A 121,896-nucleotide genomic window follows, 5' to 3' on the forward strand; every position below is an offset into this window, starting at 1 on the left:
TCTGTGAGTCTTCCAACTTTTTCTGTTTTTCAAGATTGTTTTTGCTATTAGTAGCCACTTGCATTTCCATGTGGATTTGAGGATCAGAGTTTCCATTTCTGTGAAAAAGCCTGCTGGAATTTTGATAGGAATTGTCTTGAATCTGTAGATCATTTTTGGGTAGTATTGACGTCTTGATGATGTTAACTCTTCCTATCCACTAACAACTGATGTCTTTCCATTTATTTAGGTCATCGTTAATTTCTTTCAGCAATGTTTTGTAGTTTTCAGCATACAAGTCTTTCATCTCCTTGATTAGATATATTCCTAAGTATTTAATTCTTTTAGATGCTATATTAGTGGAATTAGTTTTTAAATTTCTCTTTTGGATTTTTCATTGATGGTGTACAGAAACACAACTGATTCGTGTGTGTTGATTTTGTACCCTGCAACTTCGCTGAATTGTCTATTAGTTGTGGATTCTTTAGCCTTTTCTATATATATAGGATCATGTCACTGTGAATACAGACAATTTGCCTCTTCCTTTCCAGTCTGAATGCCTTTTATTTCTTTTTGCCATCTGTAACAGCTCTTTCTGTTCTCTGTACTGGCTGGAAGTTCCAGTACAATGTTGAATAGAAGTACCAAAAGCATGCATCCTTGTCCGAGTCCTGATCTTATTAAGGAGAGACTTTTCAGCCTTTCACCATTGTGTGTGATGTTAACTGTGGGTTTTCCGTAAATACTGCTTAATCTGTTGAAGAATTTTCTCTCTAATCCTAGTTTTCTGAGAGCTTTTATCGTGAAAAGATGTTGGAATTTTTAAAATGCCTTTTCTGCATCAATCGAAATGATCATTTTTTTCCCTTTGTTCTGTGAATGTGATGTGTTTCATTGATTGATTTTCTTATGTTGAGCCACCCTTGTATTCCTGGGATAAATTTCATTTGTTCATGGTGAATAATCTTTCTAATATACTATTGGATTCTATTTGCTACAATTTTATTGATCTTTTTGCATTTTTATTCATCAGAGATATTGGCCTGCAGGTTTCTTTTCTTGTTATGCTTTGGCTGCAGAGAATGAGCTGGGAAATATCCCCTCCTCTTCGGTTTTTTGGAAGAGTTTCAGAAGGAGGACCATCTGCTCTTGTGGCGTCATGTTGCTCAGCTCAGCCCTGGTCCCTCTGCCCTTCTGTCTGCACATTTAGTTCCCTGATCTCTAAACATGCCTATGTGTGGATACTTCCAGATCTGATTTCCAACCTGACCTCCCCTCTCGGTGCCAAACTCACACAGCAAACCGTCCACTCAACACGTCTAACAGCATCTCAGTGTTAATGTGTCTTCTCCTCCCAAATCTGCTTCTCCCCCAGTCTCTCCCATCTCAGGAAATGGTTTCACCTTCCACCTGCTGATCAGGCCCCAAATCCCTGAGTTGCTGTCTTGGTGCTGATTCTTAACTGCAGACAGCAGAATCCACTGTAGCTAATTTAAGCAGTACGGAAGATATCAGGTGGGATAAACAAGGTCCTACTGTACAGCACAGGGAACGTTCAATATCCTCAGATAGACCATCATGGAAAAGCATATGAAAAAGAATCACTTTGCTGTACAGCAGAAATTAACACAACATTGTAAATTAACGATACTTCCATTAAAAAAAAGAACATATCAGGTGGACTATACCATCTCTGAGAGGGTCAGGGAACCAGGAATAGCCAGAAACGTCAGCAACCTGGAGGAACTACGGATAATGCTATAGGATTGTGTTAGGAAAATCCCCACTGCCCTGTTCCCTTCTGCTCGACAACAGTGCTGCCAGGGACAAGACGTGAACTGCCCCAGAGGAACCAATCACCTCCACTGCCAATCTGCTGAGACAGCCACTACTCCCGTGGCTCCTCTCACGTCTTATGTGGTGCACGGAAAAGCAAGAACAGGCACATCTGTAATGTCTGGGGCATGTAGTTTGGCGGTCTCCAGGGGAGCATGTGAAGCGTTTCGCAGAGGCCACGATCAGCTAATTCTCTGCCTGCCACCTTCCTCCTCAGCTTCTTTCTCCCTCACTCCCCAGAGCCAGAGATGGGTCACTCCTCTCAGCTCTCTCTGCCTTTACATAGATCCTGCTTTGACCATTTTTCACAACCTCTGGCATTCCTACCTTAAGCCAGCTCCCATCGCGCTCACCAGGATCCTGGCAGTGGCTTCCTGACCGTTCTTCCTGCCTCAGGCAGCTGTGGTGTCCACACTGCAGCCAGGTGAGATGTTTGGAATGTATCCGATAATGTTGCTTCCTCTCCAAACTCTCTCCACGGTGGCTTCCCACAACACTCAGAATAAAACAAAACTCATCACTAGGACTTACTTATCCCTTCAGCCTTTCCAGCCTTGTCTCCTCCGCATATGCGTGCCCTCATTCACCATGCTCCTGGGTACACCAGCTTTCCTGCTGTCCCTCAAGCACACCAGATCTATTCCGGCCTCAGGGCCTTTACACAGGTGGCTCCTTCTGCCTGGAAATCACAAGCAGCTCCCTCCCTCCCTTTCTTCGGGTCCCTGAACAGTCTTCTCTGGCTTGACCATCTGCCTTATTCAGAGGTATTTCTCTGTTCATTGGTTTATTGTCTCTCTCCATTGGAATGTCAGATCCCCAAGGGGCCTGACAGGTGCCATGCAGTGACTGGCCAGAAGTAGGTGACCAATAAATACCTTCTGAATAAACTGAGCCATTTCAATAGTCCACGTTTTGGGGAAAACTTCTTAGAAGACATCCCTGATTCTATGGATACACAGCAAAGAATCAGATCCTTAGAAATTGCGGCTGGAGACGGCGCATGAGGACTCCTGGGCTTTCCCAGTGCAGGCCCAGCTTTGCCTAGATGCAACAGAGGCACAACCCCTATGGGCCCCAAAATCTCTGGTAAGAGTGAGATTCCAGAGCTGCACCCTAACCAGGCATCCAGGCCACTGCTGTCCTCCCCTGACGTCAGCTCCCGGATCCTGGAGGCGCTGAACAGGGACAATGTCCCCTGTTCTGGAAGCATGCCAACATAGCCCAGGTCTGGCCTGGCAGGTGCTTTGGGACCACAGAGATTTATGCAGCGCCTGTTTATGTCGAGGTGTATGTGGCTCCTGTTTCTGGAGTGTCATGGGCAGGTAAGTGGTGAGAAGAGGATGGGGCAGGGGGCCTCAGGGAGGTGCAGACAATGAGTAACACCCCAGCACTGAGACGGGGCTGAGTCTGCTTGGGCCCAGTGGGAAGGGCTGGAGGTTCCAGGAAGCAGAACAGAGGAGCCACAGAGGAATTCAAAGAACCGGTACTGGGTGAGGGGGCAGAACTCATCCCGCCGCCCTCAGCTTCTTTCACTCTGTACCTGAAGCCATGCAGCTCCAGCACAACTGAACTTTATCTCTAAATGAGGGCGTTTGTCCGCAGTGGGGGGACTGAGTCAGTGTCCCTGTTTCTAGTTGGGACACAGTACAGGACAAGGGTGGGGAGACACGCCCCCCCCGCCGAGGGGACGGGTTCCTCTGAGAACCCGGCTGCATCCCCAGCACACAGCAAGTGCTCCTCAAGCCAGAGCCCTACAGTCGCCTAGCTACAGGGAAGGCGTCTGTCTCCCGGGGCTGGGGCTGGAGGTGGGGGTACTTTGTTTCTGTAGGTTCTCCAGAAACCCAGGCATTCCAGTTGCAAAGCCAGTGAGAGCCTGTTCAACTGTCCGCGCGCCCGACTCCCCAAGGAGGGGGACGTGGCCTCTCGCTGAGGCCCAGAGGCTCACGAGTTCTGTTTACCCGGCAGAGAGCGTCCCATAAGCCAGGGAGCTCGCTTGGCGGGAAGAGAAGGCCGGTCCTTCCACACCGGCGGAAATCGGTCCGCTCCACCTACACCAGTGGAAATCAGGGTCCAGTTATCTTCACTAGTCTGTCTACACCGTTGCATGTCAGGTGTGAATCTATCTACACTGGGGGAAATCAAAATCCGATAGCGTTCACCAGCAGAAATCAGAGTCCAGTCTGTCTACACCCACGGAAACCGGGTGCAGCGCCACTGCCACTGGTCTGCGAACAAAATGGTAGGTCCCCAGGCTCTGCGAGAATAAAAGTCACAAAGAATTCCGCCCCCGCCCCTGCTCGGGGAGGGAGGAGCTCGCCCCCAGCCTTCTGCCCCTGCGGGGTCTTCTCCCAGGTGAGGGTGCGGCCCGAGGCACCTACAAGGCCGCCCACACCCCCGGGCTGAGACGCCCCCAACCTGCCTCGCCCAGCAGCCTCCGGGGATGAGACCCCCTCCAACACCCAGTCCCGGAGCCCCCGGGAGTGAGACCCCCCTCCAACCTTCTCCCCGGAGCCCCCAGGGGAGAGACGACCCCTCCTACCTCGGAGTCCCCGGGGATGAAACCCGCCCCAGCCTTCGCCCCGGAGCCCCTGGGGGTGAAAGGCCCCTTCCCCCCGCCCCTGCCGCGGTCCCTGGCCCCGCCCCTCCGCCCCACCTGTGGGGCGGGCTGGGGGCGCGACCCGGGAGGGTCCGCCTGTTCCCGCCCCGGAGCCCCCGGCGTGAGACCCCCTCCAACCTTTGCCCCGGAAGTCCCAGTGGTGGGACCCCCTCCCACTTTCGCCCCGGAGCCCCCGGGGGAGAGGCGGCCCTCCCCGTCCCCACGCGGTCCCGGGCCCCGCCCCTCCGCCCCACGGGTGAGGCGGGCAGGGGGCGCGGCCGGGAGGGTCCGCCTCTTCCCGCCCCGTAGCCCCCGGGGTGGGACCCCCTCCCACTCTCGCGCCGGAGCCCCTAGGGGAGAGGCGCCCCTCCCCGTCCCCCGAGGCCCTAGGCCCCGCCCCCGCCCCACCTGTGAGGCGGGCAGGGGGCGCGGCCGGGAGGGTCCGCCCCTAGCCCGCCGCCCTTCCCACGCCCCGCGGGCGGGCCTTCCGAGCGCTGTCCTCCCCGCGGACTGGACAAAGGCGGCGCCACCATGGCCCTCAGCGCGGCGCTCGGCCGGGGCGACCGGGGCTCGGGCAACAAGGTAGGGGACGGCCGGCGGCTGTGGGGAGGGTCCTGAGGCCGCGGCTGCGGCGGCGGGAGGGAGCTTTCACTTCTTCCGGTCACTTAAACGAAGGGTTAGCAAACTTTTCCCTTAACCTCATGAATATTTATGAGAGAAGTATGCTTTTCAAGACAGATTTGCATTCCTGGGGTGTGAAGGAAGTGCAGGGGAGGGGGCTAGGACAAAAAGACGCTTGTGAAGTTGTCGCCAACAATGAGAATGTTCCTGAGTTAGTCATTACCTCAAAACTGGTGGGACAAACCAATGAACTTTGTGCACGAAGACAAAGAACTTTTACTTAAAAAATCCAGGATAGACTTATATTGGAAAGGCAGTCGATTTAAATAATGAACATTGCCTAGTAAAGAAGACAGTGATTTCAGGTCTAGAATAGTGTGGTGGAAGCTGTCTTGTATTTCTTCCTGTGAACTGCGAAAAGTGCGTCGGGTCTGTCTTTCCCTTTTTCCTGTGAACTAGATTACAGAGTGTTTTGGTACAGTAATTACACTCTACTCCTGTTACCCAACAGCATTTTCACTTTAAAAGTTTAGCTGGTACTTTCAGGTGTCTAATTAAGACTTAAAACACATAATTTAAAAAATAAGTTGAAGGTAGCTGAAACTGCATAATTAACAACTGAGCATCAAGTCGGCTTCAGCGTCCTGAAAAGAGATTTCAAAGTGGACAGAAGTGAGGTTTGGCTTCCTGACCCTAACCCTCCAGCTCCCCGGCTCTCTGCATCAGGAGGAACTTCGGAGGCCACCGTTTGCTCTCAGTGGACACCTTCAAACTCGAAGATGTTTGCATTCCTCGTGGGGCCACATCCCTGCACTGGAGGGCTGGGCATCCCCGCGGAGATAATGCACCCACTTCTGCTTCTGAGGAGATGCCCCGTTTTGATCTCATAGTGTGGCATCCAGTCTGCAAACAGGAGCAGTGGTCTGGGTTGGGATCACAAGTGGACTTGCCCAGGTGGGCCACAGAGAACAGAGCCCTGACCTTTCCAGGGGACTGGGGGCTTGGGTGCAGGTGACCTGTGGTTTTATCCCGTTAGAGGGGCCCCGTGTAGGTCTAGTCTGAAATCGCCTTTGTGAAATGTGGACCTTTGTGTCTGTAGTTCATGAGCTTGGTGGTGGTCTCACCTGAATACTTTATTACTTGTAAAGCATCCCAAAAATGCTGGTCTAAGGAAAGAAAGTCGGCCTGAATTTGCCCCGAGACTCTGAGATGTGTGTTCACAGGTTGTATCATCCAGGCAAACACAGGAGACCCCAGACTCCCAGATCAAGGCATTCTTTTAATGAGAATCATTCAAGCCCAGTTCCCATGCCTCCCTCCTTCCAAACAGAACTAATGTGTCCTCTCTTTGTGCTTGAACAAAAATCAAGTCACTTAGAGCCATCCAGCCCTAACAGCCATCCTCCAGGACAGGGTACCCATTCTACAAATGGTGGAAAGCCAGGCTTCCGCACTTGACCTGTGGCTCCCAGCCAGGAAGCAGCCTGGAAGCGGTGGCTTTCCTCTCCACACGGCTGTGCCAGGGGCAGTGGTGCCTCTGCTCTGTATTGATCCTCCTGCCCTGTCAGAACAGGGCTTCTGTGCCCTGCTCGCCATGGGAGGTTCCCTCGGGATTGCAGCTTCTTTACCTGCATCCCTCTGCCCCTCACAGGGCCTGGCACTCAGCAGGTGTGCAGCGGCCAGTGCTCACTGGTCCAGCCAAGAAAAATGATCCCAGAGAGACAGTTGGTCTGACCTAAGAGCCCAGCACACTTCCGAAGGGGTCAGGAGGGTGGTGGGACAGAGGGGTGGGCTGCAAGGTGGCAAGTCCTGCCCTGAACCTGTTGGTCCTGAGAAGCCTTGGGAATCTGGGATCCTGTGAGCAGAAGGCATCCCACAATTGCCATTTACCCTACAAGGGGGTCAAGGAGGGCAGGTGCCTTGGGAGTGGAGAAGAGGCTCTGGACCTCCACCTGGTGCCCAGAGAACAGGCCTGGGGTGTTGGATTGAATGTGCACCCACATCCACCCGCTGTTATCTGTCAGCCTTTGGGCCGGTGGTTCAGCCTCTTGGAGTTTCAGTCTGTTCACTTACAGGATAACCTGTGGCCACCCACCTCTTGGAGCACCATAGCGTCTAATTTTACAGTGGATGAGTTGATGCTTCTTGAAAGGAAACCCAGGTCATCACCGAGCTGAATGTTCCTGAGTTGAAGGCTGTCTCTGTCCTGATATCTGGGACAACTTTCCAGGTGCCTCAGTTCACACCTGGGCCCAAATTCTCAAAGACAGAGCTTTCAGATACTTTTAGACAAGTGTCCAACCTTACAGAACTTTCCCCAAAAGTGAGAAAATCAGGTTGTGGAAAACTTACTTTGTGGTGAGTTTATTTTATATGACTTTAAAACTACTTATGTTTCTGAGACCTAGGATAGGGATTAAATCTAATGCCAACAACAGTTTGGGACAGGAATTAATTTGAAGTTCTGCACTAAAACTGTGCAAGTCTGCCAGGTGATGAGTATGTGCACCTCCCCTGGCGAAGTCTCACCTGCCTGCAGCCCCCCAACGTGGGACCCCCAACCCTGGTACGCGTTAGCCTCAGAAAGCTCCCCTGGGTCATGCTGCCGCAGCCCCCGGCCCCACAGTGATTTGAACTGACGTCACTCTATCCTGACTACCCTCAGTAGCCTGCTTCCCCAGGCAGCACCGGCTTTATTTCATTCCCCGTATTTCCCTGGTGCCTGGGGTAGTGCATGGCACACAGTAGGTGCTCAACAAGTATTTGTCACAAGGTGGCAACTGTATCCCCTCCTCTGAAGCTCTCTGTCACTCCCCCGCCCAGTCGCAACCTCACGGGGCTACACAGATGCAGGGCTTGCCCGGTGACCTGAGCTAACGCGATTCCTGAGATTTTTAAGAATAAAGTAGCGGCCTCAGAGGGAGCAGCCAGGTTACAGCTGATTCTGGGAAGCTTTACTTGCCTGACTGCAATCCAGTAAAGCAGGTTCGAGGCAAGTACAGAGAACAGCTTGGCAATACCTGCTGTGACATAGTGAATGAACTTTGCCTGTAGTTTTTGAGGTGGAGATGATAGTGCACGGTGCAGAAGAGAAGAAATGCCTGAATGAATTTTCAGTGAATGGAAAAGGCTGACCCTTCCCTTCACTGTCAAGTGGTTTGGAATTAGCTGCGGGCCATCAGGTGGCCTTGCCCGGAGCGTGAAGAGGTTGGAAAGAGTTTCTGAGAGCTCTTGGGCTCTGTCTCTGGCTAGAATGAGACACAGGGCAGTGTGGATGGAAGCAGTGGGCTTGGTGGTTAGGGATGCAGGCTATGTGGCCATAGTGGCTTGGGTTCAGTTCTGGTTCCCCCACTGAGTGGGTGGGCAGGTAAGCCCCTCAACCTCACCATCTTTAGAATGGGGAAGATAATAGTATTACGATGTTTTTAGAATACTGTCTAGCATACAGTAAGTGCTCAGTAAATGTTGACTATTCTGTGACTGTGGTAGAGAGGAAGAGAGATTTTCATACAAATAAGAGAGAAAAACGATGGAGTTATAATGTTTCCTTGAATCACTTAAGGCCAAATATTCATTGAAGTTATCTTCAAGGTATGTTGATGCTCAAAGATATCACCAGGGAAGAGGAGTTACAACTACAATTATGTGCTATTTTAACAATGTATTTGTGAATTTTTTAAAGAAATGCTTTGTGAAAGTGCCCAGATCGATAGGTCATGAGCTCCACTTGAGTTCAAGGGTCCCAGAGCTTTCCCTATGGATTATTCAAAGAGACTAAAGAAAAGGTAACTGGAAGAAGCATTTAGTCAGCCCAGAGTACTACGCTGGGTAAGGAATGAGCGTTTGGTTCTCAAACTGATTCTCGCCCGTCCAGAGACGGCAACCCAGAGGATCACGGCGATGTGAACCGAGCAGATGAGCCTCAAAGCCCAGTATAAGCTCCCCCGAAAGCACATGTTTAAATAGGAGGAGCATGTGGAAGGGTTGTTGGGGGCACAGAGCAACAAAAGCCACATATGAGAAGGAAACTACCATCACAATTACTGGAAGGTACCGGAACTAATTCTTTAAAAAACAGCTGAGGTGAAATTCACATGACACAAATGTAGCCATTTTAAATCAAACAATCTGGCGGCATTTAGTACATTCACAATGCTGTGCAACCACCACCTCTGTCTAGTTCCAGAACATTCCTGCAGCCCAAAGCAAAACCCCACACCCCTTAGGCAGCTTCTCCCATTCCACCCTCTGCTCAGCCCCTGGAACCACTAATGTGCTCTCTGTCTCTATGGATTTGTCTACTCTGAATATTCCATATAAGTGGAATCATAAAATATGTGACTTTTTTGTGTGTTAAAATACATATAGCATGAAATTTACCATTTTAACCATTTTTTAGTTCAGTGGTATTACGTACATTCACATTGTAGTGCACCATCACCGCCGTCCATTCCCATGACTCCCTGGTCTCGTAACTCTGAAACTCTACACCTATTGGACAGTAACTCCTGACTCCGCCCTGCCCCAGAGCCTGGCAAGCACCGTTCTACTTTCTGTCCTTACGATTGTGACTACACTAAGTACCACTGAGTGTAAGTGGAATCATACGGCATCTGTCTTTTTATGGTTGGTTTACTGCACTGAACATAATGTCCTCAAGTTTCACCCATGTTGTATCATTATCAGAACTTCACTCCTTTTATGGCTGAATAATATTCCATTGTAGGGGACTTCCCTGGTGGCACAGTGGGTAAGACTCCACACTCCCAATGCAGGGGGCCCGGATTTGATCCCTGGTCGGGGAACTAGATCCCACATGGACGCGGCGACTAAGAGTTCACACGCCACAATTAAGACCTGGCGCGGCCAAAATAAATATTTTTTTAAAAGTTAAAAAAATTCATATTCCATTGTATGGATGGCCCATAAATTTGGTTTATCCATTTATCTGTTGATGGACATTGGACTGTTTCCATCTTTTAGGTTTTATGAATAATGCTGCTATGATTATGTCTTTACAAGTTTTTGTGTGTACATATATTTTCATTTATTTCATTTATTGGGTATATACCTTCAGGGTCATATGGTAATTCTGTGTTTAACTTTTTTTTTTGGCCTTGCCGCGTGGCATGTGGGACCTTAGTTCCCCGACCAGGATCAAACCCATGCCCCCTGCAGTGGAAGCTCAGAGTCCTAACCACTGGACCACCAGGGAAGTCCCCAACTATGTTTAACTTTTTGATGAACCACCAGATTTTTTTTTCACAGCAGCCTAATCATTTTACATTTTCCCAGCAATGTATGAGGGTTCCAGTTTCTCCACCGCTTCACCAAGACTTTTTATTTTCCAGTTTTATAGTCACCCTCGTGGGTATGAAGTGATATTGTAGTTCTGGTTTGCATTTCCCTAATGACTACTGATGTTAAACTTATTTCCATGTGCTTGTTGACCATCTGCATATCTTCTTTGGAGAAATGTCTATTCAAGTTCTTTGCCCATTTTAAATTGAGTTGTTTGTCTTTTTATTGTTGAGTTCTAAGAGTTCTTTACTCTGGACACTAGGCTCTTAACAGATATATGATTTGCAAATATTTTCTCCCATCTGTTGGCTATCCTTTTACTTTCTTGATAGTATCTTTTGATGCACAAAAGTTTTAAATTTGGATAAAATTTAATTTATATATTTTTTCTTTCGTTGTTCATGCTTGTGGTGTCGTATCTAAGAAAACATGCAAGGTCATGAAGATTTATCCCTATGTTTTCTTCTAAGAATTTTGTGTCTTCAGTGCTTGCGTTTAGGTCGTTGACTCATTTCTAGTTGATTTTCGTGTGTGGTGTGAGATAGGGTCCAACTTAATTATTTTGTATATGGATATCCACTTTTCCCATCACCATTTTTTTTTTTCTGGTACGCGGGCCTCTCAGTGTTGTGGCCTCTCCCGTTGCGGAGCACAGGCTCCGGACGCGCAGGCTCGGCGGCCATGGCTCACGGGCCCAGCCGCTCCGCGGCACGTGGAATCTTCCCGGACCGGGGCACGAACCCGTGTCCCCTGCATCGGCAGGCGGACTCTCAACCATCTGCGCCACCACGGAAGCCCCATCACCATTTTTTGAAGAACTTATTTTTTCCCAATTGAATAGTCTTGGAACCCTGGTTGAAAGTCAGTTGGCTGTAGTTTGGGGGGTTTATTTCTGAATCCTCAGTTCTATTCCATTGGTCTGTGTGTCTGTCTTTATGCCAAAACCACACTATTTTGATTACTGTAGCTTCGTAGCAGGTTTTGAAAGCAGGAAGTGTGAGTCCTCCCAATTTGTCCTTCTTTTTCAAGATTCCTTTAGCTACTCAGGACCCCTTGAAATTCAATATTAATTTGCAGATTTTTTTTCCCATTTCTAGAAAAAAAGCAATTGAAAGTTTGATAGAAATGGCATTGAATTTGTAGATCACTTTGAATGGTATTGACATCTTAACAGTGTTAAGCCTTCCAATCCATGAACCAGGAATGTTTTTCCATTTAATTAGGTTTCTTTAATTTCTCCCAGTAATGTTTTGGAGTTTTCAGTGTACAAGTCTTTCATCTCTTGGGTTAAATGTATTCTTCAGTATTTTATTCTTTTTAGATGCTATTATAGAATGGAGTTGTTTTCTTCATTTCCTTTTTGGATTCCTCATTGCTGGTGTAGAGAAGCGCAACTGATTTTTGCATGTTGATTTTGTATCTCATATCCTGCAACTTTGCTGAATCTACTTATTAGCTCTAGTAGCTTTATCTGTAGATTCTTTGTGATTTTCTGTATATAAGATCGTGTCATCTGCAAATAGAGATAGTTTTACTTCTTCATTTCTAAATTAATTTGCCATTAATTTTTTTCTTGCCTAATTGCTCTGGCTGGAACTTCCAGGGCAGTGTTGCATAGCAGTGGAGAAAGTGGGCATCCTTGCCTTGTTCCTGTTGTTAGAGGAAAGCCTTTTGGTCTTTCACTGTTGAGTATGAAATTAGCTGTGGGCACTGATAAGTGCCTTTTTATCATGTTGAGGAAGAGCCTTTCTATTCCTAGTTTTCTGGGTGTTTTTATCAGGAAAGTGTTAGAGTTTGTCAAATGCTTTTTCAGCATCATTAGAGATGATCGTAGGGGCTTTTTCTTCATTCTGTTCATGTGGAGTATTATAGTGACTGATTGTTGAACCACCCTTGCATTCCTGGACTAAATCCCACTTGGTCATGGTCAATAACCCTTGTAATATGCTGTTAGATATGGTTTCCTAGTATTTTGTTGAGAATTTGGAACAAATTTTATAACTCTGCTTTAAAATTTCATTATATTGTAGAAGATTAATTCTTTAAGAATGTATGTTTTGAAATAAGAAGTAACCTCTTTAAGAAACAAGTTTGTGTCAAAGGCCAAAATATAAAATTACTAGGAAATCTGCAGAAGTTTAAGACTTCAAAATGTAGCTACCGGGTAAAAAGCCATTTGGGGAAGGAGTGTGATGAGGTTAATCCGTATAAAATGCTTAAGCCGTGTCTGACATACCAGAGTTCACACGTTCCCATGTGTTGTCTTTGGGGTACAATCAAGCATCCAGGAGGTGCTTGCGTCCTCTCCTGTGGCAATACCCGCCTCAGTACTATAGTTTTCACCTTCTTGTGATACACCCGCTACTAGGCTGTCAGCTCAGGACATTGATCTTTGTATCCTTCAGGGTGCTTAGCACACAGTAGGTACTCCGTAAATGCACTTTGGTGTTGAGAGTGGAAAATATTTAGTGATCCAGGAGAGTGGTGCCTCTGTGACCAGTGTATCATGAGAAAGACCACAGGTAAGGAGTGAGGAAAGAGCAGAAACACAGGGTTAGCACATCGGGACCGGGCCTGGGAGGAAGTGTCCCCTGACGCTGTGCTTCCTGTGGGATTTCTGCTCAAACCACAAGGGGAGAGGAAGCAGAGCACCTGGTCCAGGCTGGAGCGACAGTTGGAGAGAGGCACCTGGACCCTGCAGTGGGTTTCGGCAGCCCCTTCAATGGTGTTTAGGCAAACGAGGGCCCACCTCTCAAATCCTGAAATGCCAACACTCATAGATGCTTTCATTAGCCAATTTCACGCTGCCAAAAAGTACAGATGTTATTTCAATATTCCCGTAAGCTTTGTCTTCCGTGTTTTCACATCAGTTAATATTTTGTCCCTCCTGTCACCCCATCTAGATCCATCACACTCTTCCCAGCTAGAGGAAACAGATGCCTTCCAACCACACTCCAAATGGTTCACAACCACCATGAGTTTGGGGGTCTCGGGCAGGCTGCATGGGGTGCTGGCAGTGGCCAACCCCTCCCCTGGTCTCCTGCCCCTCGCCTTAGAGGGGTGGCGCTCTTAGTTCTTCCCTGGGCCCTAGATCCTCAGGACGCCTGAGCTCTGTGCAGCCTGTGCACCCACCGTCCTCTGGCCCACTTACCTCTGTGCGCGGGAATTATACTAGGACAGCAGCCTCTTCACTGCTGGCTTAGATCTCCTAGGTGTTCACAGCCTTCGAGCGCTGCCCAGGTGGTGGTGTTGCACGTGGCTTTTCCCTTTTCAGTCCTGGCGGGGTGGTTGTTAGGAACAAATCTGGTAAAGGCCTCCTGAGTCTTGCACCTCCCATTCCGAGTGGCGGCACAACTTCCTCTCTGGACCCTGCTCCGGCTGGTCTAGGACAGACCTGGGTGTCACCGCTCTGTGACGGCATCAGGGGTCTTCTGTTAACCCCCAACCTCATACACTTACAGCAAACTGCTGGGTGGAGACTGACACCTCTCGCTCTTCCTGCCGAACTGCATCATCCCTGCCAGGCCCAGCCCTGTGTGAGTAGGGTTCCACTGATCTCCATTCTGCCTTTTCCTTCCCCCTTAGTTCACAGAGTGACATATTTCAGGGCCCATGTGTTTTGCCTCTTGAATTCAAACACGGTCAGTAAAATGTAGCAAGTGAGGGGGGAGAGCAGCGGTCCCGCTCTGGGAGGAGAGGGGCTTCTGCACAGCACTGATCAGAGACCCGGGTGCGGGTCCCAACCTCACACACTGTTTCTCCGGTTTCCTTGCACGCAGGGGTGTTATTTTCACACCCCTGCGACTTGCTCGAGTACACACACCCCTGCGCTACATTCCCACCTCACTCTGGATTTACTGCCATTATTTGCAGAATTGCTGCCAGTCCTTGTGAGGATTCAGTAACCCGGGTCAGGCCTTCTGCTATTGAAACACTGTCCTCTGAGGGCACAGATGTCAAATATTTACTAGTGTCTCATCAAATTCCTGAGCCATTGAATACATGGGCGGACCCAACACAGAGTCTTCATAAAGTGAGGTTCAACATATCCTGAATTGGCTTAAAACAGAATTATAAATGGAAACTAAAACAGAAAAAACCACTCCTCACTCATCTCCACACTCACTCACCTCCACCCTCACCTCCACACTCACCTCCACCCTCACCTCCACACTAACCTCCACATTCACCTCCACACTCATCTCCACCCTCCCTCACCTCCACCCTCACCTCCACACTAACCTCCACATTCACCTCCACCCTCACCTCCAAACTAACCTCCAAACTAACCTCCACACTCATCTCCACCCTCCCTCACCTCCACCCTCACCTCCACACTCACCTCCACCCTCACCTCCACCCTCACCTCCAAACTAACCTCCAAACTAACCTCCACGCTCACCTCCACCCTCGCTCACCTCCACCCTCCCTCACCTCCACCCTCACCTCCACCCGCCCTCACCTCCACACTCACCTCCACACTCACCTCCACCCTCCCTCACCTCCACCCTCACCTCTATGCTCACCTCCACTCACCTCCACCCTCACCTCCCCCTCCCTCACCTCCACCTTCACCTCCACCCTCACCTCCACCCTCCCTCACCTCCACCCTCACCTCCACCCTCCCTCACCTCCACCCTCCCTCACCTCCACCCTCACCTCCATCCGCCCTCACCTCCACACTCACCTCCACCCTCACCTCCAGCCTCCCTCACCTCCACACTCACCTCCCCCTCCCTCACCTCCACCTTCACCTCCACCCTCACCTCCACCCTCACCTCCACCCTCCCTCACCTCCACACTCACCTCCACCCTCACCTCCACCCTCCCTCACCTCCACACTCACCTCCACCCTCCCTCACCTCCACACTCACCTCCCCCTCCCTCACCTCCACCTTCACCTCCACCCTCACCTCCACCCTCCCTCACCTCCACACTCACCTCCACCCTCACCTCCACCCTCCCTCACCTCCACGCTCACCTCCACACTCACCTCCACCCTCCCTCACCTCCACGCTCACCCCCACCCTCCCTCACCTCCACACTCACCTCCACCCTCACCTCCACGCTCCCTCACCTCCACACTCACCTCCACCCTCCCCTCCACACTCACCTACACCCTCACCTCCACCCTCCCTCACCTCCACCCTCCCTTACCTCCACTCTCACCTCCACACTCACCTCCACACTCACCTCCACCCTCACCTCCACACTCACCTACACCCTCACCTCCATGCTCCCTCACCTCCACACTCATCTCCACCCTCACCTCCACACTCACCTCCACACTCACCCCCACCCTCCCTCACCTCCACACTCACCTCCACCCTCACCTCCACCCTCACCTACACCCTCACCTACACCCTCACCTACACCCTTCCTCACCTCCACCCTCCCTTACCTCCACTCTCACCTCCACACTCACCTCCACACTCACCTCCACCCTCACCTCCACGCTCACCTCCACCCTCACCTACACCCTCCCTCACCTCCACCCTCCCTTACCTCCACTCTCACCTCCACCCTCACCTCCACGCTCACCTCCACCCTCACCTACACCCTCCCTCACCTCCACCCTCCCTTACCTCCACTCTCACCTCCACACTCACCTCCACACTCACTCACTCCCTCCTTTTGTTCAGTGTGGTATACCCATTTATAGTAGCAATCAAACTGAAAATTCAGGGTTAAACTTTGGGACTTGAGCTGAGAGCTATCCCCTTATGGGCTCAAGGAAACCCACATGTTATAAGCAGACTAGCCATATCATTTATTGTCCAAATTCGAACACTTTGAGGAGAAAGAGAGAGCTGTTGCCTTGACCACAGGTGAAAACCCAAACTGTGTGGGAAACCCTGCCCTGGTTGCCGGTCTGTGGCTTGGGGTATCTCCACCTCCTGGGGTCGTTCTTCTCCGTGGGTGAGGAGTGCTCATGCACAGGTGTTTGCCCACCTCCCTTGTGGACCAGGCGTGTGACTCCCAGTGAGCGCCCGAGAGCCAGGCTGTGCAGACATGCTGCCTACGCGGCCCCCAGCAGAGCCACCAGCCGGCACTTGTCCGGCTCTGCCCGTCAGACTCCTCGCAGTCTGAGCCTGGCCGCCACTGGGAGCTTCTAGTTTGCACCACCAGCACCACCCCCTCTCTACTGTGTTTGCCCCCAGGGCTCCCGCTGTTGTGTAGGGCCTGCCAGGCCCTTTCAGAGTGTGCTTTGGGGCTCCAGGGTTAGCTTCATCTTCAGAGTCGACATCCCTCCCAGTTTTGTGACAAGTCCTTCTCTGTCCCTCTCAGGTCCCTTTCTCAGGAAACCCAGGGCCCATTCACATGGCAGGAGCCACACATGCCCTGCCTGTCTGTGCCTGGGACCATTATGCTTTGTGGTCACTTTCTTGGGGCAGTTCGGTGGCAGGGAGGGTGCATGAAAAGCAGCGTTTAGCATTGCAAGTACACACAGTACGGGTTTCTTATTAGAATATCTGTTTTGTTCTTCTAATCATGCATATAGAGTTTGCATTTCCCTTAAAATACCTTAAATTTTGCTTAAACGTGCTGTCACTTACCTCTGCATTCCTGCACTCCAATATGGCCTCGTGAGGTGTCCCTGTAGCGCTTTCCCTGCTAGAATGTCTGCAGACTTGAAGCTTTCACCCCACCTTCCTTCTGGAAAAAACAAAGGTGCTCCAGCGCAGGCCCAGGCCCAGCCCCAATTCCCAAACAACCTCAGCCCAGTGTCAGCAGTCTTCACCTGTCCCACCAAAACTAAAGATTAAGGCTAAATCATGAGGTCCTTTAAGAAAGCACAGGAGCCACGTGGAAAAGCCCAGACGTTGTGGGCGTCCTGCCTCAGTGGTTAGTATCAAGTTAGGATCCGGTAGCAGCTACCTTAGGGCTCCATCAGGCGAGGAGCAGGGCCAGCCTGAGGGGCACTCTTCCAGGTTCCTGCACCCTTGTTTGAAGAACCCCAGTCAGACTAGTTCCCAACTTTCCTCGCAGCTGCTGTGTCACAGCTGTGGTCGGGGGTCCCCACTCAGAGGATGCTTTGGAAAGATGTTAGGTAACACTTTCAACCTAGTAGTGCAAACATACAATATCACACTCCCACTTCCCGTCTCTGTACCTGCTGCTTCTTTATTTATGTAGGAATGTAATCCAAAAGTGTAAAAAGAAAAGCAAGCAAAGAAAAAAGAAACCATGTAATTGGTGATTTAGGTGAAATCGGCTGTCAGATCTACAATTTAGAAAAATTAATTTCAGTCATCCATTGAGTGTCGTCTAGAATTAGTTTTTTCTCTGTTGGAAACATGCGAAAGGCGTAGGGAGGCCAGGTGTGCTGGCTGAAGACAGGATGCCAGGCAGGCAGACGCCCGCAAAGCAGCTGGACTCAGGCAAAAGGGAACCTGCTTTTGAAGGTGTTTTGTTTTGGCTCAGTTTAACAGTGATGTGAACAAAAAAGGACAACAAAACCTTGGAGGGATGAAAATGAGTTTTTATCTTTGTACGAGAGAAGCCACACGTCTGATTGAGCTGACAAATTTCAAGAGCACTTTTCTTTCCTGCCAAAGGGTTTTCCAGATAAATTAAGCAGGAAAGAATGGCTCCTATCAATTTTTCTCCGAAAGAACTGTAAATATGGCTGCAGAGGCAAACGGTGTCCATTGGCCGAGCAGCCCAAACTCGTCTGCAGGCCCCGAAGCTCGCGCACACTCTGCTGGGACTGGGTCTCCGCGGAGGACCCGGGGTAGAAAAGTTTGGTTTGCTGTAATGAAGACTACGGGAGATTTTTCTAAGTTGACGTGACCTTTTCTGGTTTAGAATGAACAAAACTCTTACTTCCAGCGGAAGTCATATTTCATCACGAGGACACCAATCTGGACTGATGGTGGTTAATGGCAGCTCTGCACACTTTTTATCGAACACCTTCAAAGAACTAAATGAACTAAGAGCTAAATTCAGCCAAAATGCCTTAAAAGCCAACATTTCATTGTCAGTTTGCATTTTGTACTAAAAAATGAAAAGCTCTGAAGTCCTTTCGAGATGAAATACGTTGTTACCTTGTGGAATAATTGGTGGAGTAGATTCATCGTAACCTTTCCATTTTACAAATGGAGAAACCAGAAGTGCAGAAATCTCGGGGACTCTGCGCTGTGCCACAGCTGCTATAGACCAGGGCTGACATTTACACGCCCTCGCCTCAGCCAGGGGATGCCCTCCACCACCTGGCCAGACTCCTCTTCCTTGGCCCCTCCACACCAGCCCCCTCTGGCCCTTCCTTCCTTTGCTTCCCCGGGAGGTCCGTTTCCCCTCTGTGCTGAGGGCAGGACCATGTCTGTCGGACTGACCACCGTGGGATCAGCAGGTGAACAGTAAGCAGGGGGTCGCTTCCTGGTCACTGCTGGTGCAATGGGTTCCTGAGCCCAGGGCAGGCTTTGGTCTGGGACTTTGTGTTCACAGCTGCTTCTGTCCTGGGTAAAGACCAAGTGAACATGTGATCGGGCTTCCCATGTGCGTCCATCATTGTCTGACGGATGCTGTGTGAAAGACCCTCCCAAGATTTTCACAGCCCCCGACTTTGGGAGCTTCTCGATGCCTCATGAGGCTCTGCTCCCGGCCCCGCCTCTCGGGGCTCGGTCACCCAGGAAGCTCCAGCTCAGGACTGTGGAGACAGCTCTGTCCCTGCAGGTGCACTGCAGAACACCTGTCCAGGGGGCCCCTCGGTGGAGATGTGTGCCCTGCCCGCCCTCGTGGGAGGTGTCCCCCGGACGCTGTGGTCACCAGTGACCCTGAGTCCCAGGAATCATCACATCGACTCTATCTGTGATCAGGTAAATCATGGAATGGCCCCCCTCTGGTGCTGCGCGGCTCGTGGAAGGTTCAAGGTGGAGCACGAGCCTGCTTGCAGAGCTTCTGCCAGAACTGGCATCCACGCGGCCACGCCTGATGCGGGCGGGCAGGGCGCACCGTCCTCCCTGGGGAAGCAGGGGTCCCTGAACAACAGCCCCACAGAGGGTTTGCCCTGTTTTCTGCCAGCTCGGCACCTTAGTGGAACACATTTGCTCTGTCCAGCATCCTGGAGACTGACTGCCCCCCAGAGGGATCTTTCCATGTAAGTTAAGCTCTCTTAGAGTCCGAGCTTCTTTGTCATAAACGTTTGGTCCAACATTCCTCTGCCTTTCTCTTCTGAAGATGCTGTGGCTGTACCTCCGCTCCATCAACAGGCAGGGTGGGCCACACGGTGCACTGGCTGAAAGCAGACCCTGGTTTTGGAGACACGGGACGAGAAGACAGTTAAGTGCTAAGTGAGCGATCTGAGCTCGCCTGCATTAGGGAGGCCGAGACGCATTTGTGGAGGGTGTGAGGTGAGCTACAATGGCCCAAGGGTCAGGGCCCAAGAAGCACTGGCCGGGACACTGGCCGGGAGAGGAGCTTCACCCCACAGGTGGCAGGTGCTGCCGCCGCAGCCCAGGAAAGGCCCAAAGGTGGTGGCTGGATGGAGCGGTCCAGCTCCTGCTTCCCCAGCCAAGGACAGGCAGGTCACACCAATGTTGATCTTGTAAACCTCCCTTCCCCCAGGCCCTCCGCTTAGAGGCAGCTGCAGCAAGGCCGTCCTAAACCTCCAGTCCCCCGTGGATGGACGCCTCGCCCCCCCACCTCGGGATCGTCACATGAAGGGCCTCACTAGAGCTGGTTCCCATGTGCATCTCTGACTGTGGGACCCATCGGCACCTGAGAGTCGACCAGGTGGCAGGAGCTGCCGAGGCTGCTTCCCGCGGGCCTAGCGGTATTCCTGCCCCTTGTTATGAAACCCTGCTCTGGCTTCATAGTTCATTGAACCCTTAGAACCCAACTCCTGGACATCTGCTCAGAGGAGCCAGAATTTCACTGGAAACAACCGCCTTTTGCATCTGTCTTGACACCTGCAAGGGGTTTAACTAGAGACCCCCATCTCTGTTAGGCCCGCTGCTTCCTCTGCAGCTGGTAACCTTAGCAACGTTGGGGCGCTCTAACAGATAGCTGTGGAAGGTCCAGTTCAGGAAGGAAATCGCAGGTGTAGGAACCCTGGTTTACGCTCACTCAAGACCCTAAACCGGCAAGTCATTAATATCAGAAAAGACAGGGAGGGCTGGAGAGCCAACCGCAGCTCAGAGAACAGGCTCTCTTAGAGGCTCTGCTGACTGCCATGAAATTTAAGGACCCTTGTTTGAATATGAAAGAGCTAGGAATAGCATAAGGTGGTTCCTTCCTTAATTATTTTCAGTGACCTGAGGAAACACAGGCTGCTCTGTGGAGACACTGGGGCAGGTCCACGTCCAGCCCCCTCATTTCTTCAGATGAAGGTCCTGGTCCTTAGACTGAAATTTTCCTTTTGGGATTTTAAAAACACTTTAGGCCTAAATACAAAGAGTTGTTGTTTTTAATACTAGCATGTTTATTTATTTTAATACCTTTGTTGTTAGTCTGATAGAAAAATCTGTGAGCAGCGTTTAATGTTTAATGTAATGAATATTTAGCAGTGCATTTTTAAAAGTTTCAAATTAGAGAGTGTTTTCTCATGCCTCTCCTCTGCCAGCTACACGCGCTGCTGGATCCAGAGCAGATCTTGATGGAAAACAAGGCTGCAGAAGTGAGACACAGAGTCCAGGGAGGTGCATGGCAGGAGTGGGGCGAGGGTGTGTGTGCACGTGTGTGCATTGTGCGTGAGAAGGAGATGAAGGTGCAGGGCACAGTTCTCATGGGTGCATGCGTGTGTGCACGTGGGCGTGTATGCATGTGTGCGTGTGTGCGTGCATGTGGGAAGGCCGAGGTACGGGGCGCAGTCCTGTCCGCTTGGCGTGCTCTGAGATTTGCTCAGTGCGGATTGTAGGCAGCAGGCTGGAATATGCGGCTTTCTGGGGCCTGCCCACTGGGACGTGCTGACGCAGACCTGCCTCTCTCAGGCTGTAGGAATTAAACACAACGGGCTCATCATCAATCTCGGCAGCTGTAAAGTTAGCTCCAGCCTCAGCCTCTCTCACTGCTGGAGGAGGGCGTGTGCCCACGAGGACAGGCCCTGGCGTCCACGGGACACTTCCTCCTGGGAACCTAGCCCACGCAGACACCCTCCTTGGCCCACTGGACGCTGCTGAACCCCCCCTCTCAGCTGCCCATCTCCCGTCCCAGGCACTCGGGCCCTGGCCCCTCTCAGCTGCCCATCTCCCGTCCCAGGCACTTGGGCCCTGGCCCCTCTCAGCTGCCCATCTCCCGTCCCAGGCCCTCGGGCCCTCGCCGCATCCTGTCCTCCTGCTGTGGGTTCCTGGATAGCACCTGGCTATCGCAGGAAGAGAGAAGGGATCCCTGGAATACTTCTCGCCCACAGCTGCCCCCTGCTTCCGTGGCAAGGCCAGCCTGGACCCCGGGCTTGCCTGTCTGCTTGCCCTGTGCCCCCGCCTGCATGTCCTGCCCCTGGATCTGGCCTCGTTCCCTGGGGTCAGGTTTTGGGGATCCCCTCCCCTGCAGACTGTGAGTTAGTGAAGGGCAGAGTTTCCCTGGGCAGGGGCTTGCTGGCTGTGTTGGTGTGGACAGAGGGAAGGAGCTGGGCCAGCCGTGGGCATCCTGAGGACATAGCCTGGTATGGGAAGGGGGCCTCTGGCCAGATCACAGTGGTGTCCGTCACCAGCATGAGACGTCACCACGAGGCCCAGTGCTCAGCCAGGCCACCCCCAGGTCCTGAGAATTCTGGGTGGGACTGTAGCATCAGACCTGGGTCCCAGGTGGGCCAGTGTCCCTGGGCTTCAGGGAGGACAGGCACTGCAGTGAGAGCAGTGAAGCCATGCCCCTCCTGCACAGTCACCACCCTGGGCTCAGTTATAACTGAGGTTTAAGAGGTGGCTGTTGGATGGGCTGTGGAATTCAGAGAGAAAGGGTCTCAGCAGTCGAGGGCTCCCTGGAGCCCCCTCCCCAGCTGCTGGCATCCACAGTCTCCCGGAGGCTTCCTGTGCCAATTTCGTTAGAACGCGGGTCAGGAGAGCTAGACGTGTGCCGGAGGCGGCTGCTCACCAAGGCCCGGGGCCTCTAAAGCTAGGCCAGCGGGATTTGGGGCGCACGATGCTTTCGGTGACCTCCGAACTCTTCCGGGAGCCTAGAGCACGGACCTCAAGAGGCCAGGCGCTTTCCCTTCCCCACGCTTCCCTCCCTGTACAGGTTTGGGCTTAGAAGCATCTTCAGCCTCCACAGCCGGGAGGGCCACGAAGCCCTAACACACAGCCGCTGGCCAGTGGAGAGCAGGGCCGGGTGTGGGCAGGCTGGATGCAGCCAGATCTGGTATAGACAGGCTAGCACACCAGCCCAGCCAAGGGGACCAGGCTTCCTAGACAGGTTTCCTTTGACTCAAAGGTGGTTTCTGGGTCTCTGCACACAGGAAATCAGAGATGGCCATCGGGGCCCTGGACAGGACACCGGGGGCCGTCACTGGGCCCTTGCAGGAAGGAGGCCTCTGTTAAGAGTAGCTGAGTGGCTGTAACCAGGTCGGCTGCCCAGAGCAGCCCTCCGGGGGAGTGTGGGTTGCATGCCAGCCTCCTCATTCATGCCGATGGGGCTGAGAAAGTGGCCATTGATGGAAAGTGGGCCACAGGGAGGCCCACTGTGGGCACCCCTCCCACCCCCGGGGCCCATGCTCGGACGGACTGCCGGAAGGGTTCCGGTGTCCCATGATGGGTACCTGCTGCCGCCCTTACAGCCTGAGTTTTCTTTATAAAATCTGGCCAAGGCAAAGGCCACAGTGGTGAATTTCTGGGGTGGAAGTGCCTGGCTGACAGGCACCCCAGCTCCGATGGTCTCATCCTAGGCTGTGCGCCATCTGGGGTGTGGCTGGGGGCTGGTCATGGGGATGCAGGAGGGGCCGACTCCCAGACGAGAAGGGGGCCCTTTGTGACCACTGCCCTCCCCCCCACCCAGCCACCCAGGGATGGTGCCTCTGGGACGGTGCCCCAGCCCACTTTCTGTTTGCTCTCTGCACCCTGACATCAGCACACTGTGGATTTTCAGAGCGAGGTGACATGACTGTGTCCTGGAGAAGCCCCCCAGCCTGGCTGAGGGGTGTGGACAGGACTGGCTGCCCGGTCTTCCCCTTACCCCATCTAAGACCGCGTCCTGTGTCCTAGACGCGCCCTACTGTCCCTGGGCGTGATGACCCAGACGTCAAGGGGTCACCCACAAGATTGGGCATCTGGGCTCCTTGGTCGTCAGGGTGGCCGCAGGGCAGGCGTCCCCAAGGTGGCTGTGCCGATGCCTCTGACTTCCTTGCACTCTCTGTCCCCATCGCGATGTGAGGGGCTGCACTGGGTCAGAGGCCAGCGCATGTCTGTTCAGGATAGTGGGCGAGGGTCTCGGAACTTGGTCTGTGCGCCACCTGCTGGGGACCCTCTCTATCCAGCACTCTGTCGTCTTGGGTGCCTTCCCTGGGGTGGCCCCCGCAGACCCTCTCCTGACGTGTGCGCTGCCTTGCCACGGCTGCAGACGGCCTGCGGCTCCATCCTGGGTTCACACCCTCACTCATCCTCAGGGACGCTGCACTTGAATTGAAACGTGAGCACCGCACAGCGGACCAGCCTCAGCTGCATCTCTGCAGCCAGCCGGCCCCTGGACGGGCACCCTGCTGGTCCCTCGCCCGTGCAGCTGGCATCCTTCAGTCAGCACAAGCCTCCAAGTGAGAAGAAACTCCGTTTGCTGTGACATTTGCCTGTTGCTTGCCCCCGGGAGGGAGAAGCAGGTTGTTTCCAGCGGGCATCTTTCCCGAGTCCCTGCGACCGGCCGCCACTAGGCCCCAGCCTCTGTCTCCTCTCCTGCAGCACACGCGAGCTTAGAGGGTCACGGGGCGGGCCTGTGCACCGAGACTGCGTCCTCTCCTGCAGGCGCAGGGCAGGAGGAGCTTACTGCCACGAAGTCACTCTCATGTCACCCCAATTTTACTAAACTTAGCGGGGGGGAAAAAATCCTTCGTCAAGAGTGAAGCTTTACAATGTTTCTCCAGATGTAAATTTTCTGTTGTTAAAAGGAAAAAGCAGTTCTGCTGTCGGCCAGATAACGCAGGATTCGCAGTGCAGCGGAATGGTAATCAAATGTCTTCACACCAGTGCTGTCCCAGCCATCCCGCTACTGTGTGTTCACACTTGTCACAGTCTAAGGCGCGGTTAGACTTACGATCAAGTAAACAGGCACAGTCCTACGCTCTGAAGCCAGCCATGTCCGTATGTGCATTTGCTTCAGACGGGAATCCTGAGTCGTTTCAGAAGTCAGCCCTTTCCTGTCTACTTGGGATGATTTGCTGGTTTGCCAGGTTTTGGTGAATGGGTGAGTTGTACCGTATGGAGAGCGGGGCCAGGTGGAAACAGAAATGCTCAACGGACATCCTCCCTCCCTGTGTCCACTCTCCCTCCTCTGCCTCTGCACCCAGAGGCCTGGGGACTATTTTAAGGATTTGCCCACTTGGCTCCCTACTTACCTAGGTGTACACACACACAGAGACACCCCACAAAGGCACACACATAGACGCCCGCATGCACAGACACACACACAGACACCCCACACGCTCACACACAGACACACACACACGCACAGCCCAGCGAACATCACGGAAGACGTTGCTAAACAGACAAATGTACCAGATGATGGAACTTCACCCTTTACGATACTAAAACAATGTTCTCTTTTTAAGAATTATGGAAATCTTTCTGAAACATACTGTATACTTTGCCGTTTTCTTAAGCAGAATTGAATGTATTCAAGGTAATGTGGTTTTGCTATAATGTAATAGTTCCTGCCTCTCTGCTCTCAGGCTCCTGTATGTCTGCTGCCGCCTGCTATAATTTGTGAGCAAGTAGGAACATTTGCCTATACCGAGCACGCCAGCCTGGGGCACCCTTCAGGCTGCAGGGTGGTTCGTGTCTGTTCTGGGCTGCAGGCCCTGGATGTCCACCTCCGGTCAGGTAACCTGGCTGGTGCATCAGAACTCTCTTCCCAAGGACAGGAGTGAGCCCCGTCACCAGGGTGGCGGGGGCTCCCACGGCAGTTCCCAGAGAGCGGCGACAGTCGGACAGGGCTGCGCAGGCAGCGCCCTCGGGCACGCGAGCGCGGGAGAGTCTGGAGGAGCCGCTCCCTTGGCTTTCCCGAGGCTTCCTCGACTGACCTAACCTGGGAAGTGGCCTCTCGGACGGCAGGCAGCTCCCCTTGGGCAGCTCTTGCCAGGACCAGGCTCCGAGTGGGGGGACCGCACAGGGCATGGGGGCTGGTGGAGGGGTGTCCCCCAGGCTGAGTGCGGGCCCAGACCCCGTCACCACGGGAACCGAAGGGCAGAGAAGCAGCCGGGGAGGCCGTTGCTGCCCCGTGGGTGACCAAGGCTGTGGGATCTCAAGGAGCGTTCCCTTCCCCCCGACACTCCAGACCAGCTCCGTTCAGTCCCTGGACTGACGTTTGTCTGTGGCGCAGGTGTGATTTGAGTTCTTGGAAGCCAGAGCATGTGGCACTTTGGGGAAGAATCAGTATTTAGAGAATTCCTACTGACAAGGGAGTGGCCCTGTCTGGCGGGGGACAGGACGTGGCAGGAAGGCCTGTGCGGGCCTGGGGGCCTCACCAGGCTGACGGGGAGGTGGAGGGCTTCCAGCCTCAGAACCGACCCTGCAGCACACGGCTCCCACCTCCCGCCTCCCGCCTCCCGCTTCCCGCCTCCCGCTTCCCGGCTGCCGGCTCTGGCTCCGGCTGCAGCCTCCCGCCTCCCACCTCCCGCCTCCCGGCCCTCGGTTCCCGGCTCCCGGCTGCCGGCTCCGGCTCCGGCTCCGGCTTCGGCTTCCGCCTCCCGCCTCCCGCCTCCCGCCTCCCGCCTCTCGGCCCTCGGCTCCCGGCTGCCGGCTCCGGGTCCCGGCTCCCGGCTGCTGGCTCCCGGCTCCCGGCGCTCGGCTCTCGGGCAGCACAGATGGCTTCTCTTCGAGTCCTCATTTACTGCAGACTTAGAGGATGCACTGCTTTATTTTCAGTTTCCTTGGGAAAGTATGATTAGCCATTCAGAGGAGTCTCAGACAGTAATCATTGTTCCTTTAAAAATCAATTATGCAATTTTAACCTCTTTGGCTTTTAACTGTTATTTATGGCCTTGCATTTCCTCTCCAAACAAATAAACCTTATGGCATTCCTCAGGAAATGTTACATCTAAAAATAGAATTAAGTATTTTTTAAACTCAAAGCTCTCTGTCTTTATATAAAAGCATGTTGCACCAAAATTTAAAGGGAAATCAGATACCAATGATAGCTGTTTTTGGAATGACTGAATGAGCACAATTCTGGGATTATGATGCAGGATGCCCTAATGGTTTCTATTTAAATTTAAAAAAATCATCAGTACAAGTAAAATGTATTTCCTAGGATGAACTTCTTTTCTGAGTATAAAATGGCATATGGACCAGCTCTGTCCTCCCCACAAGGGCCCCCCATTCCCTATGCAGAGCCAGGAGTGCTGGGGAAGGGGAAAGCCCCTGAGAAATTCCCCACGCTCCACGGAAGATCCTAAAAAGCATCATTTAAGGTGCATGTTTCAGAATTTGATGGGATGGAACTTATGTCAGACCAAACTTGGTGGTGCCTCCCGTGATAACAATGACAGCCGTCACTCACAGGCATTAGATAGGGTTCCCCTCGTGGGCACAGGTGTCAGGTGTACCCGTTACAGACATGAGCACTTCCTCAGATGCTTCTGCTCTGTGACAACGTGAGGACCAACCGATCCTCCCCGACAGGAACTCTTCTCTGTGCTGGGGATTCGCCCATACCTCCTGTGTTTCACAAAGATAACTCACGTCCCCGGACATACAACAGGTGCCTTCACAGTGGACACCTCAGTGCTAGCCTGTGAAGGTGTCCAGTCCAGTGCACCTGTCTCATTAGATGTATTAAATTTCGCAAACCTCTCTTCCACCTCAGGACCTGAAATCCCTCGACACCTACATACAGAACACGCTCTCTGCCCTCTACCCACCTTCTGAGGCCACGGCAGCCACAGTGCTCTGGCAGCTGCTCAGCGTGGCCGAGAAGCTCTACAGTGGGGACGGGCTGCGCTGCCTCCTGGACTTCCTCATCCCAGCCAAGAGGGCCCTGCAGCACCTGCAGCGGGAGGCCCGTGTGAGTACCTCCTCGGGGATGGAGCCCGTGTGAGTACCTCCTCGGGGATGGAGCCCGTGTGAGTACCTCCTCGGGGATGGGGCCCGTGTGAGGCCCGCCCGCTCACTTTTGACTAGGGAGAAGAGACAGGCAGGGTCTTAATCTGGTAGCTGGAAAATACCTCATCTGAGCCGTAGGGATTTTAGATCCAGGGGAATACACTGGTGAAGGAAGCAAAGGAGGAGGATGTGCTTCTGTGCGTTTCAGACTAATCCAGGGGCTAAGCGGACATCCTTCAAGTGAGCATTTGTTGATTTCTTTCTGAAAGAAAGCAGGGTATTATTAAAAAATAAAAATAAATTGTAGTCTCAGCCATTGTTTTGGTAGCATTTAAACACATGACTGGGGAAACCGTCCCATTTTCCTCTGTTCCCTTGGTCCTTTGGGCACTGGCTCCGCTTACTCCCTTTGGCTTCTGGCTCCACCTTTCCCTGGTTCCAAATAATTGGTGAAATAAGGCCTATGTCCCAGAAACAGGGCTTCTCAACCTGCCAGTGAGCATGGAGCCCACCGTCCGCAGGCTTCTCTCTGGTGCCCCAGGGGACTCTCGCTGCAGTCTATGTACGAAGGGACTGAGTCCCCCTCCTGAGTGGTCATCTCAGGACGTACAGGAGCAGTTCCAGTAACACAGACAGACCTTGCTGAGTGAATCTCTTATGTGTTTAGTTATTTGGAGGATATTTTTATTGTAGGTTGTTTCTGAGGCCGTGTTAAAACTAATGACAGCCACGTTGCAGGTGTGTTGCAGTGAACTGCTGCAGAGATTCGTGGCGAGATCTTAAAAAGTAAGACCTTTATTAATCAGCACCTTCTCCTGCTCCATTCATATTGAATTAGGGCTTTTGGAAAAACTACCACTGGGCTACTTTGATTTCTTAAACTCTTTGAATGTCTTTTAACTGAGTGTGGTAGAGAAATGACCATGGATATCCTCGATTTAATTCTTGGTTTGCAGTAGTCTGCCTAGAGGGTATTTCCTTCATGATTGTGTACCTTTTGCACATGTAAAGGGTGTTTATTGATAGGGACGAAGCAGAGAAATTTGCCTGTCAGGAGATAAAAGCAGCACACACAGCCAAGCTGCGTTAAGTTGGATCTGAAAACACCTGCTCCCTTTCAAAGGCGTGTCTTGAAGAGCTTTTCTGAGCTAATGTTTTGTCTTCTTTCTTCTAATATTCTTTTTCCTTCCATTTTAACAAGTCATCACCCTTTCCACTTCCAAACTGCTTATCTTCTGAAAAAGCCATATGAATAATGTTACTCTTTAATATGATGCATATTTATAAGTATTTAAAAAGCATAAAATGAAATTTAGGGACAGCCTTACTATTTTCATATTTATATTGCTTTTTACTTTTTAATTAAGAAATTAAAATTTGATCATCTGTATGACATCGGAGAAAATGAACTTATCTTGACAACTGTGAATATAAAAATACTTTAGTTAATGTAAATTCAATGCACTTTTTATTCATTTACCAAGTGTCATCGAAGCATGTGGCTTGGAGATCATTATTAATCATATTAATTTTAAGATAAGTTTCTATGTTAACCTGAGAGTTCGATGACCACTATTTTCCCATCCCTCTGTAGAAACCAGACAGGCTTAAAATCACTGGCTGACTTATTTGTAACTTTGTTTCATCACGGTTTGTGTCAAAAAAATGCTTGGAGAAGTTTAAAGAAAAGTAATCAGAGGGCTTCCCTGGTGGCGCAGTGGTTGAGAGTCCGCCTGCCGATGCAGGGGACGCAGGTTCGTGCCCTGGTCCGGGAGGATCCCACATGCCGCGGAGCGGCTGGGCCCGTGAGCCATGGCCGCTGGGCCTGCGCATCCGGAGCCTGTGCTCCGCAACGGGAGAGGCCACAGCAGTGAGAGGCCCGCGTACTGCAAAAAAAAAAAGAAAAGAAAAGTAATCAGAAAGATATAAAACAGAATGTTTCTACAAGGGGCAAGCAGGGGCAAGGGATTAAAAAATGAAATCAAACGGAAATCAGAAAAGGAGAAGGGAATAAACAAGATAAAAACATGGAAATAAAAGTACAACATATATAATAACAGGTTGAAAATGGTAGGCCAGCAGAATTCTAACCAAGGATCATGGATGTAGCGATGTTCATAACAAACTAAATACAGTAAAAGGCAGATGCATTGATAGGGCTGAAGAGGACCATTCGATAATAATGCTGCTAACAACCAGGAAGGTGTAAACTAACAGCACAGCCTGAAATGCTTGAAGCATAAACTGAGGGAATTACAAGTGGGAGGTTTCGCCTCCCTCCAAAGCAAAGAGGAAAAGCAGCCACATAGTACTTAAGATAAACATCTGAACACGGTATCTCTCTCTGCTAACGGGCATGCGCAGAGCGCTGAGCCCAGCAATTTTAGAATACATATAGTTCCTAAGCACAGATGGAACCTTCTCCAAACTTAACCAAGTTTGATAAAATTCTAGCCAAGTTTTACCATTAGAAGATATACATTTATCTCAAGAATGTATACAATTAGAGAATATTAAAGAACATACATTCTTAAGCATTCATATACATTTACCAAATTTGACCAGAATTGACCATTAGCAATAACATGGTAACAAATACCAAAGAATTGATTTCTTAAGACCACAAAGCAATAAAGCTAGAAATCAAGTTTTTAAAAGACACCCTTCTATTTGGAAATTTGTAAAGGTACTCCTAACAGAGAACCACAAAGGAAACTGGCAAAACAGAGCTGATGAACAGGTGAGTCGTATTTCCATCTAGGATGTAGAAGTGTATGAAAGACCTTTACTCTTGCCAAAACAACAAGAAATTCTGATATGAACCAAACAATTACACCTTCCTTTAAAGCCATCCAAGACCTGTGGATACACAAAGAGCTAAAAGAACTTAACCGTGGAGTGGCAGTGCCTTCCTAAGTGAGCAAAGAGCAGAAGACACGTTCATCCCTGGGGCGAGTCACTGAGGCTTCAGGGAGGACGGGCGACGAGCTGCCAGAGAAGGACCGTCTCTGCTCAGACCAGGAGGAACCGGGCTTCGGAGACCTCAGGGCTGGAGCACCAGGTTGGAGTCTGGAGGAGCCTCGAATGTAACGATGATCCTCTCCACTAACCCTAGAAATTCTCTGACAGAATAAGTGGAGACCGAGGGGTGGGACCAGAAAGCAAAATATATCAAAATCTTTAAAATCACACAGTTTCAAAGTGTGATTTCCAACTCTCATGGTCTCGTGGTCTCATGGTCTCACGGTCTTAAAATTTTCGTCTCATAGTTTTAACATGTCCCAGTTCAGAAGTCCAGCAGCAGTTGGTACCAGGCCTCCCTGGATGGAGAGTTGTGAACCCAACCACTGGAGCACTTGAAACAGTTGGTAAACCGAAATTTCTGAAAGTTGAACCAAGCCTCAAGCAATGTAAATTTTATAAGCTATTCTTGGTGGCCAAGAGAGTCGGGGCTGAGCTGAAAAGTGAAGAGATACCTCACTGGACTCCTGGAGAGTTTAAAGCCACAACCCACCCGCAACTTGCTCTGTTTCTAAGTGCTTTAAACTGATAAACCCTTCATCCTAGCTGTCTAACAGAGTAAAGCTTTCCTCTTTCTAAAAACTATCAGCTTTAGGCAAAAGTTCAGGCATAAAATTTAAAAATTACAAAATGTGCAAAGGCACCAGATTATCACCCCATAAAAAGGAGAAAAAATTGTCAATAGAAAGAGACTCACAGACTACCCAGGTTTGGAATTAGAAGGCCGACTTTTTAAAAACTATGATAAACATATTAAATAATCTACAAGTAAATATGGATGAAGTGGATGAAGAATTTCAGGAACGATTTGGAAACTGTAAAATGAGGACAAAATGGAAATCTTAGAACTAAAAATACTGTATCTGCAATAAAAAAAAAAAAAACTGACTGGATGGGACTAATGCAGACTGGATGCAGCAAAAGATAGGATACATGATTTGAAGACATGCCTGAAGAAACGAAGCAGATGGAAGCACAGAGAGGAGAGAGAGGAGGGGAAAAGGTGAGCAAGCGTTAGTAACTTACGGGAGTATCAGGTCAGACACATGTGCAAGAGGATTCCCAGAAGGGGAGGAGTGAGAAAATAGGGCCGAAAAAATATTTAAAGAAATATTGTTGGATAATTTAACAATTTGTTAAAAAACACAGATCTAACACATAGATCCAGGAAGCTCATCAGACCCGGAGCAGGATAAATACCAACAGAACAACACTTAGACACATTGTAATTAAATGCTGAAAACCCATCATCAAGGGGAAATCTTAACATACAGGGGCAGCGATAAGAATGATGGTGGCTTTTTATCAGAAGCATTGGACTTCAGAAGACAATGGAAAAATATCTTTAAAAAGTTAAAGGAAGAAAAGTCAACTTAAAATTCTATATACAGCAAAAAATATCTTTCAACAGGAAGATAAAGTAATGACATTTCCAGATAAATAAAAGAGTAGACTCGCACAGATGCTATGCAAGAAATGCTAAAGGGAGGTCTAGAGTCTGAAGGGATATGGTATCAGGCAGAAGCTCAGATCTACAGAAAAATGAGCACAAAGAAAGGTTAAATTTGTAAGTGTGAATTTCTTCTAAAAATTAGCGACCACACACACACACAAGAAATTACTGACCACCTAAAGCAATATATTGTGGGATTTATAACAAATGTAGCAATAAGACATATGACAGCAAAAGCACAGACTGCGGAAGGGAGTAAATCGAATTATAGCATTTAGCATCATAGCTTTATAATGCTAAAGTTATAAATTTGAAATTATAGCTTTAGCATTTCTTGCATAGCATCTGTGCTAGTCTACTCTTTTATTTATCTGGAAACGTCATTATTTTACCTTACTGCTGTAAGGTTCTTACATTGTTTTAAAATAATAAACTATTGCTTTAAGATAGACTGTGATAAGTTAAAGATGCATATCGTAATATTGAGAACAACCACTAAAAATAACACAGATAGGTATAACTAAAAGTTCAATAGAGGAAATAAATGGAATCTAAAAAACAGAAGAGGAGATAAAAGGAAGAACAAAGGTACAAAGGTGGGGCAAATAGAAATTTTATGCCAAGATGATAGATTTAATCCAGCCATGTCAATAATTATATTAAATGTCATTAAGTGAATTTAACATTCCAACTAAAATACAGAGATTGTCAGACTGGAAAAAAGGCAAGACCAACTAAATGCTAGTTATAAGAATTGCCCTTTAAATGCAAAGACAATCCAAAGACTGGAAGTAAAAGAATCAAAACAGACATACCATGTGGTCTGAGAAATGCAAAGCAAGTGACAAGACACAAATTTTTGCTTACTAATGAGCAGAAAAATAGACAGGTTAGTATTCAGAGCAGAGAGAGTTCAGTACGATAGACAAGGTGACGCTCTTCTCATCGTGGTGAAAATTGAGATGACCTCTCTGGAAAGCAGTTGTTTTAATGAATGCAGAATCTTTACATTGTCACGCACAATTTGACTCAGAAAGTTTAGCCACAGCAAGTGATCTAAAATGCAGGTCCAGGGCTTCCCTGGTGGCGCAGTGGTTGAGAGTCCGCCTGCCACGCAGGGGACACGGGTTCGTGCCCCGGTCCGGGAGGATCCCACATGCCGCGGAGCGGCTGGGCCCGTGAGCCATGGCCGCTGGGCCTGCGCGTCCGGAGCCTGTGCTCCGCAATGGGAGAGGCCACAGCAGTGAGAGGCCCGTGTACTGCAGAAACAAACAAACAAACAAACAAACAAAAATAAAATGCAGGTCCAGATTCATTCCCAATAATATGTGTTGCAGTGTTACTTATAATAGTAAAAAACAGGTATATATTTTAGGAGAAAGGTTAAATCAATAATGTATAAATATGATGGATTAGTATACACAGATTGTGATATAATATTAAGCCAAAAAAAGGTTGTAAGTTTCTTTTATACCTGTGTTTTTTAACATACATTTTAAAAACAAGCACAAGGGACTTCCCTGGTGGCGCAGTGGTTAAGAATCCAACTGCCAATGCAGGGGACACGGGTTCAAGCCCTGGTCTGGGAATATCCCACATGCCGCGGAGTGGCTAAGCCTGTGCGCCGCAACTTCTGAGCCTGCGCTCTAGAGCCTGCGAGCCACAACTACTGAGCCCACGTGCCACAACTACTGAAGCCCATGTGCCTAGAGCCCGTGCTCCGCAACAAGAGAAGCCACCGCAACGAGGAGTCTGCTCGCCGCAACTAGAGAAAGCCCACACGCAGCAAGGAAGACCCAACGCAGCCACAAATAAATAAATAAATAAAACAAGCACAAGAGGACATGCAGTGACCTCAGCGTGTTGTGCTGTTGAAGGCCCGTGAGTGTGGATCCAGGGCAGTTCTGCTTGTTCTACTTTCTTCACTTTGGAAACACCCCCAATTAGCAAGATAGAAAGGAAAGCTTAAAAAGTTGGAGATAAAAGGTGATGTTGTAGCCTATGGCAGCCCTAACTGACTGCTCCGGACCTGGGTGTGTAATTCTCAGCCCTGGCTGAAACATACAGACACTGAGGAGGCAGCAAGCTGCGTGTGGCAGCCAGACCCCATGCACGGAGCTCAGGCCAAGGGCACGTTGAAGAACACCTAGTCACCATCTGGGAGGCTGGTCAGTCTTCCTGCAATTTGAACAAATATGTTCAGGTGCTTCTGGAGCCTGGTAATACGTTGTTGAGCGGACCACCTGGGCACCATCCTCTGCCACAGGGTCAGGGAGACAGGACCCCAACAGGCAGATAGTTGGGACGGTGTTCCATGGACACACGCAGAGGGAAGCTCGTCCCGCTGTGCCCAGTCAGGCCCAGGAAGGTCGCCTGCCCCCTTGCCCAGGACAGCCCGGACAGTGGATGGTCTGCACAGAGCAGCAGTGTGTGAAGCTGTCAAGGGCCCAGGGAAGCTCAGCAGTAGTTTTCACATTTAATCCACAGCCAAGCCCCTGTTCTGGCTTTTCCAAGGGACCAGAAAAGTTCTGTTTTGTTTTGTTCTTAGTCACCCAAGCGGGAAAGGAATGCTGAGATTTTTGGAATATTGTAATAACTGATGTGATGCGTCTATGATGATTGAAAACCTGCTGTGATCTTGTGACATGCAGGTTCCTGAACCGCTTTGTGAAAGCTCCTTATAAAGAAAGACTCTGCACTTGTTTTTAGCAGCTGAACTGTAGCTCTTAAACAGTGAAGCCCACCCACCTCCTTTTGAATAAAAAAGCTTTGGTTCTAACACCTCTTCCTTGAAACACCTCAAACAACCTTTTTCTGATTTGTTTTGGGTTCTTTTTGGGTTTTTTTTTTTTTGGCTGCACCGCCCGGCTTGTAGGATCTTAGTTCCCTGATCAGGGACTGAACCCGGGCCCTCAGCAGTGAGAGCATGGAGCCCTAACCACTGGACCACCAGGGAAGTCTCAAACAACCATTTAGAGAAGGCGTTGAAATGGGAGAAAGAAAGCTCCTTTTCAACCTGGAGTTTTCTCAGAACTGGAACTATTCAGAACATGACTATATTTATAGCATCTGTTGAATTTGGATTCCAGAGGAGTAGAAAGATTTACAATCAAAACTGTAGAGAGTTTGCCTTTCAGAACTGTGGTGGATACGTGTCCGCTAACGATGAGGGCAAAAAAATTACTGTCTGTTAAATGTTTTTTTAAAATCTCGCAGTAACTAAGGCAAAAATAGGACCACAATTCATAGAAAGAGCAAAAGTACATGAGAATTCACAGAAAACAAGCATCAGGAAACCGTTGGCTTCACAGTCACGTGATGTGAATTAAAACAACAATATTCCACAGCATACGTGTTAATTCAGGAAACAGTTTCTTGATGTAAAGCCTTACGCTGCTAATCAGTGGGCACGGTGATACCTTACTGTGATACCCCACTGCTGACAGTATGTCTCTTGAGGACAAATTGGTCATACTGTCAAGAATCATAAAAGACATTCATAGCCTTTGATCCTGTAATCCTAATCCCAGAAAATGATAATTTAAAAGAATATCATGAAAATGATATCATGAACATGTTCCTTGCATTTTTAATTTACAATAGAAATCCACAGAAGCACTGTTGGTTCTGACAATAGAGGATCGTTAAGTGGCCATGAGGATGGTAACTGAGTAACAGAAGTGCTCGCTTAGGGTGACTGCTGACAAGAATACCAAATTCTGTCTACATTACTATTGCAGTTTAAATAACTAATAATAATAAACAGTGGATAAGGGCACAGAAAAGTTAAAAGTCTCTAGAGGTATATTAGGATGAGTTTTTTTTTTTTTTTTTTTGCGGTACACGGGCCTCTCACTGTCTGTTGTGGCCTCTCCCGTTGCGGAGCACAGGCTCCGGACATGCAGGCTCAGCGGACATGGCTCACGGGCCCAGCCGCTCCGCGGCATGTGGGGTCTTCCCGGACCGGGGCACGAACCCGCGTCCCCTGCATCGGCAGGCGGACTCTCAACCACTGTGCCACCAGGGAAGCCCTCTCTTCTTTTTCATTTTCTGTATTATTTAATTAGGGTTTGTGCAGTAAGTCAGCGCTGGAGTAGGGAAAGCTGCAAAAAAAAAAATGCTGGAACTAAACCCAAACAGGAGAATGTGATCCCGTTTCAGAACCTGTGTCTGCAGCTCTGGCAGGTGGGCCTCCCACCGCTGTTCCCTAACAGCCTGACACCCTCCTGCCCCACGGAGACACTGGCTCATCCATCCTGAAGTCGAAACCTTTTTTCTAGAGCAAGTTCTTCTCAAAGAAGTGGTTAAGGACTCACCCCATCATCGACAGCTTGGTTGCAAACTCCAGTGACCCCTTCAAATAAGCAGAAAGGACGGCTGCTGTGGGTGGGAGCTGGCGTGATGTGGGGGCCCTAGATCGGGGCCCTAGACCCGTGCCCTCTCACCATGGTCCCCACCCTGCAGTTCCAGAGGCTGGGGGCTGCCCGTGGGTGCCGCGAGCTTAGACCAAGGGCTGCAGGGGCGAGAGGGTGAAAGCCCAGCCCTGCCCAGGTGGGGCCGGCCCTGGGAGCGGCTCGCCCCACAGCCCCTGGGGTTGGGACTGTGCCTGCGGTGTCTCCCCATCCCCAGCTGCCCGCCTCCCCCAGCCACCCAGGAAGAGCGGTAGAAATGCGTTTCTAACGCCCTTTCTTCAGTCCTGATGCCCTTGTTGTTCTGGGGCGCTGGGGGCCCAGTCGCCCACCCTCCTGCTGGACAGAGGCCAGGGGCTCTGACAGGTTCCGCGTCAGCCGCTAATCTCCCTGCATCCCTCTCTTGCCCCAGGCCAGGTACGCAGGCCTCCTCTTCCTGCACGAAGGGTGGCCACTGTGCATCCACGAGAAGGTGGTGGTGCAGCTGGCGCCCCTGCGCGGAGTCAGGCTCAGGCCTGGGGACTTCTACCTGCAGATCACTGTGGCGGCGGGGAGGCAGCGCGCCAGACTGGTCTTGAAACGCCTTTCCCGGCTTGGACAAGGCTCGGAGGAAGTCATTGTCCCTGAGACCATGTACGGCTGTGTCTTCACGGGAGAGTTCCTGGAACTGGTGAACGGGGAGCAGAACGGTGTCCCCTTGCAAAACTGCTTGCTGACCTCGGGCTCGGTGGTCTACCGCACCCCCTGGAACAACGTCACAGACCCTGTCTTTGTCCCCACCACCGGAACCAACCTGCCCAGCTGCCCCAGCGGTCCTGGGCCTCAGCAGCCGCCACCCGACAGCGCCTCGGAGGCTCCAGCCCCGGCACCAACCGTGGCCAGCCCCGCTCCCCAGGGCGGCACACCTTCCAAGCACACCCCAACCCTGCCCCACTGCGGTGGGCATCCCAGCAGTAACCAGCCCCGCCGTCTTCCTTCCCCAAGAAGGGCTGAGTGCGAAAGCCCCGGGACCCTGTCCGGGAGTCCCAGTGGAGGCCTCAGGGGGGTTGGCCCCTCAGAGCAGGACCCCTGGGAGTGTCCTGAGAGCCCTGAAGGACCAGGAGGGAGGCTGGACCCCATGGACAAGAAGGACGGCTCCAAGGCCCTCGCCTTCCACGCAGAGGGGGGCAGCCCGAGCTCTAGGAGGCGGCCACCCAGAACCCCAGCCAGTGTGGAGGCCAGACGCTGGTTCAGGAAGTCCTACATGGAGGCCCTGCAGAACCCTATGCCCCTGGGCTCCAGCTCTGAGGAATCCATCGGGGATGAGGCCTGTGGCTCCCAGACCCACGGCCGCAGGGCCAGGGGGGCCGGGGCAGCGGCCAGTCTTACCCAGAAAGAGATCCCTGGCCCTGCGGGAGACCCCCAGGAGATCCCGAGACAAGAGAATGGTCCAGGAGCTGCAGGGAGGACCCTTCCCAGGAGGTCTCGATCCTGGGATAGGTCCCTCAGAAGCTCCCGAGGTGACACCTGGCGGGCCTCCCAGCACTTAGCCAGCACCAGGCCTGGGGGTCTCCTGGGAGGACAAGCTGTGGGGACCAGAACCACAGGCTCCAGCTGTCCAGGCACAGTGGAGAGTCCCAGCTGCACAGGAAAGGAAGGTAAATGTCCACCCCCGCTCCCCTCACCCTCCCCTCCCCCACACACTCCCCTCCCCCCACACTCCCCTCCCCCACTCTCCTCCCCCCCACTCTCCTCCCACCCCCACTCCTCCCCCCCACACTCCCCTCCTCCTCCTCCCCTCTCCCACCTGTGACAATTGGTCTGGTCACTTGATTCAGTAGAAGCCTGTCTCCATGTCCGTATCAACTGTTGAAAATGTTTACATGTATTCATTTCCGGGGCTGCCACAGCAAGGTACCACAGACTTCGTGGCTCTGAACAACAGAAAATTATCCTCACGGTTCTGGTCCCAAAGTCCAAGATCAAGGTGTCCCAGGGTCCCACTCCCTCCAGAGGCTCCAGGGGAGGGTCCTTCCTGCCTCTTCTGGCTACTGGAGCCCCAGGCATCCCTTGGCCAAATTCATTGCCCTTCACCCTGTGTCTCACTGTGCCTCCAAGCTCCCTCTCCTTTCTCTTGTAAAGACACCTATCATTCAATTTAGGGCCCACCCTAAACTTCACTAGTTCACTTCTGCAAAGAGCCTTTTCCAAATAAGGTCGCATTTGTGTGAGAGTGAAGCCCCCCTCTCTGAGGAGATGCACGAGAGCGAGGACCCATCTCTGAGGAGATGTGTGAGGCTGAGGCCCCACTTTCTCTGAGGTGGTGCTCAAAAAGGAGGCCCCCCTCTCTGAGGTGATGTGTGAGGGTGAAGCCCCCCTCTCCGAGGTGACGTGTGAGGGTGAAGCCCCCCTCTCTGAGGTGATTCTCAAGGAGGGGGCCCCCCTCTCTGAGGTGACGTGTGAGGGTGAGGCCCCCCTCTCTGAGGTGATGTGTGAGGGTGAAGCCCCCCTCTCTGAGGTGACGTGTGAGGATGAAGCCCCCCTCTCCGAGGTGACGTGTGAGGGTGAAGCCCCCCTCTCTGAGGTGATTCTCAAGGAGGGGACCCCCCTCTCTGAGGTGACGTGTGAGGGTGAAGCCCCCCTCTCTGAGGTGATTCTCAAGGAGGGGGCCCCCCTCTCTGAGGTGACGTGTGAGGGTGAGGCCCCCCTCTCTGAGGTGATGTGTGAGGGCCAGGAACCCACTCTCTGAGTGATGCTGGTGGACGTGGCCCCTTCTCCCTGAGGTGATGCTCAAAAAGGAGTCGCGATGATGCATGAGGACAAGGCCCCCCTCTCTGAGGTGACGTGTGACAGCGAGGACCCTGTGTCTTAGCAGATGTGTGAGGTGAGAACTTGTCTGAGGAGATTTGTGAGGGTGAAACACCCTCTCTGAGATCATTCTTAAGGATGAGGAACCCCTCTCTGACGTGTTGTGTGAGGGTGCAACCCCCCCCCCCCTCTGAGGTGATTCTTGAGGTCCAGGCACCCCTCTATGAGGTGACACTGGAGGGCAAGGCCCCATTCCCTTTTGTGACAAGTGACTCGAGGACCCACTCTCTGAGGAGATGTGTGAGGGCGAAAAGAAACCTTTCTCATTGAAGTGGTGTGTTTGGAGGATGAGGCCCCCGTCTCAGAGGTGATACGTGCGTGAAGATCCCGTTTCCCAAGAGGTGTGTGAGGCGAGGAAGCTCTCTCTGAGGCACGTATATGGCCAGACCCCCACACTGAGGAGATGCATGAGGGTGGTGCCTCCCTCTGTGGAGGCAGCGACCACAGAGGGTGGTGCCTCCCTCTGTGAGGCAGCGACCACCTGTCTGAGGTGATTCCTGAGGTCGAGGCTCCTCTCACTGAGCGGCTGTGTGAGGGTGAAGCCTCCTCTCTGAGTTGACGTATGAAGCGAGGACCCTTTCTCTGAGGGGACGAGTGAAAGCGAGGCCCCCTTCTGACATGATGGCCGAGGGAGAATCCCTTCTTTTACGCAGCGTGGAGGGTGAGGACGCCCCCTCTGAGGTTATGTGTGAGCTCGAGGCCTCAATCTCTGGGGTGATGCAGGAGGTTGCGGTCACGATCCGTGACATCATTCGGTATAAAATGTTTCTCCCTTGGGTGTTTTCTGGTTGTCAGGATCTGAGAACCCGTTTAGTTATGTGATTTATTCATTACTCCTCAGGAAAAGCCTGACCTGCAGATGTGCTCACTGACCTTTCCCACCAGAAATGGGACAAGTTCACAGGTCTCCTGTTTTCTCCTTGCATTTGTAGCTGCCTTCAGGCCAGAGAAGCACGTTATCGTTGACCAGGTCTCTTTGCTTTGTGCAGCTGATGTCTCTGCAGAGGGCAGCAGCGTCCGAGGAAGCAGCCCCAGCCGGTGTTCGGACCTGCTTGCTGAGCCGCTGTGCCCCGAGGGTGAAGCGTGGGCACCTGGCGCAGGAGACCTGCCCAGCCGGGCGCCCAGGCAGGAGCTGGAACTCAACCAGGAGCTACTGCAGTCCGGGGCGGTCACCCTCCCAGGTGAGCGTGGCTGTCTTGCTAACAACACACCACAGGCCAGCGGCTTCTCAACAACACAACTTCACTTACCACGGCCCTAGAGGCTGGATGTCCACGGTCAAGGCGCAGCGTGGTGGGTGCCGGTGAGGGCCCCTTCCTGGTTCACAGTCAGCACCTTTTCACCGTGTCCTCACATGGCAGGTGGGCAAGGGGTCTCTTTTATAAGGGCATTAATCCCATTCATGTGGGCTCCACCCTCAGGACCAAAGCCCCTCCCACAGGCCTCACTTCCAAATTCCATCAAATCAGGTATTAAGATTTCAGCATATGAATTTGGGGGGTTACAAACAGTCAGAGCATGGCAGTGGGCCTCACCCTCCCAGGTGAGCTTGGCTGTCATCTGCCCAGGTGAATGCCGGGCTCTACCCTCCCAGCAGATCTCACATCTAAGCCGGTAACTCAGATAGTGTTTGCAGATCCTGGCTCCATCTCCTCGAGCTTGAAGCCGCGGGTGTCCCTGTGGGGGCTGCCCCCTTTCACGATGGCCCCTTGTTAGTTCACAGCCTCTGGGACCTTCCCGGGTGGAATCTGGAATTGCCCACAGAGGGCAGAGAGAGACCGAAGAAAGAGGCCACGCTCCACATTGGCAGGTGGCAGGTAACTTGTACACTAGGCTTGTATGGGCGGCCTCAAGATCTCCGCCCCGCCCGCCAGAGTCTTAAAGTTCACCTGGAGGGAGGCCTTAACTGGGCTCAGTCATGTTACTCTCCAGTCGGTCTCGATGCCACACCGTTATCTCCAAGGTGCGTCTTGAGGCAGGTTCCGGGAACGAGGAGGGCGGAGGAGCACAGGGGCCTGGGTCCAGCTCGGGGGTCGGCTAGCGGTCGCATCCTCTCAGTGACCTCCTCCAGCACCTCTGTTTCTGCAGGAACCCGAGACCGTCAGGGAAGAGCGGTGGTGCAGGTCTGTACAAGGGGCCCACTCTGGTCCAGCGAACACATGTCCAGTGCCGAGCTAACCCGTCTGCTGAAGTACCTCCACACCATCCCCAGGTGGGACTGAGCCAGCCTCCAGTTTTCAGACCCTTTGAGGATAAACCCAGCTGAGGTGTAATCTCGGGTGGCTCCCGGGCTCTGCCGTCTGGCGCGTCACTGCGGCAGGTCCCGTCTCCCACCTCCCCCTCCTTCCGGGCCCTCGTGCCGGGCTCTCACGTGCCGCCCCCCACGCACCCCGTCCCTCCCGTGCACCTGGACCCCTGTCCTCCGAATGCAGGCCTGAGTTCTGCGTTGCTCTTCCTTGCGCAGTACTGGCTTTAGGCATTATTTGTCTACATGTTTTATGCTCCACGTCTTTCTAAAAAAGATTTGAAGTGACCTTGATTAAAGACACGAGCTGATAGAAACAGAATATTTAGTATAACCGGGTGAAGAAATTGTACAAATAGGAGGTACCTGGTGCCAGAAAGCAGGAAAGACTGACCACGAACTAGGCCTTGTGGCATCGCTGGGCCTCCGGGCAGCCAGCAGCACACGCGCCAGGAAGAAAGTGCACCAGCCCCTCCAGAGCCGCACCTTCCTGGTGTGGAATTCCAGGGGACCTTGCCTCCTGCGCCCTACACAAGGAAGCAGACACGCTTGGGTGACCCTCCCCAGGGCTCTCCACGGACCAAGGACAGAGATGGGGGCGGATGGAGAACCGGAGTCACGCGCATTGTTTGGGGCCCCTAACCCCCAACAGGTGCAGACGGGCTTCGGGCTGCCTCACGGCCATCAGACCAAGAGCCTCCACGGTGCCGGGTGGACGTAGCCCCAGGGCTCAGTCCTAAGGTCAACGGCCCAGGTTTGAATCCCGGCCCCGAGTCCCAGCCCTGCCCTTGGCTGGAGTCGGTAGTGTGCCGTGATGCAGGGATGTCTCATGGGTGTGCTAGAGGGGCTAGAAATAATCTCTCTGCAGTCCCTAGAGTGAAGTCACATGACCTCACGTGAGAGCGTGCTGGGTGACTCATGGCCACGTGTGCGCACGTGTGGGAACATGCTACCTGGTGTGCCCTCGCGTGACGTGGGAGCGTTCCTGGTACGTGGGAGCGTTCCCACCCGTGACCTCATGCTTGTTTGTGGGGTATTGACTTTCTGTTGAAATTTTTTCTGAAGTAGCACGGGTACAGTCAGTGTGGGGACACACAGGCAGGAAAGGACTTAAAATGCTGCATCCCCCCAGGCTCCTTCGCAGAGCGAGGCTCGCAGTTACCTGCAGGGCCTACTTTCACTGCGCTGAGCCTAGGATTTCAAACTTATCTTTCAGCAGAGATTTCAAAACATAAGGAAACGACTCTGAAAAAAATTACTTTCATCCTTGCACTAGTTCATACTCTGTAAGCCTCAGGTAAACACCTTCAAAGCCCTAGAATAATGACATTTTCTATTTACCAGAAGCTTTCCTTTGACCACTGCAGGGAGGTCCTGGTTGACCAGGGCCCCCCGAGAGAAAGGAGTGAGACTGCTGTGGAGCCTGTGGGACCGGGGCTGAGCTGGACGTCCAGACCCCTGCTTTTTCCACTTTGCCACAGACGGTGCAGACAGTGCGCCGCTGCTCACCTGCACATGAAGACCTGGGAGAAGAATGTTTCTGAAGACTTAGGGGAGCTTGTTCTGGAGCCCGAAGGTTTGTCTGGTTATTCCCCAACAAGGGCTGTAACCGTGAACGTCCTGATAGAGAGCGGCACCGGGAGAAGCCACTGCCCTCAGCTCTTGGGAAGAGGCACCTGAGATGCCGCACCTTTGGGGGGAGCGCCCGGGAGAGTCTCATCGTCGGTTCCTGCAGGTGCGTTACAAGGAGCCCCGCATTCCTATGAGTTGGCGTCGTGAAAGGACTACCATCAAACTCTTAGATACACAGAACCTTAAACTCGGAAAGGATCTTGGCTGTTATCCATGCACCCTCCTGCGCCATGCAGGAATCCACCCATCCATCCTGCCATCCACACTTACCTGGGAATACAAAAGGGAACAGCAGAAGTTCCTGCCCTGATGGAGACACACAGGTGAACCCGAATTGTCGCAGCTCCCATGGTGAGACAAGCCCACAGTGCCGAGAGGGACTTCCCAGACATACTGTGTCCTGGAGGAGGGAGAGGGTTTGCAGACAAGAGGGGAAGCAAGAGCACACACAAGGCCTGGAGCCGTCGGGCACTTTGTGAGGACGGAAGACGCTGTGAAGACAGCAGGCCCCCCTGGGCCGAAGACCATGGCGTGTGGCAGGCCGAGCGGCCTGCAGCTTCAGGAAGACAGTTCGGAGGCTTCCGCAGAAATGCAGACCGAGACATCCAGGCAGGTCTGCACAGCGGCCTGGGGTGGATCAGGGACCCCAAGGGGCCAGACTGGGGGGCCTGGAGGCTGCCTGCCGCTGGGAGTGAGGGCGAAGCAGAGGCGTCAGGGGATCCAGAGCAGGGGCAGGCAGAAGGGGAGGGGATCTGCTCTGGGGTTCCAGTTGGTACCAATGTGGATGCAGGAATGAGCAAAGGGGTCCGTCTCAGCCACTCAGGACCAGGGTCCAGCGGCCGTCTGACCCCGGGAACAGCCCCCAGGAAGGGCGGGGCTGTCCTGCCAGCCGCCAAGTGGGTGACGTCGTAGAGGAGAGCCTGTGAGTCACTGAGCACGACTGCCCCTGTGGTCCTGGTGAGGCCACTTGCCGGGCTCTGGGGCCACGACTGACTTGGCAGATGAAGGGAAACCCCAGGGCCGGGGGCGCCAGAGAAGGGAGGCCCACGACGACAGAGCGAGATCCAGCCGTCCCTGCTGGAGGCCTCCGGTCTGACCGGCAGGGTGGACACGAGACCCTCCGGCGAAAGGCAGCATCTCGCCCAGCTCCTGACAGCACTGACCAGGACCCGTGTGGCCAAGCAGGTGGGCACCGAGAAGTCCCTGGGCAGAGACATAGCGTCCACCTGCCTGCTCCCACCTGGGCCTTGAGGAGCCGCCAGCACCAGACGCGTCAGCTTGGCCTCCGCAGCCCCACTTCTGTCCTCGTACCTGGCCTCCCCAAGAAACACCCTTCAAATGCTCTTTAGCAGTTTTACCCCAAATGGAACACACCTGACCGGGGGGCGAACAGGAACATGGCACTAAAGCTGTGCAGCTCTGCAGCGTTGTGTAAGCAGGCATCAGGGCCCGGGCTCAGCGCTGCTGCGTGTGCATCTAGAGATCAGCGTCCAGACAGGCAGCTGAGTTAGAACACCCGCTGACACCGGAAGCTACAGTGGAAGGCGGTTCCCGGGGACACTGAAAGTTCTGAAGAATGAATATACCAACTTGTCCCGGCCTATTATTCTTTCCTATTGAATCTGGAACTGAAGCTTCTGATCACACAATGCAGACAACGGGGTTTTCAAAAGCACGTGGCGAGATTTTTAGTTTCAGGGGATGCTCTGCAGCCCTGCATCAACCCAAACACACAAACGAGTACAAAGACTCCCAGGAACCTCTGGCTCCTGGATGAAGGCCCTGCTTCACTCACCCAGAGCTGCACCTGCGTGGATGTCGGTGGGCAGGAGAGAGAAAGCAGACCTCCCCACCGCTGGTCCACCACAGTGAGTCCCGCTTGCCCTACCTCCAACTGAGAAGCAGCTGATTCCTCAGGAAGCGGAAGGCGGATGTGTATCAAGCCAAGAGTCCCGAACTCGCAGAGCCAAGAGCATCTCGGTGGGGACGCGTCTCGTGGAGAGACAGGGAAGCTCGCTCTGGACAAGATTTAACACGTCCTGTCTTTCTTTCTCCAGGAAGGAGGTGCGGGAGCTGGGGCTGGTCATCCTGGTGGACGCACGCAAGAGCCTGGCCGCCCCCGCCCTCTCCCAGGCCCTGGCAGCCCTGCAGGTGAGCAGGTGGGTCCCGTCCTGGGGCGCTGAGCTTCTCCAGGCACAGGGGGTCGGCGGCCGCCACCTCCCTCGTGTGAATCTGGAGACGTGGGGAGGGGCCTGTGCTTAGAGGTGGAAGGAGCAAAGCAGGTTCCTGCTTCTGCCCCCTCCCGGCCTCGCTGCAGACCTTCAAGTCCAGCTGGCCAGGGTCAGCCGTGCAGACGTTCTGCTTTGTGCTCTGACTCAGCAGGAACGGTGATGACGTCCCTTCACACCGTCTCCGTGTCTCCTGTCCGACTAAATCCGGGTGCAGGGTAGTTAGTCACCCTCCCAGACAGGAATGGAGGCCTGCAGGGGCGGCCGCCACTCACTGTGGGGTGCGGGCCCTGGTCATTGGGCGGCCAGGAGTCCCGGAGCCCTCTGGGACGGGGTCAAGGCCGGTGGTCTAGCGGTGGCCTCAGGAAGCCCCAAGCCTGGATTCCAGGTCATGAGTAGAATCCAGGGAGTCCCTGGAACAGGGAGAGAGGCACCACTGCATGTTTCAGGGACCCAGGGCCAGATGGGAGCCTGAGAACATTCAGTCTCCCTCAGATGTGTGCACACAGGGCTCCTGTGTGCCAAGCGCTGTGCTGGGGTCCGGGCTCTCAGAGGCACCTGGAGCTGCAGCTGCTCCGGCGGCTCCTGAGCACCGTTTCCTCTGTTCCATCTCTAATGGTACAGCACTGGTCACTGTTCTCACCCAGGCGCCTGCATTTTAGGGACGCCGAACAGAAGTTCTTTCAAGGAAAGATTTAGTGAGTGAGGTTGGAGCAAGTCTGACCAGCTGGAGAGCAGAGTCTGGGGAACGCAAAGAGGGGCCCAGCAGACAGGCTCTGCACGGGGCGGGGCTCGGGGGAGGCCAGGCCGGAGCGGCCTGGGGAGAGGCTCCGAACTTCCAGGCGAGGGGAGAGGTGGGCACAGCGTGCTGTATGCCGTGCCGCGTGCTGTACCGCGTGTGTGTTGTGTGCGGGACGGAGCAGAGCAGGGCCAGACAGCCAGGAAGACGCAGATGCACGTCTGCACACTCTGCGGGCGTTTCCTAAAGCGGGAGGACTGGCAGCTCTGCTCCTTTGGCATCCGATGGGAACGTGAATATCATCAACCATGAAGAGCCCGTGGAAATCAGGGCTCCAGCCTCAGGCGGAGACGAGCGAGCCCTTCGCAGAAAGTCTGCCGCGCTTCCCCACCCTAGCTGTTGACCTGAGATCTAGGCAGATCGGACCTGGCCACTTACCGGTTTCCCCAGCATTTCTTTTTGTTCAGACTTCCCTTAAATCCTGGGCCACTCGGGTCCCATGCGGGAGTCAGGCCTGAGAGAGGTGGTCCCTGACCACCCACGCAACTCCCAGAGCAGAAGCTAGGACCTGGGGAAACGTCAGCTACGTCTGGGACCTTTTATGACACGCTAATAGTCTAAGGAGCTTCATGATGGGGTTACGAGAGGAGATCCGATTCTTTTCCATGTCTGGACATAACTGTTCCACAAAGCTGGCTTTCAGACAGCCCTGAGGGCCTTGCAGAGAAAGCTGGCCTGCAGACCTCTGCCCTGTTTTTGGCTCAGCTGACAGCAAGATTTCCGATGCAAATGAGAGGAATGGAAATGAGCTGGAATTTAAGGATCATGTGTCCATTTTCAATTTAAATTTTGAGGGATGTATAAAAGTACTTAAATATTTTTACAAAGGGCAAAAAATCTCAGCTGTTCTTCATATCTACCTCAAGTAAGTATACTTCAAATTTGTTAAATTATTAAAGTTCAGATACCATAAAAAGCTTTCCATTTTGAAAAGGGAATAGTGACTTTTTTCCCTTGGTGGAAGAAACTCCTGAGACTTTGCGCATCCCTTACCCCACTCACAGCAGGTAACTATTACCTTATTAACATGGTAATTGTCATAAATCATTAACTGTTCTCTCTTATCTGAGAATTAACATTAATTCTCTTTGGAATAGTAACAAATCCTAATAGTAAAAATTCACTCAAATAGGAATATATAAGAAATATAAAACACTTTTCCAAACTGTTTGTAGTTTTAATGCAGGATAACTCAAAATTTTAGCTAAACTGAGTAAGAGAAATAGAATATGGCTCTAAAATAGGAAAACAAGATTGTTCTTTTCTGTGGCTTTTCTATGGCTTATTCATTCAACAAATATTTACAAAGTGTCATCCACAAGAAGCCACTTAACAAAAATATAAGTACATAGGATGAACTTAAAATAGATAAGATATCAGTTAGTCCTGAGGCTCATCCAGTAAATTCATTTCAAACTAGGGGATTACAAAAAAGCCTAAAATTTGTTTATAAGAAAGTATTAAAAAGTAAAGCCTTAGGGAATATGAATGAAGAAACACTGGGTAAATAAAAGCATCTTATTGCGGAATGATCTGGCCTCAGTATAATCTAGCAGACAGAAACAGGAGTTTGATTAAAGTCATAAACACTCTCTAAAAATAAGATTTTTTTCAACCAATAGAGTTGGAACAATTGGACATCTGTATGCAAAAGAAAAGAGAAAAAAGAAATCTTCAACACATACTTCATATGATATATAAAAATTAACTGAAAATGGATCTTAGACCTACATGTAAAATCTAAAACTGCAAAACCACCAGAAGAAAACAGAAAATCTTCATGACCTTGGTTTAGTCAACTATTTCTTAGCTCTGACCCCAACAGCATAATCCGTAAAAGAAGAAAATGATAAATTGAACTTCATCCAAATTTAAAACTTCTCCTCAGAAGACATTGTTACTAAAATGAAAATACAAAGCCAAGACTGTGATAAAATGTTTGCAAAACACATATCTGAAAAAGACTTGTATCTAGAATATATAAAGTCTCAGAACTCAATAGAAAGAGAAAAAAAGTCCAGTAAAATATGGGCAAAATATTTGAACAGACTTTACCAAAAACAATTGATGAACGGGAAATAGGCACATGAAAATATGGTCAGGGCTTCCCTGGTGGCGCAGTGGTTGGGAGTCCGCCTGCCGATGCAGTGGACGCGAGTTCGTGCCTGGATCCGGGAAGATCCCACATGCCGCGGAGCGGCTGGGCCCGTGAGCCATGGCTGCTGAGCCTGCGCGTCCGGAGCCTGTGCTCCGCAACGGGAGAGGCCACAGCAGTGAGAGGCCCACGTACCGCTAAAGAAAAAAATATATATATGTTCAACGTCTTTAGTCACTGGAGAAATGCAAATTAAAACCAAAATGAGATCACACATACAACTACAACCACAAACTTGACAAGAACAAGACCGGGGTGTTGCTGGTGGGATGCAGGACAGTGTAGCCACTCGGGAAGACTATTTGGCTGTTAGTCACAAGCTAAACATACACTTAACCATAGCACCTGGCAAACCAATGGCTGGCTAGTTACACAAAAGAAATGAAAACACAGTGTCTACAGGCTTTGTTTATGATGGCCAGAAACTGGAAACAACACACATGTCCTTCATCTGCTGAGTGAACGACAAGACTGTGGTGCCTGCAGTCGAGGTAACATGATGAGCAGTGAGAGGCGTGAGCTACTGACCTCCCAGCAATGGGGATGCGTCTCAGGGCAGTGTGCTAAGTGAGAGAAGCCGATACTGCACTGCATGAGTCCGCTCATATGATATATGGAAAGGCAGTTTACGGAGACAGAAAACAGATGGGGGATTGCCAGGGACTGCGGAGCTGGACTACGAGGCACATGAAGAAATGTGCGGGATGCTCAACCGTCTTATTTCTTCATTGAGGTGGTGGTTACACGACCATAAGGCATGTCACAGCTTAGAGAACTGTACACAAAAAAGGGTGAATTTATCCTATGTTAATTATAATCAATAAACCTGACTACCTTAAAATTCATAAGGGCAAATAATTTATATTCACAGCAAAGGCAACTACATTTTATGCATTTTAGGAACTTTTGGAACATATCAAAGTAGAACCAATAAAAATTGGACAATTTTATTAACTCAATGAAGTGAAAAATTAGAAAGCTAATCAGTATTTCTTATTTCAGAACACATCTCCTCCCTTAATTCATAGTATTTTGCTGCTGGTGGATAAAGAATCAGCATTTAGGCCTGACAAGGATGCAACAATTCAGGTAATGGTTTTAGACTGACTGATGACTCTGACAGATAGACCCTGAGTGATGCATAAAATTAAATATTAGGGCACCTAGATGAGATAACGCACGAAAGAATTTCTGTAAGATGTAGTTGCTTCCGTACAGGAGCCTGGAAACCTGTCTCCAATGCCTTGAATTCTTGCAGGACCCCTGCAGAGCATAACATTAGAAAACTTTTAAAAATCTGGTTTTTCTTCTCCACCTCATTTGTTTTCTTTCCTTCTCTTCTTGCTTCTTTCTCTTTTATCTGAAAATGTCTTTACCTTGCCTTCATTCATTTTTTTAAAATGTTCTCTCTTCCCCTCAGATTTCTTTTCTGTTTTTCTTTATTTTTCTTTACTTATTTTTGGCCATGCCACGTGGCTTGCGGGATCTTAGTTCCTGACCAGGAATCGAACCTGTGCCCCCTGCAGTGGAAGCACAGAGTCCTAACCACTGGACCGCCAGGGAGTTCCCAGCCTTCATTCTTGAAGGATATTTTCGCCAGATATAGAACTCTGGCTTGACAGTAGTTTGTTTGTTTTTTCCGCACTTTAAAGATGTTGTTCTGGTGTCTTCTGGCCTTCCTAGTTTCTGATGAAAAGTTCATGGTAAAAAAGTTCATCTATAGGAAATGTGTCATTTTTCTCTGGCCACGTCTAAGATTTTCTCCTTCTTTTTTAGCAAATTGACTATAACGTGACTCGGCATGGTTTTCTCCTTATTTATCCTGTTAAGTTTGGCTGAACTTCTTGAACATTTACGTTTATGTTTATCACCAAATTTAGGAAGTTTTCAATCATTATTTCTTAAGAGTCTTTTCTGCTCATTCTCTCCTCTCTTTCTTGATTTCAGTTACACATACAGTAGTGATATTGTCCCATAAGTCTTTGAGAATCTGGGAGGTTTTTTCACTTTTTTTCTTCTCTTTTCTTCAGATCAGATTGTTTCTCTTGACCTATCTTCAAGGTCACTGACTCCATTCAGCTATTAAGCCCATCCAGTGAGTTTTTTAGTTCAGATATTGTGTTTTTCAGCTATAAAATTTTCAGTGGGTTTTAAAATAGATTTTCTATGTTTCTGCTGAGATTTCCTATTGTCTCATTAATTGCAAGCATCTTTTCCTTTACATCATTGACATAGTTATAATAGCTGTTTTAAAGTCCTGTCGTAATTAATTACAACATCTGTGGTCTTTCCTGGGTTGATCTCTGTTGATTGTCTTTTCCTGAAGCTTCAGAATAGTCACATTTTCCTGATTCTTTGTGTGTCAAGTAATTTTGGATTATCTTTTGAACATTGTGAATATTCTGTTGTAGAGACTCTGGACTCTATTATAAACCTTCACAGAATGCTGTTTTAGCATGCATTTAACTTGATTAGACTGAGCAGGTCCAATTGCACACAACTGGAGCTCCCTTTCCCCAGCTTTCTCCGTGGGGTGGATATTGACCTTCACGTTCTGCCCCAGCTCTATCCTCTGGCTGTTTAGGCCAGAAAGATGCCCATTTTCTATCAGAGCTTCAGCCACTCCAGCCTCACCATATTGGCAGCCTGCCTTCAGGCCAAAGCCACAGAAACAGGGAGCCACCCCATGCCAGTCCCTTTACCCAGTTTCAGTTGCCTCCATGGTGGCTTTGTTCACCCTCCAGAGCTTTCGGATGGCTGTCACTATACTTTATCCAGAGTCTGGTTTTGTCTGGGGAGGTTCAACTCTGCCAAACCAGAAGTAGCTCATCCTTGATTCATCCTCTCACTTTTCCCTTCCTCGTCCTGCCCTTTCCCTTTTCCTGTTAACATCTTGCCGTCTGTTCTTCCCCAACTTTTCCATTCTTTTGGTCTTTCCTCTATTTCTCTTTGCTGTCTCTCCTTTCACGTCTCAGTTAGATTCCTGTGTCCACCCACATATACTCCAGTAATGCCACCAGCAGGCAGGATAGCTGAACCCTAAAGTTGCTTCTCAATCCTCTCAACCGAGTAACCCAGCAGTTTTCCCAGGAGTGAGCCATTCTAGTGGTTTTTCCCGAGAGCTGCGTCCATGGCCATGACCAGTGAATGCCTTCCTTGGCAGTGTGAGCTGGTGGGTTCCCTGAAGGCCCTGCACAAATTTGTCGACAGCTCCCAGCTGACTGCAGACCTCGAGGGCTCCTTTCCCTACAGCCACAGTGCCTGGATCTGCTTCCGTCGGGTAAGGTGCAACTCACAGCTGCTGCACATGCCAGTCTCCTGGGCTTCTCCTTAGATGGATTTTTTACTTAAATCAGAAAAGGGCATCCCCCCACCAAGTGTCACACCTGTCATAGTCGCCATCAACAGTCTGTTTCTGGACAGCCACACCATGGCACCCTTGAGAATGCCACTGAAACCCCTCCCTGGGCAGGGGAGGAACTTCTATTGATGTGCAGAGGACACCGGGCGGCCGCACGGCAGGCTTTGCAACCTGAGATGGGCTTAAATGTGGGAACTCACAGCTGCTTGTTTCAACATCTAACAGAACCTGTCTTTATGTCTCCTGGCTCTCAAACCTCAATAGAAGCTGGAGCCCTTCACCTCAAACTGCGAGGAAGCCATTGTTTTCCTACAAAATTCAGTCCACTCCCTGAACACCCACAGGACCCCAAGCACAGCACAGGTAGGTTCTCGTGTATTTTATTTTATTTGACAGATAGGTGGGAACACAACAGTTGGGTCAAAACCATCATCCTCAGCAAAAATTTTCAAGCCCTTTTTCATTCATAGATCCCTTTCAATTAGCAAAAAACTTCCCTTGTGACCAAAAAAATCCCACTCTGCCCAGAAAAGAAACATCACCACTACATTTGCTGACATGCCACCGAGGCACAAGTGATTTGCTGTCAGGAGACACAGAGGTGGACTGGCTGGAGGGACCTCGACAGCCTAGGAACCAGGGCCCTGGAGATGCCTCCCGGTCCCAGGGTGCGCGGTGAAATCCACGGCCTCGTCTAAATGCCAGCATCTCCTCCTGCTGCCGCCTTTAAGCTTCCCTCTTGCTTTCTGCCCTCAGATCTCCCTTCCCTTGGGCAAGGGCATCTGGAGCTGTGCTACGTTCCTACGGGGACTGGGCGGCGTGTGGGGTGTGCCAAGCCCACCCACTTGTAGCTCGGTTGACAGCAAGGGCGTGGGTCACACTGACGCGTCCATTGGCGCTAGGCTGGGAGGACTGGAGGAGGGCTTCCAAGCACGTTTCTCCTACCCCGGGCAGGAGGTCGCAGAGTCGATCGGCAAGCACAGGGCGATGATGAAGCATGTCCTGGAAGACGCGCGGCTGGTGGCCCTCCGGCTGGAAGGCGGCACCGTGCTGGCACGGCTGAGGAGGGAGGAGCACGGCGCCGGCCAAGACTACCAGTGAGTGTCCCGCTGGGGCAGCGCTGGACCGCAGCCCAGCCGGGGCGATTCCCAGTGCTCTGCCCAGTCACGGGAAGCCCGTCTTCATCACCTGCAGTGTCTCCAAGGAGTTCAAACCTCCATTCCTCTGACGGACACACTGTGACTGACCAGAGATTAATTCCCTTTGTAACTGAAGGAAGCCTAGCAGATTCCTTGGAAGGCTCAAGTGGAGAAGGGTCACTTCCTGGGATTCAGCATCCGTCCTAACCAAATGCTTCCTTGCCTGTTGCCTCCCGGGCACCGGGTCCACCCACCCACATTTCCCTGCCACCTCCGGGGTGCCCGCACCTGTGGCTGGCAGGGTGTTGCAGCTCACAGGCGTGTTTATGCTCTGCTCAGGCTGTGGGCCTCCTCGGGGGCTTCCGTTTTTGTCAGGTGTACAGAGTGCAGCTGGTGTTTGTAACCAGGTGTCACCGACTCGGGGCTTGCTGTGAACAGACACTCCGACAGCTGCCTTCTCTTTCCAGGGACACCATCGAGGCTGCCTGCAGGCTGTACGACCAAGTAGACGAAGAGGTCCACAGGCTGGTCCTCGCCTCCAACAGGTGTCTGCAGGCACTGGAGGAGCTCCAGGAGCGAGGACACCAGTCAGGGCTCCAGGGGGGAGGTGACCAGGTCAGTGTCCGGGAGAGGTGACCAGTCAGGGCTCCAGGGGGAGGTGACCATTCAGGGCTCCAGGGGGAGGTGACCAGTCAGGGAGCCAGGGGGAGGTGACCAGTCAGGGCTCCAGGGGGAGGTGAACATTCAGGGCTCCAGGGGGAGGTGACCAGTCAGGGAGCCAGGGGCAGGTGACAGTCAGGGCTCCAGGGGGAGGTGACCAGTCAGAGCTCCAGGGGGGAGGCGACCAGGTCAGTGTCCAGGAGAGGTGACCAGTCAGGGAGCCAGGGGGAGGTGACAGGGCTCCAGGGGGAGGTGACCAGTCAGGGCTCCAGGGGGAGGTGACCAGTCAGGGAGCCAGGGGGAAGTGACAGTCAGGGCTCCAGGGGGAGGTGACCAGTCAGGGAGCCAGGGGGAAGTGACAGTCAGGGCTCCAGGGGGAGGTGACCAGCCAGGGCTCCATGGGGAGGTGACAGGGCTCCAGGAGGAGGAGACCAGTCAAGGCACTAGGGGGAGGTGACAGTCAGTGCTCCAGTGGGGAGGCTACCAGGTCAGTGTCCTGGGAGAGGTGACCAGTCAGGGCTCCAGGGGGAGGTGACAGTCAGGGCTCCAGGAGGTATGGCACTGGGCTACCTGACATAACCAGTGTAACACTCACTATTTGAATCCAGATCTTCTTTATATTCATATGCATATAACGATTTCCAAAAGCTTATGTTTTTCAAGTAAAATCCTTATTATTTTATCAGCCATTGTTTCCTGGTTAGTGAATGTGAAGCCAGGGCCCCCCGCCCAGCCAGCAGCATAGGGGCAGTGAAGAGTGGCTGGAGACTCTCTGGACCCTCAGCTGGCCCTGCGTCCTCCAATGTCTGGTCACCGTGGGGCAGTCAGGGTGGGAGGGGCGCCACCCCCAGGGCACCCCAGGCTGGTCCCCAGGACAGCCAGCAGTCACAGTGGGGTTGCACACTGTGTATTTTCCCTCCCTGGTCTCCCCACAAACAGCCCTAGCGCCCAGCCACGGGCCAGTGGGGGGCCTGGGTGGTGGGAGATGGTGACCCAGCTGATCCAGGCTGCAGGGAAGCACAGACAAGGGGCTGACCAGCTCACCTGGGCCCGGTGGTGGCAGCCTGGAGCATGGCTGACTCGAGACACCCCAGCCTGGGGGTGGGCCCTGCCTGGGGCTCCTCCATCCTGTGGGGTCCCCCGTCTACCCGTAGGGTCGATTCCCTGGCCTCTGGGGCCTCCTCCATCCTATGGGGTCTACTGTTTCTTATATATTATGTATTTTATTATAAAATGCCCTCCAGGACTTCCCAGAGGAAGGAGGGAAACTCTAAGACCTGCGCATCCGATGCTGTCTCTTCTCCTTCACAGTTCTCAGTAGTTTATTTTCCCGCCGGAACAGAGGCACCGTACTGGTCATTTAGCCTCACGGGTTGCGGTGGAGAGTCTGTTCTGCTGCACTGTCGGCCTCGGGCTGGGCCCTGCTTTCTCCCGGGAACCTCGTCCACCTCTGGTCCTCAGGCCGCCTCCGCCTGGTGAGCAGAGGCTCCTCCTTTGCCTCCCTAGGCTCTGGGGATTCTGGGGTTTCTTGATGAGCACCCCCGTTTCCCAAATTCCACGCTTCCTGCTGGTCCGCTCGTTTTCTTCCTTTTCCATTTTCCATGTCGCTGGCCTTTTCCTCTACTTTCAGAGTAGATTTTATCGACTTTATCTTCTAACCCCACTTGTGTGTTTCTGCCTCTGCTCTAACGTTGTTAACTTCCATGGGGGTTTTGTTTGTTTATTCCTCTCAATGGACCTTCTTCACAGCACCTGACTTACTCTTGGCTGAAATACTGGTCGTGGTGTCTGCCCAGCCTCTCTCCCCTCCGAGGGGGCTTCTGCAGGCCTGTCCTGGCTTCTCTTTTTCATGCTGGAGGCTCTCCTGGTGATCCTAGGTTGCCTGCCCAGCTGCCGAGTGGGGCGGGGCCGCTGGAGGCCCCTGCTGGGCCCACCTCCTGGGCTCGTGGGCTCCTCCAGAGATGCGGCCTCCGACCCCCGAGGGGAGGGCCTGGCTGCACGTCAGGGAGGAGGTGAGACTCCGTGTTCCCGTGGCCTCTGCCTGCCTCCCCCTGTGCAGAGAGCACCCGGGCGCTGCGGGGTGGACGGCGCGTGCACTGGGGCCCCCACTCTCGCAGCTCCAGGTCTCCCTCACCTCCTCGTCAGCTGCGCCACCTGCGCAGGATGCCCAGGGCCCCCACAGTGTCGCTCCTTCCCAGCCTGTCTGTTGTCCCCATCCTTTATGCCTTGAAAGAGGTTACTGAAGCTTTAGCAGTGTTCCAGGAGGGATCAAAGTTAGATAAGTTTTAGCCTGCCGTCTTCACCCAAAACTAAATGCACTTTAACCTAAAAATGGGATCATCCTATATAGTGTGTTAAGTTGCTTTTTTTTCCTAAGCAATTGCACGCACACTGTGGAAGAACTAGAGAGGACCTAGGTTTTAACCACAGTGAGATCCTGCCTCATGCGCTCCTCTGGCGGGCCCTGAGGTGGGGCTGCGTGGGCACGCACGCCGGTGGGAGTCCCCGGGGCTCTGCCCTGCTGTTCGCTATTACAGACATCGCCACCTGCACATCCTTCACATCGCCACCTGCACATCCTTCACACTTGGTGATTGTTTGCAAATTCCTAGGCTGGATTGGAGGGTCAGGGCGCACCTCCTGAGGTTTTCAGAATCTTCCAGCAGCCTTCCAGACAGCTGGCCCAGCCTGGGCTCTCGGCAGCCTTCGAGGCCGGCTTTCTCGTTTGCCATCTGACAGGTGACGATAAAGTGTCTCATCATTGTCTGCATTCGGATCTTTTATGCTGCAGTTGAACCTTTTCTTCCTACATTTATTGGTTATTTTTACTTCCCTAATAAATTGCTTTTTCGTGTACTTGGCCAATTTCCCTACAGTTTGTAATAGTTTCATTATGTCACTTCTAATCCTTTGATTGTGTTGCAGATACTTGTAATTTGTCCTTTAACTTTGCTTATGATTTATGTGGCTTTTCCTGTCTTTCGGTTACAGAATGACTAATGTATTCCATTATAAGACTTTCATGGTTTGAATTTCTCCATTTAATTTTCAAACCGACTGGAATTTATTTTTTCTCGAGGTCGGAAGTGGGACTCCACCTCTGAGGCGCCTCTGCCCTGCTGACCGTTTCCTCTTCTCTACCTGGCAGTTCTAGGACTGCAGGTGCTTCCTTGCAAAAATCTAGGTTTGATGGTTTTTTTCCATGACTCTGTCCACAAAGAGCATGTACTCTGGTCTCTCTCCTCTGCTCATACATCTGAGTTCATTAAATACAATTATTGTCCTGATAGATCCAGCCCAATCGCTCCATTTTTTAATAGCAAACCTCTTCCTGGGTGTCTAACGACCGGATGCCCCTGCATTGCCCTGTGAGGGTTTGCCTCTGACGTGCCCGCAGTGAGCGTAGTGCTGTTGCCATGGGAACTGCGTCTCTAAAGTGATGACCGTGACCACATCGGACTGTGTAGGTGCAGGCAGGCCTGCCATCGCCCCTCCATCCCTCCCAGGTGCCACCAGCCTGAGGAATGTTTCTGGAGTTTGTGTAGCATAGTAACAAGTTTTGAAACTGAAACTTCTGGATCCATTTTTCAATGATCTTAATTTCCACCTCCAAACAATTAAAAGTTATAAACGTGAGCCGTGGAGGTCTGTGGTCATCCCAGTCCCTCTCCAACCCAAGCGTCACTCCCACTCACAGATTGAAAAGTCACAAGTGAGAACCGTGGTTCAGACTGAGGCCGAGTAGCCTTCGGATGCGCTCAGGAGACGCCGTTCAGACGAGGCGTGTGGCTGTAGGAATCAGATGCACCGGCCCCGAGGCGGCATCTGACACCTCCTTTGTCCTCCGAAGTCTTAGGGCCGGACTCCTTAGCACATTTAAAAGTAAAACCTTCTTTTCCTACGTAGATCACATCATGGTTTGAAAAAGAAAGAGAGAAATTCCTCGGGCCTTTGGAGCTGCTGTCTCTGGGGAATGCAAAGCAGTGGCAGGCGTCCCAGGCTCTCCCGGACAGGCTGACGGTGGGTGCCCACCAGGACACATGCAGGGACACCCAGGGCACTGCTGGGGCTTGTTCTGATTCTTTGCTCCTTGGGCCGCAGCAATATCGTCCGAAAGGGCTACGGCTGATGGAAGAGGACTTGCAAGGTGCGGAGGAAGGGACCCAGGACTTCAGAAGGAGTCTGAGCGCCAAGGCCGGCCTGGCTGAGCGGAGGGAGGGCGAGCTGGCCAGGCAGGCCCTCGGGTCCAAGTTCTGCGAGACGGTAAGAGCCCCGGCCCAGTCCCTCCCAGGGTGTGCACACGTTGCCCAGTCCTTGCTGCGGACATTCGCTGCGAGGTGGGCGCCCCCCCGCCAGGCTCTCCGTAGACCTGTGAGGGGTTTATTTATTGTACCGGACAGACAGGCCACGAGGACTCGTGAACTGTTCTTTCTGTTTACCGGCTCAGTTATAAAAGTCCACTTACTGTCAAAGATCCCAGAACGATTGCAGCACAGCCGCACCCGCACTCTCGCTAGCGCCCTAGAATGCCTGCCGTTAGGGCGCCAGGGCCAGACTCCTCAGGAGCACAGAACCCAAGAGGCCAGGGCAGGCCTGGAACTCTCGGCCCGAGGTCCCTGGCCCATGGGTCGCACACCAGGCGGACCGTCTCACGGCCTCTCCAGCCCTGATGCCCACGGTCGAGTCCGGCCGGCAGTTGCCACCGCGAGCACAGGGCCTTCCTCTCACTCTGGCCTCTGGCTCACCCTGGTCCTCACTTTGGGCGACCTGGTCAGCAGGCAGAGCGTGACCTGAGTTTACCAGGCCGCCTTGGCCGTGACCGTCCTTCACTGCACTGACCGGTGCCCTCCTGTGCCGGGCAGGTGAGCGGGCGGACGCTGCGGTGCAGTCAGTGCCTAGAGCGCCCGGACCCAGAGCTGGTCACCGAGGATCTGAAGCGGTGTCGCCGGCAGGCCGTGCAGAGCTTCCCCAGGGCGAGCGTGGTGGTGGTGGGCCCCGGCGGCCAGTGGGCGCTGCCACGGGGCCAAACCTTGTGGCTGCAGAGCCGGCAGACCCGACGCCACTGGCAAGAGGCCCTTGGAGAAGAGGCCCCGGGCCCCGGCACCCTGCCTCTGGGCTGGAGCCCCCTGAAGCACGAGCTTGCCCAGGGACCCGAGGGGCAGCCCCTTGAGCCTTCCTGGACCCCTCCTGCTGACCCCGAGGGCCGAGCTGGGGAGTGGGCCTGACTGCTGCCCGGCCTCGCCGGACAAGCTGCTGCGTGTGGGCAGGGCGAGCACCTGCGCCCAGGTGTGCACACACAGGACAGCAGCGGCACCTGCTCCCCGCCCACCCCAGGAAGCACCCCCCGCAGAAGATTAGGAAGAAAGCACAAAGCTTCGCGACTCCTCAGCTTGACAGTGGCCCCAGCGACTCCCTCCGGCTGGGCCACACTGGGGTCTTCATCAGAGGCCTGGAGGTGATCGGCACTGCTGTGGCCTCAGAGAAGCGGCCCCCGCTGAGGCCACGTGCCGAGAGCCCTCGGCTCCCTCGGAACCGGAGTCTGTCCTCTCCCTCCAGGACCCACCCCTCCGAGGAGGATGGGAAGGGCAAGCTGGAAGGTGAGGCAGATGCCCTCAACCTGTGGGCCTAGTGGTCAGTGGGGTCTAGAGACCCAGAGCCGTGAAATGCCCTTCCCCAGCGTGGGAAACCCACGGACGCCCCCCGGGCCTTCCGCGTCAGGTCCAGGCTGAAGCACTCACGTCTGATTTTAAACAAGACGTTAGTGATCTCCCTGTGCTCAGAACAGAATCTCTGACAGCCGCCTCCTTTTTCGGGGCGTGTAGTGACCTAGCACCCCCGCTCTGATGGTTAAACAACCAACTCTAGTTGTTTAGAACCCATTTCTAGAAAATTACAATAAGCAAACCAAGCCCACAACGTGAAGAAATTACTTTAAAAATTGCTTTTAAAAAAAGTCTCTAAGTATTGAGGTGAGAGGTGTGTGCCCGTTTATCTGTTGCCCAAATGAAGATGTCCGTTTATTTTGTTAAATGTTTAGGAAGATGTTTGCAAAAAGATACTTCTTGTTAACTGTCTGGATAAAAAGTGGTCAAGGACCCCGCCCACGCCAGTGACAGTCCGTGACGCCAGCCTGGCCTCCCAGCCTCTGGGTTGTTTGTCCCTGTTTGCAGTGAGCCCTGGCTGGAGGGGCATCCCCTGGTGTCCTTTGCTCATCGGATGGGTCCACGTGTGTTTCCTCCAGAGAGCAGCTCGAATCTGAACTGAGACGGTTACAAAATGCTCTTCTGAAACAACCTTCAACGACCTTGTTAAAGGTGGACCTTGTGGGGTGTGGGCAGGCGCAGGGAGAGCTGCGTGTCTGTGGATGGCCTTCCAGCTCATTTTGAAGGTGTCTGGGCAGCAGAAGGCAGGGGTAGGCGTGGTCCACTCACCGGGAGCCGCCTGGCCACCCAGAGTGCACGTCCTGGGTCTGGGAGGGAGCAGGTTGGCGAAGCTGTCCTGCCTTTGCCGCTGGGGATGGGTCCCCCTCCCGCCATTCACGGGCCTCAGACCCACCAAGCCCAGGCCTGGCGGTGGGGACCTCGCACACAACCTTCAAGGGAGCGAGTCCTCCCACATGCCGGGGCCAGGGCGGGAGCTTTGCGCGGACCGCCCCGTCTTCCCGGAAACCCAGCTGTCTGGAGGGAGCTCCTGCCGCTTGGCCAGCAGTCATTTCCCCAGAACTTTCCATCCTTTATGAGTCAATTTCCATTTTTACTTGGTCCAGATGCCCAGACCATGCTAGTGTGTATTTTTTTTCTGGATATTAAAGAAGAACACTTGTTTTCGGCGAGTGTCTACAGGAGGTGACTCAGCGGCCGTGCGTGGGTGTGACAAGGGCACCTCGCGTGGCAGCAGCTGTGTTTGTCGGCACTGCCACCGCCAAGGGCTCCAGGGCCCCCACCAGCAGAAGGCGCCGTCTTCCCAGAAACAAGAAGCACCTGTAAAATCCGTGCTGCAGGCGTGAGAGGGGCCGTCCAGGGTCTGCTGCAAACAGGATGAACTCACAGCATTCTGACCACGGTGCATTTCCTATGGTTAGCTGCTTTTCTTCCAATTAAAAACAAAAAGTAAAGACAGATAATGGCAGGAAAAACTCTACCAACCCCCACTGGTGTCATTAGGATGGAGTAGTTTCAGAAGGCGGCTGGTGGGATGCTCTCAAATAGGGAAGAAAGGCGTAGTGTGCGTGGGGACCTCCAGCCCAGACAGGCCCCTCCGCCTACTGTCCAGCTCCGCAGCACACTGGCCCCCAGGCCTACTCTCCGTCCTCTGCTGCAGCGGCTTCTGTGCATCTGGGTCAGAGGTCCCTGAGTAAAGCTGGCTTTTCAGGGACGCCTTGTGGTAGGTTAGCCGCCGGTGTGCGCCAGAAACCGGTTTTCCCGCAAATCCCCAGCACAGCCTTCCTGGCAGAGGGCTCCCTGCTGCGGGCGTGCGAATCTTCTTCCTGCCAGAGCTGCCCGCTAAGACGGTGCTGGAATCAAGCCGTCTGGATTCAGGGTTGGAGTTAGGGAGCCTGCGAATCTCTCCTTTCCAGTTCCCGAAGGGATCTCTCTTCTGAAAAGGCCGTGGTCGGCAGCGTGGAAACGTCGCCACAGCTTTCCTTCTGCTGTGACCTCCCTGCGCCCCGCTACGCCAGAGGAGCGCCTCCAGTACCGGTGAGAGGACAGCTCAGGTGCGAAGCGCCTGCAAATTACTCGTCCCCAAAGACGGGAAACCACGGGAGACAGTGCTTTTGTGCGCCTCCCGTCTGTGCATACCGCGTTCATCACTCTGGAGTTTCAGTCTCTGGTTTCCTCCGAGGCAGGAATAACGCTGATGACGCGAGGCCTGAGCGTCCCCTCGGCTCTCTGTCTTTCAGCAGCCGACGCAGCACGTGATGGCCGAGATGATCTCCACGGAGAGGCAGTATGTTAGGTCCTCAGGATATGTCATCGACAACTATTTTCCAGAAATGGAAAGGACGGACCTGCCCCAGGACCTCCGAGGGAAGCGCAGCGTCATTTTCGGGAACTGGGAGACTCTCTACGCCTTCCACCACGGGCGCTTCCTCCCGGGGCTGGAGCACTGCCGGCACCGCCCCTGGGCCGTGGGCCACGCGTTCCTGAGATATGTGAGTCCCCAGCCCACTGTGTGAACAGGGTGAGGCCAGCCCCACTCGTGCTGGGAGCGGCCCACGTTTCAGGCGAGTGGATCCCTTGTGTCCGGGTCAGGAGATACGTCCCTGCCAGTTATGACCTGGCTCTGGACACTTGGGCCTCAGGGTCAGCAGACGGCACCCTGGTCGAGAGCCCCTCAGCACTGGGGCTGCACCTGTGTCATCACACCTAATCTGTCCACAACCCACCCCTCACAGCTAGCTGGCGCAAAGCAGCGTCCAAAATCGGTTTGCTCCCTGCACGTAGGAAGCCCACCTGGTCCCCGTCACGGTCTTCCTGCGAGCCTGCCCAGCTCCCCTTCCAGAGGAGCGCCAGACCCTCCTGACCAGCTCTGAGAGCCGCATGGATGTATAGATCATTCCGAGGAGACCTGAGGTTTTGATAAGTCTCTTCTCAACCATGAATATTGAGTCTTTATAAAATTCTTAATTTACTCTGAAAAGAAGGTTCTTTCAACAAGTAGTTAGTTACGAAACACAGTTTGGGGCACCGGGGCAGCGTCTGTGCTGGGGGCAGGTGACAGTCCTGGTTCAGCATTGTTAACTATGAATATGACAAAAGCACCGGTGCTGGAGCACGTCCCACATGTTGTGTCTTTTCAGCTATTTCTTAAAAAATGCTTTTAGCCATTGTGTGCAGCTTCCGTGTTGTTTCATGTTGACAGTGATCTTGAGAATTTTAAATGTTTAGCCAAAGTTGGTTCTTGACTGTTAATGAATATTTCAAACCCTCCCTCGCGCCCACCCCCTGAGCACCCCTCTTGCCTCTTCCCTGAAAACTGGTATTTTGAGACTGAGTCTAGGGCTCCCACCACGTCCGGGGAGCCGAGTGCCCGCTCCCGACTGCGGCGAGACCCTGCGGAGCTGGGCGGCCTCTGACCCCAGCCCTCCCTTCGCAGGAGGAGCAGCTTGGCAGGAACGCGCTGTACAGCAAGAACAAGCCCGGGCGGACGCCCTGCTCTGCAGCCACGGCAACGCCTTCTTCAAGGTCGTCGTCCCGCCCGTGAGCCTTGCTGCCTGGCCTGGCCCGGGCTGACCCTATCGCCCGGCCTTGCAGAACAAGCAGCAGGAGCTGGGTGACAAGATGGACCTGGCCTCCTACTTGCTGAAGCCCGTGCAGCGCGTGGGCAAGTACGCACTGCTGCTCCGGGCCCTGGTCCAGGAGGCTGGCGGCTGCCCCGCCCGTGAGCAGGCGCTGGGCAGGCGCTGGGCGAGCTGAGGGCCATAGGACAGGCCTGCGGGGAGGCGCCCACACTTGAGACCCCCCAGACCCCCGCCCAGAGGGAAGGGAACGCCCGGGAGAGGCTGCTGGGGCGGGAGCCACGGGAGGAGAGGCAGGCGGGCTCTCAATGTTAAACGTCGGTGTTTGGGGCTACTCTGAAATAACTGGATATGGGAAAAACTGAGCTTGGCCTTAGGCTGTGGGCCTGAGCCTACCGATTCGCCCCCTGTGGGGGCCATGGTGGGGCCAGCGCCCAGGGCCAGGAGGAAGAGCGGACCTCCCGGTCAGGCAGGACCGCCCCGAATTCCCCGTCCCAAGTGAAGACGCGGTCGCCTTGTTAGAGCAGCGTTAGTAAGAGTTCCAAGACGACAGATCGGCCCCAGGCGGCCACCGCAGACCCGAAGGCCCCCGAGCCCTCTGTCCAGTGAGCTCAGCCCAGCGATTTGGGACAGCCCAGGCGTCACCCAGGACAGGGCCGTCCACGGGAGGCAGGGGGGCACCTCCCATGAAGGGGCGGCCTGGCTGGGCGCAGTTGACCCTCACGCAGCCGTCGCCTTGTGGAAGCTTCGTTACAGGGGCGCGAGGGCAGGGCTGGGATCAGGTCATGCCCCGTCCCCCTGAGAGAGGCCAGCCTGCCTGCAGGTGGATCTGAAGGAACAGGGGCGGCTGATATGCCAGGACGAGTTCCTCGTTTGCTGCCGAGGGAAGAAGCACCTGAGGCGTGTGTTCCTGTTTGAAGACCTCATCCTGTTCAGCAAGACCCAGAAGGTGGACGGAGGCCACGACGTGTACGCGTACGAGCAGTCCTTCAAGGTACCGCGTCAGGGAGGGCGCTGGGGGCCGGAGGGAACGCCAGGTTATTTGCTATTGCGGCTCTTAGGCTGAATTTTGGAGCCTGGGGCCTCTAGAAGCCGCAAGGAGCCATTTGTCCTTCGTGTTCCACGTGCCAGTCCAGGGGCTAGAAAACAAATGTCTCCTCGTCGGTGACTCCATTTCAGGTTTGGGTGAAGGTGGGCAGAGCACAGAGGCAGCCTTCCCCTGGGCGGTCTCAGGGCCTCACCCCTCCCCCCAGACAGGCCCTGGGGGCGAAGTCTCCCGGGAGAGGCCCCACCACAACCCCTTCCCTGCCAGCGAGCTCATCGGAGGGGTCCTGTGATGACGCGCCAGGGAGCCCTTCTGGGGGGGGGCACTGAGCCCTCACAAGGGAGCCAGTGTGGATGGCGGGGGTGGGGGCGAGGGGGAACGGGGGGGCAGGGGCGACGGGCTCCCGGCCCAGCCTCGTCCACACCACTCGGTGTCTGGGTGAGGGGACCTCCGGCACGGAGGCGCTGGGGTCAAGCGTCAGCCAGAGAGCGGTCAGTTGTCCAAAGGGCAGGATCTGAGGTCCCTCGCGGTGCTCGTGGCTGCAGATGGCACAGATCAGGATGACGGAGAACGTCGGGGACAGTGGCTTGAGGTTTGAGATCTGGTTCCGCAGGCGGCGGAAATCCCAGGACACCTACATTCGCCAGGCGAGCTCCGCGGAGGTCAAGACCTCCTGGACGGACGTGATAGGGAAGGTCCTGTGGTGGCAGGCTCTGCGGAGCCGAGGTGGGCAGAGCGGCTGGAGGGCGCTCGGCGTGCAGGGCCAGCTCGGGCTGGGCTCGGGCTGGGCGCAGGGCTCGTGGTCGGTCCGAGGGGCTCCTTAGCACCGCCCATCAGCACCGAACACTTACTTCTCCTTAAAACAACAAGCAAGACCCCGGCCCCCACGCTCCGAGAGAGGTCTCAGCCCCAGCTCCCAGACGCCCTCAGACCCGTGGCGTCAGCCTCCTGCTCTCCCTGTGGTCAAGGCCCCGGCCTCCTGGACGCTGCGCCGATGGCCAGCCTGTGGTCTCCCCACAGGTAAGACCCCCCACCTCGTTCCCTCCTCCTTCATGTCTGCCCCCAGTCCCTCCTCTCCCCTGAGTTCATCACTGGGACACCTCTGTCTACTTCAGAGTGGCAGTTCATCCAGGCTGGCTGCCACACATGCCATCTTCATCGCAACCCCTCCAGGCTGGCCCTCCTCTGGCGGCTCTGACCACCCCGCTGGGCCTGAGAAACCCTAATATGCTAACACCCTGACATCCAAACACGACCACTTGGCACTCGGAGGCTACCACCCTGGCCAGGGCCCTGACCTGTCACCAGCGATGCCCCACGGCCTCCTCATTGCCACGTCCTTCTAAGTATGGACGCCCCCATGCACACAGACACAGGCACACAGACATGCACAGACATGCACAGACACACATGTTCCCAGAGACACATGCACCCACGTGTGCACACGCATGCAGCAGCCTTGCTCGGGGCGCCCGGTAGGGGCAGCACGAACCCGAGGCCTGGTGTCCCCTCCCTCTGGGCGCCCCCGCTGGAATCGCCACCCTCTCTCTTTGCGTGGTTTCCCGAGCATGCATTCGTGCTCAGGCCCTCACCCTGTGCTTGGATCCCCTCTCAGTTTCAAGCGTGGCGGATACCTGTCAGTTTGTCTTTCCCGGAGCCATGCCCTGCCTGGAGGCCTCTGTCCCACTTCAAGTGGATGTCCCTTCATCCGCAGACGGAGACCTGCCCCTCCCGGTTGGACACCCAGTTTCTATGGTCCCACGTCTTCCTTTTTCCTGCTTCACCCCCTTGGGCTCCCTGAGAGAGGCCGGAACGGGCACCTCAGCCTGTCCAGTCCCCCAGAGACACTCAGGGTGGAATTAAACCCAGGGAGCTGCTTAGAAAACTCCCCCACACGCTCCTGTCTTAGAACTCAGGACACAGGAGATGGTGTCCACTGGGATAGGCAGCAAGCCATCCATGGACGTCAAGCCCAGCAACGCGGCCATAAGCGACCGGGCCATCAGTTACACCGGGAAGGGAACAGGTTAGCGGCCACAGCCCCAGCTCCCGCTCGGCCCCGCCAGCTCAGACGCAGGCGCCGCAGTGCGCCGGGCCCCACGGACCAACACGTCGGGCTGGACGGGTGGCGGCCCCGTGAGGCCCGATGTGACCGCGGGGGAAGGAACCTAGTAGTTTTCTGGCTGGCCATCTTGTTCTTGAATCTAGGCTGCACCTCTACAGCAGAGGCCAAAAGCCTCGTTTTCTGTCCCCGTCCAGAGGCACGGACCCGAGCGTCCACAGCTGTGCCCTCCTGTGACCACACCGCCCCCCTCAAGAGACTGCACTCCACCCTCTCAGACAGCAGCACGTCCTCCTCCAGCAGCCGGTCCTCCTCTGCCCGGGGGCCGCTGCCCCCCGCCCGCGCCCACAAGTCCCGCCCGCTACCCCTGTCCGTGCGGCGTGCGCACCTGCACGGAGCAGGGTGAGCTGAAGCAGGAGGCGGGGCCGACCTTCCCTGCGTGAGTGAGTGCATGAGTGCGAGAGTGCGTGAGTGCGTGTGTGCGTGAGAGTGCATGAGTGCCTGGGGCCGGCGTACGTGCTCATCGTTTCCCCGATTTCGTACGCTGCCAAAGGTTTCCAGATTAGAAATTTTCATTTACTTAAGAAAAAAAATTCCATTTCCACTCAAGACAAGGGAACAGGGAACAAGTTTAAAACAAGCAAAAAGAGAAACCAGACAAAGCAAACCAAGTGCCCTCCAAAGCCCAAAATGCACCACTGCCACCGTGAAGTCACCCCTGAGGGCGTCCCGACCACCGCAGAGGTGCCTCTGCGCGAAGCGCTGGGCGGGAGCTGCTCAGAACAGGCAGCGGCCACGGGGAGCACGCACCATCGCCCGCCCAGAGCGGCCGCGCTCTCCTGGACACGTCCCTCAGGCTCCGGGACCGCGGGTGGCCCCCATCTGGGCTGTGGCAGCCTCAGTCAGACCAGGATCTGGAGGCGGGACTTCTCCCGGCAGGAAGACCAGGCGGAAGGGTGTCGGAGGGCTCAGGTCTGCCATCCCCAGCACGGCCCGCAGAAGCCACCCGCCAGCCACACTCGAGGTTGTGGCTGCACCCTGGCAGGGGCCCCACCCTGGGGAGTGACCCCACGGGCCTGGGCTCTGCGGCCGCGACTCTGTCTGGGGTGGCACAGGACACGCCCCTGGGAGCGCGCCTCCCGTCCCGTCCTGTCCCGCTTTCTGTCAAAGCCGCGTGGCCCTTCTTGCCGCGTTTTGTGTTGTCCCCTGCTTGGGCTCACTCTTACCGCCCAGGGTGAGGCTTCCTGCTGGGGGAGGGGTCGACCTCCCTCCCAGTCTTCCCCTTCCGGCTGCACTGGGCCTCCTGATTTCAGAAAAGCGAAGTCACAGACCTCTTGTTCATGAGCATAAGTGGTGTCTGACCTCCGGCAGTGCCGTCCTCCTGCTTTAGCCCGGCATCACGGGTCATCTGGTTATAAATCTGTGCCTTGTAAGTCATTCTCGTTGTGCAAAAGCCTCAGGGCCAGAGTGCCGGGCACAGTAGGCCTGAGGGGCAGCCGGCCAGGCCGGAGGACGGTCCTCACTGGGCTTCTCTCTGCAGAGACCGGGAATTCCGAGTCTTCCCACCGCCCGTCAGGGGACAGCGGCCCCAGCCTCGCAGGCCGTCCCTGCCGCTTGCGGAGCTGTCGTCTGACGAGGACTGTCAGGGTGTCTCGGGAGGGCTCACGGCAGCAGCCTGATGGGGACCAGTTCATCACGGCCGTGAGTACCCCTCCTCTAGGCCCCCACGAGTGAGGCCCAGGTGCTGGGTGGGGGGGTCAGTAGCCGCCCAAGAGATGCTGGGCCGCCGGTGACCACACAGAGCCCCCCTCGTGGGCCATCCTGTGTGTGAATCAACCCCACACGCACACTCCGGCACCCAGCGGGCTGCCTGTGATCCAGAGGCCTGGCTCCGTCTCCAGCGACTCTGAGTCACTTAGAGAGGTTTGCAGGCCTCCTGAAGCATCAGCCGCACTCTGCCTGCCATGCGGAGGCTGCACCTGTGCCGTCTGGCATGTGCTGGTTCCAGGCTCGTCCGAGCCCCGACTCCAGGCGGGCCTTGTTAGAGCCCCTGCAGTCCTGGGTGAAGGAGGGCTACTGGTTGGCCAAGGAGGTTTCTGAACCCAGCCCCAGATGGACCAGGCTCAGGGGCTCTGCCCTCCCTGGGACGCTTGCTCGGCCCCCAGTCCCGCATTCTGACGGGATCGCGTCCTGGGCAAGACGCAGTATTTCCCTGCATTGATGCAGACGTGTGTTTCTACCTTCAGGGGTGTCAGGAGAGCCATGACACCTAGCCCCGCAAGTAGGGAGCACAGGAGACCCCAGAAACCCTGGACGCACACACAGAGACATCATCCCCTGAAAAGGAGAGACTGAGGGGACCAATCCCACAGGAAGCCACTCGTCACCAGCCGGGCCTGCCGGTTCAGTGCCTTCACCCACACGGGGTCGTAAAGCTCTCCTCTCTGCAGGCACGTCCCAGGTTCTGGGGCGATGCCTCCGGCCCCCTCCTGAGCAGCACCAGAAGGGGAGGTCCGATTTTAAGTGTGTGCTGAGCCAGAGTCCAGGGACCAGTCCTTGGTGCTCACACCCTGGGTCACTCACAGTGACCTGATCCCTTTGCCAGGACAAAACCCCTCACGTCTCGGGCGTCTGGACGGTGGTTTGACTGGAAGGCCACAAGCTCCACCGTGATCCCTGAGGCGCTGGGCACACTGCCACCACCCAGGCTGCCCGACCGTGTCTCCACCTTGTCCCGATGCTTCCAGAGCGCGGATGCACCACGGATGTTAACGGCACGCCGGGAGGGGGCGGCGGGCCAGGCCTGGCTGCTCCCCCATCCCCCCGACTCCCCCCCGAGAGGAGGCTCCCGCCCTGCTCGCCAGACGGCGCAGCTGGCCCTGTCACCCCTCCCCACGCCCGACTCAGCGGGGGAGTCCCCTGCGTGCGCCACAGCCCGCACGCGCCCCACACACCCCGCGCGCCGTGCGCGGCACCGCCCTGGGTGGGAGCCGCGGGACACACGCCGTCTCTAGGAAGAGGCCCTGCAGGGTCCTCATCTGTGAGGCCACTTCCTCCGCGGAGGTCTCAGAGCCTGGGCGTCTTGGGGGGCTGTGAAGGGCGCCAGGAGACCGTCCCAGGCAGGGGCCCGCCTGTCCCACAGCCCCTCTCTCCGCTCCTGCGCTGGGCTGCACTGAGGGCCTGCAGCTGCGAACGTGCGCCCAGATCTGATTGAAGGTCTGCCGGTAAAGGTGGATTCCTTGTGCCTGTCAAGTAGACCGTTTCCTACAAACCACATGCGAAGTTGTCCAAGTGCTCCCGTTCACACCGTCGCTGCTTGCGGGACACGTGGGGAGACACGCACACTCACACTCACGTGCTGGGTCAGAACGGCGAACACTGAACTGGCACATTGCAGGGCCCGAACCTCTTTCCCCTGGGACTCGGACGCCCAGGGCTGCCGGCTGAGGCTGCAGCCGGCACACTGCTCACTCACTCGCCCAGACCTGTGGGTGTCAGCCTTAGAGGACGCACTCGTTTCTGGGGCCCTATCCCTGGCCTTGCTGGGCCCCAACTGCTTCTTCAGAAGATGCACGTCCCGAGCCCGAGAGCACCTTGGGGGAGGAGGGGACCCGAGTAAGAGAGGTCCTTCTTTGGGCAGCTGTGACGCATCTGGGTGAGATGTGGCCCCTCAGGGAGAACCCCCCTCAGAGCAGAGGAACCTCGACCCTGACGTGTGCACAGCAGGTCACGAGGTCTGGGAAGGAGACACTCAAGCCAAGGCTCCTGACCACGTCCTCTGCCAGGCACGGGGCCACCAGTCAGCACACCCCTCGGGGCCTGGGCATCACGTCATGGGCCCCCCGCTGTCCTGCCTACAAAGACGCCCTGTGATGCCCTGGATGCTCCCACACTCCTAGGCTGCAAGAGGCCCGGGTAGGATCACGTGGACCCCCGAGCAGAGTCCCACGATGGACGTGGGGTGTCTCAGAGCAGGGGGCCCTCTGGGAGCGTGTTCCCCCGCCTTCCAGGCAATGCAGGCCATGGACGGCAGTCCCCAGGTGCAGCCCCCACGGGGTGCGTCCCGGACACAGGGGGAGCTTTCCTGAGTTTAGCTGGAATCTCGGTTTCGTTTTCTTTTCAACAAGCTGTGTGTGGCCAGCGGCACTCGAGTTGGGCTCCACCTGGGACAAGGGTCCCTGCGTCCCAGGTGGACCCCAGGTGGAGTTGGGGGCACAGCAGCTGGGCCGGAAGCTCTGATCCAGCCTGTGCTGGGAGGTCCTGTCGTGTGGATGGGGCCCTGAGGGGGCCCCCCCCTCACCCAAGGGTGGAGAGCCTGGGTAGATGCAGGACTCAGCGCACTTCCTGCCACAGGTGCTCCCCCCAGACCCCATCCTGGGGCAGCGGCGACATCAGCTACCATCCACCCAGAACAGGAGCAGGTGGCTGGGGCACGGCCCTCGCCTTTGTGATCTGCCGGCTGCTGTAAACTCTCTTCCTTGTTACCCTGTTTCAGGGCTGACTGTTCCGAACTTTAGGAACATAAATAAATGGGACATTTTTTTCTACCACATGGTCGTGCTTCTTCTACGGGGTTCTGTTGTGTCAGGGACGTCACCAACAAGCCTCCCCTAGGGAGCGCAGCCCCTGCGACTTTGAGGGGGGCAGGGCGTGGGCAGCAGAGCGCCCTCTGGGGTCTGCCTGGTGCACGTCCTTGCCTCCCATCGGGGGTGAGGGCAGGGGGGGTTCCCGCCGTCTCCGCTCACACCTGGCCTGCCTGGCAACGCTGGGGCCCCTGGAGCACGATGCCGCCCCCTCCCTAGGGGAGGCACTGCTGAGGCTCTGAGGGAACGGCAAGCCGGACTGTGTCTGACGGAGGGTCCCACCTGAGTGTAGGGTTGGGGGGTCTGGGGGGTCCGGCCCGTGTGGGTCCCCATGAGCGGCACCTGCACCCCCTGCACCCACGTCCATATCCACAGCCCTACACACAGCCCAGCGTGTCCCCTGGCCCCTGACTCTTTCTCCCTCCTAGTGCCTCTGTCTGCCTCTCCCCTCCTCCCTCTCTTGATCTCTGTCTTTGTGGGTCTCTGTCTCTCTGTCTTTCCCTATCTTACTGTCTCGGTCTCTCTCTCTGTCCCACTGAGGTCCCTCCCAGAGCAGCGCTTGTCCGGGTAGCCTGTCAGGCTAAGTGCTCCAGCCCTGCCTCCAATGATGGTGATATGGGGGTGGGGCGGAGGTCAAGTCATTCAGAGATGATCGAATACCCGTCAGAGCTGGAGCTGGAGGGAGGAAGAATTTTTCTCTGTCCATCTTGGGTTCTCTTCTGGGGCTCTGTAACAAAGAACAGACTCATGAGAAAAAAGCACGCAGATTTACTGAATATAAGTTTTTGATGACATGGGAGCCGTCATAAGGAAACGAAGACCCCAGTGGCCTAAGTGTTTCTGGACTAAGTTGAGCGAGGAGGTGATTGATTGATTGTGGAAAAGTAACTACAACACACAGGACAGTAACTTTGACAGTGAACTATCCTGACGCCCTATCCGGTGATGAGAATGTCTCCCCTCCCGGTTCAGGGAGGGTGGCTTGCCCGGAATTCCATCTCCGTTCAGGAAGAAACGGGGTGCGGGGGTGCCAAGCGCCCTTAGCTCAAAATACTCCTTCAGCCAAAGCGGCGTGGTCTGGGGCACATGCTCTGCCACCCTCCAGAGCGAGGAACCAGACACCAGGCCGTGCGAGCGAGCTTCCGGCTCCTGGGCCCCCCCCCCACTCCCCGCACGTCATCTGCAGCCCCGCCCACTGCGTGGGTCCTGGGGCTCAGCCCAGGGAGGCCTGCAGCTGGAGGGCGCCAAGCTCCCTCCCATGGACGGTGGGGAAGCCTCGGCCGCGGTCCTCAGTGACGATAAAGGAAGGGGGGTGCCAAGCAGTGTGCGGGCGCCTCATGGGGCCTTTATTTAGCTTCTCTTGAAGTCAGGAAACAGTTATCAGAGGTGCCACCCCATGCCCACTGCCGCGTCCCTAACTCTGGACGTGGGGCAAAGGGAGTCCAAGAAAAGGTTTGTTAGTTCCCGGCCTGTGGGATGGCCCAGGGTCGGGGCAGACCCACGCCATGGAGGGGTGAGGTACCCCCCGGACAGGCCACCCCTGCAGTGGACACGGCGGTAATTCCAGGGGCCCAGCCCCCTCCCCCTAGCCAAGCACTCAGGCACCTCTGCTTTCCTCAGCTGAGCGCCAGCAGGACAAGCCGGCCACCACCAGACGCCTCCACAGCCAAAGCCATACAGGCACCCAGGACGAAAATAGCCGTCAGATGACCAGAGGGCTGGCTCACCGCAGTCCAAGGCAAGCTGCTCACAGCAGCTGCAACTAAAAATAGGTGAGAAGGGGACGCGTCTTCGGGAGAAGCACAGGGGAGAGCGCTGTCCTGGCTCCAGCCGCTGCAGGTGGGCATGATGCAGTCACTACGCTTCATTTCTGCTGAGGCCTTGGCGTCCCACCCCCAGGCGGCCCGGCAGAGCCTGGACGGGGTGGCCCACAACCTCTACCCGCTACTCTTCAAAGCCAGCTACTTGCTGGAGCAGGCGGAGGTGATCCGCGTTCTGCTGGAGCGCTGGCCGCTAGAGGAGTTCCGGCTGGGTGCTCTGCTGGGCCCCAGCGCAGACCACCCCGGGGACCTGCGGGACCGGGCCTGCAGGGCCTGCCTGGAGGCCTGCGTGCGCGGCCTCGCGGACCACACGCTCTGGGGCGGGGGCCGGCGGCGTCTGCGGGTGGCCGACCTCACGGGCATCCGAGACGTGCAGGTGCAGGGCTGTCCCTGTGGGAGGGCGCTGGGCAGGTGGGGCCGCACCAAGCTGCTGGCCAGGACCTGCTGTGAGCTGCAGGCGGAGCCCCGTGCGGCCCGGCGCCCCGTAGAGGTCCTCGCCGATATCTTCGTCACCGGGGGTAACTTCGACTTGGTGGTGCGGGCCCTGGGGCCAGATGGTCCTGCCCCACTGCGCGTGCGCTGCCTCTCCTTCCGGGCCGACAGCCTGGGCCCCGGGCAGCTGCTGCACGTGCTGCGTCTGGCGGGGCCGGGCGAGCTGCGCCGGCTGGAGGTGGTGCACAACGTGCGTCTGCACGCCGGCCACGTGCAGCAGCTGCTGGCCCAGCTGGGCTTCCCCCGGCTGGTGTCGCTCACCCTGCCCGCCAAGGCCTTCGACGCGCCGCCTACCAGCACCCCCGCCCCTGACGGCGAGGACGCCCTGCTCACCTCCATCGCCCGGGAGCTCAGCCGGATGACGCAGCTCACCGAGTTGAGCGTGGCCTTCTCCACGCTGACCGGGAAGCTCCAGAAACTGCTCGGGTGAGTCTAGGGTGAGCAGAAGGAGGGCGGCGGGGGGAGGGCATCTGCTCACAGCCCCTCAGCCCAGGTCAGGGCGACTCGGGGCCTGGGCTGAGGACGCACTAGGGGACCGTAAAACAGACCTGGTTACTCACAAGGCCACGAGCCCCCGTCCCCTCGGTTTTTGCCCAGCCCAGAGCAGCCGGAGGGGACAGACGGAGGGGGAGGTGGCCCAGCTGGGGCTGGTGTCGGGTGCAACCCGGGAGCACCAGAACCCAAAGGAGACCGCCTCCAGTTCGTAAGAAAAAGAGAAGAGTCCTCATTAGCAAGCAAACAACATAGAAGTAACTCCATTACCTTGTATTAATTACCTGTCATTGTAACAAATGACCCCAGTGCTGGGGCTTACGAGGGCAAGACAGGAGCCGGGTGGGGGCAGCTGTGGTCTCCCCTGAAGGCTTGTCGGGGCGGGAAAGCGGAGCCACCCACTTGCACGCTCATTCTCATGGCTGTCGGCAGGCGGCCTCGGCTGCCCGGCCCGTGGACCCCCCAACAGGCTGCGGATCAGAGGGCCAGAGGCCCTCCGGAGGGAGGCCCGCCTCCCGTGACCTTCCCTGGAGAGCACTGTGCTGATGCTTCGGCACACTGCGTGGTGAGGGCCCGTCACTGGGCCACGGGAGGCACCACCGAGGGTCCCAATACCCAAGGGCCGTTGGGCCACCTTGGCGGCCACCAGCTGTGAATATACTCATGAAAATTTATGGAAAATCAAACTTCTCATTTCTTGAGAAATTTGATGAGAATCAAATTTCTCATTTCTTCTCATTTCTCATTGAGTGGGTGTAAGGATGTCTTTTCTGGCTTAGGGAGTCCGTGGCTTACAGGAATTTCTCTTCTATACAAAGGAAACCCAGAAGTAGCTGGCCGCAGCTGGCCAGGGCCCACACTGCCTCTCCTCCCCTGGGGGGCACCTGGGATCCCGTCGCCATCCCCCATCCCTGCTCCTCCCCGCCTGGAACCCAGTCGCCCAATTGGGGAAGGGGTGGTCCTCGAGCCCACACACAAATACGACTCTGCCATGTGGCGGCTCCCTGGGACCCTCAGGACAGTACTGCGTTTGGCTGGCCTGGGCCCTCAGCCAGAGGTGCCTGTGCTCTGGGGAAACGTGTTCCACAAGCCAGACGACACGTCACAAGCCTGCAGGGCTATCTTGTTAGCTCGGCCCTGACATCGCCTGTCACACTCTGACCTGTTCTACACGCTCGGTCTTCAGTCAGCTGGCTGCTGAGAGCCTGTCCAAGGCCCCAGAAGGTCCAGGCGTGGAGTGTGTCATGCCTAAGTGGGAGGGAGATGGGTGAGTGGTCAGGGAAGGCTAGGTCCCAAGGTGACCTTTGAGCGGAGACCAGGCACAGTGAGCCAGCGGAGGGCCCAGAGAGCATGTGCTAGGCAGGAACCCCGCAGGTGAAGGGCAGGAGCTGGGGGTGTGGCAGGGCCGTAGGCAGGGGTGGGGCGGGGCGGGGCTGCCCGGAGCTGGGGGTGGCAGGGCTGTAGGCAGGGGTGGGGCGGGGCGGGGCTGCCCAGAGCTGGGGGTGCGGCAGGGCCGTAGGCAGGGATGGGGCGGGGCTGGGGCAGCGGGGACGGGGGCTGTGGTCCTGGGCAGGTGAAGAAGGGAGCAGGGAGCGGAGGAGAAGGACGGAAGAGCCAGGCCTCTGAGCAGGGCAGTGGGTGATCAGCTTCATATTACAGAGCTCACTCTGGCTTCCCTGGCCCACACAGCAGACCCAGCTGGAGGGGCAGGGAGAGTGGCAGACAGAGCAGACACGTTTGCTGACTCCCTGGGAGGACTCACTGCTAAGATTTATTACAGCAGACGGACGGGGCAGAATCTGCCAAGGGAAAGGGCTTGTGGGGAGGGGTTCGGGGAGACGGCGCACGAGTCCAGGGTCCTGTCGCAGTGGAGCCAGCACGGACTGTAATGGCACGTGGGAGGTGCCGTCCACGGGGGAGTCATGAGAGACCCAGGCCAGGGGTTTTCCTGGGGGCTGGTTGGGTGGGCGCCTCAGCCTGGCATGTGCCGAGATTCCAGACCCCAGAGGAGGCAGGTGTCAGCAGGGACCACGTTGCTTGTGCAGACAGCTCAGGCCAGGGACCCCTTATCAGCTGAGTGAGGGACCCTCCCCAAATCCAAGCTCCCAGACGCGGTTCGCAGTCAGGCCTGTCCTCTGACCCTTGTCCACACAGGAAGCCCCCCAAGGGGTTGCGAGCAGTGCAGGTGGGGAGAGGGTCCCTCATGGATGGATGTGGGCGTGAGAGATGGAGGTGGAAACACGCCCCACAGCTCAGGACCTGAGCCACAGCCTCCTCAGAGCCGGGCAAGGAGACACAGAGCCCGCTGCGGCGTGGACTGTGGAGGCGGCGGGTGGGCCCGCGACCCTCAGCGCCCAGAGTACAGGTGCAGGAGGTGGTGGGAGCGGCAGCCTCAGCAGGCGAATAGAGAGCGGACCCCCCCGGCCCCGGCACTCAGTGCCCAGCCAGGTGACCCCAGACCCAGGCCCAGGATCCCGGAGGGCCACTATGGGTCTGTTCCCGACTCTGAGAACTTCTGGGCAGGGAGCCACCGACTGTGCGTTTCCGCGTGGCCGCCCCCTACACACCTACAGGAGAGCACGGAGGGTCTCTGAGGTCCCAGGCAGTGCTGAGGGTGGACTGGACGCTCCAAGGGCCCTCCCGGCCCTGATCCTGTGGGCTCAGGCTCTTCTTGCAGAGCCAAGCCAGTGTTTCATTTCCTGCCAATCCACAGGCAACTCACTGCCCCCTTAGCAAGCTTGGGAACACACAACACAAAACAAAACAGATCGATCACTTTAATTGCTGAGGACAAAGGCCAGGCCTGTCTTTGGGTGAAGTTAAGTCTTTACAGCGGCCAGTGGCTACGCATGGTCTCACACTGACCCAGCTCTGCCGTTGCCCCAGGGCAGCCACAAACGGGAAGTAAATGAAGGTCGTGGCTGTTCTGATTACGCGTTACTTACCCGCACTGAAACCTGAATTTCATATAATTCTCACGTATCACAAAATATTCTTCTTCTTTTGACTTGTTCGACTACTTAAAAAGGTAAAACCCATTTCAGCTCTCGGGCTGAATGCAATCAAGGGAGGGTGTGTTTGGCCCCCAGAGCGCCTGCCGGGCCTGCTCTCACCGCGCTGTTTCCTGCCCTGCCCGCAGCCCCCTCCGGACTCCGCTGAGAGTGCTGGACCTGGGCAACTGCGCCCTGAACCACGCGGACATGGCCTTCTTGGCGAACTGCACCCACGCCGCCCACCTGGAGGTGCTGGACCTCAGCGGGCACTGCCTGGTGGACCTGTTCCCCTCGACCTTCTTCCGGCTGCTGGGCCAGGCCGCCCCGACGCTGAGGGCCCTGACCCTGGAGGAGTGCGGCCTCGCGGACCGGCACGTGGGCGCGCTGAGCCTGGCCCTGGGCCCCTGCCGCCGGCTGCAGGAGCTCCGCTTCCTGGGGAACCCAATGTCGGCCCGCGCGCTCCGGCGCCTTTTCGTGGCGCTCTGTGGGCTCCCCCGGCTGCAGAGCGTGGAGTTCCCGGTGCCCAGGGACTGCTACCCCGAGGGCAGCGCCTACCCACAGGACGAGCTGGCCATGTCCAAATTCGACCAGCAGAAATACAGCGCGATCGCAGATGACCTGCGCGCGCTGCTGCTGCGGGCCGGCCGCGACGACATCCGGGTCTCCACGCCCCTCTTCGGAAGCTTCGACCCGGACATTCAAGAAACGAGCAATGAACTCGGAACGCTCTTGCTGCAAGCCTTCAAAACTGCTCTGGAAAACTTCTCCAGAGCGCTGAAGCAAATGGAGTAGGCCCTGGACTGTACGAGGCGGGTCCCGGCGGCGGCGCTGGGACGGAGCCTCCGCCCCCGCCACCACCGACGCATCTCCTAGTGGCAGCTGCACGCGCATCCCTCAGGCGCTCCGGGAGCGACGGCCCTGCCTCCCAGGAGCCGTGACGGAGCACAGCGCCCAGCACGGCGGTGGCGCCAGAGAAGCAGCCCGCGGCGAGCGGCCGTCCTGGTCACGGCGCCTCGGCAGCCGCGTGAAGTGCGGGCCGCAGGGGGCGGGGCGGGGGGCGGGGCGGCTGGACGACCGGCCGGCGTGAGCGGGGGAGGAAGTGAGAGGACACCTCCCGGGGCACAGCGATGAAAGCGAGCAGCTGAGGAGAGAGTAAAACCGAGGGCAAGCCGCATCCCTTTGCCGCAGCGGCTGGGTCCGGGGGGGCAGGGAGCCGGCCCGGCGCCCTCCCGTCGCGGGTGTGCGGCGCTGCCCTGTCTGGATGTTTACAAACTCCCGTCCAGCGAGGACATGGGCTTTGGTAGTTGACGGCTCTGCCCCTGCCCTCGGGCCACTGGGCGGCAGGCGTGCGCTCTGCTGGTGCCAGGCTGAGCCCCGGGCTCCGGCGGCTTCTGGCTCTGAGGGCACGACCGCGGTGCCCCGCCCGCCGCCGCCCCCACTCCCACCTCCACCGACTCTAGGCCCGGCGGGCGGGGGCTGCTGCTGCGGGGAGGGCGGGAAGGCTCCTCCGGGAAGCTGTCTGAGTCCTGGTGCTTGAGGAGTGGTTAATGCCAACGTCTGGACTTGGTTTCTGCTGAGATCTGATTTGTGCAGTGCTGAGTATTAGGGTAATTAAATACGAATAAAGTGTGGCTTATTCAGATGTGGTTTTCTTTCTTTTTCAATCTAATGGACGAAAAAAATATCTTGCATTAATTTGTGTTTCCCAGATGTTCATGAAACTGGGCATGTCTTTTTCTTTTTTATAGATTTATTTATTTATGTCTGCGTTGGGTCTTCGTCGCTGCGCACGGGCTTTCACTAGTTGCGGCGAGTGGGGGCTACTGTTCATTGCGGTGCGCGGGCTTCTCATCGCGGTGGCTTCTTGCGGAGCACAGGCTCTAGGCGCGCGGGCTTCAGTAGTTGCAGGACGTGGGCTCAGTAGTTGTGGCGCACAGGCTATAGAGCACAGGCTCAGTAGTTGCGGTGCACGGGCTTAGTGGCTCCGTGGCATGTGGGATCTTCCAGGACCAGGGCTCGAACCTGTGTCCCCTGCATTGGCAGGCGGATTCTTAACCACTGCACCACCAGGGAAGTCCCTGGGCATGTCTTCATATGCTTGTTGCCCACTTGTATTATTTTTTTAAATAATTTCATTTATTTACAAAAACAAAAACAGTTCACCCACTTCTCCCTTCCCCCCACAGACAGTCCCCCCCCACCTCACCTCTGGTTCTAATCTGTTCTCTGCATCTATTAACTTGGAGATATATATTCCACATATGAGTGAGATCATATGGTATTTGTATTTCTCTGACTTATTTCATTTAGCATAATGCTCTCCAGGTCCATCCATGTTGTCACAAATGGCAGACTTTCATTCTTTTTATGGCTGAATAGTATTCCATTGTATACATATACCACATCTTCTTTATCCATTCATCTATTGATGGGCACTTAGGTTGCCCATATCTTGGCTATTGTAAATAATGCTGCACTAAACATGGGAGGGCAGATATCTTTTTGAATTAGTGTTCTCATTTTCTTCAGATAAACACCCAGAAGTAGAATTGCTGAACCCTATGGTAGTTCTAATTTTGATTTTTGAGGAACCTCCATACTGATTTCCACAGTGGCTGCACCAATTTACATTCCCACCAACAGCGTACAAAGTTTCCCTTTTCTTCACTTCCTTGCCAACACTTATCTCTTGTCTTTTTGATAATAGCCATTCTGACAGGTGTGAAGTGATATCTCTTTGTGGGTTTGATTTGCATTTCTCGATTAATGATGTTGAGCATCTTTTCATGTCTCTTCAGAGATTCTGCCCACTTCCTAATTGAATTTTTTTTTTTTTGCAGTTGAGTTGTATGAGTTCTTTATATATTTTGGATACTAGCCCCTTATCAGATATATGATTTGCAATTTTTCTCTCATTCTGTAGTTTGCCTTTTTTTTGTTTTATGACTTTGTTTGCCATGCAGAATCTTTTCAGTTTGATGTAGTCCCACTTGTTTATTTTTGCTTTTGCTTTTGGTGTCAGATTTTTAAAAAATCATTGCCAAGACTGATGTCAGGGAGTTTACCACCTATGTTTTCTTCTAGGTCTTAACGTTCAAGTCTTTAATCCATTTTAATTTTTTTTTTTTTTTTTTTGTGGTACACGGCCCTCTCACTGTTGTGGCCTCTCCTGTTGCGGAGCACAGGCTCCAGACGCGCAGGCTCAGCGGCCATGGCTCACGGGCCCAGCCACTCCACGGCATGTGGGATCTTCCTGGACCGGGGCACGAACTTGTGTCCCCTGCATCGGCAGGCGGACTCTCAACCACTGCGCCACCATTTTTGAGTTAACTTTTTATGTGTGTTATAAGATAGTGGCCCGGTTTCATCCTTTTGCACGTGGCTGTCCAGTTTTTCTAGTACCATTTATAGACGAGAGGGTCCTTTCCCCATGGTATATTCTTGGCTCCTTTGCTGTAAATTAATTGACCATCTATGCATGGATTTATTTCTGGGTTCTCTATTCTGTTCCATTGATCTCTGTGTCTGTTTTTATGCCAGTACCATAATGTTTTAATGACTACTGCTTTGTAATATGGTTTGAAATCAGGGAATGTGATGCCTCCAGCTTTGTTCTTTTTTGTTTGTTTTGTTTTTGTTTTGTTTTTGTTTTTGCGGTACGTGGGCCTCTCACTGCCGTGGCCTCTCCCGTTGTGGAGCACAGGCTCTGGACGTGCAGGCTTAGCAGCCATGGCTCACGGGCCCAGCCGCTCCGCGGCATGTGGGATCTTCCCGGACCGGGGCACGAACCCGCGTCCCCTGCATCGGCAGGCGGACTCCCAACCACTGTGCCACCAGGGAAGCCCTCCAGCTTTGTTCTTCTTTCTCAGGATTGCTTTGGCCATTCAGGGTCTTTTATGGGTCCATACAAATTTTAGGATTTTTTGTTCTATTTTTGTGAAATATGCCATTGGAATTTTGATAGGGATTTGCATTGACTCTGTATATTGCTTTGGGTAGGATGGACATTTTCACAATATTAATTCTAACAATCCATGAGCACAGAATGACTTTCCACTTATTTGTGTCTTCTTCAGTTTGTTTCATTAATGTCTTGTACTTTTCAACATACAGGTCTTTCATCTCCTTGGTTAAATTTATTCAGAATTTTTGATGCAGTTGTAAATGGGATTGTTTTCTTAATTTCTCTTTCTGATATTTCATTACTAGTGTATAGAAATGCAACAGATTTTTGTGTATTCATTTTGTATCCTGCAAATTTACTAAATTTATTAGTTATAACAGTTTTTTGATGGAGTCCTTAGAGTTTTCTGTATATAGTATTGTCACCTGCGAATAGTGACAGTTTTACTTCTTCCTTTCCAATTTGGATTCCTTTTATTTCTTTTTCTTTTCTGATTGCTGTGGCTAGGAGTTCCAATGCTGTTGAATAAAAGTGGTGAGAGTGGGCATCCTTGTCTTATTCCTGATCTTAAGAGGGGATGCTTTCCACTTTTCACCGTTGAGTGTGATATTAGCTCGGGGATTGTCATATATGGCCTTTATCATGTTGAGGTACGTTCCCTCTATAGCCACTTTGTCGTGAGTTTTTATTATACATGGGTGTTGAATTTTGCCAAATGACTTTTCTGCATTCATTGAAGCGATCATATGGTTTTCAAATTCTTCAATTTGTTAATGTGGTAGATCACATTGACTGATTTGTGGTATTGAGCCATCCTTGCATCCCTGGGATAAATCTCACTTGCTCATGATATATGATGCTTTTAATGTATTGTTGAATTTGGTTTGCTAGTATTTTGTTGAGGATTTCTGCATCTGTGTTCATCAGGGATATTGGCCTGTAATTGTCTTTTCTTTTGGCATCTTTATCTGGTTTTGGTATCAGGGTAATGCTGACCTCGTAAAATGAGTTTGGAAAACTCCCTCTTCTCTCTTTTGGAAGTTTGAGAAGGATTGGTATTAATTCTTCTTTGAATGTTTGGTAGAATTCACCAGTGATGCCATCTGGTCCTGGACTTTTGTTTGTTGGAAGGTTTTTGATTACTCAAATGACATTTTAATGTAATTCAGAATTTTAAAAAGGATGTAAGTGTCTGAAAAGAAAACATTTTCTCAAGAGAGTGGCTACTGCTTGATGTGGCCAAATGCTCCTCACACTAGAACCACCCAAGTGGTCATGGGGGGTTTGCATCACCCTGTGAGTGGGCTTTGCCCTCAGGTCCAACGCCATGCTGCCGTCTCCGCAGGTACGTCCCCGTTGCAGGTGCTCCTGTGCCAGCCCCTCCCCCAGGTATGGCCCGTGCCTTTCCCCCCACAATGGAGTGAAAGTCCTCTCAGGATCTGCCTGCTGAGGAAGGCAGTAACCTTCCTACTGGGCCTTCAGGAGAGGAGAGACGCCACCAGGTGGGCAGGAGCAAGGAGGGACGTGGTGGCTTCTACCTCCCTGTGCTCTTGGGCTCTGCCTTCTTTGCTCACCTCTGCATATCTCCTTAGCTGTGTTATGCTGGAACCCTGTTTCAGCCACATGGACTTTGCTATTGCAAGAAGCTCTTGGAAAGAGAGTAGGCACAGGGCAAAATTTGGAAATGGTTTGATTTTAACTCTAAAGAGTAGAGTAGCTTCTGCTGTTTGTGTCTGTGGAATTTTCTTGATGAGACCCAGCCTCTGGGTGGTCAGCAGGTAGGACCCAGCATGGGCATGGCTGGGCCCAGCAGCTGTGGTGGAGAAGAGCCCAGGGATGCTGCGGTGACCCAGGACCTGAAATTTGGGGCAGGGCTGGGCACACAGGTGTCTACTAGTGGAGAATGTCCCTGACAGCCCCCGCCCCACGCTGAGGAATAACCCATTCTTGTGAAGCTGGAGAGGCTGGGAGGCTCGTCGGAGCAATTCTGAGGCACACGGAGCAGCCCAAGTGGGACCACGCCTCCCACTCACCCCAGTGCATGTAATTCACTTGTTCCTGTGGACCCGCTCAGCCCCAACACTGAATGTGCCACTTGCAGCCACGATGGGTTTCACCTGTACCTGCCCAGCCCGAGACTGGTGGCCCTGAGGATGCCCAAGGTGACGTTGGCTGCGAATGCAGTCGTGGGCATCTGTCAGGGCCCAGGAGCGTTCCTGTGCTTCTCGTGCTGCAGACGGCGTGGCTCTCACGCAAAGGCAAACTGGGAAAAGGAAACACGCTCAGCAGGTGAAGAGCAGAACAGAGTGCCAAGGGCCAGGAGGGCGTGAATATGCCACACGGCAAACTTGACTGGGCTCCTCCCGGTGAGCCTGGGCGGGCTATCATCTGCACAAACCTACCTGGTCTTCCCAGGGGCCAGAAGTCGCATTGAATGGGGACATGATGGGGACCATGATGGACACTCTGGGACCACCGTCTTCGCCTCCCCTCGTCCCCTGTGGTGGACTTATCATTGCACTTCCTCCAGGAATTCAGCAGTGCTTCCTGTTGACCATCCTGGCAAGGAGGGGATGCAGATTCAGGGACTTCCACTTTTCTTTCCTACCTTAGCAACTCTTGTTCCAGACGGTTCTTTCCAATTATATACTCAGAGACTAGGAGACACCTGCAGGCCCAGCAGACCCTCTGTGCAGTGGCCGTGTCCAGAGACCCGGAGACGTCAGCCTGCAGCTCCCTCTCTCATCAGCTGCCACCCGCTAGATCCCAGGAATCCCCTTCTCTCTCCACCAGCCGCTGGCAATCCCACGGGTGAGCGCAAATCCTCGATCTGCTGGAGGGCCTGCCGCCTCCTTCGGAGCGCCCGAGCCAGTGGCTGGCGTCTGAGCCCCGCTTTCTCGGTTCTCTGCTCCCACTGCGCTCACAAGCCACGGCACAGCACAACCCAGTGGTTCCCAGGCTTTGCCACACACGGGAGTAGAACAAGGCAGCTGTTCTCACCATGGGGCCCGGGGAGAGAAAGCTGGTTTGCAGGGAGAGAAGATTAAACAGACACGCAGACATCTGAGGCCAGGTCATTACTGCAAGGTTCCCAGTGTTGCTTTCTAGCCATTTCTGGCTCTCCTCTGAGGTCCGGCCATCACTCTCCATCCTTGCCCTGAGGTGCCACAAGGTAGCCTTAAAACAAATGCCCCCTAACTGTGTAAGTAGCAGAACTGACCCCTGTTGTTTGCTACCAGAGCCCTGATGTCTAGGGAAGCAGGACAGCTATTTTTGTCGTATGCCAGGCGGGGAAGAGCACTTTTGGCATCAGCCCAGAAAACCCGCTCAGTCACTCGAAAAGGACCTGGTTTCACATGGATCAGGGCAGTTCTGAAGCCAAGCTGCCTGGGTTCATACTAGCTCCAGGACCACCTGTGTGACCTCGGGCAGGTTGACTTCCCACCCCTCACCTGTAGAATGAGGGCTGCGGAGAAGGGCTCACACCACAGGCCTGAGACCGTGGGCCTGAGAGGCCTGCTGACAGGTCGGCCCTCGGCTGGCATCTGGGACCTGGATTTGGGAGGGCTCCCTCCACCATCAACTGGTAAGAGTGGATCACTGCGACCAAACCCTGCCAACAGCTTGGACACCTGCTTTCCTCTGGGAGTTTGGAATTTGGGCCTGTGCCAGGCAGAGGGTGCCTGTGGGACCGGCCCTCCGCAGAAACCCCGGACGCTGTTTCTGAAAAGCGTCCGCATGGCCGTGTGACCCCTGGGAGGGAACTGGAAGCTGCACCTCGTCTCCCCGCGTTGCCCATGTGCCTGTCCCTTGAGTCTCAGCTGTGAGTACAACCATGTGCTGAGTCCTGAGCAAGTGTGGGGTGGCCTTGGGGACCCGGAGCCCAAGGGTAAGAACAGTGCTCAGGGCACAGCACTAGGGGTCAAGGTGACGTGAGTGATGTGCGTAAAGTGCGCAAAGGCCGAGTCATATTAACTTTATGGAAAATGGGTCTAAGTTTGCAGTAAAAATTGAGATAATCTGTTTAAAAATGTAAAGAGTAAGGAATTACACACATAAAAAGTGGCACTGTTGCTTTTAAATTGAGGTGTTTTAATCATATGTCATTGCTTATAAACACACACAAGGGTATCAACTGGAAATAAGAAACACTTTTTCCCCTTTGGCGGGAAAGAGCGTCAAAACACCACAAAACCTTGACGGTATCACTACCTTCCTTTCTCATCTATTAGGCAGTTCTATCCACTACCTGACAACTTCGAACTGTAATTTTAGGAGAGAGAACAATAATTTGAGGAAAAACAGAATTGATTTAGGGAGTGATAAAAACAGACAAAAAACGACTTACAGCAAGGATGAGTATTATCTTTCGCATTCTTAGAAACGATTTTTCCCTAAAGCTATGAGGTTATCCTGTTCCGCTGAATAAAATACTGACGGCTTAGAACACGCTTCTGAGAGACTGCGTCCTTAGCCGCTGAGGGGGACGGAGAGTCTCCTGAGGCCTCGCTGTCCTGCTCGGAGGGTGGTGGGAGTGCAAGGCCCCTGCTGAGAGGTGGCCGTGTGCATGCGTGGCCACAACACAGGGAGTGCTGGCAGAAGGAAAGCATCGGATAACCCAGAACACACAACAGTCTGACGCTGAGCCATTCAGCCCCGTCTTACTTTTCCAGTATGGCTCTCTCTACGCTCTTAAACCTTTTCAGTTCGACCAGTAGTTCCCAGTATCTGAGATACAGCCACATAAGCCTCCCATTTCGGCGCTTGTTGGTGTTCCAGATGTCACCACAGTACGTGTCGTGCTTGAATATGTCGGTCAGGCCAGCTGCCATCTCTAGGTCAGCAGCAACTGGGTCGGTGGACGCTCGGCCCAGCAGGCTCTTCTCGATCTCCAGCCGCTTGTGGCGAGGGAGAAGCAGACTGCAGTAGACGCTCTGTCTTTCCGTGAGAGCGTCCTCGAAGTCTCTCAGCAGAAGCCTGGCCCTCCGCTGCCACTCCTCCTCCTTGCCCAGGTAGCTCAGGTACACGCTCCGCAAGGGCTGCCCCTTCTCCTGCAGGGCCCGAGCCCGCTCCTGTTCCAGAAGCTTCTTCTCTTCTACCATCTTGCGCCCCTGAGAGATGAGGGCTTCTCGGTAGCTAGTCGTTCTGTTTTGTTCCTTTTCAAGTTCCAGGGACAACTGTGCCACGGCCCGCCGACTTTCTGAGATCGTGGCGCGGTACTTGGCTTCGAGGTCCCGCTGGAAGGCAGCTGTTCTCTGATGGTATGCTTCCCTCTCTTTTTCTATCTCTTTTCGGGACTCCCTAGACCAAATCCAACCTGACACAAAGAAAGTGGAGGAGGAAAACACACACGATGAAAAGTCAAAGCTCAAGTTCTATAGTATTTATTCACAGAAAACATAAAGCAGCTAAGGACGGGACTTCAATAAAATCTTAAGTCCCAAGAGGTACAAAAAAGACAACATTTTGAATGAAGCTACACAACTGCAAAGCTCTTATCTTCAAGTCAGACGAGGGCTCCCCAGAGACAAGCACGACAAGGCTGCAGAGACCCCTTCAGCCTCCTCCTAACGTCTGATGGCTGAGAAAAGCCACCGCTGCCTTCCTCTGTTCCCAAGCCTACCACCCTGTGCCTACTCTGGCTACGGTGCCCCCGCATACTACTGGCAAGGGTTAGCAATGAGTACGGGTGAGTGTGCTTCACAGAGTGTTGCCTAGGCTATTAAGAACTGAGTAAAGTTCAACGCGTGTTCAGCTTTGCCTGGTCATCACTAGTAAACAGCTGAAGCCCAACGTGTTTGCTTCTGTTCTGACAGGGGGTCATGTAAATAAGGAGTCGGAAGTTCAGCCTTAAGACGAGGCTCCACCATAATCTAACAAACATGGGACAGACGGGTGCAGGCAACTGGGGTGGGTAATGCCCCGCTCTGCCCCGAAGTGAGAAGCCACCAGGCCTCCGGCCTCTGCTGCACGGAGAAGTCCAAGGACAGAGAAAGGGAGTCTGATGACCACAAAGCCTGCGGCCAGCAGGTGCCTGGGTCTGGGTGTCGTCACCAATCCTTCCCCGTCCCGCCAATAAGAGGCCGGTGTGTCCCGGTAACAAGATAAACGTCAGCGCGCGGCTTTCACTGCTACAGGACCTCCACCGTGTTCTGTACCGGCGTTCCTGCCCGTAACTTCATAAACGTTGGGGCAGCTACGCCGAGTCCTCGTCTCTCACAATGGTAACCTGTCCAGCCTGTACGTGCAAAACGCAGCACAGATCCAAGTCCTCTGGAAAACAGAAGGATTGCCCAACAAGTCTAACTGGCAAAGTTACCAAGAGCAGCAACTTAAAGCATCACTCATGCCCAGCTCTCCAAACACAGCCAAGGCGGCGCACGCGTTTCTCTCCTGCCTTCTCTAACTCCCTACGGCGTCCGTCCCCCTTCCGGTTCTCTTGCTGCTCTCTGGTCCCTTCCCATCAACACCCGAGGTGCTGTCCTTGCTTGCTGTGTGGCCTTTCCCCAGGTCCCAGGGAAGCCCATCTAGTCCACAACGTCAGCCGTCACCTCGCGAGGACAGCGTTCCCGCGCACCTGAGAGCCTCTTCACGTGCGGTGCTGCTGCCCCGATTCTACAACCAGGAGACCAAACTCGTCCTCCCGCAACTAAAGCAGCCCCTAGTCCTATCCCAGCTGACAACTCCTACTCCAACGCACATGCCATCTTTGTCTCCTCCTTGGGGCTGACCAGGAAAGAAGGGGCCATAGTATGACTCAACACGCCCTGGAGGCAGGCAAAAGGTATGCATGGAGAAGAGAGGAGAGAAGGACTAATTCAGTTTTGGGTGAATGTGGACAAAGTCTGGAAGGCCAGTAGGAGTTGGCAGGAAAGGTCCCTCTAGGCAGAATGAACAGGTACAGGAGAGCTTCCAGGAGCTGCTGTCCAGGGGCACAGGGCTTATGCCAAGGAGACGCTGGAGCAGACGCTGGGAAAGCCAGACTCCGCTCAGGAAGCGGACTGACCTGATCTGACAGCGCCCTGGCTGTGATGAGAAGATGAGGGGGCATGGGCGGAGGGGGCAGACGGGAGGCCAGAAGCAGAGCGCCAGTCCTGCTATAATAACCCAAAGGCAACACTGCTCACACGATACACACCCAGGCACACACCGGCCCTCAGACCACAGAACACCTCTCATCAGGAAGGCCTCCTGGAAGAGGTGGCACAGGGACGTGGAGACAGGCTGGGCGAGGAGGTGGCCGGGGGGTATGGATACCAGAGTGCAGGCTGGTGGACCGGACGTCTGGACACCCAGCTCTGGTCCGTTCGGGGAGTCCCGCCTCATGACTCTGCACAGACACAACTTTTTCGAGCCTCAGTCTCAGAAGGCTTGTGAAAGCGCTGGGGCTCCTGCTTTTGGGAAAATGGAAGAGAAGTACTCTCTCCTATTCTCCCTGCTAAGAACAACAAAAAACCTGGACGTCGTATGTAAAACTAACACAAGACGACCAGAAATGCGGAGAGCGGCAGGCAGACTGTTGAGGGGCCTTGGCACCCAAGGAACACCGTGCTGGTGAGTCCCTGGGGGCTTCACTTTGCCTTGTAGATCCCAGACTTAAAGCTGAAATGCCAATGATGCAGATTTCCTTTAAAAGCCCCAACAAAAGTCTGCTCTCTCTGGCCAAACAACTAGCAAAGGGGCTTAGCAAGACAGAAAACTTTTAAACAATAACCATTCTGCCCCTGCTACGTAGCACAGAAGACACTGTGACCCACCTCCATCCATGTGGGCAAAGCCTGAGGGGCGGTGATGGTGGCAGAGGAAGCCATGTGGGGATTCTCCCGTGTGGAAGCATCAGCAGATCGCAGGGGAGCTGGACCTCCCACTCTTGCCCAGCAGTAACAGGGGACCCTTCCTTGGTGTCAACAGGCTGGAGGACGAGTGGGGAGCCTGGGCGTCCACTCCCACCTGGGAGTGAGGAGGCAGTGCTACCTCTCCCTGTCCAAGAAGCCAGCCTAAGAAGATATGAATGAAGAACCGCCTCATAATACCGCAAATGCCCAGGTTTCAGCTGGGAATCACTCTTCATAACAAGAGTCAGGAAGATCTCAAGGTGACTTAAAAGGTAATCAGTTGATGCCAATACCAAGATGACAGAGATGTTAGTGTCATCTGACAGTTTAAGGCAGCCATTGTAATATAAAGTCTAAGCAAAGATACAGAAAGTCTCAGCGGAGAAATAGAAAATATTTAAGAAAGCAAACGGAACTTCTGAAACTGACAAAGGCAGGAACTGAAATAAAAAACATAATGTGAAACAGGTGTGGAGAAGAGGACCCCACCAAGATACTCAGTACAGCTCCTGCGAACACGGACATGAAGATGCGAACAAAATACTAGCAAATACAGTTCTGCAAATATATAAAAAGAACGACATGGCATGACCAAGTGGGGATTACTTCAAAAATGTAAGACTGGTTCAACATTCAAACACCCATCGCTGTAATCCAACAAATTAGCAGCCTAAAGGAGAAAAGCTACATGATCATATTGACTGATACAGAAACACAACACCCATTCATGATAGCAACTCAGAAAAACAGGAACAGAGGGGACCTTCCTTGTCTTGATACTCTATGAAAGCCACAGCTAACATATACTTAGCGGTGAAAAGACTGAATGCTTTTCCTCCAAGATCAGGAACTATCCAACGACGTCCCAGAATTCCTGGCCAGTGCGAGAAGGCAAGAAAAGGAAATAGAGGCCAACAGACTGGAAAGGAAGAGACAAAAGCTGTCTCGTACCTCACAGAAAAATGAACTCAAAATGGATCATGGACTGTCATGTAAAATGTAGAATTAAAACTGTAGGAAAAAACACAGGAGAGAATCTTTACGATCAAGGGCCAGGCAAAGAGTTTTCAGACATGGTATGAAAACATGACCCATAAAAGGAGAAACTGATGAGACGGACTTCATCAAAATTAGAACTTTTGCTCCATGAAAGACTCCAGTAAGAGTCTACAGACTGGGAGAAGATATTTGAAAACAAGACAGCCAACAAAGTACTAGAATCTAGAACTCAGTAAAAACTCTCAAAACTCGGGAATTCCCTGGTGGTCCAGTGCTTAGGACTCCACGTTTTCACTGCCAGGGCGAGGGTTCAATCCCTGGTCAAGGAACTAAAATCCCACAAGCTGTGTGGTGACAACAAAACAAAACAAAACGCAAAACAAACAAAACAAAAACCTCTCAAAACTCAACATTAAAAAAACAATCCAATTAGAAAATAGATTGAATCTGAAAGACAGGATTCAAGGAAGCGGATACACCGATGGCAGATAAGTATATGAAAAAATGCCCAACATCATTAGCCCTTATGGAAATGCAAATTAAAACCAAAATGGGGTTATCACTATACACCTGCAAGAACAAGCAAAATAAAAACAATAGTGATCACACCAAATGCTGTTGAGGATGCCAAGAACCTGGATCCCTCATACACTGCTGGCCAGAAAGCAAAATGGTACCGCCACCCTTTTACTTTCTTCAAAAACTGAACATCAACTCCCAAGGAGGCTGACAAGAGTAGGTAGTTTTTATGATTCAATGACCTGCAGTGTCTGCGTCTTAGTGAAAGACCCAATTGCAGCCCTAAGGGCTGCTACTTAGAAACTCACTAGCCTGCCATCTTGAAAACCCCTACCAAATGCTCGGAAAGGCTGCCTGCTGCCTATGGCTAGGGCAATGAACTTGGCGAGTGAAGTGGAAGGCTTAAAATTACACTGACTAAGTCAAAGCAATCTTGAGGGAAATAAACGGAGCTGGAGGAATCAGACTCTCTGACTTCAGGCTATACTACAAAGCTACAGTAATCAAGACAGTATGGTACTGGCACAAAAACAGAAATATAGACCAATGGAACAGGATAGAAAGCCCAAAGATAAACCCACGCACCTATGGTCAACTAATCAATGACAAAGGAGGCAAGGATATGCAGTGGAGAAAAGACAGTCTCTTCAATAAGTGGACAGCTCTTCAATAACTGGACAGCTACATGTAAAAGAATGAAATTAGAACACTCCCTATCACCATACACAAAAATAAACTCAAAATAAATTAAAGACCTAAATGTAAGACCGGACACTATAAAACTCTTAGAGGAAAACATAGGAAGAACACTCTTTGACATAAATCACAGCAAGATCTTTTTTGAAAAGATTTGGAAATAAAAACAAAAATAAACAAATGGGACCTAATGAAACTTAAAAGCTTTTGCACAGCAAAGCAAACCATAAACAAGACGAAAAGACAACACTCAGAATGGGAGAAAATATTTGCAAATGAGTCAACGGACAAAGGACTAATCTCCAAAATATATAAACAGCTCATGCAGCTCAATATTAAAAAAACAAACAACCCAATCAAAAAATGGGCAGAAGACCTAAACAGACATTTCTCCAAAGAAGACATACAGATGGCCAAGAGGCACATGAAAGGATGCTCAACATCACTAATCATTAGAGGAATGCAAATCAAAACTACAATGAGGTATCACCTCACACCGGTTAGAATGGGATCATCAGAAAATCTACCAACAACAAATGCTGGAGAGGGTGTGGAGAAAAGGGAACCCTCTTGCACTGTTGGTGGGAATGTAAATTGATACAGCCACTATGGAGAACAGTATGGAGGTTCCTTAAAAAACTAAAAATAGAATTACTGTAAGACCCAGCAATCCCACTACTGGGCATATACCCAGAGAAAACCATAATTCAAAAAGACACATGCATCCCAATGTTCACTGCAGCACTATTTACAATAGCCAGGACATGGAAGCAACCTAAATGCCCACCAACAGACGAATGGATAAAGAAGATGTGGCACATATATACAATGGAATATTACTCGCCATAAAAAGGAACGAAACTGGGTCATTTGTAGAGATGTGGATGGACCTAGAGACTGTCAAACAGAGTAAAGTAAGTCAGAGAAACAAATATCATATATTAACACATACATGTGGAATCTAGAAAAATGGTACAGATGAACTGGTTTGCAGGGCAGAAATAGAGACACAGATGTAGAGGACAAACGTATGGACCAAGGGGGGACAGCAGGGGTGGGGGGATGAACTGGGAGATTGGGATGGACATGTATACGCTAATATGTATAAAATAGATAGCTAATAAGAACCTGCTGTATAAAAAATAAAATAAAATTCAAAAAAAAGGTATTACACTGACTGACGTATTAATTAATTAGTGTTGAGGCTGGGAGAGGCCCTGAGGTGACTTTCATTTTCCGTTTGTTTCTGCAGACTCATCTCCAGCTTCTATAGCTTTTCATAGTAATTTTTATTCTTGAAGTTCCTGCTTTCTTATACTTTTGAAATGATGCTTTTTGTCCCTGAGAAGGGTTGAGGAATATTGTATTTTCTTCTTTTTGGTTATCTTGCTTAGGTAATGCGATCAGAGGAAACTTTTAACTTTGCTTTCTTGTAAGGATTCTCCAAAAACGTGTTATTGCAAGATTAAGAGATCATATCGAACATATGGGTGTGAAGTAGCCCCCTAGCATAGCCTAGAAGTAAAGGCAGACAAATGAAGCTGATAAGTGCTGCTCGTCAGCCTCCACTTTCTCCACTCAAAGCTGCTCACCTAAGAGATCCAGGCACACGAGGCCACTCCGTACAAAGCACCACTGCCCGCTCACTTTGGCAGCACATATGCTTAAAGAAACCAAAAACTGGAAAACACACAGAAGACGAGCAGAGCCCCTGCCGGAGGATGACACACAAATTCGTGACGTGTGCCATACAATTTAAAAATAAAAGCACCCCTGCGACAGAGGGCAGCTTTTTCCCGTTTCTCATATTCTTAAGTGCCTACCCAGAACCATGGGGTATGATGTAGGGAAGCACAACATGCCACCCTTAAATGGGCCCCTTGGGCCTTACTAAGGTTCTCAAGGGGCAAGGGAACCACCCTCATCACCAAATGATTCTAACCGGAAGCGGAAGGTAACAGATTAAATCTGGAGCTGCAAGAGAAGCCTTAGTAGGAGTGCAGAATATCAAGGTTCTAGGCTTGGCCAGAAATATCCAACTGGTGACGATTAAATTAAGACCTGGATGGGAATATCCCTGTAACCAGCAGTAACCAAAACGGGGGGCCACTGGTCTAACCACAGCTGACATTTGGGGCCTGACAGGAGTTTGGGGGGGAGGCCTTCTCCTCTCCTAAGCTAAATGAGGGAAGGTAAAACCTTGCCACATAGGTGAATGGGTGTGTCAGTCATTTGATATCATTGAGGCGGCTACTCAATTCTTAGGGGGAAAAAACCTTGTTTCTTCTGGCCTTAAGAGAACAAAGTCATCCTAGGAGGCATTTGCCTCACTTGCCTATGCCTTTAAGATGCAAATGTCTACCAGATCTTCTCCAGGAACCCTTATCTCCAGCATCCTTCTAAAATGCAAATTTCAAAAAATAAATAAATAAAACGCAAATTTCGGGCCTCCCAGGTGGCGCAGTGGTTAAGAATCCACCTGCCAATGCAGAGGACCCGTGCTGCAACTCCTGAAGCCCGCGCTCCACAAGAGAAGCCACCACGATGAGAAGCTGGCACACCACAACGAAGAGTAGCCCCCGCTCGCCGCAACTAGAGAAACCCCGCACGCAGCAACGAAGACCCCATGCAGCCAAAAATAAATTAAATTAAATTAAAAAAAAAAAGAATTTGGGTTAAAAAAATAAAAAATAAAATAAAATGCAAATTTCAAAAACGGGGTAGGTAATTTGGAACTTGACTTGTCAAGGACGAAAAGAAATCCTAAGTGTCTTTTCTGTAAACGTTAGAAAAAAGGGTTTAGCCATCTAGACAGGTGACCTTGATTTGATCCATCTGCCAGAAGCCCAATTTGAATCCAACCCCTTGTAACTGATGGGTTTTACCTTGTTGTACCTGACTGAGGGCTGAAATTTTCAAATGAGAACTATAAGGTCTCTGTGTGTGTTTGTGTCTTTGTATGTATCTATGTGTGTTGTAGATGAATAGTATTACCAAAATGAATTTGTAAAGAAGCTCTACTTAATTGACTTAAAAAAATTAAGTGCTTATATAAATAGAAATATAAAACTGGCCAGAATGAATTTCAGGTTCACGCAATCCAGGAAATATTCAACATTAAATTAATATCTGGTATTGAAGGAGGCTTAAACTTGTTGATTTGATTAATACAGGTATGTCTTTAGAGTCATCAATGTTAAGTATAGTACTTCTGCTGTACCTAGGTTTACTAGAGGTCAAATAAGACCTTATTGTATGTTGCAAATCTGTCAGCAAGAAAAGTAACTTGAAGTGGGAAAAAAAAAAAACTTTTAAGGAAAGATGTATGTTTTCAGTAAAAGAAGTTAAAGAGTGAGAAAAAAAATACTGGAAAAAAGAGTTGTACATGATCTTGGGACTTCCCTGGTGTTCCAGTGGTTAGGACTCCGAGCTCCCAATGCAGGGGGCCTGGGTTCGATCCCTGGTCGGGGAACTAGGATCCCACGTACTGCAACTAAACCCACATGCCGCAACTAAGCCTGCGCACCTCAACTACTGAGCCCACGCTCTAGAGCCCGCGTGCCACAACAAGGGCCCAGTGCAGCCAAAATAAATAAATAAATAAAAAGAGTTGTACATGATCAAGATTCTTTAAGATAGGATTAAACTTAGTTGGGTAAACGGCTTTTGTTGGGAGTGGGCTGGGGCAAGACGGGATTTGGTTTCTCCCTGCAAAGTTTTCTTGAATGACTGCTTTTAATAACATGAGTTACTTCGCCTTAAAGGGATCTGTATTTGCTTTCAAGATCTGTTTTAACTTTGGTTAAGAAATAAGTATTGTCTCTGACCTATGATCTTATTTGACCAAGTCTTTTAAAACTTTTTGACAAACTTTCCAATATCAAATTTTAATCAAAGTTCTTTGGATTTCCAGCTAACTTTGGGATACTTTAGAAGGTCCCTGAGGTCGCTCAAAGAAAAACATTTAACTAGGATTATTTCGTTTGTTAAATTAAATGTAATCAGATGGTTAACCACGCCTTTTAAGTCTTTTGTCATTTATAGATAGTTATTGTTGTACTCTGATGCTGTTACAAAAAAGTGCTTCATCATCAAGAAGATTCATGGGTAGGCTAAGGAAACAGTTACAACACTTCCACATCAAGACAATGGCTATGCAAGGATTCCAGCCCATACCGACTTAAAACAAGGAGCTGTCCTGCTCCTGGGGCCCCTAGATCAGGCATCCTAGAGATTTTTACTCCCTGACAGGCGGGGTCGATGCCCCTACTCAGCCTCAAAGCAACTTCAGAAGATGGACCATCGCCCCTCTGCTTCCCACAAAAATATGGGAGTAAAATCTCCGACGGGGGAATGAAACAGGAGGGAAGGGGGCAGGGCACAACCTTTAAAAGAATGACACAGCCATAGGACATGACAAAAACTGGTTAGAACCAACTAGGTCCAAGAGTGCAGACGAGTTGACTTGCAGTAGACCTTGAGCCTCATTATACGCTCATTGTAATACGTTAGCATATGCTAAATGACACACTCACCAGTGCTAGGACAGTTCTGAGGCCAACCATAAAAGGTCAAAACGTAGGCTGTGGCCCAGTTCCTGGAAATCCCCACCCCTTCCCCAAAATAATTGGAATAACCCTCCCCCTCATTAGCCTATGAAATTACCCAGCCCATAAAAACTAACCACTCCATATTTCGGGGCCTCTCTCGCCTTCTGAGATGGCCCATAATCTGTCTGTGGAGTGTGTTTCTCTCTAAATAAATCCACTTCCTACCTATCAAAAAAAGAAATAACATGTCTCTTTGGCATACGGATTATTTTCAACTAGTTATTTTCTAAGAAACAGCAGACATGGGAGAAACTTTGAAAGCCAAGTAGGAGTTACCCTTTTGTAAGAAACACTTACATTTATAAGGGAGTTCTGCATTTGTAAGGGTGTCTCCCTGGCTGTACCAGGAAGAGGCTGACCAAATTTCTGGAAACTCTTATCATAGGAAAAGGCTAGAGCTTATATCTGCATAACAACCTTACCCTTGATGATTGCACTTTTCCTAGTCTCCTCTGGTAACTAACTCTCCCCAACCTCAACATCCTCTTTTGTCTTAAGCTTGGGATGGTATTTAAGGTGAGGGATTATGCCATTCTCAATTTTCCTGAGTCTCTCCTATGGATACATGTTAAAAACTTGTTTGATTCTCTCCTGTTAATCTGTCTCATATCAATTTAATTCTTAGACCAGCCAGAAGAACTTAAAAGGGTAGAGGAAAGTTTCTTCTTCTGCAACAATGACAAAACATAAAACCAACCCCTAAACATCAGGAAATTCATCATGTAGTAGGCATATAAGCTAAGAGCTGGAATAATTACAATTGACTGGTGACTGGTAATTTCCCCAAAGAGGTACAAAGTCGATTCAAAGTAGAGAGAATTTCTGGCCAGCCTGAGCAGAGGTTTCATGGATGAAGCCTCCCAAAGACTGATTTCCTAAACATGACACAGACATACAAAACCAGTTTTCTTTTATGCCTGTTTTATTCTGCCTCATCAGTGCTTATGAGGGCAACTGAAGCAAGGGAGCCCCCCTCAGAGCTGTACAGCCTTGAAGGGAGCTAACAGCTACTGAACTCACTCCACACAAAATGCCTCTAAATATCTTCTTATTTAACCCTCACTTGCATTGAGGCAGTTATGATGGTCAGAGAAACTGAGGCTCAGGGGTAAATAATTGGCGCACAATGTACCATATGCGAAAAAACTAGGGTGTACACATGCATCTCTGTAAACAAAGACTGCTGCCCGCCATTTATGATTAAGTCATTAGCCACAGTCACTGACCTACAAGTTCAGCCGGAAAGGGATTCAGGGTGAATGCACTCTGTGTTTTGGATACATGGGACCCTACAGCGTTAAGATACATGACTAAGAAAGAATTTCAGTGACCCCAAATTCCTGCATCTTCCCATACATAGGTAAGCACTAAAGTCACTAACTTGACACACCTGGGTTTCTGTGACAAGTACTAATCTTTTACCCAGACGTATGCTGGACCACATGTATTTCCTGGCTCCTCCCCTGCCTCTTCAGAGCAGTTCCTAACAGCTATCTGAGAGACTGTATCCTGGGCTACAGTCTTCATAGCTCTCACATTGTACATTTCTTTTTACAGTCAACATCTGTCAGGTTCCAAAGCCCAAGATCTTAGAGCGCCACACTTTCAGCCCAGAAAACACACATTAGGAAAACGATGACTTACGAAAAGCAGCCAATCCCAGCATTGGAACCAACAGGGCATAATTCCATCTGCTTCCATCACCCCCATCAGCCCTGGAACTGGGCCGGATATTCCAATTTGGGGGGTCATTTAAGTTATTCATGGAGATACACCTTGAAGTAAATAATAAAACCATTAAACACACACAAAAAACAAAACACATTGGTCACAATTATATCACCTACATGGCCGTGAGACTTTTTTTCTTTCAAAAAATTTTGTTCAGATCTAGGTATGCGCTGCACAGCACTGAGCCTTATGGGATTAAAAGAAAAAAACAAGACTTCAGACAAAAGCAACTCACAAACCGTGGGGGAGAAGATGTGTCTCAAATAACTGAAATACAAATAGGACGAAGCAAATATAGTCAAAAGAAACTTAATTCAACTTCAAAGACTCTTAACAGGCTTTTCAATAAATACTTGTTCAACACCTAAAGATATAAAATTCTAACTGGCAATAAAGCAATGACATACACACAAAAAGGCTCAGTACTTAAGGAGCTTGTGGCGAGCACAGAATAAAAAAGAGATCTAAAGTAGTGAAGCTCGTAACCCTCATAGGGGAGGTCTAAGAGCAGCATTCCCTTCCCCCCAACCCGGTAAACCAGGGAGCACCAATCCCCGGGCCGTGGACCGATACTGGTCCGCGGCTTGTTAGGAACCGGGCCGCACAGCAGGAGGCGAGAAGCGGGAAAGTGAACGAAGCTTCACCTGTCGCTCCGCATCCCCCCCCCCCCCCATCGCTCGCATTACTGCCTGAACCATCCCCTCCCCCCACCCCGTGGAAAAATAATCTTCCACGAAACCGGTTCCTGGTGCCAAAAAGGCTGGGGACCGCTGCCGTAAACGACAGGGTCCGCGCGCCCCCAGCCCCACCCCACAGGGTTCATGCCCGCCCGATCCCATAAATAACAAGGCCTGCGCCCCCCACCCCGACACCGTAAACTATATTATGGAGTTCGCGCCCCGCCAGACCTCATGAACTGGAGGGTCCGCGCCCCCACCCCCCGGTAACCTACAGGGTCCGCCTCCCGGAACGCGCAGTCCTAATAAAGCAGCGGAACCCGGCACGGACCCGCGGGACCCCTAGACGTCGGGAACTCCCTCTCTGTCCCGGAGAGAAAGCGGGGCGAACACCACGTTACCTGCGAGCACCGGTTCATCTCCCAAAACTGCCGTAAACTCGAGAAAATTCGAACACCGTCTGGACCGAAGGAGAAATCAGGCGAGCCCGTGAAGACCCCCGACCCCAGACCCCCACCTACCTCCGGCCGGGAGGTCTCGGCCCCTGTGCCCTGAGCGCCGCCGTCCGCTCGTCCCTCTGCGCAGGCGCCGCGTTGCCCCGTCGGCCCCCGGCACTGCGATGTGCGCAGGCGCGGCGTCCCGCCCCATCACCGTCGGCCCCGAGCGCGGCGACGTGCGCAGGCGCGGTCTGCGCGGGGACTGGCGGGACCGTGGCGGAGGGCAGACATGTCTGGGATCGGGGTTGTGTCAGGGATCGGGGTTGTGTCGCGGCTGCTTCGCGCCCGGCGCCTAGCGCTGACCTGGGCGGTGAGTTGGCGCTGCGGGTGGGGCAGGGCGGACGCTGGGTCCCGCGACCCCGACCCCGAGGTGGGGCGGGCTGGGGAGGGCCCGCCGGACTCTGTTCCAGCCGAGCGGGTTGCGGCGCGGTGAAGGTCACGACGCTGCGGGCCGCCCGGGACCCGTCCCCTCCCAGGGCCCGGTCAGGAGCCCGGGGCGACGGCCGAGGCAGCCCGCTCAGACCCGGGCGCGCGCTCCAGGACACGGCCGCCCAAGGTCACACGGTGGGACGGGCCCGGGGCGGCCTGATCGCGGTGGACCCGGGCGGGTGGGATCCGAGCGGAGCCCCGGCACTAGGCTCGACCTTGCTTCTCGGTGTTGTGCGGTGACCCCTGAGCACTGACCGCAAAGCCACTGGGGCGGACGCGGGGCGGGTGTCTTCCTGGGCTGCGGAGTCCCGCTAGCCCCACTCGGGTCGGTCCGGGATGTGCTTTCCCGAGGCCTGGCTGCTGGACCGTGGCTCCTGCACTCCTGACGGTGAGGCCTTCAGAGTCGATTTGGGGTTTTTTTTTTGGTACGCGGGCCTCTCACTGTTGTGGCCTCTCCCGTTGCGGAGCACAGGCTCCGGACGCGCAGGCTCAGCGGCCATGGCTCATGGGCCCAGCCGCTCCGCGGCATGTAGGACCTTCCCGGACCGGGGCACGAACCCGTGTCCCCTGGATCGGCAGGCGGACTCTCAACCACTGCGCCACCAGGGAAGCCCTGGGGGGTTTTATTGGAAGCACTGAATTTAGAGGGTTTAGTTATTTGGTTCTTTTACATGAACTCCTCGAGCCTACTAGTTAGTAATTTAATTACAAAGTAAAGGTCCCAGTGGGAACCAAGGCTTTCAACAATGTTGACTTGATTTATGCCTGTAATTATGCCCACAGTTTTCTTCTTTTTAAAATACAGGAATTAAAAGTTAATGTTAAATGTGAGGTGGTTTAGTCGGACAACCTACCAACACTAGAAAGCATTTTAAATGCTTTCATGTGTTGCTGGTTCTTACTGAGCAGAGGTTCCCCCAGCCCCCAAATCTTGGGCTCTAAAGACACAGTTGTAGCAGGGGGTCCATAAGCAGGAAATGAAGTCCATGGTCAGTGCGGTAGTTTTAGTCAACAAAGTTTGAGCAAACTTCTGAGTGGGCCCTTGTCGTTAGGTGAGATGACAGATTTGGTATGTGGTGGTGACTGGGGAAGAGCTGACACGTCTGTCTTCAGACCAGACTGGAACCAGGAGTTCCTTATTCCATCCTGCAGACACCCTTCACCTACCCCTCGCCCTTTGCCATTTTATGAAAATATTGCTGTCCTTTACACAAGCTGGGCTGGAAGGAATTCAGCTGTGAGCTTTTAGCTGAAAGTAAGAGTAAAGTTCCGGCGCACCACAAGTTGGAGCCTAAACCTCTCCTTTCCTATTGGCTTGATTGGAAGTGATCTCGGTTGAACCCGCTCTTGGCTGCCAGCACTGCGCTCCACTGTCTCCTTGAATCTTCACCATGGTCCCATTTTCAGGTGGTTGTGAACATGATGGCAAGGTAGAGCTAGCAAAGTTGAACCACAGGTTAGGCCTGCCGAAGATGGTCTTGGGTTTCTAAAGGTTTTTTATTCTGATGTAGATAGCTTTGGAAATTATTTCCGTCTATGGAAATTAATCTGTCCACAAGCTGTGTATTGGAGTTTCAGATGGCAAGAACAAAAGCATCAAATTAGCAGAACAAAAAAAGAAAGGAATTCATGATCTCCAGCCGAGGAATGTTCATAAAGCCTCCTTGATGAGGATAATTTGAATAAAGTCTACAAAATTTTTCTTTATCTCATTTTGTTCAATTCTGTGGTGTTTCCAAGTCATATTTACAGCTGCTTTAAAGTTACAAAATTATCAAACCTATTTTGCCTTTGTTTCCTTTCCCGTTGTCCCAGTGCACTGACAGACTTTACAAACTGTTGCAAAGTATTGACAGTTAAATCGAAAGGGAAGGTAAAGCCAAGAACTTCAGTTGCTTACCTTCTCCCTTCAGTTGAGATTTCTCAATTTTCAACAAGCTATTGTTCTAGAATAAGTCAGCTTCTTCTCTTTGAATGTATCATTCTGAGTATGTCTTAATGGTGTATCTAGATTTACATTATTTAGGCCACTGTAGTAACGTTTTGTTTCTTGGGATAATTATAATGCCATTGGTTTTCAGTTCTGCATTCCGTGTCATGTTCTTCCTGGTTCACTTGAAAAGTTGTGGCTCAGTTTGGGCATACAGCCTGGATATTCATCTTAGTTTGGAGTCCCAGAGATTTTCCCCAGGGGTCCCTAGATGGTGGGGACAGTACAGGATTTGGAGCCAGCCGGGCAGACCCAGTCCAGAGCTGCTGCGTCCTGAAGAGACTCGGTTTCTCTGTGGGGTGAATGAGGATTCTGTGAGGTAACCTGGGAGAGCTGGCCTCCGTGCCAGGCCCACAGCTCACAGCCTGCCCTCGGTAATCATGTGAATGGTATTTGAAACATCCCTGTTTTAAAAACCTTTACATTTTTAGTGAAAATAATTACACATAGTTGGAAAAGAAAATGTCAGTACAGAAGCCCTTATAAGTGAAAAGGTATAAGACCACCTCCTTCCCCAGACCTTTTCCCCAGTGGAAACAACTTTGAACTGTTTTTGGTATTGGCCCCTGGTGTTTACCTCCATTTCTCTAGCTGATAATGCAGGTGCATTTTTGTCCAGTTTAGACATTGACTTTTGCTGGTAAATGAGGATTTCGCTCACTTAAACCATCCTCCTACCCACATCCTCAGTTCTCCCAATATAATTATGCAACCACTTCAGATCCTTTATTGTCTACTTTTGTAATTGTGTAGCTTGTGCTTACAAATTGGTTTCTTGTTCATGATTCGCAGGTGTATTCTGTTAGATGAGGACAGCCCCCAGCACCACTTTGCTGGATGGAGGGCATCAGTATCTCTACCCTTCTCACTTTTTCTCTCCTTTTCCTCCTAATTCAGTCACCTGTACTTTTATGCTATTAAGAGCTCTGTGTTCTTTTAATTCTACCTTAGGTAGATTTCTGCATTCTTTTTCGTTACCCTCTTGGGAAAGGTTTGATAATTTCTCTTCAAAAAACGTTAGATTAAGAAGTGACATAATACAAGTTTTATCTAAAGACAGAAATGGGATTAAAATTGGGCTCCAGATTCTAATATCACTCCCCAAATTGGATTTAGATACAAAAAATAATGTTACTGTTTTCCACAGAGAGATAATATGATATTTGTTAAAGATTTCTTTACGGTAGCTACTGCTTTTTAAGCTAACCGTGTGCTTGTGGGGTGTGTGTGTGTGTGTGTGTGTGAACATCCTAGAAAGAAGAAATAAACAGGGAATCTCACGGTTTCTGTTTTAATTTTAATTTGGCATCAAAATGTACTGTTCTTATTGGTGCTATTAGCTGTATTTATATTATTCTTTATGAAATTTTCAAGAACATTTGTATTAGAATTCTTTCAGGGACTTAGTTTTTTGTTAAAATATGATTTTACCATTTAAAAATTATACAGCTGAAAAATATTTGTTTTTTTAGTTCATATCTGAAAGAGTGGTCTTGTCCATAAAAACAAACGTACTTAACATTGCAAATGGAGAATTCAAGAGTATGACTCTTATCAGTTCAGATCTACTTAAAAACCCAGGAAACTACTTTTGAATCGGAGCTATTAAAGTCAGCTCAGTGTTTGTGCCAGCTGCCACTCAGTCTCAGAGTTAGAGGGAGCCGTCTCTGGCGCTGCTCGCAAGTAGTCGGTCAGGTCGTCCAGCTCCGGCCTGAGTCCCTCACTTACAGGGAAGTCTGTCCAGTTTCAAACAGCTCAGTTGGAGTTCATTTTGTATTTGGTAATTCTCCTCCCTGTTATCCCCACTTGTTTGTCCCATAGCATAATTTCTTTCCCCACAGAATTGAAACATCTCTTCCAATTGCAGAATACTTGAAGGCATCCCTTTTGTCATCGTTGAATGTACTTATTTCCCAAAACTGTTCTTCAAGATATTTCTAAGACTGTTTTATCAGTGGTCTAGTAAAATGCAGTCAGCAGAATGGAAAAACTCATTCCCTGAGTTGCTGACCATTGCTCGCCTATGGAGAAGGTTGCCGCTCATGCTGGGCTGGGATTTCATTAACACCATTTTCTTGGGTAAATGGTTATAGGATGGGACATTTGAGCTGAGACTTGTAGTTGTAGAGGTTGCCCAGGGACAGGTGTCCTAGCAGAGGGAACGGCGCGCGGAGGATGCCAGGTAAAGGGGCGTGGCTGAGCCTAGCGCAGGTGTGGAGAGTGGTGAGGCAGGACCAGGAGCATCTCTGGGGCCGAATCTTCTCGTCTTCGGGGAAGGGACGTCACCACACCCAGTGACAGCCTGCTCTGGAGCACCCACTCCCAACGCGCTGCCTGGCGCCTCCTCCGGTGACCCGCAGAACCTCACAGGGGAGCTCCAGCATGCAGAGGGCTGGGATGGATCCCGGGAAGGTACTTCATTCTTGGCAAAACTGCCACTCAGGCAGCACAGATGCCTTCCCCATTCTCCACGAAGTACCATAAATTAAGACATTAATGTGAAAGTGTGCCTTTTGTCATTTCCCGAGTCAGTGTCCTGTCTGGAAACAAACTTCACCTAGAAGGGCCTTCGCTGGAGTGCCAACTCCTCGCCTCCTGGGCCTGCCCTGGGTCCTTAGCCCTTGCCTTAACCTTCAGGGTTAAGTGGAGGCTTCCAGGTAAGGCTTCTGGGTGAAAGGGAGCACCAGCGGGCTTCCCTGGTGGTGCAGTGGTTGAGAATCCGCCTGCCAATGCAGGGGACACGGGTTCGAGCCCTGGTCGGGGAAGAGCCCACGTGCTGTGGAACAGCTAAGCCTGTGCACCACAACTGCTGAGCCTGCACCCTAGAGCCCGCGAGCCACAACTGCTGAAGCCTGCACTCTTAGAGCCCGTGCTCCGCAACAAGAGAGGCCACCACAGTGAGAAGCCCACGCACCGCAACGAAGAGTAGCCCCCGCTCGCCGCAACTAGAGAAAGCCCGCATGCAGCAACGCCGCCAAAAATAAATAAATTAAATTTTTTTTTTTAAAAGGGAGCACCTGGGTACATAAGAAGGTTGTCAACTTAGAAGGGAAGTTTTAATTACAAGTCCCCTGTTCCGTGAAGACACTTAGTGTTCCATCTGTGTTTCAGCAGCGGCCAGCAGCATCGCACACAGGAGCCCGCAGTTTTCACTTCACCGTTGATAGCAGTAAGAGGTCGTCCGCTAAAGTTTCAGACGCAGTAAGTTCATGACTTTGTTATAAGTGATTTTTTTGACTTAACGGAGTAGGGTTCTATACCAGGTTTTAATGTATTTGAGTAACACAGGTTTTACTTAAAAATTTTTCATTCATGCTCATTATTTTTAGTGTAATAATACTTAATTATAGTACAAATACAAGCATAGATATTAACATTTTTTTGTTTGTAGCTCTTACATATCTGTAAGCCAGATTCAACTTTAAGTAAAAAAATAATGAAATACAAATGTCAGATGAACGGTATTTACTGGAATGGATGGTGACAGACACCCTCCTCAGCTGAGGACTGTGTAGCAACTTGGGCTCTTTTGTGTTTACGAGGCCCTTCTGCGGTCTGTTGAAGAAACTGAAATTTGCTTCTAAGTTTCTATCTCATAAGCTCACGATAGTTACTGAATGCTTGTTGGCGCTTTCTCAGTCGTAAATACAACATGGACCCGCAGTAGACTTGTGTCCTTGGTTCCTGGATGGTCACTCAGGTGAATGGACTGTCCTTATCTAAATGAAACAACATTGCAGTGTTTTCATGAGAAGCTTCAAATCATGATCTGTACGACACTGTAAGCTTAGATTTGTACATGCATGTGGGTATAAATGTAAAAAGAGAAGATAAGTAAAAAGGATAATTGCAAAGAAAAACCGTAGTTAGAACTGGTATTTTGATTTGTGATGTTGCTTTCCTCTGCATCCCTGGTCCCCTACTTAGTTTTCGGCCTTTCAACAAATGGTGGGTGCCCTAGCTCCATGGGATTGGTGCTCTGCTATTGCTGAGAGCTGTTGGCCGTCCCCTTTCAGTTCGAGGGTGAGCCCACCACGTCTGCTGTGCCTACTGCATTGTACCTGGCGTGCAGTCTCAGCACAGGATGGAGGCCCTCTGGGCGTGGCAATGACTCTCTTTCACCGTAACCACAGCCTCAGTGTCTGGCCTAGTTGAACCAGTGATTGACAGGGGGCGTTTTCTTTTCCAGATTTCTACTCAGTACCCAGTAGTGGATCATGAATTCGATGCAGTGGTGGTCGGCGCCGGAGGGGCGGGCCTGCGAGCTGCATTTGGCCTTTCTGAAGCAGGGTTTAACACGGCCTGCGTCACAAAGCTCTTTCCCACCAGGTCACACACCGTCGCAGCCCAGGTATGAGGAAGGGCTCTCTCCGTCCTTTTGGTGCTCGCGAGGCACTGCACAGCCCGGCGCTCCACCACAGCAGCCTCCCGCCTCGGGCCGCCCTCCACTGGGCTCCCTCTGTTCTTGGTGCTCCCTCGCCAGGAGGTCTCTGCCCACCCTGTCCCCGCCCCACTGCCCAGAGCCTTGTTGTCACTCCTATTTCTGCTCCAGTCATGCCCGCCTCCATCATGGTGTGAGCTCCTTCACTGCCCTTACCCGATGTGAACAAGTTTGTTGTGGGCTCGCTCTGTACCTGCCGGAGGAACCTCAGGGCAGACCTCGAGTGGTGGTGACGAGCTCTGATGATGGTGTGAAGCTGCAGCACAGAAAACAGTGGCCTTTAATGCTCTGAATTTAGGGAAGAAGAAAAAGTAAGGTGGGAAATTATGTGACTTTATTATTTTGTTTATTCACTGTAGGCACACTATAGGGAGTGCCCAGCTGGTATGCAGGTAGTATTCTACAATCACATTTGACCATCTTTTCTGGTATTTGAACGCATTTCCCCATTGAGACAACAGAGGGTGTGCTGACTTTGTACGAAGCAACAAGAGCTCCCATCACCGTTACATCTGGAATAGCTATAGTCAGGGTCCAGCCACATTCTTTACGCACTAAACTGCCTAGATACTTTGTTCGAAAGCTGTGCTTTTTAAACTGAAGAATAAGTAATAAATACCCTTGGATAATTCATTGTCTAAAAGCAAGAATAGATCTAAGCAGGTAATTTTGAACGGTATTGCAAAAAATGCAGTTTTCAGGTAGTGCAATAGTAATGCAATAAAAAGAATGAGAAAAGGGTAGCTTAACTTGAATGCTGGTTCTCGAGAAAAGAAGGTTTAATTGGGGGAAGGATAACAGCATTTTTGCATGCACTGGGCCACATGTTTTTGTATTATTTATTTATTGAGATATTATTTTTTACTTACTAGATTAGCAAAACTCCAAGTTTGACAAAACTCTGTTGGCAAGGCTATGGGGAAACACATTTTTTTTACCTTGCTGGTGAGGATATAAATTTATATAACCCCTTTGGAAGGCAGTTTCGTTTCTGCATTATTTTAAACCAGCTTTCTACATTCTGCTGCCCTGGTACTTAACATTTTTTATCAGGATTGTGTTTGGGTTTACGATTGGAGGGGATGGAGGAGGGAGGGAGGAAGGAACGTGGTGACTCGTGGTGCGTGTCTGTCCAGCGTTCCTTGCTCTGTGCTAGTGACTCGTTTAGTGGTAGCCAAGCATAACATGGGAAACTGACGCACAGCAGCCACAGCTGAAGAAATTCCAATGAGAGTGCTGACTCAAAAGTTATGACTGAGCAACAACTGGGAGAAAGGGAGGTTAGCGTGCCTTGTGAGAAAGATTATCTGAAGAGATGTGCAGTTTTAATTTGGGGGGTGGGCAGGTGTACTGCGATTCCTGTGACTGAGGGGCAGGCTCGGGGCGGGGTGGGGGCTGGGGCTCTGAGCCCTCGGCAGGAAGCGCTTCTGCCTTTAGCGCCTGCACTCCAGTACCATTGGGAACGTTTGTCATGAAGCTATTAGATTTGAATCCCTTTTACATGCCGGGCTTGGTAAGGAAGAAGCCTCATCTGAGGAACCTCTGCCGACCCTCCAGATGACGCCCCAAGGGGTTGGGCTCCGTGTCCCTCTCATGGGTGAGGCGCCTGAGGCTGGGGGATGCCGTAACTGGGCCCTGCCTCTAGGTTGCAGGGGGAGGAGATGCGCTTCGGAGTCTGCCGGACGGTGAGATCCCTCACTGGCCCTCTCGCGCGAGTAGCTGGCTTTTTCCGAATCTGGCTCCGGGCAGGAGGCAGTGGGGAGGTGAGTCTGCTGTAGCTCACGGGGCTGCTGGCGTTTCAGGGGGGGATCAACGCCGCCCTGGGGAACATGGAGGAGGACAACTGGAGGTGGCACTTCTACGACACCGTGAAGGGCTCCGACTGGCTGGGGGACCAGGATGCCATCCACTACATGACGGAGCAGGCCCCGGCCTCTGTGGTGGAGGTAACGTCCTTGCCGGCTGTCCGATGCAGGGGGGGTTGTGGTGGGAGTGCTCAGCCAGCAGGTTGCAGCGAGCTGCTCTAACGGGAACGCTCCTGTCTTCTGCTGCTGGGCTCTCCGTAGAATGTGTTCGTTCGGGGCTTGCAGATTTGTGTTGTGTTCTAGCGTGAGTTAGCCGTGAGCGTCTGGATCCCGTTAAAGCGCTCGGTGTTTTTCTGTTTCTCAGCTGGAGAATTACGGCATGCCGTTCAGCAGAACTGAAGATGGGAAGATCTACCAGCGTGCCTTTGGTGGACAGAGCCTCAAGTTCGGGAAAGGCGGGCAGGCCCATCGGTGCTGCTGCGTGGCCGACCGCACTGGCCACTCGCTGCTGCACACTTTGTATGGAAGGGTGAGGTGCCCTGGGTGCACAGGGTGGTGGGACGCGGCCGGGCCAGGCGTGTGGTGACATGGGAAGCAGGCCACCCCGGGGACAGGTCAGCGTGTCAGCCTGTCCGCCCAGGGATCGCTTTTTGAGCAGCAGAGTAACTTGATAGTTGTTCATTTGCAAGTATCTGTTCTAAAAACTTAAATTGATAGTCATCACAAATGTGCTGAGCGTTTTGCCTTACTTGGACTAAGTGGCCAGACGGCAGCAGACGCCGTGCAGCACACCCTGGGCTAAGTCGGGACCCCGTGGCCCACGGGCGCAGCTCTCGCAGCAGCTCTGAGGGGAGGCTAGTGTTGCCTCTCTGGCGCCTCTCGGGGTGTGTGGAGCTGAGAGATGTGTCCCACGTGCGGCATCCTCTTCTGAGGTGCATTGTTTGTACAGCTGAGTTGTCACACGATGCATCAGCACTGCCATCCATGGGTTGAAGTCTGTGGCTCCTTTTCCAAGCCAGTGTTCCGCTAGGGTCCGCCTGATCGTTGTGCCCACTCCAGACCAAGGTCTCTAATCTGTTAGCTTTAACAGTGCAATTGCAAATGTGGGACCCCCTTTTTTGGTTGTTTTTCTTTCTTTTTCAGTCTCTGCGATATGATACCAGCTATTTTGTGGAGTACTTTGCCTTGGATCTCCTGATGGAGAACGGGGAGTGTCGAGGCGTTATTGCTCTGTGCATAGAAGACGGGTCCATCCACCGCATCAGAGCAAAGAACACTGTTGTAGCTACTGGGTAAGAGCCTGGTTTAGTCGTGTTCAACTTCTCTGCAGGCGAGCTGAATTTATTTATTCTGATGAGAGTAGGGGTGTCCCGGAGTAATGGCGGAGGCGCAGGCTGTGACTTCACCCGGCAAGGGGTGGCTTTGTGGGCCTGAGGGACGACACCTGCCTCACGGCGGCAGGAAAGTGTCAGCAGTTCATAGCTGGGAGGACCCTTGAGGAGACAGGCCTGGAGAGTCTGATGCTGTCTGGAGCAGCGTCTCCTTTGCTTTGAGGGATGCTGTGTTTACGCTGATTTCTGGGGTAGAAGAGTGTTGTTTGTTCACATGAGGAAAATAAGTAAATTCCATCTTATGTACTGTCAGTCTGTTATTTTAACCGTTTTAAGAAGTGCATCCATAAATGTTTTTAGGTTTTATTATCTTATACATTTTTATCAGGGAAATCAGTTGCTTAGCACAGAAGCGCCCTGAGGTACAAGCGAGAGCGCCTTCTCTGCCCCCCAGGCTACCGTCCCAGTTGCCCAGGGCAGCGTGTGCACATGCACCCACAGAGGTGCTGCCTGGGTGCTTGGTCCACTCCAGTCCATTAGAAAGGAGGTCCTGATGGGACGCTCGTGCAGTCACCTCTCTGCCGGCCTGTCTGTTTTCCAGAGGCTACGGGCGCACCTACTTCAGCTGCACATCCGCCCACACCAGCACCGGGGACGGCACTGCCATGATCACCAGGGCAGGCCTTCCCTGCCAGGACCTGGAGTTTGTTCAGTTCCACCCCACAGGTAGGATGGCATCAGGCCCTTTGTGCCTTTCAGGTGCTCGGTACCTGTGGGAAGGCTCCTCTGCAGTTACGTGCACTTGCTTTCTCATATCTCACATCCTAACTCGTGACTTCCCCGAGGAGATTCTTCCCTGCGTCCCCCAAGGCAGTGGAGGCCAGCATCTTACTTCCGCGCCTTGTCTCGGCGCACTTAGCCAGACGCGAGGCCATGACTGTTTGGTGTCCCTCTCCTCGACTAGGATGCCAGCTCCCCCGGGAGGTGGGGGCAGGTCTGTCTCATTTACCGCTGTCTTCGCAGCGCCCAGCACATGGTAGGGCCTCGGTCAGTAGAGCCAGAGGGAATGCATTTGAGTGGAGAAGTGGCACAGACAGATGGCAGGCTGCCACAGTGACAGAGCACGGCAGGCGGGGCCCTGAGATGTCCACAAGTGAGGGTGATGAGTGCACGAACGTGGGAGGGGGCCTGGGAGGGGAGTTGGTGAATCCCATCCTGAACTTTGTTTCTGGGCTGTTTACTGATCTGTCAGCTGAGGAGCTGCCACTGTACTAAAGAACAGGGCCTGTTTTTTCTCTTTGCTCCGTCCGTGTGTTCCTTCTGACCCTGGCAGGGATGAGTAGTAAAAAGAAGTAGGTGGTAGTCTTATTGCTGTTTTTAACCAGTACAATGTCTGAGACTTCGGAATTCCCTCTGTAGTTAGAGCTCCATTTCTTTTGCTTCCTTTTCAACGTATGAGAAATAAACCACCAGAAGACATGGCCACTGAAACTAGGAAAACTGGAAGATGAGATACAGGAATTTGCACCTTGTTTTAAAGGCAAGGTAACCCTTTGGTGCACTAATAAAAGTGATAACCTTCAAACTACGCTGGGCGTGCAACACCCAGTGCCGGGCGTCCTTGTGCTCCTTACGCAGAGGGACGGTTGAGATCGGGGCGCAGCTCCCCACTCCCCGTTGCCACATTTGGATTGGGGCTCTGCGTCTCCCAGCGTCGCATTGGTGGGCTTGTCTCGGCAGAGGGGGACCATCCCACAGGTTGTGGTGAGACTTAGGGTTGTACACAGCGGGTGCAACTCAAGTATCGGGTGTAGTGATCATTGCCGTATTGTTCGGTTACTTGATACGCCACATTTCCAAGCTGATTTCTGGACCTACAGGAGCCAACACGATTTCATGGTGCAGAAGGACATTCAGCAATTAAAACCTGATAAGGTTGTAGTAACAATTAAAACCGAGATACTTAACATAAACTTTGTCGTGTTGAGAGTTTAAAGCACAGTTGTAATTGGAGTATTGAGCAGAGCCGCGTCGTCCACGCAGCCGACCTTTCTTCTCTGCAGCTTGGTCGTTGCGTTTTTTCATACCGCGGCATTGCGCTGTGCCCTAACTTTTCCTCTCTTACGCTCGTGAGTGTGGTGCTCTTCGCACACCCTTTCTGTCTCCTCCCAAAGTATCTTGGGAAAGACATCTGCATTTGAGATGTAGGCCCAGCGGTCCTTAGGTTATACTTGTTTAATCAGTTCGTTGTTTGCAGGCATATACGGTGCTGGCTGTCTCATCACGGAAGGGTGCCGTGGAGAGGGAGGCATCCTTATCAACAGTCAAGGCGAGAGGTTCATGGAGCGCTATGCTCCTGTCGCAAAGGACCTGGCATCCAGGGACGTCGTATCCCGCTCCATGACCCTGGAGATCCGTGAAGGAAGGTCTGCGTGCGTGTACCCAGAGGGGTCTGAGCGTGTCTGCACGCCCCACCCCTCTGGCGGCTGTGATTTGTGTCTGCATTTCAGCACGGGCTGGGGGGCTTCTGTGTGACTGTCGGCACCCCGCCCACCCCGGAGGCCTATGTGCAGTTACCTCTGACTGTTGTCTGTCAGTTTAGGATCTCTACATTTGAGAAGTTTAGCCAGTTAGCTGTAAGTCCATCTCAGATGGTTTGTGTGTGTGAGTGAGTGTGTGACAGAAGCGGACAGTATGGGGGAGAAGACACACCCCTGTCCTGAGTGCAGTGCGCGAGCTTCAGCTGGTATGCTGCTTGAAGTCCCGGGTGCTTGGGGCCCTCAAGGTGGGTGGGTTGTTTGTTCCTCAGTGAAGCAGCGTGAGGCCTCAGTGCCGGACTTCGTGCCGCTGTGGTGACGCTGGTTAAGTATCTGCGGGTGAGGCGTCACGTTCGCCCACAAGAAAGGAGACGTCAGGTGGTTCTTTGGAGCATCTGGTGTGAAAGACCCCTGTAATGCATCCACCAGGGAGAGTGTGGCAAATCGGCACCTCCCGACCCTCAGGTGGGAGCCCGGTGAGGGCAGGGCTTCCGTCGTGTTCGTGGCTGCATCCCAGCACCTGGTGTCTACCCTGGCACATGGTGGGTGCTGAGAAGAGACGCCATGAAAAGGTGGCCTTAATGAAGGGAGCATTTTCTCCAGCATCAAAGCATGTGGAACCTCGTGTGCTGCCAGGATTTTGTGACCTCACGGTTTCTGGATTGCTGTTCTCGACCTTACGGCGTGATGTCCTCTTTCACCAGAGGCTGTGGCCCTGAGAAGGATCACGTGTACCTGCAGCTGCACCACCTCCCCCCGGAACAGCTGGCTATGCGCCTGCCTGGCATCTCGGAGACAGCCATGATCTTCGCGGGTGTGGACGTCACCAAGGAGCCGATCCCTGTGCTTCCCACCGTGCATTATAACATGGGCGGCATCCCCACCAACTACAAGGGGCAGGTAAGGGTGCCGAGCCCATGCCACAGCAGGCCCCTTGCGCGGGGCCTCCCTCAGAAGCCCTGGGCAGTCTGGTGGGCAGGGCAGGGGCCTCGGCTTGGCTGCGGTGTCTGCGTTCACACCTCAGGTAACCGCTGATAACTGATTCATCCCTTCTTGGTACGCAGTCACAGACATGAGGTCATTTGCAGTTTTTCCTGCATGCTTGTGTGTTACAAAGTGTTCTTTACAGTTAACACCTTTGGATGGTTTGCGGCTCACAAAGAGCTTTTTAGTCACCTGGTTTCAGTCCTCAGGACTGTTGTAAGCTGGGTGGGACTGTTGTAAGAGGCTGACTTACGACTCCAGTCCCCCGCCTCCCCGTTGAAGGCCCTCCGCCCGCCATGCTCCGCTGCTGTGAGCCCACCGTCGGAGCGGGCGCGCAGGGGCACGTCGGGAGGTGGGTGAGGCGCTGCCGGGTGTGTGGAGTGGCCCTGGGGTCCTTTGACTTCGGCACGGGGGCCAGGGAAGGAGGCTGCACGGTGTCTGTGGGGGTCCCTGTCGGTGGTGCAGGCCCAGTTTTTACCGTTTCTCCTTCCGACCCCCCACTGTAGGGGAGGGGGGCTGAGCAGACCGCACCCCATAATCTCAGTCTTCTTCGCCAGGTTCTGAAGCACGTGGGCGGCCAGGACCAGGTCGTGCCCGGCCTGTACGCGTGTGGGGAGGCTGCCTGCGCGTCGGTGCACGGCGCCAACAGGCTGGGGGCGAACTCGCTCCTGGACCTGGTCGTCTTCGGCCGGGCGTGCGCGCTGAGCATCGCGGAGTCCTGCAAGCCTGGTGCGTGCTCCTTCCGGCGGTCTGGCTGTTTCAGGGCGCTTTGCATCGCGGTCACTAGCGGGCGTCCGGTTTCCCTCCCTGGAAGCGAGGAAACAGAAAGTCAGAGATTTTTATGCTGAGAGACCTGAGGCTAGACTCAGGGTAGGTGGGGCAGTTAGAAGAGTAACTTCAGTCAGGTTTTTTTGCAGTCATCATGTTCTCAGAAAAATCACTGTTGGGAAAGCATTATTTAATAGGGGTTTATGACATACTACTTGTCTGGTATGACTTATCTCCAAGGAAATGTTTTAAATGGTAGGTATAAATGAATATATAATTTTTTGGTACTTAGAGAAAATTAATAAAATACTAAAAACAAACTATAACTAAATCTGTTAAGGGAGAAAGGGAGGAGTTAATGCAAACAAAATAGAAGATGGGTCACAGCTCTCTCCCCTCAGTGAGAGAATGGATTTCCAGCAGTGATTTTCTTTTGTGGTGACTTAAAGTCATTTGCCGAGGAAAAGCTGCATGTGCTGGTCTCACAACAGTTCTAGTGCTCCTCTTGCTGTCGCCAGAGCCCGGGAGCAATCTCTCAGAGCAAAACAGAAAATCTGAGGTTCCCTTTCTTTGACAGCGAGAAAAAGGAAGTGTTTTGAGAATACTTTTCTCTCTGAAGGATCAATGCACGCGTTTAAAACCTTGGGAACTCAGCATTAAAAAGGAACAGACTGCCCACACGTGCACAGCACGGGTGGGCCTTAGGCTGTGTGATCCAGACGCAAGAGACCACATATGTGCAATTTTTTGTGTGTGGCATCTGGAGAAGGGAAGCCGGGGCAGGAGACGGTGGGTGGTCACCAGGGTCTGGGTCCATTTGTGGTGGGGCTGACGCAGCTCTGCTTGTCAAAAGCAGCAAACTGCACTAAAAGTGGTATCACACCTTCGTTATGCTTTAGTTTCTAAAGACAAAAGGAGAGGAAAAGTGTTTGCCCCACTACTTTCCCCAAAGTGGGACTATATTAAACGTTAAAATGCTTAAATTCTATAGTCTGATCGTGATAATTACAGGAGTCTACGTGTGTGTTCAAATTTGTAGAACAGTGCACCTAAGGATAAAACTCCATTTTACGGAATGATCATTTTTTAAAGCATTAAAAACAAAAGCTAGCAAAATTGCCTGCCTAGAAGAGCTTGGGCAGGTCTCGCCTCGGAGAGAGAGTGGCTGCAGGGCTTTGTCTTCTGTATTTCACACCTGCGTGCGTTACCTTCTACAGAAAATACATTTAAAAACATGTCATCCCAGGGCAGCTTAAAAACCCTCAAAGCGTTTATCTTTTTAGAAAGGCAAGAACAGAAGATCTTGAGGTTTATGTAAGGGGGTGCAGGGCCAGGGTCAGCAGGAGGCTGTTAAATACCTCCAGCCAGGTGCCGCCCGCCCCCCCCCCGCCCCCCCCCCCCCCCCACAACCAGGTCTGAGAACCAGAACGGGGCTGGGCAGAATGAGAATAGCTATGGAGGATGAAGTTTTTTTCCTTCACAGAGTAGCAGTGCAAGGTTTGTTTGCATAAATCTAATTTTTGACCTTAAGAGAGGGTTTCTGTTTTGTTCATTCAAAGATTACTTATTGGGCACCAACTTTTTGCCAGAAATTTTGTCTTTTTGTTTACTCTTTGGCCCCAGGTCAATAGATGCTTCCTCAGGGATAGAGTGGTCCAGGTGGAATATTAACTCAGGTTATGCATGCATTTTCCAAACTCCCTGCAAAGGTATAATACACATTTGGTGGGTTTTTTTGTTTTTTTTTTTTGTCTTTTTTAAAGGAGATAAAGTTCCCTTGATTAAACCAAATGCTGGGGAAGAATCTGTCATGAATCTTGACAAATTGAGATTTGCCAACGGAAGCATAAGAACATCGGAACTACGGCTGAACATGCAGAAGGTAGGAGCCTGGACACGCTCTGGATGAGCGGGCCAGCTGTGTTGGTAGCCCTGCACTGGGGTTGCTGAGTCACGGAGGCGAGCTCAGGCCCGAGTAAGATAAAAGGGTGTGCTTTCCACACTGAAGGCTGGAGAGGGCCGCCCAGGGCAGACACAGCAACTCTGCAGCATCAGGACTCGGCCTTCTGTCAAACGTGCTAGGCGTTTGCTGCAGCTTCCCTGCTCAGACCGTCTCTGGCCCTGGTCTTCTGTCCCAGCCTGAAGGAGGAGGGACAGTGGAAGGTCCGAGAAGCTCGGTTCCCAGCTGGGAGCTTCCCAAGCCCAGCACGTCTCGTTGCTGAGGAATAATCCCATCATCACACCTACTTACGGCAACTCTGGGAAATGTCTTTAAACTGGGCCCGTTGATGCCCCTGAATGAGGTCAGGAGGGGAGTGTGGGTGGCGTGCGGAAGCCGTGCTCACCTGCGTCAGCACGTCCGCTGGAACGGTCTGTATTTCTGACGTGATAGTGGAGCGTGGGAAATGAGGCCGGTCTAAGTTAATTTTATTCAATTTCAGTTTAAATGTAGGTAGGTACACATGGTTAGTGGCTACTGCGTGAGGTAACACAGGTTTAGGTCAATTAAAAATACCAGTTGACTTCTCTAGATAAATAAATAAGTAAATAAAACAGCTAGGAATCAATCAAATTCTTTAATACCGGGATTCTTGGTCCATGAATGAGACCTTTATCCACTTGAAATTATTTGCAAGAATTTCTGTGTGGGCGCATTTTCTGGAAAGAAGCCCCTTGCTTTAGTTGCATCCTGAAAGGGTTCCATTGGGTCATCCACACAGACACCACCAAAAGGGAAAAGGTGAATATGGCCATTCTCCTAAGACTGTGGTTCTGTGGTTCTATCTTCAAACGAGACTGGGCTTCGGGGAGGCCTCATGGGATGGTAAGGCAGGGGGCAGGAGTGAAGGAACAGAAGCATGGAGAAAGGGCATCTAAAGGTACAAGTCTCCAGGTGAAAATAAGGCCGGGGGATCTAACGCACAGCATAGTGACTATAGTTAATGTTACTGTACTATACATTTGGAAGTTGCTTGAAGAGTAGGTCTTTTAAGTTCTCACAAACAAACTTCGTTTTAGAATTCAGAGTAATAAAGTCACAGTCTGAATTTCCTAGTTTTTCTATTTACATAAATATTTTACAAAAAATGAAATGCATAAGAAAAAGAACCTAAAGGTTTAACAGTTCTTGGTGTGGCTTTTCCACATGGATTAAAAGCTTACAAATATTTTGTATTACAGTCGATGCAAAGTCATGCCGCAGTGTTCCGTGTGGGAAGCGTGTTACAGGAAGGCTGTGAGAAGATCAGCAAGCTCTATGGAGATCTAAAGCATCTGAAGACGTTTGACAGGGGTGAGTGGTTCCTCGGGCCCCTGCGTACGGTTGTTGCTGGATGTCTGCAGGGCGGGCTGCTTCTGGGCGCAGCCCGACCCGTTTAGTGCTGACGTAACTCGTCCTTGCCGAGTGGACACTGGCTGCATCCTGTTGTCTTTGACGGCTGCCTTGTGTGCCCAGGAATGGTCTGGAACACTGACCTGGTGGAGACCCTGGAGCTGCAGAACCTGATGCTTTGTGCCCTGCAGACCATTTATGGAGCAGAGGCCCGGAAGGAGTCTCGCGGCGCTCATGCCAGGGAGGATTTCAAGGTGCACCTTCATGTCCAACCCCCCCCCGCCCCCCGCCCACCACTGCCACCACCGCGTGCACCGCTGTCCTTCCCGCTGCGTTGCTCAGCCCTGACCCTGCACTCTCTGCATTCACTTCTCTGCACTTTCTCTGCACTTCCCGCAAGTCAGTTGAGAAGAATGCTTTTTCTCTTCTGATAACCTTCGTACCTTTGTTCTCACCGAGTTCAGTACTAGTTTGACCTTGTTCTGGCTTTGGATCAGTATCCGGTGCTGCATCTCTCAGCCTCTTTAGGGCGAAGGTTAGCGTGCAGCGGGTTCTGTTGCCTGGAAGTGCTCACCTGCTGACTTGAAGTGACGAGTAACTCATTGTTTCAGACCCACCTCTGGTTTGGGAAAGGATTATAGAGCCTCATCTTGGATCACCGTTGTTTTAATGAACTGGTTTTTATGCAGAGCTCACTTATCAGATTCTTCAGAGAAGAGTACTCGGCATGTGGTAGTTAAGATTTTCACGGAAGCGGTTGTTTGGGGGCGGTCAAGTTAAGGATGGAGCACATTAGCAGGAGCTGAGCTGCTTTCCCGTGGTGGACACAGAGGCTTTGGTCCGGGACAGTGTTTGGGTGGCTCAGCTAGAGGCTGGGCAAGAAGAACTGGATTTCGATCCACCACGAGACACTGATTGGAGCTGGATTCCAGTTGCCGAGTACTTGGTTAGAGGAGGAGGTTGGTGAGCACACTCGTCCTGTGCACCAAGCATGGAGAAAGGGCATCTAAAGGTACAGGTCTGGGAGAAGCCTCTCCCAGAGCCCGTGGTTGGTTCCTGCGGCTGAGACGTCACTGCACATGTGCGGGCAGAGCCCGCTCACCCTGGGCGGCTCGACCCTCCCCTCCCGGAGGCACTGGTGCGGGTGTGGGAGTGAGGGAGTGTGCTCCCCGCCCCATTGCCCCCGGCAAGAGCCTGGCCTCCCTCAGCAGAAGCTGCTAAGTAGTTGGATGTTTTGGGTTTTATTTGAAGAGGCTTTTGTGTGTCTTATCTGTTACCACGTGCAAGATATTCCTTAGCAGCATTCAGCCTCTCTTTAAAAATTTCTGAAAAATTTAATATAATTGCTAAAACTAGAACATTTAAATAAAAAAGGCTGAAAGAAAAAGTCGAACTCTGCAAGAGTACAGAGCAAAAAGACAGGAAAAGGATTTGATATATTTTTAAGTGCATAAAAGATCAATTTAATTCCAACGCCCGTCTGCTAGCTGTAGAGAGAAAATGCAGAAGTGGAGCTCTGGGTCCCACTGTGCTGCAGCCTGCTGCCCAGCTGTGCTGCACGGGGCCTGACCTTGTCAGACTGCTGGGGTGCAGATGGGATGAATAAAGGGGAGGGGGCCCTAGGCTGGGCCAGCGCAGAGTGCAGGGCTTATCTGTACGTCCAGAGGACTGACAGGTCATCAGTGAGGGCCCACGGGTGCGTCTAGAGGACTGGCCACTGGCCGAGGGATCCCGAGTCTCGTGGCCTTCCTCTGCGTGTGGTGGTCGGTGGCGCGTGTTCTTGCCATGTGCTCTTCCGGGTCAGATCTGCACGCGTGGTTTCGGTGGGGATTGTAGAGACATGCTTGGACTGGGAAGGTCCTGGCTCTGCACGAGGTCCGCTTTGCCGATGGAGACCTCCTTGTTGAGTGGGATCTGGGGAATTAATGTCAGACTAGTCTCGTGTATCTTTTTAAGGAGTTTGCCGTGTTTTGCCGTGTTTTCTGGTTTTGCCGTGTTTTCTGGTTTTGCCGTGTAGAATGTTTGTTGACGGCACTGTCTGAAATAAACGTACTTTCTGTGGCCTCAGGAGCGGGTTGACGAGTACGATTACTCCAAGCCCATCCAGGGGCAGCACAAGAGGCCGTTTGAGGGGCACTGGAGGAAGCACACGCTCTCCTACGTGGACATCAGGACTGGGAAGGTACGCGGGGAACGGGTTCTGCTCACGTACGCCATGGCGCGTGGGCCGTCCCTCATGTTATGCCGGTCAGTGTTTGGTGAACCGGGAGAAGCAGCATGGGTTTAAAAGGACTGTGGACAGATTTGAGACACCACTGAAAAGACACAGTCAGGCTTCTGCCTGGAAACAGAACCCCGCGTGGGCGGGTGGTCCATAAGGGCCGCCCCCACTGTGCTGGTGCTGGGCAGGGGTGGGCCAGCGCCAGAGGCCTGCTGTAGGGGGGCAGATGGAGGTTCTGAGCCCACAGAGAGCTGTGGGCAGGGATGGGGGTGGGGCGGGAAGGCACCTCTCCCCTCCCTTCCCTTTGACTGGACCACCTGGACGCAGCCTCAGCCTCAGGGAAGCCCAGGGGATGCTGTTCAGCTCTTAACTTCCCTGGGCAGGGAACAAGTTGGGAGGGCCAGGGGGCCAGCAGGGTCCTGGAAACCACCAGCTGAGAGAGCAGTGGGGCTCCCGTCGGTCTTACCCCAGCAAAGCATAACTCACCCATTTGGCCTTTCTGCTCGGCATTAAGACTCAGAAATAATTAAGATGTAAAGTGTAAGCTTTTCAGAGCTCCCTAAGGGATAGTCTTAATTGTCTATCTGGGTTTACAGAAGTTCTGCTGTGTCCTTATACTTCTAGAGTGCCTAGTGCGATTGTTTAATACAGGCAGACAGCAATTTTCATAGTTCCTCATGTAGGCTCTTTTCTGACAGTGTATTCAGACGATCCTCTTAATACAAGCCTACTTTTGTAGTGTTTGGGTTTTTTTATGATCGTAAAAGAAATACATGCTCATTTTAGAAAGTACAAGAAGAATGAAGAAAATCAACCTTTATAAGCTCACCAGTCAGAGAGATCTTTTATTATCATTTTGAAATATTTCTTTCAAGTTTCGTATGTATATAAAATCGTTCACTTAGAAGTAGGAAAAACTGCAAATACAAACATAATTTACGGATAAAGGATAATAGTACATACAGGGTTTCACCCACTTTTTGAGCATTTTCAGTTTAAGTTTTAGTTTCAAGCATTGAGAATTTGGTACAGTGTTATTTTAATTGCTGTATTCCATACATGGATTTACATAGTCAGTCCTGAGTTTGTTATTGAAAAATGTTCCCGTGAATACCTTTGTTTTTAAGTTCCTGTTTGTCTGCAAATCTGCTTTTATGGTTAATTTTCCAAAAGTATACAAGAGGGTTGTTTGTACGTTTTTGTGCGCTAACTCATCACCGACTCTTCTTAGGTCTCCCTGGAATACAGACCCGTAATCGACAGAACTTTGAACGAGGCTGACTGCGCCACTGTCCCCCCAGCCATCCGCTCCTACTGAGGAGACCGGAGTTTACCAGCTCTTGTAATTATGTATAATAGCTCATGCACGTGTTCACATTGTAACTGCCTTCTTAAACTGTCCTCGAGTGACTGAGGATGCCGCTTGACAGAGATTCCTACCAGAGGCCGGCAGCTCGCCAGTAATCAACAGCCAGGAAGTGTTCAGCTTGCCTTTGTCCCTGCTTCGTTCTTGAGAGATAATAAAACTGGGCGCAATTCTTAGATGAAACATAAGTTACAAACTTGCGTTGATTTCCAAGTTCCTTTAAAATCTTACTGTTTGACCTGAGGCATATTTGTTGACCTGAAACATAAAACGTGACTATCTTTTTGTTGTGTTGCATCAGAATCCAGAAATTTTGCTGCAGTGTATGTTTAAGTGAAAATGCATTTTGGTGCCTGAGAGCAAATGAAAACAGACGGTTCCTCCTAGTTCTTAGGAAGCAAATGGTTTCACATGTGAACGTGTGTCCTGAAGTATTTAAATGACCGAATACTAAATGAAACTGATGTGGGTGCAAATGGGTTTCTTCCTTTTCCACCTCCATGCAGATGCTGCTTGGGGCCACCTTCCAAGTTCTTGTCTCAGGGTCGGCTTCTGTAGAATCCAGTCCGAGGCAATTGAGTTCATTCATTTCAGATTCTATTTTTGTAGTTTAGGGATTGCCTTTAAAAATTTAAAGTTTGTAAATATGTAAAGCATTGACATGATTTCAAAGCCTGTTGTGTTCAGAGCTCACTTCTTAACTGTCCCTCATGCTCTCCTCTCTCTCCTCCGCAGGACCCACTGTTGTTTTTCTTTCTAGTCAGTGTCCTAAGAAAACAGAAAGCAAGTATGTATTTCTGTTGTGTTAGACAGCCGGCCCTGCCCCTTGCCTGCATATCCTGGAGGTCCTTCCTTGTCACTCATCCTGCGGCCGCGCCCTCCTCCACTGCACGGGCGTACCTTGTCCCCGGCAGGACATTTGTGTTGATGCCACAGTGAGTAACTGTGAAGTCATTTTCTTAGCCAGTTGCTTAGAAGTGGATTTCTAGAAGTAGGGTTGCGGGGTCAGAGGGCAAATGCGCTTGTCGTTTTGTTAGATGCTGGTAAGTTCTCTTCAAAAGGGCTGTGACATTCTGCATTCCCACCACAGTGTCTCAGTCCCTGTTTCCCACAGCTTCGCAGGGAAAGTGTGATGGGAAGCTTTTGGGTGTTTACCAATTCAAACAACAGGCGGCCACATCTGATTGGAATGGATGGAATATATTACAAACTGAATCCATAATGATAGTTCTAGAAAGCCCAAAGTAACCGAACAAGAAATATAGTTGGTCACTCCTGAAAGTAACTAGGGCACTAACCCTGACGCTGAAAATGGACAATTAAAGGAAGATGATGAAATGATGATCCTGCCTTTTTCTACAAATTGCAATTCACGATAACCTAGTTGATCAGGGAACTTTACAGAGGAATTCCGCGGATGAATGAGTGAGGAATGATAGAATTTCAAGATCACCATTTTGCAATCCTAATACAGTGGTTCTCAGACTTCAATGCATCAACATCACCTCGGTAAAGAATTCCCAGCCCTGCCCCAGAACTTGTGACTCAGTAGGTTCTGGGATTGGGCCTGAGAATTTGCATTCCTAACATGTCCAGGGACCACACGTTGAAAACCACCTGCATGGAATGTGATGTGGCCTAACAAATATGAAGGAGGTAGTTTTCAGGAGAAGATAACTGGCGGAAAGACTGCTGACAGCCTCAGACCGCTTCATTCCAGCCAGTGGGTATAATGAGGAAGTAGACGCCGGGGCATTTAGTAAACTAGGTGGGAGTGTTAACCTGGGCATTTGAGCAGCGTTGAAGTGTTAGGACAGGGAATTCAAAGCTAGCACAGGTAGCCCTGAAGCAAGGGAGGGTAACAGGAGGGCTGATCCTTGCAAAGGAATAATGGATGGGGGTGGTTTCCTTATGTCTGTCTGCGACTTCTGAGCCAAAAACAAACCTTCAAACTATTTTCATGAACATTCTGAGACTAAGAAAACCACTGGGGAGTGGGTAGTCTGGAAATGTAAGTTCCTATGGAATTCCGCTAGGTGTGGAACCACCGGGCCACATCAAAAAAATCTTAAAAAAATAAAATAACACAAAATAGAATACTGCCCAGAGAGATGTAATTTCTAATATGTATCAAAAGAAGCAGAAAGGTAAGATATACGGTAAAATATTCAGACCTGCACTGTCCATAGCAACGGCCATAGCAACATGGCTGTTTACACTTAAGTTCATTAAAATTCCACTCCCCAGTCACCTTGATCCACTTCAGGTGCTCAGTAGCCACACTCGGATGGCTGATAAAGAGCAGTTCCTTCATTGGAAGTGCTGTGGGCCAACGCTAGTGTAGATGTTTGGTAGTTTCTCATTATACTAAACATCCTATGTTCAGTAAATTGACAGCTACTCAGTAAGAAGCCAGAGGGAAAAACAAAACCGGAAGGTCATTCGCTTTCATCTGAATTCTGGCAAGAGTATTGGTTGGAAAGGAAGGGGAGAGCAGGGCTCAGTCAGCCTGTGCCTGGAATTCCACACCAGGCTGTAAAAGGGGAAAGTGACTGAAAGAGGAAAAGTCTCCAGTCCAGATGCCAGAGTGGTCCTGATAAGAAGATAAACACGAGTAACGAGCCGGAGTGTCTTCAGAGGGGAAGCTGGTGAGGCAGGTAACACAAGATTGTGTGAGTGCACAAGCGTACAAAGGACAGAACGAGGGCACGTAAGGTACTGGGTCGTCCATTCATTTAACATGTTTATTGAGGGCCTACTATGTGCCAAAGACAGAAGAACAAGAGGGTGGACTGAAAAGTGTTAGGAGTGCTAGCACCCTATGTCTAGGGCCAATGTTTAGAAAAATTCTACGGATAATAAGAGGCATTTTCCAATTAGCTCAGAGAAATTAGACCAAAGGAAAGGCTGGCCCAATATTAGGGGAGTGTTGTCTTTCAGTTCATTTCTCCTCTCCTCCACGCAGAAGCACTATATAAATGGAAAGCTTAGAACAGACCTGGTTAGGAGGGAACTGAATCCCAAGATAGGCGAGGAGATAG

General features: G+C 52.3%; 5 protein-coding genes across 11 annotated transcripts; 4 read left to right on the forward strand and 1 right to left on the reverse strand.

Annotated features, from left to right (window-relative positions):
* Positions 1–4,664: 4,664 nt before the first annotated feature.
* Positions 4,665–70,402, forward strand: PLEKHG4B (pleckstrin homology and RhoGEF domain containing G4B). Its single transcript, XM_073801839.1, is given in 25 exon segments — positions 4,665–4,993; positions 27,275–27,472; positions 36,806–38,030; positions 40,230–40,421; positions 41,329–41,452; positions 45,175–45,268; positions 49,302–49,388; positions 51,463–51,579; positions 51,925–52,023; positions 52,615–52,757; positions 53,267–53,414; positions 57,366–57,479; positions 57,561–57,722; positions 58,322–58,784; positions 58,787–59,061; positions 61,363–61,611; positions 62,556–62,598; positions 62,601–62,644; positions 62,714–62,872; positions 63,503–63,691; positions 64,288–64,468; positions 65,652–65,768; positions 65,951–66,206; positions 67,345–67,505; positions 68,051–70,402. Coding segments are annotated over 24 exon segments (4,869 nt in total). The 5' UTR covers positions 4,665–4,942; the 3' UTR covers positions 67,484–67,505; positions 68,051–70,402.
* On the forward strand, positions 5,010–23,861 carry LOC141278252 (uncharacterized). Of its 2 annotated transcripts, XM_073801976.1 has the most exons (3): positions 5,010–19,433; positions 19,514–19,614; positions 19,901–23,861. In XM_073801976.1, the coding sequence occupies exon 1, from the start codon at positions 14,852–14,854 to the stop codon at positions 16,022–16,024; it is 1,173 nt and encodes a 390-aa protein (XP_073658077.1). In that variant the 5' UTR covers positions 5,010–14,851; the 3' UTR covers positions 16,025–19,433; positions 19,514–19,614; positions 19,901–23,861. The 2 variants fall into 2 exon arrangements, with proteins under 2 accessions (XP_073658077.1, XP_073658076.1); XM_073801975.1 differs by having other exon boundaries at positions 19,514–23,861.
* A 1,684-nt stretch (positions 70,403–72,086) lies between the features above and the next one.
* On the forward strand, positions 72,087–77,824 carry LRRC14B (leucine rich repeat containing 14B). Its single transcript, XM_004318556.4, has 2 exons — positions 72,087–73,125; positions 76,331–77,824. Exons 1-2 carry the CDS (start codon positions 72,233–72,235, stop codon positions 76,974–76,976), a joined length of 1,539 nt encoding a protein of 512 aa, XP_004318604.4. The 5' UTR covers positions 72,087–72,232; the 3' UTR covers positions 76,977–77,824.
* Positions 77,825–84,159: 6,335 nt separating this feature from the next.
* On the reverse strand, positions 84,160–97,760 carry CCDC127 (coiled-coil domain containing 127). 2 transcript variants are annotated; one of them, XM_019951064.3, is made up of 3 exons: positions 97,677–97,760; positions 96,392–96,522; positions 84,160–85,405 (listed from the first exon to the last, which is right to left on the reverse strand). In XM_019951064.3, exons 2-3 carry the CDS (start codon positions 96,510–96,512, stop codon positions 84,750–84,752), a joined length of 777 nt encoding a protein of 258 aa, XP_019806623.1. In that variant the 5' UTR covers positions 96,513–96,522; positions 97,677–97,760; the 3' UTR covers positions 84,160–84,749. The 2 variants fall into 2 exon arrangements, with proteins under 2 accessions (XP_019806623.1, XP_019806622.1); XM_019951063.2 differs by having other exon boundaries at positions 97,557–97,694.
* Positions 97,761–97,808: 48 nt separating this feature from the next.
* Positions 97,809–119,043, forward strand: SDHA (succinate dehydrogenase complex flavoprotein subunit A). Of its 5 annotated transcripts, none has more exons than XM_019951057.3 (15): positions 97,809–97,962; positions 103,186–103,272; positions 104,261–104,422; positions 106,315–106,458; positions 106,682–106,846; positions 107,461–107,609; positions 108,250–108,374; positions 109,906–110,074; positions 110,890–111,085; positions 111,727–111,898; positions 113,701–113,819; positions 115,118–115,229; positions 115,392–115,522; positions 117,337–117,450; positions 118,721–119,043. In XM_019951057.3, exons 1-15 carry the CDS (start codon positions 97,882–97,884, stop codon positions 118,805–118,807), a joined length of 2,013 nt encoding a protein of 670 aa, XP_019806616.1. In that variant the 5' UTR covers positions 97,809–97,881; the 3' UTR covers positions 118,808–119,043. The 5 variants fall into 5 exon arrangements, with proteins under 5 accessions (XP_019806616.1, XP_019806615.1, XP_019806617.1 ...); XM_019951056.3 differs by having other exon boundaries at positions 97,818–97,962; positions 103,183–103,272; XM_019951058.3 differs by lacking the exon at positions 97,809–97,962 and adding an exon at positions 101,555–102,483 and having other exon boundaries at positions 103,183–103,272.
* Positions 119,044–121,896: the final 2,853 nt, after the last annotated feature.

The sequence above is a fragment of the Tursiops truncatus genome, chromosome 3 (assembly GCF_011762595.2).
Source record: "Tursiops truncatus isolate mTurTru1 chromosome 3, mTurTru1.mat.Y, whole genome shotgun sequence".
Taxonomy (NCBI): Eukaryota; Metazoa; Chordata; class Mammalia; order Artiodactyla; family Delphinidae; genus Tursiops; species Tursiops truncatus.

Bases quoted from the DNA above. Each gene is read 5' to 3' on its own strand.
- LOC141278252 (XM_073801975.1), top strand. From the start codon at position 14,852: ATGCTCACCTCCACTCACCTCCACCCTCACCTCCCCCTCCCTCACCTC.
- LRRC14B (XM_004318556.4), top strand. From the start codon at position 72,233: ATGATGCAGTCACTACGCTTCATTTCTGCTGAGGCCTTGGCGTCCCAC. The intron at 73,126-76,330 runs GTGAGTCTAGGG...CCCTGCCCGCAG, and splicing joins AAGCTCCAGAAACTGCTCGG to CCCCCTCCGGACTCCGCTGA.
- CCDC127 (XM_019951064.3), bottom strand. From the start codon at position 96,512: ATGAATAACTTAAATGACCCCCCAAATTGGAATATCCGGCCCAGTTCC. The intron at 85,406-96,391 runs GTAAGTCATCGT...TCTTTGTGTCAG, and splicing joins GCTGGGATTGGCTGCTTTTC to GTTGGATTTGGTCTAGGGAG.
- SDHA (XM_019951056.3), top strand. From the start codon at position 97,882: ATGTCTGGGATCGGGGTTGTGTCAGGGATCGGGGTTGTGTCGCGGCTG. The intron at 97,963-103,182 runs GTGAGTTGGCGC...TCTGTGTTTCAG, and splicing joins GCCTAGCGCTGACCTGGGCG to CAGCGGCCAGCAGCATCGCA. The intron at 113,820-115,117 runs GTAGGAGCCTGG...TTTGTATTACAG, and splicing joins TACGGCTGAACATGCAGAAG to TCGATGCAAAGTCATGCCGC.